The sequence below is a fragment of the Phaethon aethereus genome (genome assembly GCF_964289735.1).
Source record: "Phaethon aethereus genome assembly, chromosome: 20".
NCBI lineage: Eukaryota > Metazoa > Chordata > Aves > Phaethontiformes > Phaethontidae > Phaethon > Phaethon aethereus.
The window spans coordinates 1597592-1732143 of NC_138596.1; the positions used below are offsets into that span (position 1 = coordinate 1597592).

At 54.3% G+C, this 134552-nt stretch overlaps 2 protein-coding genes across 5 annotated transcripts; one reads left to right on the forward strand and one right to left on the reverse strand.

Moving 5' to 3' along the window:
• Positions 1-35322: 35322 nt before the first annotated feature.
• On the reverse strand, positions 35323-120058 carry RGS3 (regulator of G protein signaling 3; the record flags this gene model as incomplete). 4 transcript variants are annotated; one of them, XM_082008895.1, is made up of 24 exons in its annotated part: positions 35323-35705; positions 35796-35962; positions 36642-36703; positions 37463-37564; positions 41277-41350; positions 44716-45363; positions 60469-60591; positions 73564-73604; positions 79958-80069; positions 87745-87828; positions 89126-89316; positions 93121-93160; positions 93624-93963; positions 94237-94342; positions 95060-95165; positions 99470-99537; positions 100225-100315; positions 102262-102322; positions 103084-103152; positions 104044-104138; positions 104837-104895; positions 107378-107428; positions 115112-115255; positions 120028-120058. In XM_082008895.1, the coding sequence occupies 24 exons, from the start codon at positions 120056-120058 to the stop codon at positions 35520-35522; spliced, it is 3051 nt and encodes a 1016-aa protein (XP_081865021.1). In that variant the 3' UTR covers positions 35323-35519. The 4 variants fall into 4 exon arrangements, with proteins under 4 accessions (XP_081865021.1, XP_081865022.1, XP_081865024.1 ...); XM_082008896.1 differs by lacking the exons at positions 99470-99537; positions 100225-100315; positions 102262-102322; ... (4 more) ...; positions 115112-115255; positions 120028-120058 and adding an exon at positions 97700-97753 and having other exon boundaries at positions 95060-95141; XM_082008898.1 differs by lacking the exons at positions 41277-41350; positions 44716-45363; positions 60469-60591; ... (15 more) ...; positions 115112-115255; positions 120028-120058 and adding an exon at positions 39928-39959.
• Positions 120059-128617: 8559 nt separating this feature from the next.
• On the forward strand, positions 128618-130972 carry POLE3 (DNA polymerase epsilon 3, accessory subunit; the record flags this gene model as incomplete). The annotated part of the gene is made up of 4 exons (XM_082008907.1): positions 128618-128683; positions 129359-129444; positions 130201-130319; positions 130812-130972. 4 exons carry the CDS (start codon positions 128618-128620, stop codon positions 130970-130972), a joined length of 432 nt encoding a protein of 143 aa, XP_081865033.1.
• Positions 130973-134552: the final 3580 nt, after the last annotated feature.

Below are 134552 nucleotides of genomic sequence, written 5' to 3' on the forward strand. Positions count from 1 at the left end.
TGGGAGAGCTGGCACATGGGGCCCTTTCCTCCTGTTTTCTGGGTAATTTAATAACAGCCTGGGCTGGAAGGGAGCCAGGCAGCACGGTGAAGCGAGACAGTCTCCGTTTGGCTTATTAACTTCTGTCTTGATGCCAGTGAGTTCTTCCTGAGGGAAGAAAAAACTCCTTCCCATGGGCCAGCATGGGGCAAACAGATTGGACCTGTGTGCCTCATTTCTTTTTGCTCCTTGGGGATGTGCCGGTGAGCACCAGCTGGCCTGGAGCGCACCAGCGGGACATGCAGCTCTGGCCCCTTTCCCACTTGCTTTTGGGGAGGGAGAATCAAGAACTACCTAAATAAAGCAAATGCTAATGGGTTAAAAGGGCTTACAATGGATATTTTGCTTTCTATTTTGGTAGTGTTTTCTGGGAGAAACTGAGGATGCCTCAGCCTGGAGCAGTCTGCCCCAGTGTTCTCAGACCTTACTTCATTACAACAGACCTGGGGAAAAGAAATAATAACTCCAGCAACTAAGATGGAGGATGTGCAGAATCAGCTAAAAAATCACAGTGAACTAAGCTTTGTTTTAATCATTTCCTCAAACTCCTGTAAGTTGATACCAGGTATCCCGTACTTAAAGATATGTTCCTGCAATGACAAGCAAAACACTGGCGTTCATGACATCAATCCCTGGGCATTAAGCTGTCTGGGGATCTCTGGTATGCTTTGTCCAGCAGATGCAACCTTTGTACAAGAGACGATGTTTGGTGGTTGTATTCTCTAGCTATTTCTGGAAGTGAATGCAGTAATCCTCAACTCGGATATGACTGTTTCCAGCATAAACAAATCCAGGCCAGCTTTGGACCATAGATCTAGTGCCTGGAAATATCATCATGGAGGATGTTTATTTGACTGTTTCCAAATTTTTTTTATTCTTTGGTTTGTTTGCCATCTAACTCACAATTTTTTTTATACTTTTCCCAACCTAAATGTCTTTCCCCTATCACTTCAGTGTCTCTTCCTTCAGAAGTTGAGGAACAGCCAATCTACTTCACTGTAACTAGTTTCCATTTAGGACACAACATTCTTCCAAGTTGTCACAAAGCCTAAGTATGTATTCTATATACAGCAACCAGCATTGAGAGCATGTGTTGTCTTTGGCATAGGTAGTCATGCATTATAGCCACTGCAACAACAATCCACGTCCATCCTCTGCTGGAAACATTTTCTTAAACCTGTTTACACATGCAGCATCAGACTTCAGAGTTTGCCTGACCTTTCATCGCTGAGGTGACATTTCTCAGGGCATGTAGGACAGTTGGATTCTATGGACTTGATTTCACACTGTACTGGCAGCCTCCCAGTGCTGACGTGGGACTGTTGGGAGTGACGACATATTGTCTTTTGACAGCACAGACTCCCTTGAGGACGCAGAGGGACAGACTCATCAGTCTGACTGTAAACATCTCCCATGCACATGTCTCCAGCTGAGCTATGCGTCCAGGCTCCTTCTAAAGAGAGTGGAGAGGAAACCAGCAGTGTGCGGTAAATTCAAAGTATAAGATGAAATAGAAGTGATTGCAGGAGGAATCTGCCTTCAGCTGGAGGCTGTCTGTGGACATTGGGGGAGATAATGCTCCCTGTACATGAGTGTGATGGTTTTTGAAAACCCACAGGTGCTTCCAGCCATTGATGACTCCGAAGGTGCCCTCGCTCCAAGGTTGGATGTTGCTGGATCTGATTGAGTTCAGTCTGGGGAAGGGAATTTAATATTGCTGGAAAAGAAGAGTGTATTTTCCAGATATAAACTGACTTATTTCTGGCTGGTCTGGACCTGCTGAAAGATGCAGGACATTGGACTCCTTTCCTGGCCACACTGCACAGGGCAGTCTTGAGGATCACCACAGCTGCTTCTCTGTGTTGACTCGTCATCAGTCTCCAGACACACAAAGAAACTTGTAGAGACACACAAAGAGCCCATGTACCAGCAAACAGGTAAAGCATCTGCAAGGTGGCTCATTGCACACAACAGCTACAGGCATGGCTGTGCATGCCCCTTCTGTCCCCTTGTTGCCAGTGGCTTCTCACTTAATATTTTTTGGGACAAAATCTTCCAGGCACACACACACACTCCTAGAAGACAGCTACAGTGGAGGTGAATCACAGCTGCCACTTAATAGCACCCAGCCCTGAAGACCAAGGCAGACCGTCAAGAGTACCATCAGCCACCAAGAGGAGTCCTCAGAAGATGCACTTCAGCTTCCTTGGCTTAGCAAGACTCCACTTGTCACTCTGGAAGAAACTCCCGCACTACAGACCCCCGAGACAGAAAGACACTGGAAATCAGAGCTGTGGGCCACCTTTGAAATACATAAATGTTTTTTCCACCACCCCTCCTCCCCAAAAAAGCAACTTTCCAAAAAGTCTCCTACAAACCTTTGTATGTGTTCAGATCTGATTTCACTAAAGAAAAAACCTGCAAGCTGTGAAACAGCAGAAAAGGGAACATGTCAACTCAGTGCGTGCCCTCCTGAGCCTAGCATTACGGCAGCGGATATGTGTATTTTTGTCCTGCTTCCTCTGAGATATTTTTAGCTGCTCAAGTGACTTGTGGCAGTTCCCCGAGGCCAGAGTGATTCATATGGTTTGGAAGAAGGGCTGCAGAGACAGTGCTGGAGTGCTCTTTGGGAAGGGAGAGTCATCCCAATAAAATCAAGAGCTGGTTTCAAAGGACTTTGAAAAATGGAGCAGTATTTCCAGAATGAGGTTTTTGTCTCTGGCTGAACTGGAGCTGTTGAATTTTCTGATTATTATATCATGGGGGGGAGGGTTCTATTTTTCCTGATGTTGGTGAAAGCCAGTGATTAATCACAGGCTAGGAAGAGGCAGTGTGCAGTGCAAGACTGCACCATGGAAACTCCCTCTCTTCTCAGTCATCAGCATCCTTTAACCCTGCCCTGGGCACCATCTGCCATTTTTGTCCTGCCTTCCTTCCCTGCAGCCCCTTCTTCATCAGTGCACATCAGTCCTCCTCCTCCGGATCCCCGACCCATGTATCCCTGACATGCCAGTTCCTATGAAGGACTTCCAGAGGCTTTTTCAAGCTCTCCTTTGCAGACAAGTGGACATTTCTAGCATCTGTGACATAGAACAACCAAAGGGATGTGGGGAACAGGACAGCTCTCCTGATCATCCAAATCTGGTTGCCCCTTCCTGCAGGCAGCCCCTAAGATCTGTTAAAGTCCCTCTAGACTGACAAAAAGCAGAGCAAGGAACTTCACATGAATCCATGGGGAGATGTGGTGATGTTGATCCAGAAGAAAGGTCCTTCCTCTAAGTCCTTCTCATTCCTTTACTTAGAAAAGGGGTACACTCCAGATGACCTCACATTGAGCCCTTATGAAGTGAGCTGAGTGTGGGTTTGGAGGAGTATTTTGATGTTTTTCTGCTATCTGGAAGAAGTTAGGAGAGAAGGTTGCCTGCCCAGCATGCCTTGGTAAGGGCAGTAGTTGGCAAGCCTGTCCAGCAACTCATTTCCAGAGGGCAACCTATGGGAAAATGAAGAATGGAAATGATCAGAGAGAGCAGAAGCAGCAACCAGGGCAACCTCCTTCTATCACCAGTCCTCCCAGAGCAGAGTCAGAAGTGCTGCTGACAACTGCTGTGAGATGTAAGAACACCATGGGAAGAGGGAAGGAATTAGGGACCCCCTGACAGAAAGGATCTAGAGAAGGTAGAAAAGATCTTGAGGCAGAGAGAGCAAGGGAGGACAACCCTTGGCAAATGCTCTCTGCCTGGCATGAGGCTCTGAGAGTCACGTCTTTGGGATGCTCCTTGGGGGTGAAGCACAAGCCAGGCTTCCAGCCTCAGTTCTCGGTTTCCCTGGTCACGTGGGTTCTGCCGGACTCCCAACATCCCTCAGCAGCAGTGTTTTGTGGCCAGATAATGCCTGGCTGCTCTTGCACGTATGTTGTTAGAGATTGTAAGTGACCCGACTACACAGGGCAGTTCTTCATCAGTGGGTCCTTCACAAGGTATTTTTGCTATGGACAGGAGCCAGTGAGATCATGTGCTTAGAAGCCAATTACCATCTTTTGCCATCACGAGCTTGGACACGACAGTCAGGCTCCAGAAGTTATTTACAGCAAACCAGCCAAGCCCTTTGGCAAAGCAGCTGGTGAACGCCACCACCAAAGGCAAGTGCTGAGTCCAGGATCTTTCTCCCCATGACCAGAATTGCTACAAAACCAGCTTCTTCAAGCCCTGTCTTGCCTGAGACTTAACCTTAATCTACTCTTGCAGAGCAGAGAAGAGGAAAGTCTACAGTGTCCATACTTGCTTGGTCTGCTCCCCAGTGAACATAGCAGCAATGCCTCCTGCTGTCAGCCCACTCTGCTAAATGCCACATCTTGGCCCCAAACTGGTGGGCTGGATGGTGAAAGCATGGGGAGACAGTCCTGACCTCTGCAGTCAGGAGAAAAGGCTGCTCCTTACAACAGGAACAGAAATAAAACACTCCTCCAAGCTTAGGGTACCTGCTAAACATTGTTGTCATCCAGGAGTGGCAGGCAACTGCTTTGTATCTTCGCTGCAAAGGTTGTTCCTCCACAGATCATGGCCACGTGGAAAATCTTCATTTTTCAGGTTGTGCCCTAGAAAAAGAATGGACAGTGAAAGGTGACCACGATATTGATTAAACCCCAAGGACATGCCAAGCTCTGCAGAGGAGGTACGTGGTGTTTAGCCAAGTGTTAAAGAGATGCACAAAGCCTTTCAAGTGCAGTTAAGCCAACCTGGGTTGAGAACTCTGCCCACCACAAGTAGAAATAGCTGCAGGACTGGAGAGTGAATCAACTCCCCTCCTGATACCCTCCCCGAGGTTCAGGTGGAGCCACAAAGCGAGAAAAGGAGCACGTGGGAAAATGGGTTTCAGGATAAAAGCTCACCACAGCATAGTCAAGTTGTTCTGGGAGAAAGTTTCCCACTGGAGAGTGTGGTCACACTGGAACCAAAACTTTTCTTAAGAGCAGGCCAAAATGAAATGGCTGATTTCTAATTTCTCATTTGTCACAGGGCAGTTTCATTTTGAGTTTATAGGCTATGCATTTCAGTGTTTTCAATTAATGGTTTAATAATAATGTCCTAATTCAACAGCAATACAGCATATTAAATTTTATGCTCTAGGTACATGCTAAATAGACTTGTGATTACGTTAATGTTTATGTTCTGATGTTAACAGAAAGAAACAACTCAATGTTACTTTGTGGAAATCTGTTACTGTGTCTGTTCTGGGCTAAATGCCAACATTTTGGGGTTTCCTTTGGATTTAGAACTTCATTCAGTCATAGAACAGAACAGTCCAGTTGGAAAGACCTACAACGATCATCTAGTCCAACCGCCTGACCACCTCAGGGCTGAGCAAAAGTAAAAGCACGTTATTAAGGGCATTGTCCAAATGCCTCTTAAACACTGATGGGCTTGGGGCATCAACCACCTCTCTGGGGAGCCTTTTCCAGTGTCTGATCACCCTCTTGGTAACGAAATGCTTCCTGATGTCAAGTATGAACCTCCCCTGATGCAGCTTTTCTCCAAACTAGACAAACCCCATGTCCTCAGCCACTCCTCATAAGACATGCCTTCCCGCCCTGTCACCAGCTCTGTTGCCCTCCTCTGGATGCAGTCGAGGACCTCAACATCCTTTTTAAATGGTGGAGCCCAGCACGGCACACAGTACTCAAGGTGAGGCTGCACCAACGCTAAATACAGAGGGATAATCCCTTCTTCTGAGTTAAAATCATTATGGGTTAAAATCATATCTTGGCCTGAAAAACACAGAGATTGGGGATGTGAGCATCTACTCCCCAGCTTGGAGCAGAGCAGCTTTTCTGAGCTGCATGACTTGTGTAAGGCAACAAGAAACCCAAACCACAGACCAATCTCCCGGAATAAATTGCAAAAAGGATGAAGAGTAAGAGTCATTTGGAGGAAGAGAAAAGACAGGTTGCCAATGCTTGGAAGAGGGTGAAGATACAACAAATGGACCCAGAAATGCCAGTGGGACCCCCTGGTTCCCAGGCTTCCTACAGAGGGTTAAGCACTCACGTGTGAGATGAGCTGTACTGGTGCGATGCAGCCTCGGAGCTGGAGTTGCTGGGCAGATTGGAGGGACCGTCCCCACACCTGGAAGCCAGGCTAATGCTGATCTCAAGGGTCGTTCGAGGGCGTTGTGTAGAGATTTGGAGCGAACACTGGCACAGTCCACAACGGATGCAATCACAGCTGTGGGCCCAGAGTGCTTGTACCTAGGGCTGGCAGGATTTAATTGGAAAAAAAAAAAATTAAAAAAATTCAACCTTTATTTTTGGCTCCTGATGTTTATCAATGGTTGTAATTTCTGGTCAGGTCCAGCTTTTTCCTCCTTCTCCCAACTCCCAGACCTCAGAGCTGCCCCTGTGCCTCTGCCCCAGAGACATACGTTGTGATTTCACCCCTTTGTCACCTTTCTTCCCTCCCCAACTCCCTCCTTCTCCTTCGTCTCAGCCTCCAGCTGATTTCAGCAGAGGAACGAGGCTGAAACTGAGGTTGGGGAAAAAAGGCAAAAATTACACCCAGGAAGTTCAGGGTGAGAGATGTGCCGGGGAGCAAAGCAGCGTAAAAACCTGCATTTATGCATGCTACCAGCAGCCTGGAACATCGTCTTTCTAAATAGTGCACGAAGTGCCGATGCAATTCCCATGCAGTGCCCCACCTTAGCTCTTGAATCGAGCTCGGAGTTTAGAAAGCACCAAGCAGAAAGCGTCTGGCTCCCACCCCGCGTTTTCAGCGCATTAGCAGAAACAGTGCCAACTCCCGGCACTCCAGCACGGGAGATGCTCACCCCTGAGACACTTGTCTTTTCCTCTACAACGTGCTGCCCGATAATTTTGAGGAAATAACCCCCCCAGAGGCCAGAGGTTGAATTCAGAGTCCTGGTGTGTTACTGCTGCGCTTATGCAACCTTCTTTGGCGCGGTAATGTAATAACTAGTTTAGGTGTTTATTATTTCAGCTTTATCAGTAGCTGCTAGACATGTTCTGGACCAGTCACCGGGAAACAAACAGGACAGAAATGCCCATCTCTGTGTAGAAAGCAGAGTCAGGGAGATATACAGTAGAAAGCTGTATATCAGGGGAGTCATGAGTTGCAGTTGACACAAAGTTTAGGAAAAACAAAGTATTGTTGAAATACATAAACATTTAGAATCTGTGTATCAAACTAACCATAGAATTATACTGACTCATTTTCAAAAGAAATAGAAAAGATTCCCGCATCAAAAGCAATAATAAGTCAGAGCCATGGTAGGAAATGCGTTGTGGGTCGTTAGTTAGCATCATGAAAATCAGTGTTATTATACAAATATTACAAGTAGTTTCATTGTGAGAGATTGATTACTTACATCAAGAGGAAATGATTTCATAATTCCTCTTCTGGACGTTTCCCAGATTTTATGGCATTATGTTTTTCATTTAGTTTTAATAGGCAGAGCAGCAGAAAGCAAATGGAGCCATACGAAAGGGGCTTTCTCTGTGCGTTAGAAGTTAGATGCTTGGAAATTCTCTGAGCGCATTTGGTGCTGAGCAAACCCGGACCGCAAACACCCTGACAAGGAAGGCAGGTTTGCACAACGGCCTTAAAGCCCGGGAAGACCAAACAAGCTAAGAAACGACATGACAAACGGGTGAGAAGTGGCACCCCTGAGCCGACGCAGCTGCTGTAAGGTGAGAGACGCAGTTTTTACCTGCAAACCCTTGACCGAACCTCTAGCCCAGCACGGGGACCCAGAGAAGCCCCTTCCCTTGAGCTCAGCCCTTGCAGCCGCTGGCTCTGGAACGCTGCCGCGGCGCTGCTGGGGTATTTTGATCTGCCGCATTGCATCCAGAAAGCCGAATGTAAACGCACTGGTTGTCATTGCGACGCTCAGCGTTGGTGCCTTATGATTGACAACATTCACGCCCTTTTCTGGGGATAACAGCGTTAACGCTTTACGGGTGTTAGTGTCTGGGGGAATCGTTGGCAGTGATGCCCTTACTTGCATCACGCCTCCATTTTTCAGCGGAGCAGGTGGCACCAATGTGAGGACAAGTTGCTGCACGGCAGGCTCAGCTTGATCCCTCCTCAGATGTGCCATTTTTCGGCTTGTGATGGCAGAGAAAGGTTTGCCCTCGTGACACATAGGATCCAAGAAGAAAACATGAACAGGCAGAAGCATATCACTGCTAAAATCTTCTCCTTGCTTGCGAAAGAAAGGCGATGGATTGGTGCAAAGTATTGGAAAGTTTGCAGCTTAACTCCTTCCCTACGCCCACACTGGAGTGGCACAAAACACTTAAAAACCAGGATCCTGCCAAGGCCTGGCTGCTTTTGCATTGCATGGCCCTGGGACCCCCCTCCAGCTCGCTGCTTCCAGTCCTGATGGGGCAACACTTTGGGAAACAGAGCTGTGGGAATTCGGCTGGGTATTTGTCACATCCTCCCCTCTGACTCCTGTTTCCACCCAGCCCCACAGCCGCAGCACTGAGGGCTGCCCCGAGACATCCCCAGGCTACCCAGGGCTGGGAAGGTGAGCCGACATCTCACGCCTCCGCATGGCACGCGACGCTGAGCTGGAAGAGGCGGCATGGGAGTGAGAGGCCCCGGCTGTGCTGGAGATGCTGTCCCTCCCCACCCGCACCCTCCCTTGCACCTCCAGTCCCATAGAGCTGCACCCCAATGGTCCTTCATGGCTCAGCTCTGGGGTGACCAGCTTCCCCACGGCTACCAAGACCTCCATCTCCTCTGGAACGTGCTGGGCTTTATCTCTTCTGTTCCCCCAGCTCCGGGCAGCCCCTGGAAGCATTCCCTGGACCAGCCCAACCTGCCTTGTCCCTGGCACCACCGGCTCACACCTGAGCTAGAATACTTCCAAAAGGCTTCCACGGAGGGAAACCAAGGTCCCGAGCAAGACCAAAACACCCTGCTGCCCTGCCCTGCCCTGCAGCTCAGCTGCTGCACGTCAAGGAGCTCGCCCGCCCCAGCACCCTTTCTGCCCAGCACCGGCGTTGGGCTCCCAAAGCAGAGCTTGGGCACAGTTTGTGCCTCTCCACAATAGAGAGTGTTGGCCTGCCGGTGCTGCAGGAGAGGACCAGTCCCTGTTTTTAGGGATTGCTGTGCCCAGAGGGATGGAATGACTCACAGTCCGGCAGCCAGCTGGGAAAGTACCGTTAGCATAAGCCAGGCTTACGGTGCAAGCAAGAAAATGTCTATTCTTGAGTCAAATAGGAGCAACATATTCACAAATGGTATAGAGAGAGACAGAAACAACAGGAAACCAGGCTTGGCTCTACAAATATGATCCAAAGGCTCCTCTCATTCTCCACCATCCGCCGGCCATGCAGTGCCTGAGCACGGGGCCAGGTCTCCTGCACCGGCTTTCTGCTCCCAAGCTCACAGGCACCAGGCAGGACCCCTTCTCTGAGATGAGTCTGGATGCTCCCCTGGGAAACCTTTACCCACTTCCCCAAGGGATACCTTGTTTCCTTCATTAATTTGGAGATGCTTCTAGCACTGCTCCCTACTTCCACATATCTGGCTATCGACTGCCTCATGCTTCACCAGACATATCAATAAGCTGGTTGGAAATGTCCCCCTCCATCTGAGTGGCCAAGTTCATACTCCATCTCACACCTTTCCCCGCTTGGCCCCCCACCTTTCATAGGAAACCCATAACTCAGCGACCACGCTTCGTGCACTCATGCAAGCAGGACTAATCCAGATGTCGCCTACTGTGCTGTCCTGAGACCAGCCGTGACAGCAATCTCCCACTCTCTGGAGACAGTGGGGTGGGAGCCTCTGACCCTTAACCCAACCTTGGAGGGATGCCGTGACACCAGCTGATGCATCACTCTGCAGAGAAATGATGCTTCTCTCCCCATCCGGTCATCACGTGCCATGGAGATCCCAGAGACATCCTCCTCCCCCGTCATGGCCAGGAGACACATTAACCTTCGGGGAGCCTGTGAGACCAGAAATGTAGTGTTAAAGGCTCCAACCTCCTTTCCAATCCAAAGACAGCATCCATCACTGGCTGCCCTCTGCAGTAAATACCTCAGCTGTGCACATGCTGAGTGAAGAAATATTTCCTCTCCTTTAAGTTTATTGCCCATTCATTCTGCGAGAGCCTTTTCTCTCCTGTCTGAAGCAGGAGGAACTGAAGGGACCAAGCAACCTTGCTGATATTCTACAGACTCTAACTACCTTGATTACAATCTCTCCAGCTTTCCCTGTTGTCTAGTGATGGACCTTCTACATGGAGAATATCCAGTCCAGCAACCTGGAGTGGGAGTCAGGTCCTTGAACATGGGCACCCAGTGCTGTTTTAGACACATTAGGGTAGCTAATGTGGCACCCATGACCCAGCCCAGGGCTCCTGCAGATCTGATCTGAAGACGGAAGTCAGGTAGGACAACCCAGGCCATCTCTGAAGGCACTAGGTGCCAATGGTTATGTGCATGAACCCCATACTAAGCCCCAGCATTAGGGCCACAAGCTAAGCCCTGGCTTGGATCCATCTCCCCAGATGATCATACCCAAAGACAGTACCTAAAGTGACTGGACCAGATGTAGGGTGGTCGTCTGGAGCTGTTGCGCAGTGGTCTTTTTAACAAGCATGTCCTAGCTGTTACAAGGGAGGAGCTACTGAAGCCTCACTATGCAAGAGCCCAGCCTGCGCAACCACTGGTCCCTCCTGGCCTCAATGTCCTCAAACCTGGGAGCTGCAGAAGGAGCAGTTGACAGGACATGTGGATCCCAGGCCAGGCCCTGTCCTGTAAGGGTGTCCACCTCACACATGGGGAGCAATGCCCAAGTTATCGGCCCCAACTGCAGGATGTTTGATCTCCAGTATCTGCATCATCACCCCAGCTCTCACCCTGGACATGGATGTACAACACATTTTCATTTCTGCAGGGGTGGCCGCTTGCCAGGCTGTCAGAGGAAGGAGTGTGTTACTCTGCTCCCCCAAGGACAGAGCTGCGGTATTTTTCCTATCCCGGTCTTATTTCCCACCTGGTATTTTGCATGACATGCACAGCTTCCTCCTCAGCTGGGGACCAAGGTCAGACAGCATGGTGGGAGCTGAGGGAGAAGGAACAGAAACATCCACAGGGTGAAACAGCCTGGTACCAAGGCATGTTCAGGCACAAATATCCCCAGCTGAAGGCTGAAAATATAGATTGTCCTTATCCCCATGGCCACGGGTCACCTGCAAAAGCCAGGAGGTAGCTCTGGCCATCAGGACTGATGCAGGAACCTCTAGGCTCAGCTCGTCAAAATCAGAGCCTCAGGGTGGGGGACAAGTCATCCTTCCCCAAGCTCCCACCCAGCACCCCAAGAAGCTTCAGATCAGGGGACACGGGAGCTAGAACCAGGAGAATAGACCCCCCTGGAGAAGCACAGGCGCACCCAAGTCACCATCCCAACCCTCTGATGGGAAACATCTGCTTTTCCAAAAATGAGTGGCCACGAGACTTGTGCGGTGGGGCTGCAGTCTCACAGTCCCTTGGGCTCAGCTCCCTTGCACCGCCAGCGACGTTTCTGAAAGCTGCTGAGCCATTCATTACCCTTTCAGGAGAAAACCAAGAAAAACCTCCCTTCCCTCTAGAGCTGAGCTAGAGCTTTGAGTCCATCAGGGTTATTTTTGTGGATTGTACTGGGAGGGTCAGATTTGGGATGAGCTGGAACTTGAACAACGGCACGGTGGTGCTGGGACCTGCTGAGCCGGTACAGCACAATGACAGGATCTCTGTCTGCTGGAACGCTGCTCGAATCAAAGGATGTTTATCCAGCTTGTGGGGGATCACTTGATTGGAAATCACATCCCCAGAGCTCCAGTCATGCTTGTCTGCCTGCCAGCTCTCCCCACCTCCTCCAGAGCCCTGACCACATCTAAGGCTCCCAGAATAGCGCAGGACTAAGCAGATGCAAACAGATAACAATTCTGGCCTTACTTGAATGCTCTATTGCTCTCTCCTGTTGCTCCAGCCACTGTGGCAGACCCCAGCATTCACCGGAGGTGTCACACAGACATTGCGTGGGATGAGGTCACCGCTGGAAGAGCCGTCACTTACCCAAAGAGCTCATGGAAGGAGCAGCTCTACCAGCACATGGAAAAACGTCTGAAGAAGTTGGATGACACAGCTAAGGATCCCTGGGAGGTGGTCCTGCACTGCCATGGGTCCTTTTGTGAGTCTGGGGTCTACCTGTTCCTCCAGTAAAGATGCCAAGACTGTGTGAAGTCAGACAACTTGATCATGATCCTATGCAGCCCAAAGACCCCACTGTCCCATTTCTGACATGTAAATACAAGAAAACGATGGTTTTATCATCCTGTCTGGCTGCCTTTCTTATTCCAAGGTGCACACTTTCCCAGGAAAAAGAGGCATCTCTCCGGACACTGCCACTGAACTGAGATGGCAAGGAAGAGGCTGGTTGCTGCAGTGTGTTTTTACTGCTGCAGAAGATTGTATGTCCTTCCGACTGCAATGATCAGCCGTCAGAGCGATCAAAATGAGTTGGAAAGCTTCACACAGCAGGGTAAATTGAGCTGTATATCAGTCAAACAGTTAATGCATCTACAAGAAGACTATGCTTTGCACTTGAACATCCCCTTTCATCTGCAGAGCTCAGAGCACTTGAAACCGTTTATAAATAAGCCTGCCATATCTCTGCAGAGGAGACTTTATTCCTCTTTTAACACTGGCCAACTGCATGGGAAAGAGTCGAGCAACCCAGCGGAGATCCGAGTTTGATGCTGGGAGCAGAGACCCCACCTCCTGCTGCTCCGGCTCCTGGGGCAAAGAGCCAACGATGCCAGACTCAGAACTGCCAAAAAGGGCATCTCCTGAGGATGTTAACAAGGATCACGCAGCCTAGTCCCAGCGCAGGTGTTCCTCACCATTAAACACATTTATCAGATGTTCTCATCTTGTGTTTCCTTCATGAGCCGTTCCCAGTGAGCCAATCTCCCTTGTGGAGCACAGAGAAGAAAACCGCAAGGTATCCTAAAACCTCCGGATAGCCAAAGCAAGCAAGCACAGCGACTGCAGCGACTTTGCCCACCCTGAGCCTGGCTGCACTCGGGCTTTCCAGAATTCAGTCTGCTTTGACAGAAGTGGCAGAAAATAATTTTTAGCTGCGCCAGCATTTAAGGGCCTGAGAAGCGAGAGAGCTGAACAGCCCACCGTGGGAGGCAGCAGTGTCGGAGGTCCTGTCCTTGGTCAGCCCGTTCCTGGCCGATGTCCCTGTGCCACCCACAGCAGCCACCCAGCCTCCTTTGGCTCCTCTTACTGCAGAGCCTAAATCTGCCCCAGTCACGTCCCGGGGCCGCCCCTGCAGCGCCGCACACACGGCAGCTCTCTGCGGCCCCGGGGCAGCCTGCAGCAGCACGGGCTGGCGCAGCCCAGCGCGGCAGACGGGCTCAGGGAAGCAGCGGGTCCATCCCCTGCGCCCTTTGGGAGACACGGGAACTGCCTCTCTGCCCCCGTGATGGCCCACAGGGATCAGACCGGTGCACGCATACCGGTAAATCACTGAGCAGGTCCCGGGCAGCAGCACGTCGCAGAGAGCCAACCTGCCTCCCCGGCAGCCACGTCGTTGCCGCCAGCTGTAGCCGCAGCTCCCGCTCCTCGGCCCAGGCGCAGGTCCCCAACATGGTGTGCTGTCACCAGAGCGCAGCCCCAGCTGCCTTTGCCAGCGGCCGTGCCGCCGTCCAGAGCTATGCACTGCGCCACACCTCTGCTCAGGGAGTCGTTGGCAAGGCTGGGAGAGCCCAAGGGTCTGCAAATTCCAGCCCTCCAGCACAGACGTGGTGGGACCCTTGGTTTAGAGGGACCTTTCTTGGTCCCAGGTCCCACCAGTCAGGCCCCGGGTGTCTGCACCTCCGGCGGCACTTTGTGGGACAGCAAAGGGGCTGTTTGTGCTCAGCAGTCTCCAAAAAAGCACCGTCCCCTCACTTCTGGCTCAGCATCAGGCTTGGGAGTTGGGCCCTTCCTGCATTTTGGGCCCTTTTGCCTCCCACCACAGGTTGCTGCAAGACACCCCAAGGGGCAAGTGTCTGGACGCAGGGGCAGGGAGTGAGGTCCAGCCAAGCCAGGGCAGAGCTGCAGGGGTCAGAGGCAAACTCTGGTTGACCACACGGGCAGGTCAGTCCTTCCCAGTCTGTGGGGTGTCCTGGGGGAACTGGGTCTGTGAGCACGGGCAGGAGGCTCCAAGGGGCTCTCCCTGCCAACAGCCAGCCCTAAATGAAGCTCAACGTGGCTGAGACTCTCCAGTGACCCACACAGCTGTCAGCAGCAGTGCTGGTGGCCCCAGGCTGGGGAGGAGACCCAGGAAGGCTCTACATCCCCCAAACCACTTACAGCAACAGATCGGGCTGCATAGGGCGGGTGGGCTCCAACCCACAGGCATCCATGGCTCTGCCTTCTCCCAGCTGGCCACGGCGGCAGCACCGGCAGACAGGAACAGACCCCGGGACGGAGAGGAAACTCAGCCTCTTGTCCCGGCAGCCTTCCCTGCCCTTCCCAGAATAGCCCTGTTGTTCTGCAGCCCCTTGTCTGCTTCATCAACTGGGCTCCCGTTAGCTCCTTTTCTGCAGCCTCGTTAGTGCGGGGGATAAATGGACCGATTGTTTCCCCTTCGCCTTGAATGAAGGGGTATTTTGTTTATTAAAAAGTCATGCTGTTAATAAGGATCTTCTCATAGCCAAAAATAACTGAGGCCACGATTGTTTCCTCCCTGCTTCCTTATCTGCACTGGAGGACTCAGAAGGAGAGCCGCAGCCGGAGCAGATGCAGCTCCGTGCTAAAAATATGCCTTGGAGCAAGCAGCAGCGAGACGTCGCAAGAGCAGCGAAGGGCATTAGCAAAGCACTCAGACACGCAGAAGCAACGGACCACACTCCAAGAGCATCTCCAGATGTTTGCTAAGGATGCTGGGCCCAGGGTGGCACGTCTACGGAGGAGAAGAGCCCCCTTTGCCCCCTTAGCTCTGGGGGACAGCCCCCCGCCCTATGCAGGGGCACATTTCGGCTCCCCCGAGGGTGCTTACCAAATGCTTCCCGTGCAAAAGCGGGGGGCAGGCACAACGGGCACCGCAGGGCGCCCTGCCAGGGAGACACCAGAAGGGGCTGGGATCAGCAGAGGCTCCTCGGAGCATGGTGTGCAGTGGTCTCTGGGCCGGGGTCTCATGTCTCGGGGGTTGTTCAGAGCTCCCTGCGGCGGGGAGGACAGCCCAAGGAAACCAACACGCATGGTAGAAACAGCCTCCAGCCAAGCAGGCTGCATCGGCCACCCCAGTCTGGTTGGCTACCCCGGAGCAACCAGACAAAACATTTGTGCCTTCCAAATAACCCAGATGCTTTTTCTGCTGCTCAGATGCAGGATGGACCCTTGGATGCCGAAGTGGCCATGTAGGATGCACGCAGCCACCCACCCCCCTTGTAACCGCCTCCTCCACCCACCATGGCACCTCAGCCCTGGGGACCTCTCTGCTCCCCAGAGAGCCTCCCAGCATGAGGTCCAGCATCTCCTCACGACCGCTCCAGCCTCACCACCAGCCCTCAGCCCTCCCAGCACAAATGCAGGGGGGTGCCAGCCCTGCTCCACAGCCATGCTCCATACCCGCAGGAGGGAGAACAAGGAACCAGGGCAGCATCAGCCATGCCCAGGCAGGTCTCAGAGGTGCACTTCACCCCCTCTCGAAATCCACGGAGCATCCTACAAATAGCGCACACAGCAGTTGTGCCCTCCCACCAACTAAAGCCCTGTGGACCACTCTCCAGTTCACACACACACACACCAATTTTCCCAGCTGTACCTTTACACTATTTAACTGCATATAATTTAAGGTCATCACTTCACATAGCCAAAAGCCTCTGAGCTGCTCTGAACCCTGGCGCTGGAGGGCAGAGGTTGCCCAGGTGATGCTCTGCCCAGGTCCATCCCCCAGAAGAGCAAGACATGAAACTCTTCATAGCAATCTGGGAAGTCAAGTGTGACCCTCCCTTCCCAGGGCGGCCTCCGACGAGGTCTCCTGGCCCCTTCTCTGCAGAGGAAGCGTCTCACAGGGCCTCCGTGCCCCACGGCAGCCCCCGGGGGAGCGGCAGATCAGAGCCAGCCACAGCCCCTCTGGGCAGCCCTGACTCCAGCTGCCATGGTCCTGCCCACCCGCTCCCCAGCCGCGCAGCTGCGACTTTGTGGCAGGAGCATCGCATGGGTCCGGGGGGGAAACTCTTCCTTAAAGTACGCAGCAGCTTTGGAAACACTTTGTGTTGCTTTTCCAAGAGCCTGCTTTTTGCTTTCTGGCCCAAATACACCACTCATTTTTCTGCAGCAGTGAAGATAAACGTCAATAAATCTTCCGCAGTCATTTCACGGGGCCAAGAGTGATCTCAACCCTGAAGCATTTCATCCTGCAGTCTGTGTTACACCCTAAGCCCCTGATCCAGCAAATTTACATGGGTCCGTAGCCTCAAACACACAAGTACCTCCTTTAAGGAGGTGCACAGTCCCTCTGAACTCAATGATACCTCTGTGCTCAAGTGTTTTACTGGATCAGCTCCTAAATAAGCAGCCTCTGTGCAGCAGAAAGCACTGCCAGTGCCAAAGCCCCTTTCTCAACCCTCGCAGAACTGCGCCTGGGGACCCAAGTGTTCTGCTGCACTTTGCTCCTCGCAGTTGTCACCAGCCGGCACACGGCAGGGTGGGACCCAGTCTTTGTAGCCTCTCATCTGGGTGTCCCTTTCTTCAGCAGGTCAAGGCTCGTGTGTTCTCCTCTTGCCCCTTTAACAAACACATGGAGGGCTTTGGAAGGGAGGTGACACCCTGTCCTCTTCTGCAGAAGTTGCCACCAAAAGGACAGTGCTCTGAAGATGCAAAGACCTTTTTCAGTTGGATGAGTAGGTAGAAGTGGGTGGAAACCAGAGTCTCCCAGACCAGAGACAAGACACTTGACCAGAGTCTGGACACTTATCAGCCAGTGGTACTTTTCCAACATCTTTCAACGGTAGCACAGCACAGGGGGACGATGCATGACCCTGGCATGTCCTGCTGTTCCTGCCTGCTCCGCACCTTGCAGCAGAAAGGCTTTTCCCCTGACATCCAGCTCCGGCATCTCTCGCCATTCAGCATACACCTGGAGCACAGGACTTGTCCTGTCAGGGTCATCGCACTGCTCTACACAAGCCGTCTGCCCCAAGAAATCCAGCAGAGAGAGCGCAGAGGGGTCAGCTTGGCTCTGCAACAGAGCTGTGTGCGGAAAGGGCGTCTTTGAAGACGCTGTTTTAAGGGATAAGTAATGGAGTCAGTTTGCTGGACTGAACCTAACCACGCCGGCACTGATGCAGCACGCATGGGAGGCTGGAGTTAAATTGGGTTATCGATCTGCAGCAGACGGCACGCAGCCAGCTCTGCTCAGCCAGATAACTCCCCGTTCCTGACCCTGATCGGGGGAGCAGGCTTGTTCCCCTGGTGAAGACGCAAATGTTGGATTTGTTCACAAAATTCTAGGGAAAGGACTGTTACTCTGCAATTTCCAGGTTCTAATCAAACCTAAAGCCAGCAAATGTTGCTGTACTCCTGACACATGGGAGCCAATTTCTGCTGGTCAGGGTGGGTGACGCCAACTCATGGGGTAGGCACCCCTCCCCTGGTGGGGGGACAGCGTGCATGCTTCGTTCAGCAGTTTTACATCTCCAAACCCTCTTCCTTCCCTCTGCTTCTCCTGGGCGAGCAGGACCTGCCTGTTGCTTAAACTGCAAGGAAAGACCCCATTCCCTGTGATGAGTTGCAGGGTCTGCGATGCCATAGCCTTGTTTCCCATCGTTATTTCAGTGTGTTCAGTGTTGAGCGTGGGGTGGTCCTTGCTAAACAACTTGACCTTGCATAGTAACCATGAAAACAGACTGTTTTAAACCATCCTGGGGAAGGCTTTGTCAGAGCTCTTATCAGAAAATGAGGTTAGAAATTCTTCAGCTCCCAGAGCCAGTGCCAGGTCATGGCTCTTATCTTCTGCAGTCTCTGCGGAAGAAGGGAACATTCAGTGTGTTCAGGAGAAAAGCAGAATTAATTGTCCTGGCTGGTTCCAGTGAATCTTCATGAGCTGGGATGGAGAAAGAAAGAAAATTGAGGGTATTTTTTTTTTCCATCCCCTGAATTTCTGGTGTTAAAAATTTATAATTGTTCCTTTGCAGTGGTTCTCCTGCTCCAATTCAAACACAGGCTCACATCATATACAAGCACCTCTTTGAAATGTAGGTATCAGAAAATGTCCACCCTTGTAAAGTACCTGAGGACTCCTCTTCTGAAAGTGACTGTGAATAACATCTTCGTTCCTCCCCAGGAGCCACCATTAGAAGTCCTTTCCTCTGCACTCCTTGCAGTAAATCCAGTTTGCAGTCCAGGGCATGCTGACATAGCTGAAGACCTGTTCACCACCAGAAATGTTGCTCTTTCAAAGCCAGCATGAAGGGTGACCATACCCCAGGGACCCAGCCTGACCAAGCAGCACGTTTCTCTGGAGCAGCCCCAGCGAGGTGGGATGGCAGGACAGGCAGCTCAGCCCCTGCCGAGTCATGAGAGATTTTCCCTCTTGCCCAACGGGGTTTGCACCCCCCCGTTGGCTCTGGCAAGGCAGGAACCAGCTCCATCTCCCGGGGTGGAGGTGTACCTCACCGTACGCCCGGCCTGGCTGCCGCAGGCAGCCCAGAGCAGCGGGGCCACGGGGAGGACTCTACTCGCACAAGACAGACGAAGTTTGGCCAGGCCAGTCCCACCCTGGCACCCCACTTGCAGGCCCTGCCGTGGGGCCGAGGGGGCCGCCTTGCCCCACACACCGAGCCTCTGCCTGCCAGTTTGCCGGGGCACCCGCCGAGGCGCCGGCAGCCCAGCCTGGATGCCGGAGCAGGGCAGCCCCAGCTCCCGCAGCAGCCCGCCTCGGCAGCTCCTGGCATGTGCTTTAAATCGCTTCCATACTGTTGGGAACTGAAACAGCAAGAGGAACGGGGCTGTTTCCTCCCCTGCAGACACAGGACCAGACTTTGTTTGGTCCCCGCATGTGCACAACGGCATGCGCAGCTTCAAGCCCTTTTGGAAAAACGGCTCTGAGTCAAGCAGCTACAGGAAACTTTCCCACAAGGTCCCAGCCGCAAACAGACCCAAAATCCCAGGGCTATTGCTAAGTCATCTCCCCTGCATGCGCTGGGGATCATCAGATGCATCAGAGGATGCTCTGCAGCCTTGTGCTGGCGTTTGCCCACAAGTCACGCTTGTGACTTTCATTTTGTGCCTCGCTGGAGCTTAGCTGCAGAGCTCAAGGTTATTTCTTTTGGAAAGTGCTGCAAAGGGAGCTTCAAGGTCCCAAGAAAGGACTGACGTGGAAACCCAAAAGTCCGGTACAAGGCACTGAGCTGATTGCATGCAATTCCTGGGCAGCAGCAGCTCTGCTTTTGCAGAGCCTGTCGTTTGGAGCCGGCCATGCGAGGCCGGCACTGCCCCTCTCCCTTTGCCTGTACCTGGAGTAGTTACTTCGAGTTCAGTCTCTTTCTTTAAATTCTCTTTCCAGAGCCTGGTGCAGCCCCTGAGGCTGGTGGGGACTCAAATGCAAGGACCATTTGTTGGCTTCCCAGCCAGGTACCACCCCTCTGAAGGGGACCCTGCAGAGCAGAGCCCCGTGCTCCGGCTGACACCAAGCCCGCAGGCACAGAGCGCGTGGAAACAGATGTCAGACAGATGTTGGCCACAGACAGGCACGGCCCCTCAGCCTGCCGGGGTCGCTTTGGTAACGGTTAAACACAAACCTCATCTCCAAGGGCTTTGAGCCTTGCCATCGACAGAATATGAGAAAACGATGTGAGGAAGTCTCCACCCTGCAGCAGGCCCTGGAAGCCACTGGTCTGGCTTGCATTTCCAGAAAAGCCAAGAGCCTGAGCAGGTGGGGATCAGGCTGCGGGAGCAGCCCCAGGACAAGAAGTCCATGGACTGCAGCAGAGGCGTTAGAGAGGGCAGCGGCGGCCGCACCCCCGCAGCAAGCGGGAGGTGGTGGAGAGAGCAGATGGAGCGATGGTGGCAGGAGCAGGTTGCCACCAGCGGTGGGCTCAGCTCTCACTCAGGCTAATGGCTTTCAGTGGGAATTGCTCTGGAGCCGCATCTGCCCCGCAGCAGAGCTTACAGCGCTGCCATGTCCTGCTGCTTCAGCGGTGTTTGGAAAGGGACCTCCGGGATTACACCACACAAGGACCCCAGAGCAGCTGCCTTTCTCAGGAGACTTATCAGACCAGCGCAGTGCAGGTGCAGCAGGAGCGGACGTCTGCAGGACACAGCACTGTCCCCTGCCCACGCTGCGGGGTCAAATGGCTAAGAGTCACCCATGTTTGGAGCGAGCCCTCCTCTCTCTGCTCCAGCCATGCGGCTGCCTCAGACTCTCAGTGGTTTCAGCTGAGAAAGCCCCATCCCCTTTTCTTCCAACCTACCAGCCAAGGTTCTGTGATGGTCCACAAAGCCTCCTCAACTAGTTGAGGACCCGGTCTTCCAAATCCCACCACGTGCCCCCATGTGCTGATCAAAGGAGGCTCCCCTCGGCCATGCCTGGGGAGGAGGTGCTGGCACCAGCACAGCAAACCCTCGTTCAGGATGGAGCCACCAGGACACTCTGTCCTCAGGTAGGCTATCAGCAAGCTCAGGAGCTGAGAATCACTCAGGACCTCGGCCTCAGCCACTGCACTACCTTGCTGCCAGGCATCACCCCGACTTACAGCCCGTCATTTTAAGGAGAAAGAGCACCCAATTGGTGCTTTGCATTGAAGGGTGGTCTGGAGGTCACCTCCAGTAGGATTCACTTGGGAGCTACCAGCATCCTTGCTGGGAGCCTGGTGCAAGTCCTTGCCCTCAGCCCTGGCCGGTGCCCGTCCTGCAGGCACCACTATGCTGGTCTGGCTGGGGTTTTGCTGAAGGTCTTCGGCAGGTCAAGGGACACTTCCACGTCCTGTCCCAGCACCTGGCCATGTGGCAGGAGGCAGTGTGATAGAGGCTGCTGGAGCTGAATCACTAAATCCCCGTGAACCTGGGCACGCCGTGCCACTTGTGACTCATCCCACAGCGTCACCACACAGGACCTGATAGGACTGCCGCTCCCTCTCACGCCCAGCCCCGGGTGATGGCAGCTACGCCTCATGCCAATATTGACGCATGCTTTTTTCCATCTTTGGAGGAATCCTGCTGCAGGCCAGCCACCCCACGGGCACGGTCAAAGGATCGGAAGGGTTTGAGCATTTAGATTGACATCACCCTCGATCATGTCCAGGAGGAGCCTCGTCACCTGGGCACAGGAGCGTGGGAGGCGACCCGGTGGGTTCAGCCCTTGACCCTCAGGCATTCCCATCTAACATCCCATCACTGCTGTTTTCCCCACCCACACACCCAACCGCGGCGTGGCCATCGCGGGAGCAGAAGTGATCACGGACTGCAGAAATGCGAGTGTGTGAAGTGAACGCAGCCCCAGCGGCGGGAGATGAGCTGGAAGGCAGGAGCGATGCAGGCGGGGAAATGGCTAAAACAGAAGCTGGGGAGATTTCTAAGAAACATGCTGCAACAGACTGGATCCAGTCCCAGACTAGAAACTGCTCCCGGGGGGACCACAACTGCTTCAGAAGGGTCAGGGCACAAATGGAGGGGTAGGAGAGCCACGTCTTCGCGCCAGCTGGGCTTGCGTGGGCGACAGAGCCACCCAGGTCTCCTTCTCCCTGCGGCCACCTTTGAGAGGAGGGCAGCTGTGCTGAAAAGAGCCACCCCTGCTCCCTCCACAGCTGGTTTTTCTACCCCTTACATTGAGAAATACAACTGTCGGAGAAGTGAAATCACCAGAAGCTGCTCCTACAGGTCCACAGCAAGCCCTCTAGCCCCTGGCCACGTGTGCATCAGGAGCAGCTCCAGCCCTTGGCCACATGCCTTGTTCTCCCAAAGACCTTGGCTGGAGGACAAGAAAAGACATGGGTGGCCTGCATAAAACCTGTTCATGGAGGACATGTGTTCAAGGCCTCAGCACTGACCATGATGAGACCTCTGCGTTTGAGTGACTCAGGCTCAAGAGCTTCCAAACTCATCACACCAGTCCACCCAGAAAGGGAGACCCCCACCGCTCCGAGGTGTGAAGACCCTACTGGTGCCAATGGAGCAGGATGGTGGCATGTGCCACAACGCAGCCTGCAGGTGGGTCTGTCCTTGGCGTTCACCTCACTCAAGAGTCAAAACCCACCGTGACAACGTGTCACATCCATACACACCTTGGGCAGCCTGGGATGAAGCTACGTCTCTCCATGCCACCTCCCAGCACTTCTGTGAGTTTCTCCAGCATTTAGCGCAGGTGTGTCCATTCCTGCCCACGTGATGGGTTAGCAGAAAGTGGTGGAAAAGCTGACCCATAAACCCGCAAAATAAAATGAAAGCAGGCTCTTCAGAAAACTCATCAATTTGATGCTCTCAGGAGTTGCACCTCTGCCTTTCAAAGACCTGGGTGGGGAAAACCCTGCTTGACCTCAACCCCTCCACCCAGGGACCATGCTTCCCCCAAAGCTTGCACCATGCCAAGCTGCCCTCCCATCTCATGGGGAAGGGAGGCTGCGGGACAGATGACAGGACAAGCCAAGGTGGGATGAAGAGCAAGCCGCTGATAAGGCTGCAGGAGCAAGAGGCAGAAACATGGTGAAAGGTGCCAGCGCTCTGCAGCTATGTCAGCCTGGACCGGCCCCGGCTCCCAGCGCTGCTGACAGTGGCCAGGTCCGGTTGCAAAAGCCCTGGCAGAGCTCACTCATTTCATGGGAAATCAGAGCTGGGCCCCCAGGCTGCAACGGCCCCAAACCACAGCGTCCTCCCTGGGGCGTTCGGGAGAGGCCAGTCTTGACCCCGCATTTTCAGAGGATTTCTGTAGTTTATTGAAAAACGAGTCTAAAATAGCCCGCTGTAAATATACCTGTGCAAGAGCAGGCAGCAGGGCCACCTCTGGAAGAGGGGGTCGGGGCTTGAGCCGTCCTCTGCTCAGTGCTTGGGGACCCACACGGACAGATCAGGAGCTGGGGTCAGAGCAGAGCCCAGACACACTCACTACCACTGTGGAACGAGGCCACAGCTCCGTGGGAAGGTCCCTGAAAGCCCCCAGAATGCTGCAGGCAAAGGCAGGCAGGGCTCCCCCGGTCCTCTGGGGTGGATCCACGCAGCGAGCCACGCTGGGAGCGGTGCTCAGACGGAGCAGCAAAGCAGAAAAAAGCTCCGTTTGCCTGCAATGCTCTTTTTACCCTTCTCTACATTTGCCCCCTCAGATCTCCCCGCAGAACCTCTCTTCCTCTTTAGCCCTAATAGCCGCCTTCCATTTTGTCAGACCATCACGTCCATCAACCTGGATTCCCCCTTCCGCAATCACAGTGATGACAGACATATTCCTTTTCAGCCAGAAACAGACTGCAGACCTGTGCCACCACGAAAAGGGCATTTTCCCCGGGAGGGGGAGGGCACTTTCGCCATCCTTCAGCGGGGACGACCCTCCCTTTCCCCTTCCCTCCTCTCTCGGGGAGGTATCTGGCCAAGAATCCGGGTACCTCCACTGCAGACCGGACCTCCGGGGCCACCCGCTCCGGCTCTGCCCGTCGGAGCTGCCCCTGCTCCAACAGCTGGAGCTGGGTGCAAGCCCCCTCCCAGCCGCACGGCCCCCGGGCCTGTGGGGAGACAGCAGGAGCTTAGGAAAAGATTTGTGAGAAGAGACTTTAAAAAAAAACCCAACAAACAACTATTTGAGCGATATCAAACAGATTAAGGAGAGCTGTGACTGTTCGTTCTCCTGACCTGGAACATGCAGATCGTCAGCACTCCCATGGCCAAATTAATCAGTCTGGGCATCGCTGGTTTAACCAAGGGCTGTATTTCCCTGGTAGGGGGTTGGAGCCTGAAAAGTACCCCACACCTGAGTGCAGCCCCCGGGATGCGTAACGTCCCGGCCGAGGCTCAGGTACCGTCGCATCCCGCTGCAGACCTTGGAGACAAAGGGATTAAACCCTGCTGGGACACACCGACGAGCCCGGCCAGCGTCTGCTGTCCTGGTGCTGTACTTGATTTTTGCCAGCCTTTGAAGATAAACGTCTCGGGATGGCTGTGACAAAGCGATGCTGCGATCTGAAGCACACGGGAACTGCCACGGCACAGATTTGTCACCCGGCGTGGGGGTCTGCATCGCGTCAGGCAGGCCGGACAGCGAGACGGGAGCAAGTGATTCTCCCAGGGCTTTATTTCCATTAACAACTGCAGTTATTTTAGGAGCTCGGCACAATGGGGAGCGCATTTGCAGGGGCCAGTCTGCTCCAGGAAAAAAATATATATGGGGTTTTTTTCTTTTAAAAAAACAACAATGCTGTAACTTGATTGGAAAAAGACTGGGATTTGTTTTCCTGTTTTTTTGTTTTGCCTTAGCTGGCCGTTCTTCTGACACTCCGGAGCATTTTAAGGTTTTTCCAGAAAAATGAGGAGCGGCAGCCCTGCCAGCAGCGGTTACTGGGTGGCCAGAGCTAAAAGTGGCAAATGCACTGAGGGTTTCCAAAAGCCGCAGCTGGAAATAACCGCGCGCGGCGCCACGGGAAAGCCGAGAGGGCTCTGCGCGGTGCCTGCCCCGGCCCCGGGCCGCCCGTCGCTCTCTCCCCGCGCTGAAGGAGTCTGACGTTCGTTGGCTACTCCACGCAGCCATGGAAAGGTGGGAGGAGGATGGTCTCGGAGCAGAGCAAATGGGGCAGCCGACAGCAGAGGGCTTCAAATTCAGGGTGCTCGGGGGAGGTGCTGGGGATGGAGACTGGCCTCAGACCAGGACCCAGGCGCTGGTTGTTTTTCCTGAGCCCCACCTGAAATTTGGCCACGATGCTGTGAAGGTGAAGCTCTGCGGGCGCAGAGCTGGTGGCACACGCCCAGCAGCGTCCCCAGTCAGCCCAGAGGTGTCCGCCAGAGGCAAAGCCACGTTGGGATGGCCCCGCAGCATCGCCGGCAGGAGAAGTCCCCACACCTTGCGTGGTAAGACCTGGATTCACCAGCTCTTACTTTTATCATAGCCGGCTTAGAGGCTCAGAGCCCATGTGTGTGGGCAGAGACGGAGGAGGAGGCAGGGGCAACGGGGTGTGCTGGGCAGGGAGAGGAAGACCAGGGAGGAGGAAGAGGAGGAGAAATGCCAGGGACCATATGGCAGCCAGAGGCTCTGTGCAGAGCAGAGGCAGACAGGGACGAGGACCTTACACAGATGGGCTGTGGGGAGAAGCCACCAAGGTGAGGGGTGGAGAGGAGGAACCGGCAGCAAAGGCAGCTGGAGAAAAGAGGGCCAGGAACAGAGGTCAAGAAGAGCAGCTGGGCAAGGAGACCAAGGCTGTCCCAAAGCCCCCAGGCCAAGTCTGCCCCACCGCCATGTGTTTTGGGCCCACCTTTACACATGGATAACCCGCCAGCAGAGCACCTCTCCTGCAACACGCCGCTAACACAAGGGCAACCAGCCCCTTCCTGCCTCCCAGCACGGGCTGGGCACCAGCACGGGGCCGGCAGTCCGTCTGGAGGCTCAGGCATGGGGGGCCAACGTGACACCGCATGGACAACTGCCCACATGCCTTCGAAAACCAATAGCGAGGATATTGCTGGGGGGAAAGTGCTTTAAAATGAATCCTCAGGGAGGTGACGTCAGGCAGGGAGTAATTACAACACTACAGAGTAAAGAGCACCCATCTGGCCCCAGTCCAGCTCTCAAATGCCCCAGCTGGCTGCATGATGAGGGAAAGGGTTATCTTTCAGAGGACCCCTTTGGTTCAGCTCCTGGGGACTGACTCGGTTGGTCAACCTGGGGTGAGCAAGGCACCTCCTGGCATGGAGCACCTTCCACGGAGATGTGAGCTGGGGTACCTTCTCCCTGGTGCGTGTACAACCAAGCCCCAGACACCGAGCACAAAAACCTTTGACTTTCAGCTCTCCGTGCCTCAGCTCCCTGCCTATAATCCGGGGGAGAAGCTCCTCAGTGCTTAGCCCTCTGCCCAGCATCCGACCGCAGTCCAACATACGGGCGATAGGTTTGGAGACGGGGTTGTGCAGATGGGCACTGCAGAACAGCATCAGGCAACGGCGACTCCACCTCACCCAGAAAGGACCAGGAGCTGCTCCATGCAATGGGTGCTGGAGGGCCCCTACCTTGGATGAGTTTGGCAGGCCTCTGCCGTGGTGCCAGAGGACAGAGCAATGGTGCTAAGGGCTGGGCATGTCCTGGGGAGCACGTTTGCTTCAACCCCTTTCCGCCTGGCCATGGACACATAAGCACCCACCAGAGCTCCTGTTTCCAGCTCCTGGGTACTCGTGTGAAGCAGCAGGACGGGCCAAGACACACCGGGAGGAAACAGTGGCCCGATGAACTTTTTCCACGCTCCTCCATGCCATACCCGAGCACCCATCTCTCTGTTTGCACTGCTGTGACAGACATGGAAGGAATCAGTCACAGGAATTGCATTGCTTCCCAATCCACGGAGGAAAAAATAGCCTCAGGGCCCAGCCTGCCCCAGAGTGGGTGCAGCGGTTTGATCACCAGCTCGACCGAACCCTTCCAAGCAGACCTGCGGACAGTATTTCCTTCCTGTTTCCACCTCCGTGGCTGAGAGCAAGCCACATCTTTGCCGCTTTCCCTCTGTCTGTGGTCACCAGCCCACATCTGCCTGCTGCAATCCAGACTTAAACCACCACCACCCCCAGCGCTGTCCCCACGGCTGGGTCCCACCACCTCCTGCAGCATCACTGCCAGTGAGACACTACAGTGAGGTTTTGGTTAGGTGCATCTCCTCGCTGCAGCCCTGCAAATTATTTGCACAGGCAGGCTGAGCCAGGTTTGAGCTGAGCCTGGGTGTGAGGATGCCCATCCAAGACAACCTCAACCAGAGAAACATCACAGAGTGGGGAGGATTTCAGGCCAAGAACTAGGATGCATATTCAGTGGTTTCCAAAATCCCACCCAAGAAATGAAAGCACGGTGGAGGAGACAGGGCCCTGAGGGTAAAAAAACAGCTGAATTTCACAAGCCAGTCTTTATCCAGCAAGCAGGAGCTTCAGCCATCCCCAGAAATGATCAGGCCAAGAGGAAAGACCCAGAAAACAGACCAACTACAAGTGGTCTTTAAAACTAGAGCCTGGAAAATATCTACAGTGTTTGACGCCCTCCACAGTGCTCAGGCTGGCTGACAGGTAATAAAATCACCTCCAAAAAAGTGTGTGGCCAGTAACACAAGCAGAAAAGTATCTTCCCACCTTCCACAGGAGGCTTTGCTTCTCCAGATCCGGAAGAAGTCAAAGCTCTTGTCCTGGTGCATGGGGACAAAGCAGCACAGCAGGGCATCAGTCACCTCTCACATAGGTGCCTGCATGGCCTCAATTAAATAACTTTTTCATGGGGTCTGTTTCTCACAGCAGACTCAGCAACCAGGTCTCTGGTTGACCAGCTCAGATGGAGACCTGTATGCTGTGGACAACAAGAATGTGTCTGAATGAGGAGCCAGTAAGGGCCACTGCATTTCCCAGCAAACTTTTATCCCTCTAAAATGCTCCTTTGCAGAGAGGCCAATGCCCTTGAAGCCTTTTTGGCTGCAGCAATGGACCAGCAGGTCCAAGCTAGGACCTCTCTGGATCTTCAAGTGGTAGCCCTAAAGCTGCTCCTCAGGCTCCTCGCTGCAGAGGAGAGAAAGAGGACGGCAGGAGGGATTGCCTGGTGCGAGATCAGTCTGCAACCACGCTCAAAGCCCCCGTGCTGGGTCTGCGGGGCCATGCATCCCAAAACCACCCACATGGACCCAGAACAAGCCTGGCTGGCCCCTCAGCTGGTGGGAAGTACATGCAGAGCAGTGGTGAGCGCTCCCAGGAAATAACTTCCCCGACGTGTGGACACCCGGCAGCAAATGAGCGCAGACACAGCAGAACCCATTGCGCTCGTTGCCGGAGTCAATTCCTGGGCTGTAATGAAGCTGCAGTAATGAGTGTGTCCATAATTCTCATCTAATTAATGCTGTGCCAATGCTTCAGGAACTACTATTTTATGGCTTAGCCATAAAAGTTGACGCTATGTTAAAAAGTGATTTGTGAGGACTCCCATCCTACTTCCTTCCTCTCTATTTATTTTAGAAAAGGAAAGATTGGCTGTATTAACTTATCAGACTTCCTACCTGTAGCGACACTTTGTTTCCCTGAAAGATCATCTGGTCAATGAAGTCAATCGTTTGCATTCAAATGGCAAATTAAATGAAATATGTTGGGCAACAGCTGCAAGAGCCATCCAGTATCCCCATCCCATGCCTGATCCCTGCACATTTATCAGGATGCTGCTCAGGCGTTGGGTGGTTGGCATGTTTGTGGGGCCAAAAAAAGATTTTAAAAATTAGCTCTGGAAAACATGAAAATCTGGAGATCAAAATTTTATAGTCATATCATTTACGGAGATGAACTTGCCTGATCAGGGGACAGGGCAGCTGGAGACAGCAGAGGCATCACCCTGAGCTCCACATCACCATCCCACATCCCAACCCATCCCAATTTTTGGCACTCGGCTCTCATCTTTTACCCAGAACCAAACAGCTTCAGAGCTGGTCAGAGGGCAAAAGGAAGGAGCTCTTCCCTCAGCTCAGACATCAACTCGATGAGCTTGTCCACAAGCCACGGAAATTAATTTTTTTCTTGTAGAAAAACACAGGACTCATCTCCACGGCTCTCATGAGGACTTTGGTCTGCTGCACCTCTGTCCCACACCTCCTGTGGGCTCAGTGCCTGTGTCCTGGAAGACATTGCCCATGTCCACCAGCAAAGTGAGGGGCAGACTCCTCAGTAGGCCAGGGGTGCATCCCCAGGGGTCTCTGGTCCAACCCTGCCTCAGACCAGGAATATCACCAGCACCCAATCAGGTCAGCCGTGACTTTGGCCGAGTCTTGTCCACTTCTAACAGTGGAGACCCCCTACCTCTCTGGGGGCTTGTTTTTCTACTGTATCAGCCTTACAATGAAAATATTTTTCCTGTTGTCCAAGGTGAAGGTCTGAAAGTTGTCACACATTGTGGCTGTTGCCCCTTATTTTGTCACCTGGTGCTAGCAAGAAGAGTTTGGTTCCATCACCTTTGTAGCTGTCCTTCCCAAGTTGAAGGATGCTGTTAGACCCCATCCCTCTCCATCCCTCCACATGGGTCCTGTGCCCAAGGTCCATGACCGCCTCAGCAGCCTCTGCAGGACCCTCTCCGATTTCTCCACATCCCTCCTGAGCTGGTTGGAGGGAACAGGCTACAAAATCAGATGCATTCATCCAAACATCTAGTGTCAAGCATGGGAGCTACATCAAAGAGCAGAGCGGTGTTTGTTCAGCTTTGCAGATCGGCTTTCAACACGTGAACCCATTTGCTGCCGAGCTGTTGATCTACCCTGGACCAGGAGGGTTGTCTGGAGCTCTGTGACCGGCCACTGCTGTCCCTGGTCCCAGGCGCAGGTTTCACCCATTTGTCTTTGTCTAGAAACACTGTGATCGCGTTCGGGAGAATAGGGCTGCTACACCCATGAACTGACGCACAGGCTGGGTGGAACTTTCCATGAGAAACACGTGTGTCCTTCTGAAATAATTGCCCCATTAGTTCAGGAAGGGACAAGAAATTACTCGCAAATGGCTCCTATGCAAACACCCCATCCCCAGTCCCCAGCTGCTCCCGCTTGGCTCCTCTCCCTCGTCCCCACCTCCCTCTCCCTTGCCCTCTGCCAAAGGATCATGGCCGGGAACAGAGGGGTCCCCAGACCTTTCCAAGGTGAGAACCCAGGTCACCACCTCCGGCTCTGCCCGCGCCCCACGCACTGCTTGGCAGTACCCAAAGTGGGGTGGGGGATGCTGGTGGTGGGTCACGCTGGGGAGAAGGTCTGCCCCGTCCTCCCCTCATGTCACTGCCCTCCAGGTCTGCTCAGCAACAAAGGAAAGTATTTTCCACCATCCCTTTTGCCAGCCTTCGCCAGCGCCTCAACGAGAGTCGGCATTATTTGCCTTCCTTCCCCAGCACCATGGAATGTGTGAGCTGGATGAGCTGAGCAAAAATGACCTAATGCAGAGAAGAATCAGAAAATGAGCAATGAGAGGGTCATAACAATGCTCCCCGAATGAGTTAGGGGCACCCAGGGGACTCTTACCACCGGCGGGTTTCCTGTCCTGGCAGCAGCCCAGCTGAGCTTATTTTACAGCCTTGACAGACAGCATCCGAGTCTGACTGTTTTTATTTTCACTTCAGAAGTGGTTTGTTTTCTCCTTCTTCGCTCCCTTGGGTTGTTGCAAGAGTAACACCGCTAACGCCAGCCGCAGACGGCGGTGGTTGTCCTCGCAGCCTCATTTCAGGGATGCACCCGAATGGCATCGGCGTCTGTGGCTCCCCGGGGCAGGGTGACGCCGCACAGGGCGGCGCTGAGCTGGGCCCCCCCACGCTGCAGGGACTCCCCTCAGCTGCCCCCGAAGGCTTCTCTGAGCCCAGCCCCAGGGCCACGTCTGGAGGGACAAGAGCTCTCAGCTGCATCTCTGCAGCCCCTGGCCCTTATCGAACCCACGGGAGGCAGAAGTCCCCAAACAAACCCAGACCAGTGCCGATTTCCATCCCTGTCCTGCAGACAACCAAAGACCGGGTGTTCCCACAGCCGGTCTCCGGCCGGCTTCTGGGCATCTTGGCTGCCCAAATAAGAGTTCGCTGTGCTCCTGATAAGCCTCAGTAACTTTCTGAGCGGGGTTAAGTGACTCGCACGGCAGTTCGGCCGTTTCACCCGGGCAGGGGAATTCTTGTGTCTGCAGCTTCGGTATCTAGCTGCCGAGCTGTGTTTAGTCTATGGCTATAAAGTAGCCTTGTTTCTATTCTGAGAATATTTGTCTAATCAGGGGTCCAAGGAATTATTTTGCTCAGTAGAAAGCTATGTTTATTTGGACAAGTCTATACACCAGGATGGGTGCCTTGGAAAAGCCCGATGAAGGCTGTGTGTCGCTGGCGTGTCTCAGGGCATGGTGCGACAAACTTCTCATTTACTGCAGAAGGAAGAGGAAGGCTTTACGCTCACGGCTGCTCGCCAGCGCTGAAATGAGGCCCCCGTGCATCCCGAAGGCCGCTTGCTGCAAAGCATCACTCTTCCCCGGGCGCTGTGGACGCTCGTCTGTGCGAGGGAGAGGACCGGCGCGGGCCAAGGGGGCAAAACCCCGGCGTGGGATGCCCCGCTGCTCATTAGCTTCTCCCAATAACTCTTTATCCAAGAGGTGCTGGGCAACTTGGATGGTATTTTCATGTAGCTGCTATTTGCAGAACCTCATTTGCTTTTATAAATCACAGATGACCCCAACACTCTGGCTGCTACTTTAGGAAGCTGATGAAATACAGCTGAGGGACACTTGAAGGGTCAAGGCCCATCACCTGGGACAGGTAAACGATTTACCAGCCTCCCCAAGACCTTTTGGTTCACCTCAACCTCCTCATCCCTGAGGGTGTGGGGAAACCGTAATGTTAAATGCAGGCTCTTAGGACATTTTTCCCAGCTGTCTTTTTCACCTATGGGATCATGGCATTTTTTTGAACCTAATAAAGCATTCAGCACTTTCTGGTGATTATTCCCATTTTCCTTTTTAAATGCTTTCCCCGGGGTGCTTTAGCCTCGTGGCTGCCTTCAGCTTGGGGAGCTTCGTCCCGCGAACAAACCGAGAGCACCCGCGCCTCGGTGGACTTTGCCCTGTTTGCACATGCAAACACAGCCGAGTTGTGACTGCCCGCAACTGAGCAACCACTAATTTTTAGACCTGAGATAAATCCTTGTTATCTGCTGAGATAAGGCCCACTACAGCATCCTCCCCGTTTTGGAAGGCACCGGTTTCCGCATTGGGAAATTGCCTTTGGCCGTTGTGTGAAACGGCAGCGCGGCAGCAGCGATGTCCGCGGGCAGCTGCCTGCACACACACATGGGTTTCGGGGCGAGCCCAAGATGGGCAGTGGCTCTCGCTGTCACCACCCGTGCCACCCACTGCCTTCATGGCTTCGGTGGCGGTGGCTTGAGCGCAGGTAATGGCTTTTTCTCTGCAAAAGGCCACTTCTCCCTCCCCAGGGCCCTCCCCAACCAGGCGACCCCCCTGTGATTTCAGCATCGCTGCCCTGGGAACATCCCTCTGGCTGTCAGCAATTCCGGCTGGTTTGAGGTTGTGCCTTGAATTAGGAATTAGGAATACCTAATTCCCATTTCTCATTGCCCAGGCTCATTGCATTGGCATCAACAACTCAATAATTTCTTCTCTTCGCATTCCTTGCAGCCTGATTGGATTTTGTCCTGGACATCGTCTTTGGTGCCATCTCTGTCCCCCCCTGCTTGCCTTGTAGCTCAGTGCCCCCATAACAGCCTCAGCAGCTCCCCGTCCCCTAATTCCCCCGGAAAAGGAGCTGCTCAGGGCAGTGGGGCTGTATCTCCATCCTGACCAACATCCGCCCAGAACAAAGCCCCTCCATGATGCTCCAAGTTTCTCATACGCTTCGTTCTGCGGCACAAAGTCTTGCAGAAGATGGCATGGCTCCGCTCCTGCGGCACAGCGGGGACGAAGCTGTGGCCTCAGGGTCACCGCAGGGTCCGTGATGAGGCCTGTCCTGCTGCGGAGGGCAAGCAGAGGGCACTGGCCATGCCAGGAGAACACGGGATGAGCACCCGGCATTCCCACCTCCCACCCCAGCCCTGCCTCTCCTCAAGGTCAAGTGCCTCCGAAGCACACAGGGACAGTGTTTGCGGAGTGACTCACGCTATCCTGGCGGGCTGGCAATAAATTCTGCTACGGCAATAACCGCATTTCCGTCGCTCACGCAGGGCTATTTCCGTTTTCTCCAGGGAGTCACCCCAAGTCCCCATTTCTCTGCCCCGGGCACGTGCCGGTGACCCTGTCCCCCGCAGGGACTGTCCGCAGGCAGGTCGGAGGTGCTCGTTCAGATTCCCGCACCGCGTGTCCCACAGCAGCTCCAGCTCCTTGCCCCGCCAGATGGGCTCGGCTGATTCACATCGGGCAGGTTAGAGGCTCAAAACCGGTGTGGTTACGTGGGCTGGATGCTCCTGGGCATCACCAGCAGCCGCAGGAGAGCTCGCTGGACCTGGCGATCCGGGTGGAGGGGCAAAGGCCCCCGTGCCCAGTCCCCCACGTGCTGCCCCCGGGGGCCCAGGGACACGGAGAAGTGGGGGGCCAACAAAGTCACCCTGCAATCAGAGTTTCCTAACACAGATGGCTTGGGATCGAGGGAGGGGAGGTCAAGAGCATGTGGGTGATGGAGAGAGGGGGGAAAGGGCAAGAAAATGTGTGTCGAGGCCAGATATGAAGGGAAGCCCTCCCAGCTGGGAAGGGGAGGAGGTGAAGGCTCTCCCATGCTGGGAGAAAGAGGAGAGTCTGGCCTGGAGGACCCAGCTGGGGTGACCGTGGCGGCACTCACAGGGAGGCTGCGCCGACCTGCCGGGTCCCAGCAGCTCCAGGGTCGGTGTCGGGGACACCAGCGCATGGGCCTCGACCCCGGGGTGCCAGACGCATCCCCAGGAGAGCTACGCAGGCGTCCCACCAACCCTGCTGCCCCCAGCCGACCCCCAAGGGGTCCCCTCAGCTCTGCCTCAGTTTACCCACCTGGCCATCACCTGCTGGTTGTTTAAGGAGGGAAACACAGAGAGTTCCCCAGAGGAGATCGTATCAGCCAGGAGAGCTGTTCCCCGGGTGGGATTGCTGGGGCAGCCACGCCACCGCCACCCCTGGGCGTCACCAGCGCCCCTCTGTGCCACGCCGCGGCGCAGCACAAGCACATCTCTGAGCCATCCAAGGCCAACCACAAGCAGGTGACGAGCACGAGACATTTCAACTACCAAAGGCACCGTGAACGGCTTTACAAAACGTTTCCATCATATGCCAGAGCGGCCTTTGCCGGGGGAGAGGAGCAGCCTGGCCAAGCCGTGCAACCGGGACCTGAAATAGCACTGTTGGGCTCTCTTGTTGCTTCTTTTGGTGTGTCCCCAGAGGCACCCAGAGCCTCCCTAGGTCACTTACGTTCTGGGTGTTTTCACACTCAGAGGTTCATGCCCCATCGTGTTTAAACAGTGAACGCTAACCCCTGGGAACAGTCTCGTTTTGGGCAAAACTTGCTGCGTTCCTGCAGGGCTACACCCAGGACTGGCCTCAGGAGCATCTGGCAGCTGCTCCGTCATAAAAAGCAGCTCAGAAATTCATACAACCAGATTTTCCCATCTTTAGCCGTGCAGTAACAGGATTTTACGCTCCTCGGTGAAGCAGGGGCCGCCCGGCTCCATCAGTGCTGAGAAACATGCCATGAAGAAAAGGTAGCTACAAGAAATTATATTCTCCTTTTATTTACCTATGACCATGAGAATGTATTTTTGCTAGCTGCAGAGATGCTTCGCACTGCAAACGGGGTGCCTGGAGGCAGGCAGTCCGTCCAGCTCTGCCAGGCTCAGCAATGACCCCGGCTTCCCAAAACACAGTATTGTCATCCAGGGTAAGGAGAGCGTCTGATTCACAGAGCTGATTTTCTCCGTCACCAAACCCTCCGTCGTCAGGGTATGATATATACACCCAGGCTCCCCCAGCGGCCCGCTGCTAGGGAACGCGTTTCGTCAGATAAAACCTGCTAACTTAGAAAATGTTGTACGCACTCAGAAAAAAAATGCAGCCACTCCACCGGAGAACTCCGCTGCGACACACACAAATATTGCACTTGGAATTTCAGAACAGGAAAGGACACGAGGATTTCCTATTACACAGCAACGCGTCCAGCTACAGGAGGTCAATAAATAAACCAGGGGTGGGAGCGGGAGGCGGTTGGCTCGCGCACCTCCAGCGCAGGGGAAGGACCCGGCTTTCGCTGCTCCCGGGGGGACCCGCCACGAGCAAAGGAAGCGCTGGGCTCTGCGAGATAGCTGCTTCGGGGGAGCCGGCAGGCATCGCCGGCACGGGGAAGCACAGCAGCATCGTGGGGCTGGTCCAGTTCAGAAGTCTTTTATCCAGGGAAGATGTTCATGTAGGTGCTGTTGTCCCCTTGCCGGAGCCCTGCACAAAAGTCCTCCTCGCTGAGTCGGGATCACTCGTCGCCTTCCAGCAGCGCTCACAGCTCAGGCGCGTGCTTCACAGTAGTCTTGTGGGAGCTTCCCTCCTGGCTAAAATCCATGCCGGAGTCACCCCGAAGGCGTCGTACCAGCCATGGCGAGACGGGGCGATGGAGCAGTACCAGACTGCTTGGCTGTTGGTCCCCTCGGCCTCATGCTCGCTGCGTTCAGCCGCCCCACACCCGTCCGCTGCAGGAATATGGCTTGGGGGCACAAACAGCAGCGTGAAGGCACGCTCCCGCCGGCCCCCGGGGAGGCCTCCACCGCCCGATTTCATGTAAACACACAGCTCCCAGCCTGCCCCGAGAGGGTCCATGGGTCTACAGCGGGGAGCTGGCTTTCTTCTGGTTAATTATGTCTAAGTACAAGTCAGAGCGGAGGAAGCGGGGGTAGGAGTCCTTCTCCATGAGCCCGTAAATCCTCTTCTGCGCGAGGTCGAAGCAGCTGCGGGTGATGTTCTGCAGGTTCTCCTTGGTGTGCTCCCGCGTGTAGGAGTCCAGGTTGACCTGTGGGCAGAGAGACACGCGCCGGTGAGTGGCTCCGTGGGCAGCTGCCGCGCCGCAGAACCACGCAACGGCACGGGAGCCAGCCCTCACCTCCTTGCAGGACTGGATGGCAATGTACTCGGCAAAGATCTTCTTGGCCTTGGAGACCATCTTAGACTGGGATTTGATCTTCTTGAACTCCTCGCAGGCCAGCCAGAACTCCAGGTTCTCCTCGCTGAACTCGGTGCGCAGGAAGGCCCTGAAGGCAGCGAGCCCGTCTGCGGGGACAGACACACGTCTCTACTCCAGGCTCGGAGGCGGGGAACAGCCCCTAGAGACCCTCAGCCCAGCAACCTTGCAAAGCTGCAACCTAAACTACCTCGCATTGTCCCCTAAGAAGCCCTCATGAGCCCTCGTGCAAAGCAGGCAGCAATGGCATTGCCAGCCAAAGCACAGCAACGCAAGCCATCCACATGCTGAATCCACAGTCCTCAGCCCAGCTGCATGGATTGAGAGCCGAGAGAGGGAAGCTGGGATTGGAGCGGGGGCAGCAACAGGGAGAGGACCCCCTGGCTGTCCCTGTGGGGGCCGGGTGTGGGACGAGAACGCAATGCAGGGTGATACGCAAGAAGGGGAATGGTCTAAAGCAGCTGCTGCTTCACAGACCCGCCGCACAGCTCCGAATCGGGCACAGACACGAGTCGCTGCCTTTTCCTCCCCAAGCTGGAGGGGGGCTACAGCCCCAAGCCACGGCTCTCCTGTGACGGCCCCTGTCACAACCTCCCCCCCGGGCCAGGCAGAAGCAGAAGGGGTGCAGGCAAGGGGCAGCCTCTTTCCTCTTTGTCTACCCCCAAACACCAGAAGGGATTAACATAGGAAATCCCAGCTTTAGCCATGCACGTGTCTGGATACTCCCCCGGCAGCAAACAGAGCTAGAAGAGATGGGCAAACACTTACATTTGTGCAGCAGCAGCTTCTCCAGGGAGTCCCCCCACTTGAGAGCTTCCTCGGGAGTGGGCCTGCGGGAGGAGGATGGCGCGTTGGCAAAGTGAAGCTGTAAAAGCCACGTTGGCCGCCGGCCGCGACACAGCACGAGCGAAATATTTCCAGCCGATAAAGCACCACCGTGTGCCCAGCGGGGCCGGCCCCAGCTCCCACATCGGCACCAGCATCGCCGGAGCACCCACGGGCAGAGCCAGGCGTTGCACCAGGCAGCGCCGTGGCGGCTCCGCTGGAAAGAAACCTCTGCCTTTAGATTGGCAGGAGGAAATTCCGATATAGAGAGGGCTGTGCGGGCACCCGTGTCACTTGGGGTGTCTGAGCAAGAACTGGCCAAGCTCTGGGCAATGCCCGGGAGGCTGTGGGATGGCGGGGATTTCAGCTGCCCCGCTCAAGCAGCTGGGTAAGCTGCTGGCCACAAGCACGGGGAGGGCTTGTCTCTGGCTGCTGCAGCATCTCCAGAGCAAAGTGGTTTTTCAAACTATTCTCTAGCCAGTTAAAGTTTCACGTACAAGCACTGGGAGAAAGCAGCCGTCAGGGAAATTTCCAGCCCGAGCCGCCACTGTGCCGCCTCCCAGGCACGGACCTCCCACCCACCTGGGGGGAATTTTCAGCCAACAAATATTTTTAATGCTCCTGCAGATACAAAAACTGTTTGTCCACAGCTTCCCCAAACAGGGTGACCCCCACCTCCCTGGACGTGAGGTTCAGCCTGGCTATAGTTCGTCCCCAAGCCCCCGCAGCCCCCGATCCCCGCGCCACCCACTCGCAGTACCTACTTGAGCGATTTGAGTACTTTGTCCAGCTTGCCGGAGGGGTTGGCCCCTGGGGACTCGTTTCGCCGTCGAAAAATCCCCAGCCGGTTCTTCATGTCCTTGGCTCTAGAGGGAAGAGCAAGTTTTAGCAGGTGAGCGAGGGGTCGGGGGGACACCCAGCACTCAAGGGGACCCGCCGGCAGCCTCGTCCCACGCGTCGCCCATCACCCCGCGCCCACCACCTACTCCTTCATGGTGTGCCGGCGCTGCAGGCTGCCGTTGTGGGGTCTCTGCACACCCAGCAGCATCTCTGCATGAAATTCCAGCGGCTGGGGCTTGGAAAGGTCACGGAAAAAGGGCATGGCTGCTGGGACGCCCTGTGCAGCGGCTCCCGGCGCGACCGGCGCGGCCAGACGCTCGGGCGCTCTGACGCCGGCTCCGTGCCACGCTCCCGCCCGGTGCGGCCAGCGCGGAAGTGGGAGGGCTCAGCCTGGAGGAGCTTTAAATGTGGCGTGGGGTGAACGAGGCGCGCGTGAGTAAGGGCTGTGTCAGCCTCACCGCTATTTCAGACGGCTCTGCCGTTGCTGGGGAAACTCAAGGAAAGGTGGAAAAATTGGCGCCGAGGGTGGATAGTGGGGCCTTTCAAGAGACAGTGGGGAAAATAATCACAGCGGGGATTTACGAGGGCTATTTATAGAGTGCAGGCGTCCCGGGGAAGGCAGTGGGGCCGGTGGCGGGGCTGCGCGGGGTTAGGAGCAGAGCAGGACAGCAGCGCTTCGCCGTGTCCCCCCTGAGGGGACGGGGCTGGGAGCTCACGCGGGACCCACTGGTGCTCACGCTTCTCCGGTGCCAGCCTGGGACAGGCACGGCCGTGGGGACATCTCCGTAAGGGGGTGGTCGGGACAGGCAGTGTGCGGCACGGAGGGGCACTGGGGCACCGACACCCCGCGGTGCCACCCTGCGCGGGTCCCCGCTGTGCCGCCCCTGGACAGACAGACTGACGCGCACCCAGACACAGGGCTCCCGGCTCCCCCAGGAAACTGCTACCAGGACAAAGCGGGACAGAGATTTTTGCAAGTGCCACGGGAAAGGCTGCAGCGGGACCCCCAGCCCAGCCCAGCCCAGCCCAGCCCCAGCCTGGCCCGGTGGGGGCTTCCCAGGGGCCAAGGCAGGCGAGCGGGAGGTAGAAGAGGCGACGGGTGAGGACAGGCGTGGACGATGCTGTCCCCTCGTGGCACAGCCCCTGCATGACACCCCAGCACGAAGGGGCGCAGGGGACGCGCAGGGCGGCATGGGGTGCTCACCCTGCGCCGAGGCTGGCGGTGCCACCAGCGCGGACGGGCCCCGGCGCGGCGTGGCCAGGCCACCCCCTGCAGCCTCCCACAGGTCCCACCAGCGGGTCCATAGGAGGGTGCTTGGAGGAGTCACCTCTGCCTGGCCAAGCCGTGCCCAGGGCTGGCTGGGGACACGAGGGGCACCGGAGGGATGCAGGGCCAGGCTGTACCCCACCCCGAGCGATGCTACCTGGACCCACAGCTCTCTCCAGTCCCAGGGGGGTAAGACACAGCAATCCACCGGGAAAAAGTTAGCTGCAACAACCCCAGGGCTCAATCCTGCAAGGTGCTGAGCACCCTGAGCCAGGAAAGGATTGGGGGGGGAGTGCAATCGCCCCCCCGGTCCCGGTGCTGTCCATGCCCTTGGCGGGGACACGGACAGTGTCGCTGCCTTCGCGTCACCCGGGCTGTGGTCCCAGCAGGACACGCGTCCCGCTGCTGCCAGCTGCCAGGCACCGGCTCAGCGCTAACGTGGGAAGAGCGGATCCAAACATGGAGCATCACACTCCAAACACCATCTGCCTCCCATTACCGCGCTGCCAGCGACGCCGGCAGCCGAGGACCAGCCTCCACACAGGACGGGCCATCCCACACAGCCCCGAGCAACAATCTTAGCAGTGTTCCCAGTTTAGCCAGGCAGCCACCGCAGCTCGGCGCCCGGCGGGGTTTTCAAGGCAGTGAAAAGCCCTCGTGTGTGTCCCCAGCACGCGCGGGCGGCCTCCAGCCGCGCACCCGCTGCGCACCAGCCAGCTGCAGCGGCCACCTCTGCTGCGCACCAGGCGCTGGGGCCCGCGGGTGACTGCGGCTCGTGGGCAGATGTGCCAGCTGTTAACGCGCCAGCAAGCATCACCTAAGGAAGCTCCCAACCAAAAACCCACGCTTGTAAAGACAGAGCGAGTGGCATGAAACCAAGCTGCAGCGGCCGCGGGCGCACACAGCCCCCAGCCGCAGCCAATCTGCGGTTTGAAACGCCACAGCAAAAATAAGGTTTCACAAAAACCTGCGGTCTCTGTCCACAGTCACTCCTATAAAGTGATCTGCACCCGGCGCCCTGGCACAGCCGCGAGGCCGTGTCTGGTCCCACCGCCCTGCACCGCCTCCAAACCATCCCCTGCAAAGCGCATCACCGTTCCCCACAGGACGCTCAAGTCCTACCTTTCCAGGTATTTTTCGGAAAAGTCCACCATCGCGTGGTACATCGGGGAGTGCCAGCGAGAGAACAGGGCCGGCAGAGCGTGCCGGTGCCGCGAGGGGAAGCGAGTGCCAAACCCCAGCCACTTGCACCATAAATACTCCCCGCTGATGGCTGGCAACCAGGCTGCGCAGCCAATAGCCAGCCGGTGCGACGCCGAGAGGCTCCCCAGAGCATCCGCTGCCGTCTCAAGGTGAGGGGAAAACCCTCTCCGCAACCGCCCCTGACCCCGCCAAGCCTCCCCCTGACAGCCCAACTCCCCCGGCTCAGCACCGCGGCAGGGACGCACGGATCGGGGATGTCGCTGCTGCAGACTGTGAGGGATTCACTTTGATTTCAAGGTTGGGGGGATAATGAAAAGAGCTAAAAATATCCAGCTGCAGCTGGGAAGCGCGTGGGACAACAGTGCCGCTCGCTGGCAGGCGACACGAGTGGCGAAGCCGTCGAGGCCGGGCGCGCAGCCGGCGCGCTCGAGCCCCTCGCACCCCTGCGTCGCTCAAACCACGTGCGACTTCTCCACCTGCCCCGAGCCACGTGGAGCGGGCAAAGACCCAGCCCCGGGCACCCCTGCGGCCCTGACACCCGGCGAGATCCTGCGTTGCAAAACCGGAGACGGTTGGTTCCAAAACACCTTCGCTCGGCCCCGCTGGCGTGCCTGCCCCCACCCAGCTGCTGCTGCGCTCGCGGGAAGCAAAGGCCATGGCTGCCTCGTCCTTGCCTGGACCCACTTTTTGGCACCCCCAAAGCCTTACCAGGAGAGGCGGAGCAGCTGCGAGCGTCCCTCGGCGGCCCCTGCCCTCGGTGCTCCCGCCACGTTGCCCGTGTGCTGCGACGGGCCGCAAGGGCTGGAGCCCGTGCCGCGGTGGGAGACCTCCCCATTCCTGCTCCCGGCGTGGGGCCCGCGGGAAGGAGGCCCCCAGCTCATATTTCACCACTTGCATGTCCTCTCCCTGAACCCGGCGCTGCCGGAGCTGAGCTCTGCCGGCACCGAGGAAGCTGTCTTCCCCAGGCCACGAACAGGAGCCAGCTCTTTCGCCCCGTCTGCCGAAGCCAGGCGAACAGGGTGCTGCTCCCAGCCAGGCTGCGTGACGTCCCCAGCGCGCCTCCCAGCCTCCTCCCCGAAAATCACGACCCCCTGCCTGAAGCGAGACCTTAGTGCATGGGTGCCTTTGCTGCTTTCTTCCTGGAAAAGCCTCGGGGAACAAGACAGGGGGACCCTGAGGGCTGCCTGGACCAGCGGGGCTCGGATGAGGTGTCTGACCGTGGCAAACAGCCCTGGTACACTCTGATGCCACCACGCTGTGACACTTACAGGTTCCTGCTCCGTTTCTTGCGTGAGGTCTCATCCCCTTCATCACAGCTGCATTCGGGGTCGGCTCCGCTCAGCTGGGAACAGAAAAACAGCGTCTGCATCATCACGCCAGGGCATGCCCACCGTGGCACTCCGAGTGTCACCAGCCAGCATTGCCAGCATCCCCCGGGCTCCCCGCACCCACACAGCCCCGGGCCACAGCATCCACAGGGCTCCTTCCCCACAACCGTGGCTGGCTGCGGCACTGCAATGGGACAAGCTCCTCTCCGCCCTGGCTTGGGAACCTGCCTCCCCCCACCCATCCTATGCCACCTTCCGTCCGTGGTGCTCCTGGAGCATCTAAGGAGACGCCACAGCTGGGTGTCCAGGTACCCCTCCAGGTTCAAGATGCTGGCAGCGGTACCTCCTACGGGGAGGACACCTGCATCCCCATTCCTGATGCTCCTATTCTTGCTGTCTTGAGTGAGCACAGGGACCCGTCCCCAAGCCACAGCAAACCTGGTCCCCCCAGACCCAGGCTGGGCACCCAAAATCCATCAGGGGTCCCCCAGCAGTCCACCAGCAGGAAAAATCAGAGCAGTTCAGCCATAATTGAATCATACCATGGCAGCTTTCAAGTCCAAGGAGCACCCAGAGGGCTCCACTCCCCGACCGCCACCCCGGGGTGGCCTGGGCAAACCCAGGGGACCTTGGATGCAGCGCGAGCTTGAGGCAGTACCAGCGCAGCCTCGAGCCACGAAGCCTGGGGCCAGGCACGAGAACCTCTGGGACCACCATAGCTCGGGAGCTTTAGTAATTCATCCATTACTGAGCAAGACTGGAAGATGCTCACGGCTAGCTTGACCCCGCAACCGAGCTCAGCCCCGTGCTGCGGGGGCTGCAGGGCGCTTGCCAGGATCGCCGCCCCGCGGCCGTGCCGTGGGAACCCGCTGCACAGCTCCACAGCCCTGGGCTCGAGGCTTTTGAAACTTCCTTCCATTCTGCGCCCGGGTTTCCGGAGTTTATCGGCCCCAAACAATGCAGCCCTCGCAAAGCACCTTCCCCAACCAGATAGGGCCCCGGCAGGCAGGCTGGCCAGGGCGACACGCAGCCGGAGCACGTTTCCTGCCATTGTCCGGAGAGGCTCCGCCGCGCTTGGGGACAAAAGGCAGCAGCGGAGCTCGCCCGAGGAGTCCCAGCGCTCCTGGCCATAATATGCTCTTAAAACAACCACCTCCCAGCCCTGACCGCAGGAAGGAGGGGAGCAGGGAGGCACACCGGGCACGATGGCCTTAAAAGGGCCAACAAAATGAGCCCCTCTGAAATGTTCCCGGGGGGAATAATAAAACACCACCTTGATGGAGGCCACCGGGTGCAGGCAGCTTGGTGCTGCCACTGGAGGGGATCCACAGGGGAACTGTACATCAGTGCCCTGCTCCAGGAACCTCGGGGACTTTCATCGAGCCAGTCAAAAGGCAGAGCCTGACAAAAGCCCCTCCAGAGCGCAGCAGGGGGGTGGCAGTAGCCTGAAACCCCGTGCATGCAGTGGCCAAGCACGGCATCCACCTCCCCCGCCGGCTGTGGCCCGCAGGCAGCCTTGGCCCCTTCGCAGGCAGCCGGAGAGGCAGGGCAATGGGAGCAGGCAGGGAGTGCCCCCGGGGGGCATATGGGCAGGGGGTTAAGGCACTGGCCACGCAGAGCCAGACAGAGCTGTGTAGGGCTGGAAGTGGGAGCTCCAGGAGTTCAGCAGCCTCACCATCAGCACGGGCTGCCCCAGCCCCTGCTCCAGAAAACCCTGGTCTCATCTGCACCGAAGCAGTTTAAGCCAGGAGGAGCTCAGTTTGCCCCCGCCAAAAAACAGCCACCCCAACCAGCCCAGAAAGCACCGCTGGGGGCTCTGCGGGGCAGCCGCGGGGTGCGTTCCCCGGGTCTCGCCCCAGCAGCGAGCGTGCAGCAGCCTCTGGCCGCAGAGCCGTGCGCTCCCAGGCTGCGCGCGCAGCGGCACTGTGAAACCGCTTTCCATGAGCCTCGTCACCGGCAGCCCCAACGGGACACTCTGACCAGGCACCAACACCGGCGCCACCTCCCCCGCATCCGCGCCGGGCAGCGCGGGTCTCCCTGCCACAAAGGTGACGGTTCTTAATAGGATCTGGGAGGGGGGCTGAACCCCCCAGCCCACAACTGCTGGCATCAGCCTCTCAGGGGGTTTGGGCTACCCTTTTGCACAGCAGCCCCATCGGACCTGCCTGTCAGACTCGTAGGGGCTCTCACCAGCTGGCCAGGGACTCTGAGCCCAAAAAGTGCTCCAGGAAACGGCACAGAGGTGGCCTTTCAAGCAGCATGAGCCTGGCAGGAGGAGGGTTAACCCCATCGAGGGTTTAAGCCCATCAGCCTGCCAGAGTGCTTGGTGGCATGCAGGGCTCGGTACCAGCCTCTCCTGCCCAGGGGCCGGCTGCTCTGGAGCAGCATGCAATGTGGTCCTGAGCACTGCAAGGTGGTCCCGAGCAGCGTGACCTGGTCCTGAGCCATGCAACATGGAACTGAGCCACGCAACGAGGTCCTGAGCTGTGCAACGTGACTCCAAGCAGTGCAGTGTGGTCCTGAGCCGCGCAATGCAGCCCTGAGCAGAGCAGCACCCACCGCCGCTGGCAGAGATCAAGCTGGCACGAGCGTGGCCAGGCAGAGCAGGGTGCTGGGCCAGCGCCGCAGGAAGGCAGGCAGCCGCTCTCAGCGCCCAGCCGGGCTTCACCCGGCGAGAACGAGGCAAGCAGCACTTCTCACACACAATCTCTGCAATGGCACATTGTTTCCTGTAAATATTTGTTACGCGAAAGTACAGCCAAGGCAAGCTCTGGGGCCCGGAGGCGCGGGGGGACCCCCGACAGCCGGCCCCGTCAGCGCGATCCAGCCCGGTGCAGAGCTCCCGCTGCACCGCCCTCCGCTGCTCCTCCTTTCCCCACGGCAGGGTCAGAGATTGCTGCTGACCTCAACTTTTTTTTTTCTGAGACAGGCCCTCCACAACGGTCACAGCCCTGCAAGAGGCTGGCCAGGGCAGAAAGCCACACTGCTCCTGCCACCCCTGAGCGCACCAGGGACTCTGTCGCCGGAGGCTCGCTAGAGCCCGGCTCTTCCCCGGCCCCGCCGCTGCGAGCAGCTCGTCGCAGACACGCGGGTGCACCGCTCCCTCCAGCAGTCCCAGCAGACAGCAGCTCTCCAGGACATGGCATCCTGTAGGATCTGGACGCATCGGTGGGAGGTGCCCACACACAGCACCGGCACACTGCCTCTGGGTGGCAGCCCCTGGGTGCTAAGCATCTCCCAGAGCTGGCTATCAGCGGCAGGCACCTTCCCGGCCCCTCAGATGCCAGCCTTGCTGTGACATCTCCACCCCAGGAGCTCTCCCATCCCCATGGCCAAGCAGGAGCCAGCCGCCTCGCGGAGCCAGCGCCGGCTCACGTACCTTCCTGTGGCCCGAAAAAAGCAGGGTGAGCTGGTGGATGGAGCCGCCGTTTTTGGCGAGCTCTTTCTTGAGGGTCCTGGGGGAGGGCAGGGCCCAGTGGCCCTTGGTGCCCTGCCTGTCCGAGCAGTTGAGGGTGGTGTCGGAGGTGAAGCAGTGGCTCTTGGCCTCCTGCAGCAGGCTGCCCTCGCTGTGGGTCCGGCGCCGCAGGGAGCTCTGCACGCTCAGCGTGTAGACGGGCTGACAGCCCGATGTCTCAATCATGCTGCTGCGCTTCGCCTCGTTCCTCTCCAAGTAGTGCTCATCGCTGTCCTCCTCCTCATACTCCTCATCCTCATCTTCCTCTTCCTCCTCCTCCTCCTCATCCTCGCCGTCCGTGGTGCTGCCTACCATGCCTCCTGTGCTCTGGCTGAAGGTGCTGTCGAGCCGCAGCTCGGGGATGACGAAGGCTGGCAGGGAGCTGGGCTGCTCCTCTCCCTTCTCAGTGGCCACCGGCTGCTTTTCCACCAGGAGGGGACCCTGGGTGGCTCCCAGAGCCTCCCAGGGCTCAGCCGGAGCAGGTGCCTCTGCAGCTGGAGGAGCATCACCTGCTGCCGCCTTCCCGTCCTCCGAGTGCATCTGCCCCGGCTTCTCAGCGTCCGTCTCCAGCATCTGCCCGGAAGAGAAGATAAAGAAGGATGAAGGCAGAAGCAACCCAGATCTCTTGCTGGCCACCTTCCTGGGGAGCCTCCCTGCTCCTAACACCCCAACCACAAGGCTGGCGCCAATTTGCACAGCCCTAACAGTGCTGCGGTTGGGGTGGAGCGGCATCGTCCCCAGGTGGTAGCAGGTCACCCATCACTCTCACAGCACCCAGTCCTGGTCCTGATCCCTGCAGGATCACCACCAAGCTGGTGGCTACGGGGCAGAAGTGGGATGAGGCCACCCAGCTCCCACCTCCAGCACCCGGCAGCACCGGCGGGTTTGGAGGAAACCAGGGGGGCCGGTGGCTCAGCCTGGCAGCACAGCCGGCGCAGACAGGCTCGGCTCCCGCAGAGGCAGAGCCGGTAACATCATCCTTACCCCGACGGCTCCCCCGTCCCCCTGGGAGCTGCTGGGGGGCTCAGCCCTGCACAGATCTTCCCTGCGGTCAGCTGGGCAGCAGAGAAAACCAGCAGCTCTCGCCCGGCAGCTCCGGCCCCTCCTGCACCGCACTCTTCAATGCAAGGGAAGCGCTGGGCTCTGCTCGTCTGTGGGTTGCCCAAGCTCAGCCCGGCCGCAGCCGTGAGCAGCTCAGCCTCCCCGACCGGCTGCGGGGCTCCCCGCGGCCGCCCCCCCGTGCCCTGCGCAGCCGTGGCCCTGCGAAACCACAACCACTCCTACCGGCCCCTTTTGGTTTTTTAAGCCTTCGGGGCTGGTTTTTGCCAGCTTTCCTCTGCAGCCAGGAAAGCCCTGAGCAAGCTCTGCCCTTTCAAAAGAAAAACCCTGGTGTTGCCCAAGGAAAAAACCTCCAAGGTTTTTTCATGAGCAGGAGGAGCCTGCAGTGAGCCCCCCTGCCAGAGCGGGTCCTCTCTTCGTGCGATTTTCCCTTTGCACAGAGCCCGTCTGAGCCAAAAGGGTAAAACCAGCTCAGCAGGGGAGGAAGACCAAAGTGGAGAGAAATTCTCCCCACAGGAAGCATTTCCCACCTCTGCAGACCCTGCAGGGCTGGGGCAGGGGTTATTGTACAGGACCAGCCCCAGGTGACGAGTCACCCAGCAGAAAATATCGCTGTATCCCCAGTTAAGATCCAAGCATTTTCAAGAGGCCAATGGCAACCAGAAAGCTGGAGCTAACAAAGCCACCACCCCTGTATAAATTAGGTTGACTTCAGCTTCAAAAAGAGCTGTGGCCCTGGGAATTAGCCCATCCAGCCTCACGTCCCAGAGGGAAGAGAGGCAGCCAGGGAGCAGACGGAGGCTGTATCCCCATGGTGGTCCCAGCTCGTGACAGCAGACCCCTGCGAGCTGACCCCTGGACAACCAACCTGCTGCTAAACGCCTCCTTGCCCTGCAGAGCTGCTGCACGTGGATTGTAACTGTCCACTGGATATCACCAGGGAGGTGTATGCAGATGTCAGGCTGCAAAAGCCGCTCTCATCCCCAGGAAATACCCCGGAGGTGTTTAAGCCCCGGCTTTGGCACCATCCGCTTGGCACAGAGGGGATGGCGCAGAGACCGCGTGGCACCCGGCAGCATCCGCAGGCTGTGCTAGCACGTCCAAAAAGCGGGCCAGATTTCCAAAAAGATGCTTGGGTTCAGCGCCGCAGCCAGCAGCTCGCCCACGTCCACCTGTGCCTTGTCCTTTCTTAATCTCTTACCATGCCAAAAGGGTCCCCTTTACACGTCCAGAGCATGGAGAGGACCCGCTCTGTCCCCTTCCGGCGATCTGGCATTACCTAAACTGCCCCAGCAAGTCTGAAGAATAAAATTTAGACACCATCTGTCCTCAGCCTCATCTGCGACGTCTGCCCCATCCCCGAAACAGCTGGATTTGGTGGGAGACAGAAAGCGAATGCTCAGTTTACCCCGTCCTTGGGCTGTCTCGCGCCCCCGGTAATTTCTCGTGAAAAGGGAATGTTTCCTGACTTGTCGTGCAAGGATGCTATTTGCACCAGTGCATGTTTTAATGATGCTGTTTATGTCTTATTTGTGTTGCAATCACTGTCATCATTATTTCATGAAATAATTAGAGGAAAAACTCACACAGCCCTCAGTTCACTCCCCGCAAAGCCCTCCCCCTCCCCGACAGCTCTCTATCTGCCCAGTCCTTCTGCTTAATATTGCTGGTTGCCCGCATCAGATAAGGCCCCAGAAGGAAATGAACAGGCTCCTTTAAAATGAGAGACATTTGGGGATTAAATTAAATCCCTGCGCTAATTCAATCAGAGACTCTGATGCTCTTCAGTGGCACGGAGGATATGAGCAGGAGCCTCGCCACCGAGCAAGGTTTCCATCTCGGGTTGAAAGCATCGCTGGGGTTGTGAAATCTTGTCCTCGCCGAAGGGGATGAGCTCTGCTAAACATCACCCGATGGTGGGGGAAAGCCAGGGACGGAAAGAGGCGGTGATGCCGTCACGGCCAGCCAACAAGCCTGACTGTGGCTGGAGGCACCAGGGACTTCACCAGCACGAAGCCAAGGGCCATCGGCTGCGCAAGCCTATTTGGGCCAGCAAGGACAGGGATGTGACCAGGTTTCCTTCTCACCACCACTGCGGCCAAGGGGCTGCTGGACGAGGCAGCAGATGGAGGCAGTGCTGATGCCATCTGAGCGATGAGGTGAAGGGGACATCTGTCCTTCCACCTCAAGGACTCATCCAAAACACCCCGTGCTCTCGCTGTAGCATGGGTCCCTCTCCCTTGGCCAGCAGCAGTAGCTCAGGAGCCAGCAGCCAGGATCTGAATCTCCCCATCCCCAACATCTTGGTCTCACTGCTCTCAACATCTGTGTCTCCTTGCCTTCAACATCTGGGTGTCCCTATCCTCCATATGCAGGTTTCCCTGTTCTCAGCATCTGCATCTTCCCATTCTCAACATCTGGGTCTCCCTGTCCTGAGCTGGGAAGGCCCAGGGGCTTTGCCATGTCCTCCCTGGAGAACCTCACGTTCCACTGTTTCAGTTTCTATTGCAGACTAAGTGGCTGAGGCAGCATGTCCCAAGAAGGGGAACAGAAGTAGAAGAAAGAGCTGCCTCCAAGCCTCAGGATGGCTATCAGGGGTAATTTTAGGGAAGGAGGATGATAGGTCTGAGATCAGAGCAATAGCAAGAGAGTCCCTAATATCAACTTCCCCATTGAACAAGCTTCAACACGCCCCAAAAAAGCCAAACGTTGCCCTGCCTGCTCCCGCATCCTCAGTCTCTGCACCTGTAACCCTCTGCCTGGACTCCCTCGCCTTTGGGCATCACTCACTGACTCAAAAGTTTTCTTGAAACCAAGACAGGGGAGAAGTACTGCAAACCCTCTGCTCTTCGGTCTGTAATTTGACCCGGTTTTTTTTCCCCAGTTGCTGCTGCTCTGATGCCAGCAGAGCAAATTTCATCGAACAGATGTGGGATTGTCAGCGCAGCCCTGACTTCTCCAGCATTTCTTTAAATACTGTGCCCTTTCTGGTGGCCCACGGCCGGGACTTCCAGCTGGGAAAACACTGCCACAGAGACGGCACAGCTGTGAGCTGAAGCCTGCACTGGCCTTCCCCCGGTGCTGCCAGCTCTCACGCTGCCAGAAGTGCTGTGATAACAGCCTTCCCTTAAATCCCCAGCTCTGGAAGGTCAGGGATTTTTTTCAGGCTCTCAGCTTCTTATTTCAAAACCTCTGCTCTTCGCAGTCATGGAGCCACTGTGGCTCAAGTACAGCCTGGACACAAAAAACTGAATTCTGCCTTTCCTGGCTGCTGACGGGGATGCTCAGGTTTTGCAATGCACGTCTTCCTCTTGTGGGAATACTGGGGAGGAGGTGCTGAACACACCTGGGAGAACCGCACTGCCCTGCACCCAGGCAGCTCCTCAGCCAAAAACGGGGATTGGGAAAAGCAGGAACGTCCCTGCAGGTAACTGCTGGACATGGAGCTGAGCGGGAGAGCGAAGGACGCGCCGCTCCGACTGCGCTCTCACCCTGGAGGAGTTAATGGACCTCCCGAGATACTGCCCAGGAGCCGCTCCCACGGGCCGTCCCCAGACCACAGCAGCCGCATCCTCCGTGAGTCCCATGGGGGAACCTCGCTGGCTCCTGCTGCCCTTAAATCTGCCTTTGCTCAAAGGTGCCTCACCTGTCCCCAAAAGCATTTAACTCTCTGGGAATGGGCAGACCCCCTCTCCAGGAGGATTTCGGGGAGGACGCAGCCAGTGTCACTGCTGGCACTGCGTTGCCTGACCCCAGAACCATCCCGACGGGGCTCTGAGCAGCCTGGTCTAGTTGAAGATGTCCCTGCTCACTGCAGAGGGTTGGACTAGATAGCCTTGAAAGGTCCCTTCCCACCCAAAGATTCTGTGATTCTGTGATCCCTCCCCAAGGCAGATGGGACACAGGGAAAACAGCACCTACATCACCTGGGGAAACACCAACATTTCCAAAGCAGGTTCTTCTCAAAGAAGAAGAAAAAGTTACGATTTCAGGGTTTTTAGCATGGGACAAATTCTGCCCAGATCCATCAGATTGGATACTTCTAACTGGACCTGCGAAACGCTACCAAAACCATTGGTGATGGGCACCTCGAGACTTAAAAAGTGACCACTAAGAACCAAGTAAGCACACGGCTACAGGAAGCAGCACCCAATACACAGCATGGGGCTGAGAGGAAGAAAACAAAGCCAGAAACGCAAAGCAGAACTACCAAAACTTGAGAAAATTTTCATGGGAGTCAGTTTGAAAGTGCTCACACGGAGCATCCCCCGGGCAGCTCCGCTCCTTGCCCTCCTTGAGCCGCAGCGGTTCTACGGGGTCGGCGGAGCCGAGGGCTCATTGCACAGCAGGGTGTTTTACTCGTTCCCTGCTTCATTACTGAATCGATGAATAATTGATACAGAGCAATTAGAGCACCCGCAAAAGCAAGCGCAGAGGTATAAACCCAAACAGCAAGATCCAACAGGGCACGGGGGCAGGGTGGCGAGGGTGGATATACGCCATCAGTGAGATACCTGTGGGGATGTGAGCGTTTGTACCACCCAAAATCCCTGGGCCTGGAACGTCTTGGAGCCTGGAAGGAGAAGTCCTCTGCAGGAGGAAATGACCCCAAGTCAGCAGCCTGCGCTAACCCCGTTACCCCATTACTGTCATCCCCCATTGGCCGCTCTGCAAACCGGGTCTGACCGCGGTATCGCCCAGCCCCGACGCTGCCGCGGCCGCGCTCTGCACCTCTCCCCAGAGCCGCTCCGCTCCCTGCAACCAGCGGGAAACGGGAGACGATGCTTAACTGAGGGCAATGGCCGTACCCGTAGCAGAGGGCGTGCAGGAGGGAGCCCTGTCTGCAGCCGTAGCTTGCACCCCATGTTTTGGGATCAGCTGCTGAAGGTGTCAGCAAACAACCGGAGACGAAACCTCCCCATGCCGCGTACTTCAGCCCAGCAGCTGGAGTTAACACAGACTTGCTTGTTAACCACAGCACCAAGCTGCCAGCCCCAAACTGCAGCCGCCCTGGCAGTCCCAGCTCTGGACCCCAACCTGTCCCCTGCCCGGTGCCCTCCATCCCCACTGAGGCTACAAGCACACACGCAGCTCCGATGTCAGCGCAAGGGCTGGATTTGCTGGTTTGTTCCCAGTGCCAGTAAGCAGAAGGTTTCCAAAAGGCTGTAAAAGCCCCGGAGCAGAAAGCCCACGTTGTGGGCACGCTGCAGTGCCGTTCCCGCAGCGACCGCCAGCCGATGCTGACGGCACAGCCGTATAAAGCCCAAATTTGCAAGAGAACCTCAAAAAGTCCCCATCGCTACAAACACCGCTTTGTTCCCCCCGACGCTGCTCGTTTACCAACCCCTCAAATGCAGCGCGGCAGTGAAGGAAGCCACAGGTTGCGCATGGGTGCAGGGGACCGGCGCGGTGAGCGGAGCAGATGCCTTTGATCTAAAAGGACACCAGTGCTCCCCGACGGCACCGCGCTGCTTCCTCGCCCTGCAGCCAGATCCTGCCCAGCGAAGGGTACAGCCCCCGGGATGCAAACTTGGAAAGCAAAACCTACCAAATCCGGGCTCTCAGTCGCATCCCAGCTGCAGGTGCCGAGCAAGCGGCATCTCCCTCCGGCGGCCCCGGCCCCGACATGTGCCCGCAGCCGTGGCTCGGCAGACGCTAGCGCAGCGCTCGGCTCTGCCTCTGCGGTTATTAATGTCCGTGTCAAGCGGCAGCTGAAGCCGCCCCAGCCTCTCCCAGACACCGCTCCCTTGTGCCCCTCATGCTATTTACGGCTCTGCCAGCAATCCCTGGAGGCACCATTACCTGCTGATAAAAGCAGATGACCGCTCTGCCTTAAGGAAGAGCTATGTATCACCCTGAAACCTGCCACGTTCACTTTTGCAGCTCCCCTTCTCCTGCCCCATCCTGCCCTGAGCGACACCAAGCCACAGACCGATTCCGGTGCTCCCTGCTAAATGAACCTCTGCTGCAGGTTCACCGTTGGGTTTTTTCCCAAACTGCTTTCTATGGAAAAGGGACAGCTCTGAAGTGAGAGATGCTCTACAGCGTGGTGCTTTGCCCTCTGGACTGCAATCACCTACGAGCAGCTCTACCCGAATGGACAGGGACAGGGAGGTGTACAGCCTCCATCCAGGGTACAGCCCATGCATGACCATCTGCCCCTTCTCTTCTCCTGCAAGACCCAGTGCCATGACACCCCCATACACACCAGGCTGGGGACCCGACTGCCTTGGCTGGACGTTTCTCCTCCTGCTATTACGCTTGATTGACCGAGACAGGCAAGTTGCCCTGATGGCTATGGCGAGAGAGCACAGCAGCATGTCTGTGCACAGCTGCTGTCACAGCTGTTTGCCGGTGGTTAGCCACACCATGGCCACCTTTCACTGATGGGTCCTCACTGCCGTGGTCACAAGCTGTGCCCAGCTCTCCTCCAGCATGGACTTTGGGCACACATGTGTCCCCCTGCTCCCAGCCAGCTGCAGGCTTGTGGATGCTCCTGGGATGGAGCAGGGGAAACATGCTGCCTCCTCTTCCTCGCAGGCAGCCACAGCTTTGCAGGGGTACAGGTAACGTACAAGCTCCCTCACCTGGTCTCATTGCACATGATCTGGGCTCAGCTACAGGATGCCGTCAGCGACAGCAGCAACACGGCACGGCCACCCCGGCAGCCGTGGCCAGCAGCTGTGCTGCCTGCACTGGCGAAGGAAGCTGTGCCCAGTGGGTTTTGTGCCCGGTCTCTCCACAGGGCCACACGGCTGGCTGCAGGGCTGTGGGCACACAGCCCAGGGATGTCACCACGCCGGGGGTGCTCGGCTGTCCCGGGGCTCAGAGTACCCCCAGCCCAGGGTCCCTGGCCCCTCTCAGCCAGGAACAAACCCAGCCACCACCCAAACCTGCACACCACCCCTGCACTGTGTCCAGCATTTTGGCGATGCAGCTCCAGTTTGCCCAAGCCAGGCACCAGCTACTGCCTGCAGCCTCCTTAACCTGGGTAGCCCAGCTCTGCGGGCTGAGCGCGGTGGGATCTGGTGCTGGAGGCAAGCGAGATGACATCGGGGTCATAAATATCCCTGGCAGTAAAAAAGCAGTGGGGTGGGAAAGGGGGGGGAAGGAGCGAATCCCATCATTGGCACTCAGCCCACAATCCCCCATCCTTTCCCAGCCGGGGGGTGACACGGTGCTGGTCAGGCGCGGGAATCTCTCTGCAGCGTTACCCACAGGGGCAGAGCATTGTCCCCTGTGCAGGGTGAGGGAGGTGACAGCGGGAGCCTCAGCAGATGCATTCAGCCACTGCAGAGCCATCGTGACTTGTCCCAGCATCACTCACAACAGGACCACGGGGTCTGCCACCGGCACGGATCATGGTAAGAAAACGACCGTGCAGAGGAGAGGACCTGGCAGAGCAGTTCCGCCTGCAGCTGGCACCAACAGGGCCGTGCCCAGAGCCATGCACAGAGCCGAGGAATCCCAACGGTGCCAAAGACAAGGGCGGCTCCAAAGCCAAACACAACCCTCCTGCGACCGTGCCATCGAGTCTTGCCCTGCCAGTCCGTCAGGAAGGTGCTCGTCACAGGGCAGAATGCCAAGCCTCATGGAGGGACAGGGTACCCCACGGGGGGCACGATGAAGCCATGCCTCCCACTCCCACATCGCTCTGGGCGTCACCACCCAGAGACCCCCGGCATTTTGAACACATCCTTTGGTTTTGCAAAGATTTCAGGGTTCGAGTAACTTGTGCAAGGAGTTACTTGAACTTGGCTGCAGAGTCTGCCCAACTACACGCTCACAGCCCCCCACCACGCTAGAAGGGACGCGCATCAGCAGCTACCTGAAAGAGGAGTCATTCGGGCGCAGGAGTGCTCCGGCCGAGCGGACGGTGCCAGCCCTGCCTGGCACAGGCAGCATCCCCCTGTTGCGGGCAGCACTGCACCAAAGCACTCACTTCCAAGCCCCTTCATTAAATCACAGCAGCACTGGCTTAAACCACTTAGCCTGTGCCTTTGACCACCCCGTGCAAATGATCTCAACACCGCTCAACCCCCCGGGGCTGCCGGCGCCACTTCTGCCAGCACACTCGCTCTTAGCAGCCCTTCTGGGGATTCACCAGACCTTTAAGGGTTTAAAAAGGCCTCTGGCCGTGAGGAAAGTGCCATGAGGAAAGGGTCTGCTTGTGCCTCTGCTACACCACCGTGTCCTGCTTGGGTGGGGGGGTGCGGGAAGGATCATCGGTGCCACTGGAGGTGGCTGGGAGAACATTGCACAGCGCCAGAGAAACAGGAGCCGGTGTTTGCCGGAGGGGAGAGTCTGCTTTCCTAATGGCTGCGGAGTCCAGTGAAGCACATGAACAAATAAAGCCGGAGCTGCAGCTCTCAGTTGGCCCATCTGCTCGGTCATCCCTCCCTGCTCGCTCCCGGCACACACGTGCCTTGGGAACCCGTGAGCCAGCGGCACTGGGGCCGAGCGAGCGGCTGTCCCGGGCTGGCAGCCCCAGGCACCTCCATGCCACCCAGGCCAGCACCAAGAGCCGGCAGGGCTGGAAACCGAGCCTGATGGAGGCAGGGCTCGGTGCCAGTGGAGATGCTAAAAAGCCCAGTACCCCAGCCCAGTACCCCAGCCCAGCATCCCATCCAGCCCACGCAAACGGCCAGGCGAGTCCTAGCCGCCCCGGGGGTTGTACTGCGGCCCTGTGCTTAGGACTGGAAGGCAACTGATGTGCAAGAAGGGAATGACGAGGTGAAGGATCAGCACTGGGACCCCTCAGCATTCATCCAGGCTCACCTGCACCACAGGGAATTAACAGTCAGGCTACTGCATAAAGAAGGTCCTCAAATTCATAAAGGGACATTAGAGACACGCTGTGAGGGCTCACAGGGAGCTGTAAAATCCCCACACACAGCCTTCAATGCCCTGGTTGCATTTGGGGCTTGCTCCCATGAAAGGGGGCTACAAACCCAGCAAGAATATGGCTCAGGATGGATCTATCTGGGGTAGCTCAAACTGCACCTACTTCTCCTATGTTTGCAGCCAGCTTGACACCTACTGCTATCTCTTCAATCCTGTCCCAGCTGAATTAAAGTCAACATATTGTCCCCCTCTTGGCTTGTTGGGTGCCGAGGGCCAGGTCCACGTGCCACCATGCATCGAGGTCGCCAGCACGGATTCAAGGGTCCCATTCACTCTCATGGCACAGGGACCTCTGGCAGGGACAGTTTCCTCCAGATACTTAAGTGGATGGAGCTGAACTGGAGTCTGACTCACAGGGAGCCAGCGGCTCCGGTTCCGCAGCCTCCTGAATTCAGGGCGTCCCCTGAAGCAGCCTTTGGCCGTCCTCAGTAACCAGTTTTTCTGGCCCAGGGCAAGATCCAGGCTGTGCTCACTGGCGTGGAACACCACACTTATTTGCTTATTGTTGTAACCGGGCTGGTAAGTACTGCCACACAAAGCTTTAACCCTTATTGGGGCAGAATAAACCTCAAGGTTTTCTTCTCCGTTTGAGCACCCGGACAGACGAGTGAGGCGCTGGGAGGGTGTGCAGCCACGGTCAGGCTGGCCCTCCAGGTGCAGTTGTGATGTGCTTAGCCTTGCCCAGCCTCTCAGGTTGGCAGTGTGGAAGAAAAGCGGGCTCTGATGAAGCTCCAGGTTTCCTGCACCCTTGGCCATGCAGCAGGTGAGCGGGACCCCCTGGAGCAGAGCTGGCACAGACAGGGCAGCAGGTTCCCAGCCCAAAATGGAAGGACTCTGAGCTAAAAAGCTCCAGCTAAAAGCGAGAAAGTAGAAATTCCTCCCCTCCTTCCCCATCAAACAGCCCATCGCACTCTGACTACACTCCTGCTGAGCAAAGCACCCGTGAACGCTGGATCCGAGAGAGAAAGGCTCACCCCACTTGTCCCCAACCCAAGTGCTTGTCAAGGGCTCCCCAATGCCCCTGTCGCCTTGGCTGTGCCAGCCCAAGGGCATACACGGGCACCATCCAAATGGGAAATGACCCGGTGCAAGGAGAACGGGTGCTGCTGAAGGCAGCGAAGTGTTGGGGAACAAGGCTTGCAGAGGGATGTGGGTGCACAGCAGGGTGGGTGCCTGGGGCACACCAGGGTGCCCAGGGCGAGGAAGAGGAGGCAGGGCATGGGACAGGAGAGGCGTCACCCAGGCTCACCCCTCCCCACACTGCAGGCACCAGGGCCAGCGCTCGGGGGAGCGTGGCCGCCCTCCGCAGAGCCCTCCCCGCACCACCGCGCCGGCCCTGGTTTCAATCATCCCTCAATTACACGCCGTTTGCTTTTGTTGACAGCACATTTACTTGCACTTGTCAAGCACGCTGTAAATAGTGAGAGAAACAGCCCTGCCCTTCCTGGCCAGAGGAACCGCGAGGAAGGGGCCGGCCGGTCCCTCCCCGCCATGCACCCGCCGGCGGCTCATTCCCAGCACCAGAGCCAGCGCTGCCAGGAAGGGCCGGGGCGCAGGATCGGTCCACGCCTGCTCACACCGTCAGCAGCCACAGGAGAGAGACCAGCAGCCGGGCTTTGAAAAGCGCTGAGGATCCACCACCTCCCTTGGGAGACAAGGGGAGCGCCCGTCCTGGACTCTCACGGCCCAAAGTCCACACCACCAAGAGTCCATAATTATTTAGCTTAAGGATAATCTACATCTTTCAGACACAGCCAGCCATCATCTCCGAGGTAATCTCAGGTCACGGAGTCAGAAGGAAGAGTAATCAGCCGTTCTGAGTGTGGAAGACACAAAGAAACAAGCAGTGAGAATCGGGTAGTGGTAGCAGGTTGGTTATAAGCAAGGTGCTGTGCCACTAACCTTTTCCCTGGCAGCTGGAGCAGCTCCAGCCCCTGGCACCTCGTCCTTGCCCCTGCTCTGCAGTTTGCCATCTCCTCAGTTGTGCTAATGCCATTCGTCACCAGGCCAGGCTGGAAACAGGACCAGTGCAGCAATGCAAGGTTAAAAAAGGCACCGTGCTCTACCTAGATGGTCACTATTCGGCCCAAGGAGCGGCCTCGCCAACTCGATTAATTCATAAAGCTGCTCTTGCTGTCATCACATTGCTGCTGCTGCGGTTCCTCACCAGCCCCAGCCCACCTCCAGGCTCCACGCCTCCCTGTTTGGGGACGTTTGTCACCAAGCTGGGTCACCCTGGTGATGTGTTTTACAGATCCTCGCTCAGCACGGCCGAGACCAGCCTCCCAGGGTAGACCCAGACACAAGGACGAGCGCAGGGTAAGTTTTGCAGGCAGAGAAAATATCCAAATATCCACAGAACAACTGCTGTGACCAGCTGCAGCCGGCAGAACGGGTTCATCACTCAGTGGAGTTCAGCCAAGTCTTATAGTGACAGCAGAGAAGCCACCAGAGCCCCACTTCCACCATGTCTCCTGGACACCAGGGCTGAGAGCTGGACCACACCGGCAGTCAGAGCCCCTCCTGCAGTGACTCTGGCAGGAAAAGCCCATTGGGAGCACGGCTGGACCATCACAGCTGTATCCCTCATGGCTTTCTCTCCCTACATCTCCAGAAGTGGATGCTACAGGCACCGTATGCTTGTGTCTCCCAGAAACTAGCAGCTTTGCTCTAAAATCAGCTGCTCTGAGAAGTAGCCGCCGTTCCAACGCAGACCCCATACAGGGTGCATCCTCCAGGCTGGACACTGTCCTCCCAGGAGACGTTCCGGAGGTGGTGGCAGCTCTGCAGAGCCACGTCCCTGAGCCAGAAGGACCTTCCTGCACTTAGTGCTGCCCCACCTGCGCATGGCTCAGGGGGCCTTGAGAAACAGGAGGTGCCATCCCAAAGCCCAGAATTGGTCTGTTTTCCCACAGCTCCAAGAAGTTGGCAGCACGCAACTTTGCTCCACCAGTTTGCCCAGTCCAGCCCCTCCTTTCCAGATGTGACCGTCGCGCTGGGGATCCTCTGTCCCGTCGCGAGCCATCTGTTCTGGGAAGGACTCAGGGACAGTATGAACAGCAGCATTAACGTGTGGAAGGGAGAGCCGTTCCCAGCTCGCTCGCTGGTGCAGCAGCCGCAGAGGCTGCTCAGGAGCTGCTCTCTGCTCAGTGTCCCTTTCTCCGGCTCCAGCGCGCAGCCGGCACATGGCACATCTCTGCCTGCCACCGAGGCTGCGCCAGCCCTCCGTTCCCGTCGCACAGCAAAGCCCACATACCCTGGGCCGGGTCTGGCCGCAGTGAGATGAGCTGCCTCTTGCCAAGCTGGAGCAGTTTTGAAGGCTGTGCAAATCAGATTCCTGTTTGGAACAGAGATCAGCCATGCAGAGGCTGGTATTTCCAGCTTAATTTGTCTGTTCATGGAGCACAGACACTGTTCTGTTTCCTTAAATAGCCCTAGTATCAAATGACTTGTAAGCAACAAACAAAGCTAATGGATCGCTTCTCCCTTGCAAAAAGCAACTGATTTTCCCAGCTGCTGCCTCCCACTGCACCGGCATCCCCAGGGACGTCTGCCCAACATACCAGCTGCGGCACAGACTGGTCACAACAGCCCCAACTGCAGCTGGCCCGTGTCGGGCTTCTGCCCGCACCCGTCACGGCATGCAGCCGCCCACCCTGCTCCGAGCCTGCACGCCCACCAAGATCCTCGCCTGCCCGCTCGGGAGCTGCAGCCTGACGCAGGGCTGCTCCCCCTTCCCCACGCTCTTCCTTCTTGCACTTCAGGATCAGGTTCACTTTAAAGTTGCAGCCGAGGCAGTTTATACCTTGCTGAGATGAGAAATGGTGCTATGAACTTCGTGAAGTGCCTGGTGGTTGCTGTCATGCTTCTTTTCTCCCTCCCAGCCCCGTACCCCACAAGTGGGATTTCCATCAGCTTTGGCAAGCCAAAACAAAACCCCCTTGTCACAATCTTGGAGGGCCCACGCTGGCTCCCCACTGCAGCCAAGGAGCACTCTCTTGGCTACTGAGGCACAGAAAAGCCTTAGAAAGGTTTGTATTGTCTTGAAGAGTATTTTTTCACCTGTTCAGTAGCCAGGCTCCTTCCACAACATGGGGAACGGACACTCTCCAGGACTTTGCTCTGAGCCACGAGGCTTATAAGACAAGCAGAGAGAGCAAATGCCGCACCCTGCCGCAAACACAGAGTCTGGGCTGGAGAGGGCAAACAGCAATATCACCCAAAAACCCAAACGGTCCCAGAGCACACGTGATTGAGAGCCTCCAAGATCCCCCTTTGTAGGATCTATTCCAGATGCTCAGACTTGAACACATCCCTGCACAGCTTCGCCCCAGAGGATGCCCCAGCCCGTGGCTGCATCGCACCCAGCCGAGAGCAGAGCCATGTCAAGCCCCCGGCAGCAGTCCCGTCACATGCATCCCCCCATGCCGAGCCGCCTGGGACCCCCTGCCCGGGCACCGTGTTGTGCCAGCAAGATGCATCGCAGGAAAACAAGAGACAGGGCAGAGTCTTGTCACCTCACTGAATTAGCTGCCCTGGGCTATTTGCATTTCTGGAGGTTTGGATGGTAACTAGGTTCTCAGGCTTTGTATGTTGTTGCTATTTTAGTACATTTGAAACGTGCAGGAAAAGGAATCCGGAGGCTCTGTCTCCCGCGGAGATGTTTGCGCTGACCCAGTTTGGGATGCAGCAGAGCGAAAGCCATGTTGCTCTGCCTCCGGATCCGGGCGGCAGCACGGCCGTCGGCTCCTGCTTTTGCCCACCAGGGCGAGTTGCCTGCCTTTGAGCCAGGCCAGACCAGACACCGGCCAACAGGACGCACCCGGGTGTTTTTGCCCCCAAGATCCCCGTCTGCCTCACCGAAAGCCCTTTACGCACTCAGCACAGTGTGCTTCTCTCCTCCCAGAGCAGTGGGTCACCCACCAATGGTCCAAACCCAACCTGGGGGACAAGATGACTCCAGCACCGATTTCCACTGTCCCAAACCACTCTGCGGCAGCAGCCCCAGCCCCGAAGCCAGGCAGACAGGAGGTGTTACCACATCCACACAGGGCAGACAGGCCCACCAGTGCTTCAGACCCACCTCCACGCACGCGTTTCTCTTGCCAGTGCTGCTGAGACAATGCTCTCGGGCCAGGCTGAAGCTCTTCAGTGTGGGAAAAGTGCTGGTGCTGCCTTGCTAGGCATGAAAAACAGCACTCACCAAATGACCTTTCTGTGCTTTGCGGCCATCTGTGGGGTCCAGATCAAACGCTCGAGCCCGTCTGAGCGCACAGAAGGGGCACATCTTCGCACCACTGCTCCCATGACCTCAGCCTTTTAATCAGGACCCAGAGATCACGGCCTGAACCTCTCCCTCAGCATTCAGTCCTGCCCCAGAGCCAAGCTCTCGGGGAAGGCCGTACACCAGGTTGCACGGCCTCAGCTGTCCAAATACAGATGCTGGGAGGCACCCGAAGCAGCCTGCTTGCTGGAGTCTGCCTCGACCCGGGTCAGTGGATGCAAATGCAGTAACTGCTTCCCCGAGCAGGGTAGGAAGCTGCAGACGCAGCAGTGCCTGAATACAAACTCACTCCTCACCTGGCAAAAAAACAGCCTCCGGAGCAGCTCTCCTGGCAGGAGCGTCGCTGGAGCAAAGCCCCGACCGCAGGCAGAGCCCCGCGACACCCCGACTGCTCCGAGCGGGGTTTTCAAGCTCGCCCATGGGTCGCTTACCTTGTTCTCTGTAGGAGCTGATGCCGGATGTTGCTGCTTGGTGATGTTCTCAGCCAGACACCAGCAGATCCTCTTCTTCTGCTCCTGGGAGTAAGCCTCCAAACTTAATAAGCACTCCGACTTCTGACGTAAAGGAAACACAGGCAGAGAGAAGGTCATTAGCTGCGTGTCGCAGGCCCTGGCTTTGTTTGCAAACTACTTGCTTCCAACACGCTGTATCAGATGAATAGAACAGGAGAGCTCGCACCAGTGTCCTGCGCTCCGGGCACGAGAAAGCAGCACAGACGGGAAATCAGCTTCACAGCGGCATCTCCTCCAGAGAGAGGGTGAAAGGCTGCCGTGGTGCAGAGCCGCAGACTTTCGCTTTAGTAAGTGGGAGCAGCGTGGCGAGGCACGGGCAGAGCACCAGCAACCGCGCACCCTGTGCCACCGCGGTGGAAATGTGTCTATTAAGCTAATTCAGAGGGTGGAAATTGCTCTTTGCTGTATGCAAACATTAATGAGGTGCTATAGCGTGAACTGATGAAAACCAGCACGTTTGGGCTGGGTGGGGCTGGGAGGAAGGCAGACCTCGGGAGAAGCTCCAGACCAGCCTCGCCTGCTCTGCTCCTTCCTTAGAGCACGCATCAGGGGTTGTTTTGAGGATGATGCTCCAGCCCCGGTCACCCATTGTCTGTGAGCAGCGTGCAGGGAGGAAGGAATTGAGAGAAACGATGGGAATTCATCCCAACTGAGCCCACCTCCCCTCGTGCCCTAGCCCCTTCCCTGCACACACCCTTTGTGATATGGACCTGTTCCTCTTTGACATATTTTCTTTGGGCCAAATCCCACTCATTTAAGGAACCTTCTGACCAAGTTCTCTTGGCAAATGTCTCCCAGCCATTAAACCACTCATCTCTTGTACTAAAAATTAAGCATTTGCTGCCTGCTGGGACTTTGCAGGTCTTGCTTTAAAAAGGGTCCAGAAACGGCCATGGCTGGATCATCTCCTTCTGTGACCAGGTATGAAAAAAACCAAAAACAAAACCAAAAACAAACAAACAAACAAACAAACAAAAAACCCAAACAAATAAAACCCACAGAACTTTAGGACAGAACAACAAAGAAAGAACAAAAGAATCTTCCACTAAAGGGCAAGAAAAAGGCCTTTCATTATCCCCTAGGATTTCCTTCCAGAAGGGCAGGTCTCCGCTAGCCTGTTTTTCCCAGAAAGGTCAGAGAGAACTAAGGAACTGGCAGCTTTGTGACTCTAGAGACACAACACAACGAAAAGGGGAAATGCTTTTTAGTCACACCATTTGAAACACTGTTTGCATTGGATGCTAATTCATTCACATTTAATCCAAAATCCCTACTAAAGCAGTAAATTAAGCAAACTCCCATGTCACCTCTAGAAAAAGAGATCTCTAGTTCAGCCTTTTGCCCCTCCACGCAGACTCCCAGGAAAGAGAAGATTTGATCTTTCCGATGTCTATACATCACCATCTATTCCAGAAACAGGCTGGAACACTGAAAATGCATGCTCAGGCTTACTTGTACACTGTTAAAATGGAATAGAGGTTTGTGACTCGGGGACAGGAGGTGGTGGGGCTCCTCCTTGCTCCGAGCTGCAGCGGTGCTCTGAGCATCCCCGGAGCAGCACAGCGCTCTTTCCCACCCCAGACATCTCAGTCTCTCCCAGTCCCACGCCAGGGGATGACCAGGCTGCACCACTGTGATACCCACTCATCCCTAGGAAGGTGCCGAATCGCTCCTGCTTCAGAGCGGAGGACAGGTACCAACCTGCCAGGCTGGAAGTCCGGGCCGGCATTTCCCCGCCCCGCACTCGGGGCCAGAAGTGAACGACAGTAAGGGCTCAGCAGAGCCTAAAAGACACCAGCGCAGCTGCAAGGAGTCCGGTGCCCACGGCGATGCTGTAACTACTGCACACCCCCATCCCCACCGAGCTTCTGCAGTGCCCCTGGAGCGAGGCTTAAAGCAATTCCAAGGGCATCTCATATCCCCTCGCTCGTGACGGATGCACAGCTCGCTTACCCCTGCTCTGCAGCCCCTTGCTGATTCAATTACAGTCCCCATCTCTTTGATTGAATCTAGCACAAAGCGATGCTCAGCCCGCGCTGGCTGTTGAGAGCAAAGTGCCCCTCTCCCTCCCGCTCAGCCTCAGCGAGCCGGCGAGGCTCCCCAGCCGCCCGGGAACATTAAAGCCCGGAGAGGAGATTGCCCTCTGGTCCAAAAATCAAGAGAAGAAAATCAGCCGCCCCAATGTGTGCCCTGGGTGTTGTGGGCAAGGCTGAGGGGGGACATGAACAGCCAAAATTGCCTTTATCCAATTTGTACATATTTTACTATCGTTTCTCTGCTACAGCAGCGAGATCTCAACACTTTATTCCTTCACAGTGATATTTAACCTCTCCAATACGCATTTCCCAAGGGAACAGCTCTGTCTCCCCCTCCTCCACCAACTTGCTCCCCCCAAATAGCGTACTGTGTTAGGGAAAGAGCCAGCCCAGCCCCCCGGGGCTGAGCACCCCCGGCTGCCTCTAAAGCACAGGATCCTGCTTGCGAAGTCCTTTGGGATCCAGCCAGGCGGAGGGCAGACGTGAAGGACTGGCTGTTAGGTGGGACAAAGCTTTACCAGCGGCACGTGTCCCTGGAGCCTAGCCCCTGGAGGGGACCGAGCGGCCCGGCTCAGCACTCCCGTGCACCGGGGAGGCTGGGGCAGGGAGGTCGGCGAACACGGGCGCTGCGCCGTGCCCTGCGCCCGCCGCCTCGCTCAGGGCTCGCGCTGGGAACCGGCCTCCCTGCTATTGTTTTCATTCAGGGAGGCTGCCGCTTTCCCTGCCAATATTTACAAAGAGAAAACAGGGTTTAATCTCACAGTGCTGGGAAAGGAGGATGCAGATGGCGTGAAGGGGGTGTTTGCGACCAGATAAAGCGAGCGAGTGAAGTGGCTGCCGGTCGCTTTCTGACTGCCTTCACCGCTGCATTTCGAAAAACATGTTATTGCAGGTGTTGCACGCCGGCTGGTGCGGGAGCCTCCGGCGAGCCCGCAGCCCCAGCGCAGCGCTGGACCCCGTGCCAGCACCGGACCCCGCGCCAGTGCTGTCCGTGGGAGAGCAAGAGGAAACGCAGGTCATGTATTGCAGGGGAGGACCCAGAGTAGGCAACGCAAGCCCCAGACGGGCCCTGTTACAGCAGGAAAAGGTCCCTTTTGCTCCATGGGAAAAGCTCACCCCTGCAGACGCTCCCCCAGGCTGAGCCCCAGCCCCACGGCACCCAGGAGCATGGGGAGACAACAACCAAGGGGTCTGGCCAGGCAGAGCTCCTGGTTACCGCGGCAGACACCAACCAAAGAGGGACCGCTGGCTCCGTAGCCCATCAATCAGCCGAGGACTTCCCGGAAAATGGCACCACGTCACAGGAAGGACCCCACACCCTACACAATCCCCCACGCTGCAGACATTGCCCCTGTGTGCAGGACCCAGCAGAAGCACCTGGTACGCAAGCGTGGCTCTACATGACACTGCAAAGCTAAGATACAGTAATAACGAGCCAGTCTCAGCCTGACAAAGCCTTGAACTCAGCCATCAGCCTGGCCCGGGGTTGGTCTCATCTCACCGCTGCCTCCCCCAGCTCGTGCTAGCGGACATGCTCCCAGGGGATGGTCAGGTCCTTGGGTGGATGTTCCCCCCGCAGATCGGGGGGATGCACTTCTGCTCCTTTCCCCAGGCTCCTCTCCTCTGCAGGGTTTATGGCAAAGTGGTTCGGGGACAAGGCTCGCAGCCCCGCTCGGCTCTGCCCGGCCCCTGGCCTCAAACGCTCAGAGCGCTGGTCCGTAGCCAAACCCAGCAGAGATCCCAGAGGGGAAGTACCTCGGAAATGGGCTCCAGACTACAATAGCTTTTAAATCGCAGAGCAAACCTTCCACCGGCGAAACAGCATGCCCTGGGAATATCCTGTGCACAAAACACGGGCAGCTGCTGGCTGGTTACTTCATGACCCACGGAGCTAGGTCTGATGAGAAAGTTCAGTTTGCTCCCGTGCTAAGCTGTGCTGGGGGGGCCGTGGGGGACCACGTCTCTTCCTGTGGTTTTTGGACTGCTGGGCACACTGGTGGTGCCCAAAAAACAAACACTGGCAGTACAGCAGGGGCCCTATTGAAAGCTGGGATGATCAAAAGATGACGGGATCTCACGGGTGCTTGAGCAGATGATGTGCACGGAGCTGCCGTTTGTGGGGCACAGCAATCTCTGCAGAGAAGTGTTGCTCTTTGCTGTGCGGTTTGTTTTCAGGCCAAGGAGGCTCACAGATGAAGGTGAAGGAGAGATATTCCCATCCTTCCTTGTGACACCAAGGGCTGGCTGTTAGGAAATGGGTTTTCATTGTCCTACGTACACCAATGGATCAGAAGGGGCACCAAGGCAGTGAAGTGGACCTGCTACTTCATGGTGCAGAGCCACCAGCAGCTCCAGCTCACCTCAGGCCGGTCAGATGCTTTTGCACTTAGATGCTGCTCCTAAGGAGGGACAAGATGGAGGAGGGATGCCATGGGCGCGCTGCGTCATGGCACGGCCTGGAGGATGCTAAACCTCCAGGAGGAAAAGCCATCCTGAAGAACCTTTTCCACCCACTTCGGAGCAGCCAACAAGGACACGGGGCTCGGTCTGTTTTCGCAGGCCAACAAGTTGTCCTTAAGTGGCTCGTGAGATAACAGCCTTCACAGGAATCCCTAGCCCTGAGACTGGCCAGGCGTGGAGCTCCCCACACAAACACCACTCTGGCAACCAGAGAGCAGGTCCACCGCCTTCTCATTCTGCAAACACCCCTTCCTCTCAGGCAAGAGGGCTCAGAGCCAGGTAGCCCCAGCAACAGCAACACAGAGCTCACCGACCTACTGTGAACACGACCCCAGACTATCCGTCCCTCCTCCCCCAGAACAGCCCCAAAGACAGAAACTCCAGCCTGTGCAGCCAGCCCCAAGGAGCAGCACTTCTCCTCCAAAACTATCCACTGGTGTCTGGGCCTTTTTGAAATCTCTCCAGTACTGTAACTGCATCATATCAGCTCTTCTTTTTGCCAACATCTGGGAAATGTGACCACAGAATTAAAGCTGGGGAAAAAAAATAAGCACTTCTTCTCCAAAAAGCACGTTTTGTGGTCACCTCAAAACTCAGATTCAGGCTGAACTGTGTAAAGATTCTCAAAGCCAGGGAAGCAGAGTGCCCCCGTTTATCTGTTTCTCTGTCTGGGACACAAGCACTCCCTGCTCTGCCCAAAGAGACCAGGACGGAGCTGCCACTGCCCAGGAGCTGCCCTGGGGTACACCCCAGGCCGTGGGTTACGCCAGCCCAGGACCTCTGCTACTGGTGTCACTCCACATCATCTAACCTGGGTAAATGGGCACTGGCAGAGGAGACAGAGCCCAGGGACCTGTCTGCAGAGAGGAGCAGCCTGGCCACCAACTCCACAGCCATCGCTTTGCATGCTCTGGCTCCAGGTAAGTGCCTGGAGGGCACTGGCTTGAACCAGATGGACATTTCAGTTGCAGTTGAAATTTGGGGCATGTCATGGGGGTGCTGGGTAGGGCTGCATTTCAGAAATGCCTCAGCATTTGGGGTAATCTGTGCTGGGGTTCATGTCACAACATCCTTCAGAAGCACTTTCCAAACGCCGGCAGCCTTGGCCTGACGTTACCTCGCGGCACCTACGGTTCAGGCTGCAGCTCGGTCTTCTCTGCATCACACGCAGAGAAATCCAGTGGCTGGGACCTGCCGTCCTTGGGGTGGAGGAAAATGGAAACCTCTATTCTGGAAAGAGTTAAGCTGTTGTGTAGCTGTCACATGGCAGACGGATTCAGTGTGTGCAGATTGAACATCCAGCTTTTACATGAGCTGGGTGACCCAAGGCGATGCATGCCGATGCGCTGCAGCGCAGGACACAGCCCCGCTTGGTGAACCTCTGTGGCATCACAGCAATGAGCCACGGCTTGCAAGACACACGGGAAGCAAAGGAAATATCAGAGAGCAAGAAAGGATTTTTCCTTTGGAAACATCTCCTGATCACCACCAGTAGAGCAGCTGGAAGAGAGGGAATCCCCCCTGAAAGCTGAAATGGACTGGGAGCAGGAGGAAGAAGGCAGATGAATACACTTCATGGTCTCTCAGTGTGCTTCAAAGTCATGTAATAAAATTGGGGAGAGCAGGCAGCAAGGAGGGCGTCTAGATTTTCTCTACGTACGACCGATCCCAACACTCCTAACCTTGCCTGCAGTGCCCACTCCACCACAGCCCAGAGGATCTTTCTCCTTACTGCAGTACAAGCCCATCTGACAAATAACAGACCACAAATCTAACAAACATCATCTCTTTTCCTATTACCAGTGAGAGGAAATTGAGATCCAATTTCAACAGAGCACACAGTCCACTTCACAGACGAATGCTCATCTCTTCTACCTTCTCCCGCCCTGCACACAGCACCCGATGCCAGCTGACACTTAACGTTCCCTTTCCAGGAATTTAAAACCCAGTATACTTCCACCCTACGGTGCTCTGGCATCTGCAGGGTGACCGTCATAGCAATAATTCAGGATTTTGTGTTCGGCGAGGCTGAGGGACTCCTAAATCACTGCTCTTTTTTGTGGTTAATCCTCTCCTGCAGCGAGTTGTGTCGGGGGCTTGCAGACTGTGCCCTGGGGCCAGCACTGCTTTGGGGTCAGAGCTGGGCACAGCTCTCGGCTCCGTGTCTCATTCGCAGCCTTGAGGTTTTCTGAGCTCATCTCTCTAAACTGGCCTTTTCGTCATTGCATTTTGCGGGTATTTTCTTGTACTTAAGAACCAAAAGTACAGATGGAGCATTTGAAAAGGAGGGATCAGATGTCTTGCAGGCTGCTGAGGCCCGACCACAGGAACAGAGTAACTGGGATGGGGGGGAAAACCACAACAGCAGAGCCCAACCCAGAGCACCAGATCCTCCTTAATGCTGGGAAAAAGGAAAACAACTTCCCTCGCTTTGGTGCCCTGCCAAAACCATCCCACTTCGGTTGGAAGCAAATTCAACCCAAAATGCAAATCTTCTGGCTGTCACTTTGGGGTCAGAGAACAAAAGAATGGGAAAGTTCACTGAATCCCAAACTTTTATCATTACTGATGTCATCTTTCTGCTGCAGGAGCTCATGGCTGCTGATCATCCTTCCCCCAACAAGCTTTCATCTGCCCCTTCTGACCCTCACAGACCTGTGTGTACAGTTCTCTTTTCCCCATGATCCCATGAAAACACATAATCAGCTTTCACCCACCTTAACAACTAACCCCCACTGCTCCATCACTGAACTATCCTCCTTATTTCCTACTTCCCCAAATTTCGAGTCATACGCACACTTTGCCAGGCACGATTTCTACCATGTCAATGATGATTGTTTGCAATTAAGCAAGAGCCAGGCTTCCCAAGCCCTCCCTGGCAGAGCAATGCTCACAGATGATGATGTTGAGGTTTCAGACCAGAGTTTTTAACTATTTATTAAGCACCACAGCAATTTCTGGTCGCTCTAGGTTTTCAGGCCAAGTGGTGTGTCATATCAAGCCAAGTGCCTGTGAGGACACCTGCTCTAGTTGTGCTCCATCTCTACTCTTTATCTCTCTCTCATTAATAATTACTTTTTAAGTCCTTTACTAAACAAATTCACATTAGCTGTCCACTTGGTTGCGTAGGTTTGATGTAACCCCCTGGCCAGCCCTTTTGCCCTTTTCCCTATCACAAAACCATCTGCCTAAGTGTCCTCTAGATCTGCCCAGACAGTGCCCAGAAAAGTTCCTTGCGACCTCTCCTGATGACACGTCCAGAACAGCTGACTTCAAAATTACCCAGCTGTATAATACCTGCCATGTCACAGCCTGTCCCTGAGCCTTAAAGTCCTCTGTACCATCAGTAAACTGCTTCTCCAGCATTCAGATTCCCTGTATGGAGATGGGAACCTCGGTTCTCCTTGCTCTTTCCCTGCAGGACAGAAATGGGCAATGGCACATTCCTAAGGGCATTAAATTAATCATGCTCCGTCCTGGCGGTAACAAAGAACGCTTTGGGAAATGAATTTTCCTATGGACCAAGCTAGGACATCTCCAGTGAAGACTATGGAGTTAAGCACATTTATATAAGCTACAGTATTGCCCCTCTCTACAGCTGGGCTCCAGTTTAAAGAGCATTTGTTCAAAGCGTACCCTTGCCAGCAGCCGGGACACAGCTCAAGGATGCAAACAGGAACGGTGCCCACAGGGACCCTATGGGTGCAGGGACGTGTTGACATAGAGCCAGGGCACGGGGTGGGGGGACAAGGGGGACAGAGTCATTTCTCTGACACTGCTCTAGAGCATCTCCCGCGTAGAGTTAGGATGCGCAACTCCAAGGCAAAACAAGACCAAGCATGGACCCGCAGCATAAATTTGCTCAGGTCTGTAAGGGTGCTCATCGCAGTAAGCCAAGAAGTTGCTACCGGAAAGATTTTCTGCTGCAGCAGTTTCCCAAGAGAAACTCCACTCTCTGTAGATGAAAACTTCCAGAGAAAAAGATCAATTTTGCTAGAGCTTTTCAAATGAAAAACTTATTGAGCTATTTGATATTAAGTCAATTCAGTCTGATCATGTTGGGTTCAAATCAAAAACTTCTAACAATGCAATAAAACACTGATCTGCAGTTTCCTATCAGTAGGATACTTCCGGAGCGGGCAAGGGTGTGAATACAGCCCTGGACCACATTCATGTCTGTGGACTGGCTCCCTGCGAGACCACCGATTCCCACCACGCAGTAAATGTTTTCTTCCGACAGGTTTCACATGTCTCATCACAGGAGGTGTATGTGCCCTGCAAGGGATGGCACGCAGGCAAGGGGGGCGATGGGGCCAAACTCCCACACTCCAAATTCTCTGAGGTGCAGAAACACAGGTCCACACTGAATCAGCCCAAAGCTTTCGCAGGCAGGGTCTGTTCAACCAGCTTTAAACTTAAAATTTAAAATTTGGATTTAAAATACTGAAATGAAACATATGCTAGACCAGGTTTGCATGCCACTGGTAACACTTTTTCACATACCAGTTGGCAAATAGAAAAATTAGACAAGCTTCCAGGTATACACAGTATTCCTCAGATCAAACGGTACCACTGTCACTTCCAAAATCCTGGCTTGCTTATGTGCTGAGACTATCACTGCTACCTCATGACCACCACGAGGAACAAAACCACCAAGAATGGACAGCTCAGCGGAGAACCTTCCTCTATTTCTGCATTCTTTCCAACACCAACCTATATATAGCCCTTCCCTTCCAGGAGGCCTCGTGCCCCACCAGGATCAGGGCCACCTGCACTTGGGACCTCCAAGCACTGCTGGGCACAGGCTGAAGAGCCTGTAAAATAAACACCCCTTCTGCTGTAACCTGCACCGGGCTGTAAGGGCTACTGCTTGCCATCTGACTGTAAATAAACACAATGAGCAGGATTTAAACTCTGTGGAGTGATTTATTTACACATGATTAGACAGCATGACTAGCGGTAGTTCTTTTTATGACGCCCAGTTTTCCTGAAGGTTGGAATCTTCTCTCTTGTTTAAAATAAACTAAGCAACTCACAGACATTGAAACATACTTTTATTTTGGATCACGCTAGATCCAAATGCAAAAATGGAACCTTATGGGTCAGAACGTGACTCACAAACCTTCCAGATGAGAAGGAGCAGGAGCAAACAGCTCAAGACCTCAGCAAAGAGCTATTCCTGCAGCAAATGCAAAGTCAGCCCAGCTCTCTTTCAACTCACAGCAGCAAATACACTAAATACATTACTGCTCATTGCAGATGATGTGTGGGTAAGAAACAACAGTACGAGAGCTTCTACCAACCTCCCAGGCCCAGCCATGGCAGCACAACAGATGTGTCTGCCCAGAGCATGGCGACAGAAGAGCTCAGATAATGACGGTCACTAAACGCCCAGACCCATCACCTCCATGCCAGACAGGACCAGCCGGCAGAGCTGAGCCAGCAGAAGGCTCCCAGCAGGGCAGAGCGCTGCTGGCCAGCCCAGGGATGGAGCACGTGCTGCAAAGAGCAGGACAGGAGCAGAGCAGGACGGGGAGAGACCCCTCACGGCACCATGTCCACAGGCATCCTTCCCTTACGCACCCTTATCCGAAGCTTTCTAGCTGCCGCAAGCATTCGCAGGGGTGGGCAGCGGGACGGCCGCGCCTGCCAGCAGGACCCAGCCATGGGGCCCTGCTGCACCACACCGCTGGGACCCCGGGGGTGCCAGGAGTGTGCCAGGGCCAGCTCCCTGCCAGGGACGCCCTCCCGAGCCTCCCGCCGCCCCGATCCCCGGCAGCCTGAGCGCAGCCCTGAGCGGAGCCAGCCCCTTTTTGTTGGAAGCCATCCCTGCAGAGGGAAACCGTCTCGTTCCCGCGGTTGGGAAGGAGGCTGAGCAAAAGGAGGTCACACAGCCGGGAGCGTGGTACCCAGCAGACACTACGGCCGTCAGGCAATGGGGAGAGCCGCGCTGGGCTGGCCTGGAGACCCCCCACCACAGCCCCACGTGCTGCTGCAACACGAGAGTGCCACTTTACTGGGCCCAAATCCTGGCTTTCACTTGACAGCAGGCCATGCCTGGAACGCACGCCACTGCAAAAATAACCGCAACACCACCAACTGGTGGTCCCAGCAGCCTAGCGAGGCATCCAAGCCCCTCACAATGGCTCCGTGTGCAGGAATGCCTTTGAGGCGGACCATCTCCTCCCTCCTACTTAAAACCTCCCAGTGACACCCCAACGCCCCTGTAATGAAAGCTTTGCTCCTGAAAAGTGAATGCAAAGAAGAAAAGAGGTATGACTTGACTGTGACACTCCTCTTAGCTTTCCTGCAGGAAGATGCTTAAATACTCCCAGGCTGGCTCCCAGGACAGCGTGCCGGCAGTTAAGAAAAGCCCGTCTCCATTTGCCCGAGGTCTTCCTCTGCCGAGGACAGTTCACTGAGCCGCGCAATCCCCGCACTGCAAAAGTGAGAGGTCTCTGCTATCACTCTTTAACCACCAGCCTGTGCCCTTGCAGCCTGGTCATCCACTCCACGTGGCTCTCGGGGCTGTGACTTGCAGGTCACTGTCTCCCAGAAGAGCAGCCGCAGGGAAGTCGGGAGGGCACCGTCCTGCCCTGTCTCACTGCTGACTCACAGGCACGTCCCCCTCTCTGTGCCTCAGCTTCCCCTCTTGAGCCAAAACTGCCCGTTGCCGGAGAGCCTGGTGAGACTCACGGCTGGAAGCACACTGCCCCCTCAGCCTTGAAGCCGGATGGTTTTAATCTAAGCTACGCACTCGCAGCACACAAAAAAGCCGTCTTCTCCCTCCCTTGCAGGAAAATCCCAGTCAAACCGTGCGGCCAGAGAATCACCTCTCACCTACCGCAGGCAGGGTCTCACAGCAGCCTGATCTCCCTCACTCAGTGCAGACCACCAGCCCCACAGCAACCTCGTGGGGTCTGGGAGGGACAGGGTGGCACGGGGGATGTCCTGCTCGGCAGGGTGCCGTCTTCGAGCCAGGGGCTGCCCCGATGTCACTTGAAAGCCGTGGGCTGCCACAGCGCAGGCTGTGAGCAGCCACTCCTGGGGTACGGGCGTGTGGCATGTGCCGGTCACCGTGGGTCAGGAAGCTCCCACTGCACTTGCAACCTGCTCCAAAATACCCCAGGGAGACGTAAGAGGAACAAGAAGGGGTTTGCAGAATCCTGTAAGCGTGGCCAGTCCAGACATAGTGTCCTCCAGGCAGGAGCATGCATGTAGGAAAGCAAATATTTCACATTTTCTATACAACTACTACACTCCAACCTCAATGGATGTCACAGATCTCAATCACCAGAGCTGCAAGAGCCATTTAAGCCCCTCAGAAGAAAGCTAAGCACTTCATTACATCTTGACAAAGACAAGTCTTCACCTCCTAAGATGTCATGAAACGCAGCCAGCTCTCTTTCAGTCAATTCTACTTAGGGGCCCAAAGCTTCTAAATTAAATGTCAGGCTCCACATGCATTTTTTCCAAATGCATGAGAAAATGCTTGGAGCACCTCATCCCGCTGATGGGATGTTGCTGACGAACATCCATCGCAGCGTTTCTGAGTCACGGCACAGGATTAGCTGGGTAGGGAGACATCACGCAAGTCTGACGTTGCACTGGGACACGCACCGAGCAAACCCCCGAGGAGGCAGCTCCCGCCCAACCGCCCCAGGAATAGAGGAGACAAGGAAGGAACATGGAAACACGAGAAAGAGAACTCGCCAGCCGATGGTTACACAGCAAGTTGTGCTTTGGCCCCAGTCCCAGCCACTCAAGGTGAACAACTTTCATTCTGAACATTTTCATCCAACTTTCACAATAGCTTATTATTTCACGGTGCTGCTGAGCAATGTTTGCCTTTCTCCTCCGCGCCTTGGGGATCCTTCCCAGATCCAAATTTCCACCCCTGAAAATACAAAGCCTTGAAACAAGGAACACAGTAAAGTCACTTGAAAAGGCAAAAAAGCCGCAGCAATGATGGGGGAGGTCCAGTCCCTGTGAACCAATTTTGCAGTCTCCTTGGCTGCTTGACGACATGGATGTAACTGTGCCAATGTCTGAGTGACTGCACCAGCCACACGTGTTTTTAGAGCTATGATTATATGTCTTTTAGACTGAGCTTCCTTTTTTTTTATTTAAGGGCTTCAAACCCAGATGCTTGAAGACAAGAAGAGCAAGATGCCTAAAAAATAAAGACAAAACAGGTGGCAAGAAAATCTGCCCCCAGGCGAAAGGATCCCAAGATAAATCACAAGTGAGATGCGGTGAGGAAGATCCACCTACTGCGCATGAGGGGGAAAGGGAAAAGCTTCCCAGCCTCCCCGCTCACAGACTCCTTTTAGCAGCTTCTTACTACTATATTCTGGCTACAGCCATTACATTTCCTCTCCAGACCTCTGGCAAATTAATTAAAAAGGAAGTTAAAATCAGCCCATTCAGTGCTCCTTGCCCCAGAAGAAAGGATCAGAGTTGTTAATACGTGTTCAGCTCCCACTACGAAGTTAATTCGGAAAACAGCAACACTCACCTCTGCAAGGTAAAGGATGCAGAATTTCCGATCTTCTGAACCTACAAAGAAGAAAAAACTGGATCAAAATTAAGCTACAAATGCACTTCTGCAAGCGGAGACACTGGCGGAGGAATTGGCTAAGAGACAGGGTTTAATGAATATTTATTGTTGTCATCCCACAGTACCAGGCTGTGATCTGGGAGTGATGTATGCTGCATCTGCAGTGGCCAGGCGCTGGGCAGGCTGCGTTGCATGGCATCTTGCGTGGACTCACTGCGCTATCATGGATTCTCCTCTGAGTTTTTGGAAAAAGGTTTGTTTCATTCAAAGGCCACACACAGGCTCTTCTGCCCAACCTGCAACGGCACGCGCAGCCCGATTCCTTCCCAGGGGCTGCGGAGGCCCTGCGGTGCCCACGTAGCCATCCTTGGCACCGGGGTTGGGTCTCTCCACACCTTACCTCTGTGGTCGCTTTGCTCCCAGTAGGACTAACCAGAGCAGCTCCTGTTCCTACGTCCTTACTCCTTCCCAGCTTCTTGCCCCAAGCCCTTCGCAGGGCTGGCGATAGCTCTGCCTCGCGCTGTCTGTCCCGGCCTCCATCAGTGCCAGCAGCGGGGGTCTGTGCCCCTCTGAGGAGATGGAGCCAACCCCTGGGGCATGGGGAAGAGGCTGACATGGGGCAGGAGGGAGAAACCACCCTGCTCCAGCAGGCTGAGGGCAAACTCCCCAAGCTCCTGCCAGTAGGGTGCTGCTCAGGAGGCCTGGCCGAGGGACTTGCACTCCCACAACTTTGGGAAAGGAGATGGTGCTGGAGGCGATGCAATGACCAACACTGTGATCCACGTCTTGCTAAATCATGAAGTAGCGCAGTTCAGCTCCTCATCTTGCTGCAGCTGTCCCAGGGGACACGTTATGCTCCAGCTGCTCTGCCACGCTGGTTCCTGCAGGCGTAGTCTTCCCTGTCCCCAACAAAAAGGCATTCCTGAGGATCTGCCCTGGTCTTTGATCCCTGCTGGTGAGACATGAGCGTGCCCAGCCCCAAGGGAAGCCAGCTCCTGGCATACATCAGCCTCGCAGGAGGACATGGAGCTGTCGCCTTGACTCTGAAGCAGGACATCTCATCTCTTGGAGCCAGCTCGCTTCTTCGCACCAACGTGCCCCACACCAGCTTTGCCCTTGGTAGCATACAGCACTGCTGGGCTGCAGTTTTCATAACCCTCTTAATGACGTTATCTCTGCCATGAGATCAGACCCGCAGTCTGGGCACGGTTGCAGATCCTATTCAAAGCAGTGTCAGCACAAGCTCTGCTTCATTTCAACAGCCTGGGCTGTGCTAACGATGGGAACAGGCTCTGCAGCGGTGGAAACACCCTGTTCCCCAGAGGAAAGCAATTCTTCTGCTGCAGGCAGCAGCCCAAATGTCAAGATAAGAGCTGTGACCCACTGAGGGACTCGGATGCCTCTGGAGTCACTCCACAGGCAATGCAAAACACATGACGAAGCACAATGGCCTGCAGCCATACGCTGGATGTCTCTTCCAGCTGCCCTTCGGGCGATCGCAGGCCTGCCTCCGCTGCCAGCTTCACTGTTACTGCATGCGGAGTGCAGCCCCCACTTCCACAGGGGCTGGAACGTCACTACGGGGTCGCCGGGACACCATGCTGCGCCAGCATGCTGGAGCCCAGCCCCACCAGGAGCACTGCTGCAGACGTCTCGGATGAGGAGTCCCTGTGCGTTTTCGTATGCTTCAGTCTGCTCCATGCTGGGCGATGCAAGGGTCAGGGAGGCAGCCTGGCCCCTGGCTGCCAGCCAGCGGGCTCCAGCGCTGCCCCTCCAAATCTGCACTTCCAGAAGGGGAGCAATGCTGAAAGCACACGCTGACCGGGCCTGGCTGGGAGCCCGTGCCTCACCTCTGCACCACAGAAAAAACATTCACCGCTCTCCACAGCAATGCTCGAGTTCTCCTGGCACCCTCTTCCATACATGCCAGCAGGACCATTGGGGAGCATTTTCCTTGCAAAGCCAAAGCCTCCAATGGGAGCTCCTCAGCCAGTGCTTTTTCCCCGAGGGAAGGTTTGGACGCAGGATCTGAGCCCGCTACCAGCACACCACAAGTCCACCATCCCCTTCTGCTGCTTCTGCTGCCCAAGTGATCAGCAGTACAAAAAACACCCCATCTTCTCAGCCGCGCTCTCCGCTCCCTGCACCATGACCAACGCTCTCCAGGCTGCCTTGCAAAGCAGACTGCAGAAGGCCAACATGTCCCAGCCACTTTCCCTCAGGAGCCTTAATCTGCCTTTCCCAGCTAATCTGAGGAACAAGTCACTCCCTGGAGACATGCACCCTCAGCAAAGAAAGGTGACATCGGACTGTAACAGCCCCGAGAATGACCCTGCTTCTTCTGGGCCTCTGTTTATTGCTTCTGCAATAACAAATGATCCCAACAAAGTCCAAAACCGTCAGAATTAAGTTCCCTTTCAAATTCCTCTCCATTGAGCTACAAATCTTGGCATTAGCAACCTCCACCACCAGCAGCTCCTGTCTCCTTGTCCCTCTGAGGCTCGCTGCTACACAGGGCCAAGCAGCCAGCGCCTATGGGACACACAAAGCAGGGAGCCAGCCTAGGCTAAGGAACTGCTTAAATCCCTTTTACTACCAGTAATTGCCTTTAGAAAGAAAACAAATGGGAGGTAAGAGACTGGCTGCCCAGCCCAGCAGCTGGGCTTGAGCCAGTGCCCATTCCCGGTGAGGCGCAAGGACAGGCAGGAGAGCGACGGCAGAGCCAGGAAGGGCAGAGCCGAGCGCAGATTTCAGCACAAACCAGGTTTACCGGAATTTCTTCCACTGGAGCTTTTTCCAGTCTCTGGAGGGTCAGGCTGGCATGCCGGAGCCCGCTGTGCCCTGGAGCCGTGCAACGTGCACTGCTCATCTCCTGCACCGCGGACCACAGAGGCCACAAAAGACAAGGGGAGAGGCGCAACCTCGCGCCAGGGAGGCGGCAGCCCGCTGCCCGGGCTAATCCAGGGCTCCGTTCCCCACGGCGCTACGTCCACACCTTTTTTGACAGCTGAACAGTGCATACACTCAACCAAATTCAGTGAAACACTAAAATGAAATAAGCAGGAGAAAAAAAAACTCACTTGAAGATATTTCAGTTTCTTCCTGACGCGCTGTGATGGGGCCTGGCTTGTCTTCCAGAGTAACTTGAACCGTGCCTGCCCCAGGGCTGGGCTGCTGCGCGCGCTCAGCACAGACAAGAGGAGGGTGCGACTTTTGTGGGGACACATCCCCCTTTCCGGCTAAGCCTCGTCCTGCGCACCCATGCTGACGCGCGGGGCAGGCGTTTACGCAGCTCCTGGCACAACAGCAGCTTTCAGCTTTTCAGCCAGCCTGGCTCTGCCCAGCTCCCATGTGCAGCCCAAGGAAAACACCCGCTGCTTGCAGGATTTGGATGGTGCACACTAGGTGTTAGGTCAAAAAAGATGGGAAAAGCAGGAAGGTGCTCCTTTCCATAGTCTCTTTGCACGGCCCCGGGGACCATGGCAGTGCCCACGGTGAGGGCAGACACGCTGCTCCCTAGCCCCTCGCATACGCTCAGCAAGGATGGCACTGCATCGGGCACCCAAAGAGGAGCCCGCAGGGCAGGGTGCTGCAGGGCCTCGGGTGATGGGGAGAGAGGAAGGCTGTTGTGCACATTCAGATCTGGCTCCCAAGAGGAGACAAGCTTGTCGCCTTCTGTGACACATGTCCCCAAGGGAGGTGTGGCAGGGTGCAAGCCCTGGGTGCTTCCCAGCACCCTTGGGGCAGCGGGGAGAAGCCGTGGGTGGGCAGAAGCCCTATAAATCATACTCTGGGCATCGGTCTGTCTTGGAGCCGATTGCTGTAAGACACGGTGGGTTGGGAAGCCAGGGACAGCAAAGCAGCACATGAAAAGTCCTTGTTTGCAGGATCCCAGTTGGGTATGGGGCTCACAGCCTGGGGACCCTCACTCTGGCTGCAAAACAAGAGCACTCTTCTCTGTCCCAAAGCCAAGCACACCCACCCAGGAGGGCCAGGATCCCAGCAAGGCGGCGACCTTCACGTGGAAATTCCCACAGTATCTAGTGAGGAAGCCAGCCCCGTCTCACTGGAAACCTTGGCCGGTGTGGTGCTCATCAGCCATGCTCAGCTTCTAAAGCAGGAAGACAGAGCATTGTAAAGCAGATTATACTGATTTGCTTTCACACTGTGCAGCGAGCAGCAGAAACAGGAAACATCACAATGGTCTTCAGTGTACCGGAGATGTCTCAATTGTTATACTCAGCAATACGCCTGTTCCTATTAATGTGGCATTCAGTTATTTAGGAGACCAACAGAAAACCTCTGCCAAAAAGGACAGACATCTTTTTGCTTGTTCCACCCGCCTTTGAAGCGGCCCTGCCCAAACCAGGAGGGTGAGCTGCCTGAAAACCGACTGCGCTGGATTCCCAGCGTACGGGGGGTGGTTCAGCACTGCAGAGACAAACATCCCCTTTGGAGAGGCTTGTTAAGCTATTCCAGACATGATCCAGCCAAGTTATTATGGCAACAAGGAAATAAGTGGCAGAAAACCACTCACGAAATCCAACCGCTTTACCTGAGGTTAGGAGGCACATTCCTGTGCCGAGCTGCAAACAGACCTTTGTGCACAGAGCCAGGACCAGCACCGGGGAAGTTGATTTCTTCAAGGAGGCAAACAAGAGCAGGGTTATTCAACAGCCTTTGAGAGCAGCCAGGGGCGGCACGCACGGGTGCTCCAGGAGCAGACACTGACCAACAAGCACTTCAAATTTCTTTGGTGCGTTTCTTAGAAATGAGCAGCTCCAAGAACAAACTCAACAACCACCAGTGAAGCTTCAATGGCTTTTCCAAATGGCTTGCGCCCTGGTGTCCCGTCTCCCTCACTGTGTTTCTGCCCCCACCAAATAAGTCAGTGAATTAACCTGGGAGCAGAAACGTTGTTGGAAATCGGAAATAACAACTGACAGGCAGCCTGCGGTGTCTGGCACAGCACTGCAGATTCCCAGCACTGAGGCTCACAACAACATGGGGCACATGGAGAGATGCAGCTCATCCACACAGCTCAAAGCTCGGCTGGGGAAAGTCATGGGACATGGCAAAATGCATCCAGAAAACGATCCCTTCGGAGAAGCAGCCCAGATCTGAATGAATCCCTTTTGGTCAGGGCCACGGGACTGCATATAAAGACATCAGCTCATACAGTTACAGAGTAATTTGGGTTGGAAGGGGCCCCTCTGGTGGTCTCTAGGCCAAGCCCCTGCCCAAAGCACCCAGATCAGGGCGCTCAGGGCCATGCCCAGTTGAGTCCTGAACACCTCCAGGGATGGAGATCCCACAAATTCTCTGAGCAACTTAATATTTGACCCACCTCACCATAGAAAAGTTTTTCTTTATATCTAATCATGATTTCTGACGTCGGGTCCCAGTCCAGTGACACCCACTGCCTGGGCTCGAGGAGGAGCTAGGGCACCAGCCCCATGCTGACGCAGTCAGGCAACTGCACACAAAACAAGCCCGTACCCCAAAATCGACTGCACCAAAGAAGGAACAAGGTGGGACTGGGCCCCAGGTCAACAAGTGGCTCCACCATAGCAAATAGGATGTGGTAAAGCAATTCCTTCGTTCCTCTTTTGACCCTGAGTAGCTAAAGGCCACCTTTTCTACAGCCTCAGCATTTTAACTTAAATAACTGATTTCAAGTCCTCCCCCTGACCTAGAAGCCCTCCCTGAGCCCTCAGCTGGACATGAAAGCCCAGCCAAGGTGAAGAGAGTAAGGGCACGGTCCACAGCCTCCCACCAAGGCCAGAGCTTGCTCTTTCCTCACCAATGGGGCATGCATGGGGAAGGAACGCTAGCACGGGGGAAAACCATGGGCGGCTGAAGGGAGAAGTAGCAAAGCAAAGGTCAGTAGGACTTAGCCAGACTCCCTTGGAGACAACCTCTGAACTCTCTCGAGGCACCATGGGGGAAACCTCAAGACTTCACTTCCCTTTCTCAGCCTCAGCAAGCCCTTGCTGTAGGTAGCGTAACACCAGCAACGGGGACAGTTCAGCACAGCAAGACCCTGGGGAATGCCAGCCCAAAATCCCTGAGGGACGCACCCCAAAAGCCCTGGAAAGTGGTGCTACCCACGTGTCCCTGAGGTGTCCCAGGAGGTAGAGCTCCTGGGGACTGGATTAATGCAGGGATGGGAAGGGTGATGCTGGCCCTGCACCCCAAGGAAGGATGATCTGGCAGCACCAGTTGGATGGTACTGTTACATACTGGAAGCAATGGGATAGCAGGATGCTATCTTGCTGCTGGCCAGAAACCCTTATAGCTAGCGTCCACAAAAATGCCCCAAATGTCTCCAACTACTGCTGCAGACACTCACCCTCCTGGAGCTTGACGCTCTGCAGGTAGAGAGGGTTCCTCAGCACATTGCAGCGCCCAGGCTCGTCCTCCTTGGTGAAGAGCAGCAGGTCGGAGTAGACGAAGAGGGTCACCTGGAAGGACAAGAGCATTAAAGAAGAAGCTATAAAGAATTCATCTCTTGGCACTGAGACAGTGTCCTGCAAAGGTCCTCTACCCTGGGGAGCGCACCAGCCACGACAGGCAGCCCACGCACCTCTTCCCTAAGGGGCTGATTGCTGCTACGCCCCGCAGGGCGCTCCCAGCAAGCTTCGGACAAGGCTCCCCCAGCTTGGCAGCCACCTACCAAGGCTTGTGGAGTCCTGTGATAAGAAGGATAAACCTGCCCGACAGTTTAATGCCACGCAAACACACCCTCTCTGCTCTCTCGTGTCACTTCCCATTTACATAAGTTATAAATCAGAGGAGCAGGCGGAGGGAATAAGTTGCCGACTAATCCCAGCACACTGGAGAAGTTGCAACCTAAAAGCAAATGTGATCTTCCTCCCTGAACACATTCACGAAGGAGCTTTCACTGTTCTCAGTCTTTGCTCCCTTTGAGAAAACAACAGTTTGGCTTTTACAACAGCAGAACCCACGAGAGCAGTTGCAGGGAACAAACTTGACACCTTTAAACCATGCTGACGGGTGGAAAGCAAACACTGAACCGAGCGTCTGCCCAGCTCTGTGCCTGAGCAGTGACTCAAGTGTCCTAGACGATAGGAGTGACTCCAGAGCAGTGGTTAAGTGCTCACAACTCAAAAGGTGGATTTTGTTCTGCTTCTGGCTCTTGCCTGAGGTCCCTAGTTCAATCACTACAGATTAGTGCGATCTTTAAGAAGAATGAGTTTCTCCACTGAAACGGAGATCCTTGACCCAGAAGCCTACTGGAGGTGAGTAGCTCGGTGCCATCGCTATGCCAGTAGCCGAGGTCTGAGCCTGTCAGAAGATGGGGGCATGCAGCAAAGCTTAGAAGGTGCCAGGAAGCGGCTGCCATATGCCAGCGGGCATATCGGCTGCTGGACCTTCTGTGTACTGCCCAACCACACACTGCTCTCAGCACAGGACGCAGCGTGTGAACACGTGGCCACTTTTAGCTGCTCCTTGGGATGCTCCCAAAAACCTCCCACGGCAAAGGGAAAGCTGCTCCGCAACACTGAGCAACAGCAACGAAGGATTTGTGGCCTTTTAGCAACCATTTCACAAAAGCAGAAAACAAGCCAGCATCGCAGGGGCTTGCTGGGAGCCGGCACCGCTGCCACCACCCAGTCCCCCCTTGAACGGTGACTTTGCTCTGGACAGGGACTGAGTCACTGCACGAGGACGCTCTGCCTGTGCCCAGCGGCTGGCGGACACGTGTCAGGAGGAGGACAAGCTGGGTAACAGTTTGTCACAAGGCGCTGAGTCTCACACCAGGGCAGCTGCATCTGGCTTTGAAACCAAAAACCAAGACCTTGCCACAAGATTTCTCCTCGCTGTGCAAATTCATTTTTGTGGGATTCTTAATAAGGCACAAAGCTACTGTTGCAGCTTTAATTGACAATGAAACCAGGGAGTGTTTGTTTTCCTCTGTATTATTTGGAAAATCCCTTCCTCTGCTCCCAACACGCTGTTGGCCTAGTGCCCACATTCACCCCCTTCACTACTTCTGACCTTATTAATACAAGGAATAACAAAGTACAGACTGCACTATAAACTTTCTCCCATGCCCATCTTATTCCAAAAGGTAACTTTTCTGGTGCCATCCCAGGTGCCTCAGCCTCAAAGAAGAGATGTTCAGGGATCTTGAGAACAGCAACTCAGCAAAGCGAAGAGGAGATAAAAGCATGATCAGCAAGTGGTCATGTTGTAAATGGAGGGAAGAAAATGAAGACCTAATACACACGGAAGTTTAAAGAGTAGAAAAAAGGATAGAAGGATCATCAGGGAAAAAACATCATTTCAAATCCAAGAAGATTTAAACAGAGAATCATGAAAACAGAAATGCACGACAAGTATTTACAGGTAGCGTTGTGCTTTTATGGGAAAATGGGACTGACTGAATTCAGGATGTAGAGAAGATAAAAGCACAGCCAGCGTGGGTTACGTAAGAGCATCTCTTTTAGATGCTGCCTCCAGGAAGAAACTTGAGTTTAGAGCAGCTCCACACAAAAGGGTTTATAGAGGTCCCTCTGCTCCTCCAGGTTGCTGGGAGAAGAAAATGAGGGTGTCCCTTCCACCCACAGAGCCAGAGCCTGCCAAGAGCACCCCAGCGCCGCGAGGCCCAGGGCTCCAGCAGACCCTGCTCGCAGAGGTGGGAGCGGGACCGGCTCTGTGGGGCAGAGCTGAGCACAGGAAACTCGACCATGGGTGACCCTAAGGCAGCAGCCAGCAGGTATAAGAAGGGAGGGCTGGAGGCAGCAATCTGGAGCTCTGCCTAGGGTTGCCATCACAGTGCTGACAAGCTGTAACACGTCTCTAACAGCCCTTTGCAAACAGACCTGGTATCTATCCACGAAAAGTCACAGGGCTCATGAAAGAAAAAGAGCAAACAAAAAAGAAACACAGCGCCTGAATTCATGCAGGCAAGACACAGAATCCACCAGAGCTGCTCCTTGGAGAGTCAGAGTATCTTTGTGTATTCCCCAGAACTAATTTCTTAGCCCAAAATCAGAAATAAAACAACTGGCATGATGAAAGGACTCCCCTGAGGACAGAGCTAGGCACACCTGTGTTATTACTAGAGTGCTGAAGGCCACATGGCAGTTGTCACACAGACCTTTTAGGGGGGTGTGAATAGATTTTACAAGGGAAAAAAAATGTTTGTAGACGCCGACACTGATGTCTCGGACACTGTTCATCTGGGTGTGCTCTGCACCACGGCAAACCGCAAAGCCACTTCTGCTGATAGATTTGACTAAGTACAGAACATAACTGGCAAAGCATTGCTACAGAAGGAAGGGGCACGTTTAAAAATGAAAGCCAGGAGGGAAGGTGGAAAGTGGAAAGCAGTGGGCTAGAGATCAACACTGGGACTGCTACAGAGCCCCACTGCAGGAAGGAGGAAGCAATAACCACACCTTGTAAAGCAAAATATGGTAACAAAACATTATGAAAAGGCACCCAGAAATTAAGCCTTGCAGCCAAATTCCCTTCACATTCAAGCTTAAGATTAGTTAAGTCTCCTCCTAACCCGGTCCCCTTCAGCTCGCCCACGCACAGAGAGCCACTGCCGCCGGGGTTACAGCAGGGAGCAGTTGGCACGCTGCAACCGCAGCAGTGCATCAGCAGAGACGCTGGCACAACGCATCAGGGCAAACCCTGCCTGCTCGTCCCGCTGCTCAGCAGGAAAAGCCTGAGCCGGTGGATGCCCTCCGAGACACCGGCCTCTCTCTCTCCAGCAATGGTCTCATAGCTGTGCCCAGCAAAACAGAGCCGAGGAAGCCAAGTGAAGCAGAGGCAGGTCTTTTCAGATAGAGCTCTCAGCTGCCAAAGGAGAACATAGTGACGATCCCCCGCATCGCTGGCCAGAGAATGCTGCCTGCAGCTGGCTAGGGAAATCCTATAATCCTTCGAGGGGAGCTCTTAAGGCAGGTATCCGCCCCTAGGACTGATCCACACGCATTTTCTATTTACCAGTACTGGATTGTTCTCCAGTAGAATTGGGTGCAACCAATTGGGTGAAACTCCAGTGGTACCAGTATCAGGGTTGCATCTGCAAAGTTCAAGTGTCCCCATTCATTCAGCTGAGCTAAATCGATGAAGCTTTCTTAATCTTCCTTTTTTTTTCAGATCTTGATTTATCCTTGTAGCCCTCTTGTGAGGCCATCCAAATTATCAGTATCCTCTGCAAAGCCAACATCACTGTTGGACTCATCACACCAAGAATGACGCAGCTCCTCACATACAGGGTGATATCACCCAGTCGCTTCTATTCAGTGTTCCCCTGATCACACGCAAGTCGTAGCTTTCTTGGCTACAGCTCTGCACTGGTAGTTACTCACTTGGTTTTCAGAGAGACCAGAGCAATAGGAGAACATAATTAAAAGTAATCCAGTTGCCACAGCTTCGTACATTAGCATCTCAGTCAGCTGAGCCCTGGTCTAAAAAGAGAAGCGATCTAGGGTTTGCAGGTGGGGTAGGTGCACATACACAGGCATAGCACTTTGGAGATGGGCATGAACTTCCCAGGTCAGGGAAACTTTACCATCCTTCAGTGATACACAAAAGCCTTTGAGTCATTGCTTTCCATGCGACAGCCCTAACTATCTAAGCATGACCTGCTCCTTGCTCCTGAATTTTTACTTCTGCATGTATCCATATCAAATGCATGTTCCCCAAGACTTCTCGGCAGTCTTTCAGCCCACAGTGCGTTTACCCTCACACATTTTTTTCTGCCAAGATTATTGGCAAGGAATTCATACACTCAGGAAGGAGTTTATATGCTCAGCCAGACTTTGATGAAAACATACCACCATTCTTGCCAAAAGGAGATCCATGTTGAAGGCTTTAGCTGTCAACCTTGAACCTCACGTCAGCTTACCTGAATCAAATATTCTACCATGAACATCAGGGGAGAGCAAGCACTGAAGATCTCAAGGGATCGTGCACCTACACTCAAACACTAGCATAAGCAGTGGCTATGCAGATGGGGAAATGGTGTAAAAAATGAGGAAGAGAAGGATATTAAAAGGCAGTGAAAAAGAAGGGACAGAGTAAGTGGGACTAGTATGCTGGAGGGAGGAGGTAAGTGCGTGTTGCTGGTATTGTCACCCAAACGAAAGTGCCTTAAAAAAAGGCTGAAAAGAAGATCTTGAAACATCTGTGCCAGGGAGTAGAGCTTGTGTCAACCCACTGTGCTTGCCAGACTCAGCCACCCACTGAAACAGGGAGCTGGCAACCCGTCCCAGGCCAGGAGTGCTGGGATCCTGCAGTGGAACACTTGGGATGAGAGTAAAGCCTCTTGACTTGCAGAGAAGAGCATAAAATCAGGGCATGCCAGTCCATGTCTTCCAGACTCCTGGCAGTGCTGGGGGCTTTCAGAGGTCAAGGGAGGACCATCCTGATCTGCAGACCCTGCCAGGATGGCAGAAGAGAGAGCTGAGAAGGGGGCAAGCATGGCCCATGCTGTGAAGGTACCCCAGGGCTTTGGAAAGTTGCCTCCAGGTACATTAGAGACAGACTGACAAGGACAAAGCCCATGTTTGACACCTTGTGCGCAATCGCCTGCATCACGCTGGTTCCTCTGGCACTCCACAGGCTGGAGGGATTTCAGAAGACCATAAAAGCGGGAACTGCAACTAAGTCTAGACAGGATGTGATTAAGGCTTGAATAAGGATTGCCCCAGAGGTAAGGTCAGAGAAAGGACAGATGCTGGCAAGCCTCCAGAGAGATAGGTTGACTCCTTCAGGAGATGGGAGAGTGTTTGCTCAATGATGAGGATGCAGTGCCTGACATGGAAACTGCCAAGGGGAAAAGATTCTGTGGTGTTTTGCTTTTTTTTAAAATAAAACAGGACCTCCATCTCCAGCCCCTGCACTTGGGCTCTCCTCTCTCAAGCCGCTTAGCCCAAGGAGAATAACACACAGAAAACAGTCCTGCAAACCACAGGAGCAGTGGTCCAGTTTGAGATAGACTGTGTGGGAGGAGCAGTGGGAAAATGGAAAACCACATGAAGCAAGGAAGAAAGGACAGATCGGAAACAAGACAGCCTCTGTTCAGGCAGCAGAGAAGGCTGGAGAGGGAGTGAGCTCAAGTCCAGCAAAAAGAGAAGTCAGAGCCCTCCTGTACCAGGGGAAACTCCATTGTGTCCACCCCATTTTAGGTCTTGCTGGCTTCTGAAGTTTAGGTTCCCCTATCTTACAGCCTGTCAGGACCAAAGCAGACACCCTTACTCCGCTGGAGAACGGGAGCCTCTGGCTTTCCAGAGACCTGCACTGATTCCTTGAAGCTCTGCAAAGCCTGCCGTGACCCTGTGATACACTGCAGACATGAGGACAGGGACACGGCTGATGTCCCGGTGTTGGTACCTACAGCTGTCAGCTCTCAGCAATACAGGGCTCAGCACCATGCCTAGGTTCACACCGAGGGAACGACTCTTGCCTTGCAAAGCGGGCGCTTCCACATGCTTGTTCCCATTCACTGCTGCTATTTTTTCACTATGCTTAGTCACAACCTCTTGCCTTGCCCCTCTGCCAGGCTAATGCAGACATCATGGCCTCAAGGCACCATCATTCTCAAACACTGTCTCACGTTCCTGGCCAGCCTACAGCATCCTGCCCTTTCCTGGCAGCGGCTCCAACTGGGAAATCCTCTTCCAGCCTCACGCTCATCCTAAGCAAACAGAGTCCTTGCCCTGAGACATCCTCCCTCTGATCCGGCCCACAGCTGGATCTCTGAAATGGCTAACGCGGCCATTTGGAGACCGAGCAGCACACCTCCTCCAAACATGCTTGTCCTGAGACACTCCATCATCTAAATATGAACACCCCCATACACACACATGCTCCACCCAGGCTGCAAATGCCATTAGTTATTCATAATTATTTCACATTTGGCTGCTACTACAGACCTCTGAGTCTGACCTGAAAGCTAGCAACTCCAAACCACCCAGGAGAAGCATCCTGACTCCAGGCTGGCCACCATATTTCCAAGCCATCGCAGCACAGCTGTGCTACACAGCCATGTGTTTACCTGATTTTCATTCATGCAGGTTCCCAGAAGACCCAGAGCAGCAAAGAACAGGACAGAGAGGGGAAGTTTTACTTACAAATCAGTGACAAGTTTCCTAATGGATCATGCAATTTTTCAGGTACTTTGGCAGAAAAAAAAAAAGTGACTCACGTCAGAGAAAGGGATGAATTACACGTTGAAAACCAGAAGGAGAGAGGAGTCACTTAACACAACACAATCTTGTACTGGTTTTGTACACAATTTTGTACAGGCCAGTGATATGACGTGTCTCTGGTATTCTGCTGTCGGACACCCAGAAGGTGTTACCCAGAAACTAAGATTAGTCAAGTAAAAATTCCTCCATGGCCCTGTGAAGATGACATATTGTTCATTCCAGCTATCTTCAGAACAAAATTATTCTGTACAGTGGTGAGGTTCTCTGAAAATGCCCCCAAAGAAACAGCAATTTCCTTCACTAGTGCGCAACGCATGAGTGGACTCCCCGGCTACCGCTTCCTCTGTCCCAAATTCCAGAGCTTTGCAGACTTTACACTTGGATGCAAGTGAAGCCAGCAGCAAATGTAATCAACACGTCCAAACTCTGCCAGTTTGGATGTTGATAGTTGTCACATACACAGGTTCAGCACGTAGCCAAAGCTTAGTTGCTTCCCCAGGTTTGTAACAGCCCTCCAGTAACATTGCAGAAAAGAAGCTGAAGTAAGAAAGAAAGAGAGGAATTCGGACAGGACATGTGACCTGTTTCAGGAACTAAACTGCTGAAAACCCCTGTAACAAGTTCTCTGTCTAGTTCTCTAACCTGGAACAAAAACTCCTTCTTTCTGAGTCTGCCGGTGGCCTCAGCTGCTGGGCTGTAACTGGCACGCGTTTGCCATGCAGTTTCTTCTTTGTGAGTGTAAAGGAAGACAAGGAAAAAAAGTTGATTTCTACCAGAGAGAATTTTGGTATTTAGTTTATCCCACGATAAACTGACTACAAGTTTTGCCAAATAGTACATTAATGTAAGTACTGCACAATAAAACATTTTCCTTCTCAATCTACTATGTAAGACTGCAGCAGAGCATGTTTAAAAAGCTCAGACAGCATGGAAAGAGTCTTACCTGTATAGTCCTGCTTCTGCTCTCATGAAGAAGCAGCTCCTCTGACAGCAGCAGAGTCCGGGCTGGGTTGCAAAGATCTAGGGGCTACATTTGAAAGGAAAAGGAAAAAAAAAAAAAAAAAAAAAGAATAAGAAAGAAACAGTCAAACCTTCCACTGGAAGTGTGGTTTGCCAGAAAAACTTTCCGCCCACCAAACCCACTTTGTCTTCACGTTAAGCTGTAAGTCATTCAGGGAGAAGCCACCCCACACTGCACTCAAAAGGACAGAAAGTCTGCAGTCCAGCTACACGATAAAAAGCAAGCCTTACACTTAACACCTACGTCAGACCCATCTATAAAAAGACAATCAGCCGCTTGCCTCTTTGTACGTTAACTGTTCTGCACGGTGCGGGCTTGGTCATGGGTGCTTTTTAGCAGGAAACACAACCACAATGGTGGCATGCTCGGTTCTCACATCCCTCAGACAAGAGTCTTTGCTACATGATTTTATGGATTACTCTCACAGTAAGTTAAAGCGCCTTTAAGGCGGTTGCCCTTCCTCATGCCACACTGCACGCTCACCCCCCGTCAGCACCGTCCCTGCCTAACGCTGGAGAAGAACAAGGCTGGTTCAGCTGTCCTGACTGCAGAACAAGCCCCACAAAAGCAGCCCAGGAGGATCCTCCCGAGCAGCACGGCCAGCAGGCACCCGAGGGTACGGGCACGGGCGCCTTGCAGTATAAGACAGTGCAAAGCATAAACAGCAGTTCCTGGAGTGGCAGAAACACCCCAGACTCAATCCAAGACACAAAAGGACAAAATGGAAGACACAGAGGTAGAGCTATTACCACCAAATTCAAGGTTAAAATTTTAAGAAAATCATTTATGGAACTGGAGAGTGAGAACATCCTCTGTCAAGCCATTACTGCTCTGGATCCTTGTCCATGATTTTAGTGCTGGCCACCAGCTAAAAAAACCTTTGTTTGCACACTATAATTAACAGCACAAAGAACCATATTGATCTTCAACATGGAAGAAACCATATTGATCTTCAATACACGAAGTTTGTTGCTGAAGCTCAGAAGCTTGAGCCCTGGCTCAAGAAAGCACCTAAGGACCAGATTTGAAAGCTGAAAAGGGAAAAAACTCCAACAGAGAATCTCTTGGGCAGGACACAATTCCCTTTGAGAAAGCACCCAGCAGTGTGCTGAGTACAGCCAGCTCCAGAGGAGAGCGCTGCGGATGACAGGGAATACACACATTCATGGTATATACTGCTGGGAAATACATGCACCTCGCGTGACAGCCTGGACCCAACCGACAGCAGCAAGCTCTGACACAACCTGCTGTGCTGGGCACTGATCGCCTCAGATCCATTACACCTGCTTCCAGCTGCGCTTACCTGCACAAAGACGGGGAACACCAGCACTTTGGGAGCCAGCGTCACATACGTGCCGTAGCTGGAGTGCGGGATGTGTGGCCTCACTATGGTGCAGTTCTGGTAGTTCCCGTAGCTCTTCACCGTCTGCACAGTCTTCATCAGCCTGGATTTTCTCCCAGACCCCATGTGCAATTTCCCTTTACACGCATTTCCTGGGCCAGCAGAGGAAGCAGAAAGAAACACAGAATCAGAAGAGAGCTCCAGCCGAGCTGCTGCACGCTGCTGGCTCAGCTCCTGCTCTCGCAGGCTGGAGGAGGGCAGTGAAGCCTAAGTGCAATAGCGGGAGCCCAGAGCTGCAGGGACGTTCGTCACTCTGCTATCAAAGTTTCCCAGGGATTCATGAAATAACAGCACTGACTTCATTTTTCCTAATGGAAAATGAGATGTCCCTTGGCATTTCTGCTCAATCAAGAGCTACTCGCTTGCTGGTCCAAGGACTTAACTGGATCATACCAGCAGCACAAACACATCTATGTACGTACAAACAAAACCCCAAGGAAGTCACAGCAAGCTCAGCTGCAGGCCAGCACATCTGCCTCTGGGTGCACGCTGCCTTCTGCGCCATGTACGCATACGGTCTTTGGAGGAAGAGATGTGGGACTATTACACACCCCTCCCTATGCAGTACTGAAAGTACAAAGTGAGATACCCAGAACAACCCCAAACATGACTCTAAATGGTCATTCTTGAATCACAGGAGCACCAAGCAGGCTCCCACCATTGGGGAATACCTGCCTGCACCACTGAACTATGACCCTTCCCTTTCCAGGGAGGGGAATATCATGTGTGACTAACTCAGCGTGGGGGGGAAAAAAACACTAGAAATTTGAACATTGGGACATTTTTATCTACAACAAGTCCTGCCTGCTCTGGATTCTGGGCTTGGGAGATAGCAAAGTGCAGGAATTTCACGTCATGGGGTGCTGGGTGGCGGGTTAATCAGTTTTTTTAGAAGATACTAAGATTGGAGGTGTCAGAGAAAGGGACAGAAGTGATAAACACATTCATGCACATGGGATCAATCCGTGCCTTTCCAAATTGCTCCCAGAGATGTGATGGTTACTCAGACATGGGGGTGTATTTATAAAGGATGACCTCGTTTTGCATGAGGCTGGCACAACATCATCCACAGTTTTTCAGCATTACATTTTGGTGCTGGAAAAAGTCCAAGCAGCCTGACTGGTTTTTCGTTCTGTCCCTCTTCATCGCAGAAAGCCGTTATCCTCATTCAAAGGAGGGATTACACAGAAGCTTTCCTTTGCAGCCTCCCACCTCAGCTGGTCGAGCAGAGCTATGACTTTTCCCAACAAGCCAACACCAGCTCCTGTGGCCGCTCCACCCCTGCCAGTCTGCATCACTAGAGGCCAGGAGATATTAGGTGCTGTGTCAAACCAGTCCCAGAATCTCTAACGTAACCGACAATCCTGTGATCGAAAGCATTATTGATAATTATATCAACTGTTCCCTGCTAGCTGCTGTGGAAGTCAGTCCTTCCTTCTCCTACTGCTAGGCAGTTGCTGCTATACAGAATTTCTAAGCCCTTTCCTCCCAACGCCTTTGAATACATCCAGCAAGCTCCCACCAGCGTTCTGTTCCACGAGTGGAGGCACGGGATGTGGGGTGCTCTGAGGATCCTACCACGCTAGGGACAGACAGCGAGACAGGTTCATGCTCCCCAAGAGCACTTAATGCCAGACCACGTCCCGCTAGGCACCAGCAACCTGGGCTCTGTCCTAAAACTTGCAGGCAATAACTCCAACAGGAACAGAATATGTCTCTCACAAAAAATTCATGACTTCTTCAAAAGAAGCCCCACTGAACAATTGAAGTATTTTCTTTCCCCATCCCGCGCAGTTGATGAACCAAACCAGCTCAGGTCCAGCAGGCAGAACTCTCCACCTGGATTTTAACATATCCAGGTGAGAAACCGAAGCAATAGCCCAGGATCCTCCCCCACAGCGATACCTCAGGAACATGTATGTGCAAACCTTCCTGCAGCCCCCTGCTAGAGGGGTGTCCCAGCAGAGACCCCCCAGCATCTCTCCCTCCAGCCACCCAGCCCCAGGCCACCGCAGCACCTTTCCACGCAGAGGCCTCTGCCTTTGCACTGTAACGAATACACGTATCCTCCCAGAAATGAGAGCAGAAATGAGCCAAACGACTTCTGAACATGGCTCAGAGCAGATAAGGTCTCGTCCAAAGCAAATACACGAACCTCCCCAACATTACATACTCCATTAAGCATTAGGAAGTAGTGCACTCACTTTCAGCTAAACAGCAGCAGAGCCAGACCGTGCTCTGTTGGCAACCCAGACCTGCTGTTTACTGCTTGCTTTAGCAGCCTGCCTTTGCAGGGGGGTGGCCCCCAAGACCTAAAATGTTTCCACCTCCAAGTGCAATAATCCTGACATTTTCTCTGTTCCCTTTTTCATGGTTGTACTGCCAGATAAAATCAAAACACAAGAGACAGCTCCACACAGGACACACACAATCTGTCTGGGCTGTTCAGGATCTGCTTTTCCTCTTATCCCTAAATCACCTCATTTGATCAGAGGAATTCATCACCTGCACAAGTCCTGTTTCCTGCACACTGGCACAGAAATGCATCCAGCCTGGCCGAGGTGTCAGCTCCTGTCACTGTGTGACCAGTGGCCAGCTCTGCACTGCCACGCTCCACCACTGCGCGGGTTAACTACTGCATTCTTCCCTCCGAAGACTTAACATTAAACAAACTGAAAACAATCACTAAAAATTGCTATGGGAAGAAGCCCGAGTCTTTCGAATTCCACTCTGCTGTAAGAATAAGTCCCCATGGTCCAGCTCATCTTCTCACAGGATCTCAAACAGCAGGAAAGAGTTGCAATTATCCACGGTACAAAACATCCCCTGCAGCTGAGCTGCGGAAAATTCTTCTGGCCACAGAGCCCAGGGGCCTCAGACGCACGCTGCTCCCCAGCATCCCCACCACGGCTTTGCCAGCCCCACACTTGGTCTTCTATGGACATTGCCCTACCTTTACAGGCAGCACAAAATTTGATAGCCGGAAATTGTGCTGATAGCTTTGCCCGCACCAGAGAGGGACTGCTGAGTTAAAGGTACGCCTGCAAGATCGTGCCTATGATGTCAGCTCTGCTACGGACACGCAGCTCATCCTAAGGGCATCCTAACAGACCAGGGTGTAAGTGTGGCCTCCCAAAGCTCCCAAATCAATGAGCAGGCAATATGTGTTTTGGCACGGACCTGGATTCATGCAGTCCCCAGCCCTGCCACACACCTCACCCCGCTCTTCCTGCAAGCCCAACCACACCTGGCTCTCCAGGAAGACCCCCAAGCATACCTGTTGCAGAAAATGAGTTTATGCTTCAAAGAGTTTTTGAGGAGACCTTGTAGCAGCCCTAGGAATGAGTATTCCCCAAACCTGGCACATCAGCCTGCACTACTGTTTGTACAAACCCAAGTCACGGCCATCCTCACTCCCTTAGTAATAAAATGAGCCTCCAAGCAGGGGCCACACTATTAGCACTCCCCTAGCACAGCGCCATGCGTGAGAAAAGAAGCACGTCATGGACAGGCCCACAGACACATTTGGGGAACTGCCACAACAACAACGCTTAGCACTTTCACACTTCATGTTTTCATCGTGGCCCTGATGGAAAGTCCCTGCCACCAGCCTCCCTTCAGTTGCTCTGTGAGCGCCCACATGAGGCTCACCCAGTGACACTTGGAGCTGTGCTCTCCTCTGGGCTTGGGGGTAGGGGTCTCGCTTTTATGTGTGATGCAGAGAGTAGGAAGATTATACTACCCAAAAGCCCCAGGCTTCTGCCACTGTCCCAAAAACGTGAGGGACTCCATTGCAGCATTGCAGGGCTACAGGCAAGGATTCGGTAGTGCTAGAAAGGCCGTGTTTAGCTCTGCTAGGTGCTCTGAGCAGTGTTTCCAGCACATCAGCAACTTACCTACAGTAGTGTTGTTCTCTTGATAGACAGGCCTCAGCAGCTGTAAGACACAACCCAGAAAGGACACAGTCACCTGGAGTTGGCTTGAGGTAGACTTTACAACAACCAACTGCAAAATTTAGCGTGCCAAACCCAGCAAAGGCAAAGCACTCCAAAGAGGTGAAAATCAGTTTTGCCCTACTGCCAGCAGAAAATGAGAGTGATGACTTGCACTGTGGTCTACGCAGTGGAAACACTTCCCCTATCCTTACCCCTGGAGTGAGCCCTAAGAAGAGGCAGCAGGTCATCCTCCCTGGCTCTACAGTCCTAGTGGTAAATGTTTTAGGAAATTAGTGAAAGCTCCACCAAGGGACACAGGTCTAGCTTTACAAGAGGTATGTGCTCTAGCAAACATTTAGAGATGATGCTCGATAAGGCTGAAGCACAGGTCAAGAGAGGATCCAGCAAGCACAGTCAAAAGCCACATGCAGTAACGTGAGCCTGGGGCTGGAAAGCAGCCCTACCTGGCTTCCTGGGTTCAAAGGCGCTAAGATGATGTAGTTCTGGTCCGCAGTGGAGGGGACCCGGGACAGGGGTGGCATGGTGTTCTGGTTCCGCTTGCCGATCTCCGTGTACCTCTCCCAGCTGTTCAGCACCAGCCCATCACTCCCATCATACAGTATGTGGCAGCTCCGGCGCTGCTCGGGCCGCGGAGGCATGGTGCTGTTCTTTTCCCGTTTGTTGGGTGGTGACTGGAGGTCATAGGCAGACTTGCAGGACGATCTGCGGATCATGCCTTCAGGTCCTGACTTGACCTGTGGGACGAGCCTCCAGACCAACAGTATGATCTCAGTGGGACAGTTCCTGAAAGAGATGGCATGGGGCAAGTCAGAGATGGAGCAGTAGGGCGTGAGGCACCCTGCATCACTCAGACAGCAGCCATGAGCCCTGCAGTCCTTCCTCCCTCTAATGCCTCTGCATCCTTTCTTCTTTCACTCTGAAGAGTCCTTTCCCGGTCTCCTGCATCCCACAAAGCTGTTCCCTTCCTGTAGCCACCCAAAGCTCCTGCTGCCCTGCACTGGGCTCCCTCAGACTCTCTCCCAGAGCGCTTCACTGATGCTTCGGGTGAATACTCACCGGATTTCGTGTGCCAGCTCCACACATTTCCAGTGCTCCACGGGCTGCTCGTTCAGCTGCAGCACCGTGTCGAGCTGCTGCAGACCAGCCTTTTCTGCTGGGCCACCTACAGAGAGAGGAGACAAATGCCAGTCACCTGCTGGGCAGAGAGCCGAGAGTATGGTGGGGAGAAAAAGCCGTGGGGCTAGGGGACACCCGAATAGCGCAGCTTCACAGCTTGCACCACTCACTCCTCCAAACCCAATACGTTTCCCCTAACATCCCCACCCGAAAATGAAGCGGGGCCAGCTGAGCCTGGAGCTTCACCTTCCAACATGCACACACATGCGCACATGGAGCACCTGGGACACTCACAAACGCTCTCTCAGAGCTATTGCACGAGCTTCCCATGTTCCCTGGTGTGCGGTGGGGAGCACCAGGTTCAGCGGAGACACCAAGTCCCTCCCGCAGGTCCACACCCAGAGGATCTACTCAGGCAACTGAGGGCTCCTGTGATGCTGCTCCTCCCTGTGCCACTGCCTGACACCCCCCTGATGCTCTCTATAGGTCTCCCAACCAGCCAGACAGTTCTCAGGTTGGAGAGGGAAGGGAACAAAATCTCTGCAAATTACTGCAATACACTGCCCAAAGAGTGACGCAGCACTAACCCAGTGGCCTCTGACCTCATTAGAGGCACCAGAGAATTCATTAAGTGAAGTTTCCTGGAGGTAACCGAAGTCCTGCAAGGCACAGGAGCTTCTGAATCACAACATGCTCCGGGAAGCAAAAAGGAGCAGAGTCATTCATTCAAATCAAGAGGGATAAAAATGATCCGATCTCTTACCGGAGTCCACTGCCTGCACACGGACTGGAGAGTCACAGCAGATTGTGAAGCCAAACCCATCGCTTCCTCGAGGGATTGTAATCTGAAGAGAGACACCGGAGTCACCCTGTTAAGTGGAAAAGCAGCCACTCCATGTGATCAGCAAGCATCCCCCCTTTCAGCCACGTGCTGCCCCACAGCCTTTGGAAATGCAGACACAGGGCACTTCCAGAAGTGGTCACAGAGCCCAAAGGAACTGTCACGGTGAATGCTGTCACTCTGTGAACCCCGTGGACAACAGGTCTCTGCCCTGCTGCAGCCAAAGCGGGGTGGAAACGGTGCTAAAAAGCAATAAGAAATCGAGCTGAGGATCAACAGAGAGGAATGCTGCAAAATGAGTGCTTATTGAGCAAACACTAGTCTCCACTCACGACTCTTGCAAGTGTAAGGAAAGGTCTGATAAGCCATCAGAAAGGAAAATCTGGCAGTCTGGCTCTGACGCTGATTTCTAACACGGCTTCTCTAAGCAAGTCACTTAAACATTTCATTTCCAGTTGGGCAATACAGAAATAGCAGCACTCCAGAAGAAGCAGCAAGGATCAGCGCACTCCTGTCTGCAAGGCATCTGTGCTGAGTGGGCTTCGTATGCATTAGCTGGGGTGAGTACGTTTTCTCTTACTGAATTTGGAGGGGGTGGATGCTGGGCTGATTTAGGCTCATTTCTCCTCCTGATTCAAGAAGCATTGAGCTTATTAATAAAATGATATTTATTTTTTGGCTTCCAGCAGCAGCTCAGCAAGACAGTCCTGTAAATACCTGATTATCCCCCAAGACATTTGTCAAGATCCTTGTTTTACTGACAAGAGAAGAGAAGAAAAAAGAAAAAAGAAAAAAGAAAAAAGAAAAAGAAAAAGAAAAAGAAAAAGAAAAAGAAAAAGAAAAAGAAAAAGAAAAAGAAAAAGAAAAAGAAAAAGAAAAAGAAAAAGAAAAAGAAAAAGAAAAAGAAAAAGAAAAAGAAAAAGAAAAAGAAAAAGAAAAAGAAAAAGAAAAAGAAAATCCAACATCTGACCTGTATTATTTTGAGAACAAACAGTCAGAGAGAAGAGCAGCAACTCAGGAGAAGGTGCCAAGGAGGGGAACTGGTTCCTCGCTCCTTTACCACGGGAGGGCAAACGCAGCGAGCTTTCATTTCTCTGCACCTTGTCCCTGCTCGATTGCTCAGCATAAAATCAGGCTTCAAAAGAGAAACTGTCTTTACCTGCCAGGATCAAAAAGCAGGTCCAGTCCCACTACACTGAGTATTTTTCTCTCTGAAGTTTGTTGGATCCTCAAGCAGAGGAGGATGCTGCTTGTGGCTCTTCGAACCAACCTGACATCTCAAATACAGAGCACGGGGGATCCCAGTCCTGCAGAACTGTTACCACTGGCACCTCGGGAGCCAGCCCAGCATCTCTCCCCCCACGGAGGCTCCGCGGTCATTTCCCAGCCCAAAGCCTCCCCCGTGCCGAGAGGTCACCCGCTCCTTCTCCCTGAGCTCTTGTCCGCCGCCAACGGAGACACCTTCCCTGTGCCACTAACTAGCCGCTTCTCACTGCTGATGGTTCACTTTCCTCAGCTCCCACCACCACGGCCATTACAGAGAGTTGAACGTCCATTTTCGCCACTCTGCACAGAACTAAGAAATATGAGCATCTGACACAAGCTGGAAGGTGGGTGTCAAGGTGATGAGACTGCAGCACCGCAGAGGCTCACTGTACCCATACCTTTGTCAAAAAATGCAGAAAAAGTTGTCAAAATAGAGACTTGAAGAGGTCTAAGACACAAATCACTGTCAGTTGTCATTAATACAAAGCAGAGCAGCATTTCTGCATGAGACAGTCACTCCAGTCCTGATAAGAAGTGGGCATTTTTACTGAAGCTGGCTCTTTATGCAATTCCCAATGTACACTCTCCCCCACCACAGCTTTAGCAAGACATGAAAGATTAGCACAGAGAAAAGCTGACCATGAGCCGGGACCCCCAATCCAGACCAGGAAAAATTATTATATTATAAAATTATAAAAATTTTATCCAGGGGAAAAATTATGTTCGAAAGTGCAGGAGAGTGGGACCTGCACAAGCAAAATCAGCACCCGGCGTCGCACGCGGAGCAGGTCCAAGGGAACTTGCGCTGGCTTTTACAGAGCACAGTGATCTACTTCTCATACGGCAAGTCACCATTGGTTGTAACAAGCTTCAAGCAACACTTCATTCCCAAATACATTCACATAAAAATAATTTTTAAAAGAGAGAGCAGCAGCCTGGCAGAGACTTAGATGCCTGCAGTGCCTGCCGCTCCTCTAATGAGTGATAAATTGAGGCAGCGCCTCGCCGCTTAGCGCTTTCATCGTCGGCATGCCGCCCTCAAGTTACACAGTAAATGCTGCAGTAATGGGCAGAGATCAGCCAGAGACACTTGATCTGAAGATGCTTTCCTTATATTCCCAATATTATCATTTACAATCGGTAACAACAGCAAATCAACACCCTAGAACCAACACACAGAGAGCCCAGAAATGGTAAGAATGCCCACAGACACTCGTAAACTTAACCGAGACTTGCAGCAACGCGCGCGCACATGCTGGCACGCGGATTTTTTTTTTCCCCACAGGAGATACAGACCTGTCTGTATCTCCGCTCCGAGCACACCTTGCAGAGTCCATTGAAGCGGTTCATGGCTGGAAAACCCTAAACTCGCCGTTAGCCCATGAAAACGCAGTCGCCGAAGCAGCCGTAATCCCGATCTTGTATCACACAAGTGTGGAACAAACCACAGTCAAACTGGCATGACCGCCCATGGGAACCCAGCTCCAGAGAAGAATGGCAGGAAGCCACCTTTCACCTCCCCAGCCCCTGTCTGTGCTGTATGCCGCTTTACGATAAGCCAGAGGGCTTCCTGAAAACCCTCACTGACAAGGAAGAGAGAGAGTTTTATATTAAAATTCCTGTCAACTATTTAGTATTCCCCAGTCCCTGCTCTGTTGATGTGGCTTTTGTTCCCGCGGCATTCTTCAGCCGCACGGAGCACTTTGTTATTGCAATGTTCTCACAAACACTTTGAGGATGTTTAAGCGGCATTTCATAGGCACCGGCTGTGCAAGCTTCGCTTCATTAAAAAGATGGCTTGCACTCGTTACACTTGTAAAGGATAAGAGAGTTTTAAAAAAAAAAAAAAGAAAAAACAGAGTTTATTTTTGAAAGCGCAGACCCAGAGGATACACGCATCCCGATGCTTTATGCTCAGAGTCACGGAGAGGGAAGCAGAGAGGTCAACTGAATCGCACCAGGGGTGTAATTTTGGAATTAAAGACCAAGAGAAGCTCTTAACCCAGCCAGCTGCAGGGCAAAGCGAGACTTGGCGAGTCTGCACCAGGCAGCCCCGGCTGCCAGCACTGCGGCACAGCCCCAAGAGATGGGGTCGCAATGGAGAAGAAAGCACCTTCCATGCTCCTCCACGGGGATGGAAAAGAGAGGAAAGGCACAAGGGAACCCAAACCCTGAGCTCCCTTGCATGGCAGCGGGTGTGGCAGGGCCGGGGAGGGAGCGCGAGGAGCCCCAGCGCTCCCAGGGGATCCGGCAGCACAGCAGGGCTGTCGCTGGTGCTGCCCGGGGCCGCTCCGGCCGCATTGTCCCAGCCCGCCACGCCGCCAGGCTGGAGCTGGAAGGAGGATCGGTCTTCCTTCCCAGCCACCATCTTTCAAGTCGGTGGCGACTGCCGGAGAGGAAGGGAGGAGAGGGGCGCTGGCTTTGTTTGTCTTGCTCAATCCTACGCTTTAAAACAAGTAACTGAAAATGCAGCTGAGGGAAGCGGCAAAACGGAATTCGGCACAGATAAATCACAGGGCCGGCTGAGCCCAATTTCCGATGCAGGCCATGTGTTTGTGTTCCCATTTCCCATCCTTGCCTTCCCTATAAATCACCAAGGCTCCACTATGGGCCTTTCCCTTCCCAGAGCAAACGGCCCTGAAAGGAGGAGGGGAGCAGATGCACCCATCCAGGGAGACGGCAGGGACCGGTGCCGTGTGGCAGGCAGCCAGCCAGTTCCGTCCCCATCGCTTCCAGTCCCCGTTGCTCCCAGGCAATGGCTGGTGCTTTGTCTCTGTGGCGATATGCTGAAAAAACGGGAGGTCCCCGTATGGCAATGGGGAGCAAGTGTGGGCTTACTACCCACATCACCCACCTCTACTAATTGGTGCTCAATCAGGAAAACTAATTGCCTGTAAAAGCCATGGTGTCAACAGGGAGACTGTGACAGCTCCCACCTCGGCATCACCCTCACTAATACGCTGTCCCTTGGCTCATTTGAAACCCCTCCATGCAGGCTCTGCTGCCAGCCAGCTCCCAACCCCGCGTTTTCGCAGCCCTGGTGGGTCACAGCCCTGTCATACCTACCCTCAGCTGCGTCATGGTCACAGCATCCTGGCTCTCCTGCACTGCACCCTGACTTCCCAGTATCGGCTCTAAAAATTAAAAAAAAAAGGAAAGGCCGTGTCAGCCCAACAGCACACATCTCCCGATAACCCCTCTCCCTCCACACGCATCCACACACTATATAGAGATCTTTGCATGTCATGGGCACATCCCCTCCAGGCTGAGGCAGCCCTGCATGGCAGCAGCTGTGGGGTGGCTGCACATGTGGGACAGGCACTGCTGTCTCACCCTGGTCTGTGCCAGCCTGTCCTCCTCCACACACCCTGCCAGCACAGCAGGGAGATCAAGGCAGGAGAAAAAGCTCCCCACTATCCTGCACAGATGCCAGGACCCAAAAAGAGTCCAGCCATGGGATCTGTCCCAAGTCTGAGAGGTAGGAATCAGTGTAGTGAACGGCCCAGCAAGAGGGAGAGACGTGGCTGCAAAGTTGGGGTCCCTACTGAGAGCCCCAGGCAGCCACAGCTAAGCAGGAGTGAGGCTTGAAAGGGATTGCTCGGTGCCTGTGCAGAGCCTGCTGAAGCAGCCAGGATCTCCCCCACGCCAGCCTTTTGGGATCCCAGCGCCCACTGAACACCACAGGGCTGAGAAGTGCTCATGGGGGCATAGCAGCCATGGGGCTGGGGGCTGCTCTGTGCCAGCACAGGGACGGGCACAAGGCTGACTCTTCTTCCAAACCTTGCCAACACTTCCTGGGACCTCCCAGTGGGGAGACGCACCTCTGCTCTGCTTCAGCCGCCGCATGGCCACCTTCAGGTGCTTGGTCCTGCCCAGGTCCTCCCCGAGCAGATAGTACCAGCCGCTGATCTCCTGGGTGGGAGGAAAGAAGTTGTCGATGCAGGGGCAGGTACTCACCCCCATTTAACTCAGTCTGGTTGCCCATAGCCCCAGAGGGGTCCCGTTGCAGAAGTTTCCACAGGTCAGTACAGAAGATGGAAGATGCCCAGACACGCTCACACACAGAAGCACAGCCTGGAGTCCTTCTCTTAGGATATGGCAACAGCTAAAATTCCACCCCTGCTGCAAGGAGGGACCAAGCATCACTGAAGTAACAAACTTCTAGGTTTTTAGAGGGAGACAAGGTGCAGAAAAACAGCCAGTCTCCAGGACAACTGTCCATACCGTGTTTGCAGCAGCCAGCAGCCTCGCAGGGAGCACACGGAAGAGGATGCCCAAACCAGCCTTCAGCAGTGCTGGGTGCTCCTCAGTGGGGCTCCCTTTGCCCCTGTCCCATACCCATGTGGCCAGGGCAGCCAAGAGGACAGAGCTGACCTTGGTGATTCCTCACCTTTCTTCCAGGGAGCTGCCGCTGCCTCCTTGGGAGGCACCTGGGCAGGTGGCAAAAGCCAGAGGGACCAACCATCCTGGACCAAGCCCAGGAGTCAGCTGGGCTTGCAGGAACCACGTTCCCAGAGGCCAAAGGAAGGAGCCCATTTCAAAATGAGTGTTTTAAACCCACAACGAGGAAACTGAGGAGAGGGGCAGGATATCTAGCAGCATCGTGCAGCACCCAGGAGACGGGGCCAGCTCATCCTAGCCCCAGCTGCGGTCCCAGGAGGACCACATGCCCTTGCCATCCTCCTCCCATCTCTGCGAGAGAAGGGTGCTGTGTGTGGGTGCTATACACATGAACACTCCATCCTCTCTGCACACAATGACACTTTGTGAAACTCACTGACAAAATCTGACAAGGAGGGGACATCTTTGGGGAGGCCAAGTATGAGCAGAGCAGAGGCCCCTCCCGGGGAGAGCTGCAGTTTAGAGCTGCTCTGCCTCATTATCTTCATTGTTATAAAAAAGCTGCATCTCACTTGTCCAAATTTCAGAGGAGGCCACACGCAGGCTACCTCTTACCCTGTCATTGCCACAAATAGCTCCTTTCTAACCTCTTGCTGGGGAGTAAATTTCCACACCTCAGGTGATGTATTAACACTTTCACGAAACCGTCCCAGCTTGCCGATGTAGTCTGATGTGCTGACACCAGGTGCGGGCTGTCCAGGGATGAAATCCCTAACCAGTGGCAGATAGGAGGAAACGTGTCCGTGTTTTCGTGGGTCGGCAGGAGTCATCTGCAGCAGTAGCCTTGCAGGCTTCTTTAGGAAGGCAAACCCAGCCGATGTGAAAGCTGTATTATCGAGCAGCAGCCAGGCTGGGGCAGCAGTCCTGTGACCAAGTCTGCAGCAGTGGGGACATGGATTCTGGCACAGAGACAGCCTGGCAGCACCGCTGCCTCCAGGAACGGCCTGAGACCTCTGCATCTGGCCTCTCCCCACCACCATCTCAGCTGGTGAAGCCCTGGCTGCTGAGCGCAGGGCATCAGGCAGACAACTCCTCAGAGGAGTGTGTCCCCACCATTGCACCCACTCGGCCACGACTCAGATGTGACACATGCCAGGCTGAGCAAGTCTGGCCCCATCTCCTGTCCCCCAGGCAGCCCCGCTGCGAGCAGGGCAGGCAGCGCGCACTGGGGCCACCTCTCTGCACCCCCAATTGCTCCTAGTCTCTTTGTGTCCCTGCAGAAAGGGAGCGATGGTCCCCTGTCCTAGGATCCCTCCTCTAACAGCCTCCCCATCCCTGTCTCCAGCAATCACACCAACATCAGTCTCACGGTGGCCATCCCTACTGGGAATGGGACCAGGGAACTCCCTGGGCACCTGCAATCTTCAAGCCTGCTCCAGCCCCAAGGGTGCACTACATCCACCCACCGACCTGAGTCAGGCCCCAGTCCCACGCGCTGCGCTCCAGCACGGAGGTACCTTGTCCAGGGTCAGGAGGGACTTCACGCCGAAGCTCATGCAGCCGATCAGTTCACTCTGTCTGCAGGAGAGCCGGAGACCATCAGCACACACTTGTTGAAAACTCCCTGGGGACCAGCTCCCCACCTGCACCCCTTTGCAGTGACCCCACAAACATCCCTGCTCATGCCGGCAGCCAGGCAGCGCCCAGGACGTAACTCCCTCTCCAGGCTTTGAGCAAGGATGGTGTAACCACAGGGCTCAGCTGCAGCAGGGGCAAGGAGGAGCTGGGCTGAAGTATCCTGGTCACCTCCAGCCTACCTGATGCCGGCAGGAGCTTGGCCGAGGCGGCAGATGCCACTTGCCTGAGCAGGCAGCACAGCCTGCGAGGTGCCAGACCCCTGTTGCTGGGCTTTCCTCCTCACTGCATTGGCCCCAGAGGTAGGGAAGGTCCCCAGCCCAGAGCTAGGCTCCGGCCCCACTTGGCTTTAGCCAGCAGCGCAGGCATGAGTGGCTGCAGTTCTAAACACTGCTCCAGCTGATAGCTACCAAGCAGCAGCAATGCCGACAGAGAGTGGCAAGTGGCTCACCAGCGCAGGCTGCCCGTGAGAGTGACCTTGGCCGGGACGCTCTGCCAGCGGGTCCCCGTCCCAGCCACGCCGCTCAGCTCCCCCCGCCTCGCTGGCCCGCCGCCTTTGTGTGGGCAGCCCTGACGTCAAGGCTAGCCCTCAAGGCTCGGGGCGCTGGAGGAGCTCACGTGGGGTGGCCAGAGCAGACAGCAGGTTTGCTGCCGTGCCAGCCCCATTTGAAAGAGATCATATGGCAGGCTCGCAGCCCCCTTACCTGGAATTTCTCTCTCGGTTCCAGACTGTGACCAGAAGACGTTTCTGCTCATCCTTCCCTTGCACCGGGCTGTAACAAGCAGAGGGGACAGCCTGTGAGAACCAATCTTCCCCAGAGGGGCTCGGCAAGGGCTGCCCTCACAGCCAGAGACCCCTCGCCCTCCTCAGAGCCAGGTATTCTCCTCCATTCTCTGCACGGAGCTCCGCAGCATCACCCCAAATGGCAACCTCCTCAAACAAGTCACTGTTGCGCTAATTCACTCATTCCTGACAGACAACTGCAAAGGGATGTGGCCTCTCCTGGGCAGGTGCTGGGTACACCGCACAGGTGGTTTCAAGAGGAAAAATAATCTTGCAGAAAGACACATATCTCCAACAACAAAGGGCAAATGCAAGGAACAAGCCACACTTCGTGCTCTGAAACAACCATCCTGTGACAGATTAAATGCTGCACTGGGGACAGAGGTCTGACACAGACTGGTCAGCTAGCAACGACAAGCTCTACCGAAACACAACGAGCCGTACAGCTCCTATCCCATGCAGAGACATGCTGTAGCTATAGGAGATCCTTTTACCTTCCTCATTCATACCATTGCCCATTGCAGGTGCAAGGTCTAGGAAATGTTTGCCCAACTCCTGCCCAGCAAGAAAGTCCAACCGTGTGGGAGTGCCGCTGCCATGCTACGTGCTGACAGCTTTGTGAGCCTCCGCAGAGCTCTGCCCGAAAGTTCAAGGCATTTCAGCTATAAAAAACAGCAGAATAATGTCTGTCACTCCTCATCTCAGCAGCAGACCTGCTCATGCATGATGTGTAGTTGTTATAGATCATAACGCGAAAGCAAACACGGGGTCTTGGCTTCGAGAGGGTACCCCGGGACAGCAGCCACGTGGGCCCCCACTGCTCAGTGTGAACACAGCGCTGACGGATGGGTCAGAGCTAACTCTGCCCTGTCATACTCACAAAAGAAAATGCTCATGAAAGACAGGATTTTTGCTGTCTGGCACAGTCTTCGTCTTTTGCCTGCATTTCCAGTCAGCATCCGGCACGATCGACATCTTTACGGAGGAAAACAAGCGGTGTGTTAGCACTCTCAAAGCCGGCACTGGCACACAGCTGCCAGCTCAGCCACCGCAGTGGCAGGAGACCAGCACAGCCACTTTTATGGATGGTTAAACCTCAAAGATCCAGCTGAGCCTGTGCTAGCGGGTGGTTTAGATCACTTTACCCTATCCATGTCAAGTAATTGCGTTACAAAACTCCTCGGAGCAGGGGAGGGAAGGAACAGAGCAGAAAAATCAAGTTCTGATACACAGAAATGTTGGTGGACGGTCTCTGACTCGCAGCTCCCTTGTAGGGGAAGATGCTCCCTGCGCTGTGCACCCTGCAGTGGGAGCAGCCTGATAAGGTGACCTCCAGGAGAGCCCGAAGCCACACTGTGCTGGCCACACACTTATCCCCATCAGCCCTTGGGCACGCCGTGTGATGCTCTTGCAACGAGTGGCTGATACAGCCCTTAGCAGGGTCCTGTCCTCTGCTTTTCTAGCTCCGTGCAGACACCATACCAACAAAACCCATGAGCTCTCCAGCACTGGACAAGACACCAGCCACCTCCCTGCACGCTGTGGATGCTCAGCCAGAGCAGGACAGAGAAGGAAAGGGAAGAGACAGGCAGCCTGCAGCACGCTTAGAGGAGCCAACCCCAAAACCCCAAGAAAGCACCAAGTTCCCCCAGCAGAGCCCCAGGAGAACCCACCTTCACATAGGAGTCGCATGTCTGGTACTCCTTTCCCATCAGACCTTTTGCTTCCATGACTGGAAAAGAAATGAAACGGTCACGCTCCAAAGCAGCAGGGAGGGTATCTTCCTATGCCACAGCGCTCCACGCCACGGGGTGCTCCCTCCTTGTGGGGCTGAACCCGTCTCCAACCCCGACAGGATCCTGCGCACACCTCCCTAGCAGCGTGGTCTCACTGGGCACCCACAAACAGGTGAAGGGGTTTTTTGTATTTTTTTCTTTAATATACCCGTGCTATAAATACAAGCGTCTGTGGGTGAGGTTGGCAGCAGATGCGGTTCAGCGTCCGGATGGCAAATTGCATTTCGTTTGCCCGACTTCACACAGCTCTGGGTTCCCTGCCCCAGAGCCAAATGTATCATCAAGTTAAACATCAACGGACACATCCCGATGACAGCCCCGCCAGCAGAGACGCAGTGTTGCCGCACTGCCGACATTTGGGAACCCTGTGCTTCCCAGCCGTGTGGCTGGAGGCCATAGCTGTGCAGCAGGGTCTGGGTAGCCCGGGACGGGCTGTCGGAATGAGGATAAGCTCCCTCCTAACAAGCCTGGTAAGGCAGCAGTAACTCTGCCTTTGACAGAGAAAGATATGTGCTCCTAATAAACGTGGTCAGCCTGACAGAAACCCCAGTGCACAAGGGGAAAGGGGCTCTGCAAGACCCTCTGGTGCTTCATGAAGCAGTTTGCAAAGGTTCCTCCAGGCCAGGCTGCACCAAGAGCTTCCTCCTCCAGCCAGACCTGCTTTGGGTTTAGAGATGCTGGGGTGGAGAATGAAAAAATAAGATGGATCACCCCACATCACCCAGTCTTCTCCTGCCCACACCAAGTACCCTGAGCATCTGGCATGTGCCACGAGATGGTCCCAGACCTTGAGCCACCTTTGTCTCTTTGCTGGGCCATTTCCCACTTCCCAGACCCTCTTCTGGAGATGGCATCAGAACGAGACAGTGACTCGCACCCAGCTCACACTGGGGTTGCTCCAGTGGAAGGATTTGGGGTAAAGCCTGTGCCAGGCCCTCGGAACCACACACACAGCTTGGAGGGAGCCAAAAACCCCACATTTTCCTGCTGCTGTTTAGGGGATTTTTTGGGCGAGGTTTTTTGGTGTGGGTTTTTTGTTTTGGTTTGGGGTTTTGGTTTGTTGGTTGGGTTTTTGTTTGTTTGTTTAGGCTTTTTTTCTTTGTTGTTTTGGGAGGTTTGGGGAGGGTAGTTTCATTTGGGGGGGAATTTTTTTGTTGAGTGTTTTTTTTGGTTGGTTGGGTTGGGTTTTTAGAAAGCTTGCCTGCGCAGCTGGAAAAGGGCAGCAAGCTGTTGTGGCTGCCGAGTGAGAACAGGGGCTGCGTGTGGCTCAGCCGGTCCCCAGAGCCTCACCAGGCTCATGCTCTGCCCCCATTTCATTACAGCCAGGCAGGGGTGAAGCTGAGCTGCAAGGTGGGATGTCGCTCAAGAGGAAGTGTTTTCTATCCCTCCTGCCCTGCCACGCAGGTCTCTGGGATGGGGGTGCTTTCACCCGCAAAGGGTAGCCACCCACCAGAGCACTGGGAGTTCCAGGACCCTGCTTTCCTTTCACCCTATGGAGCCCAGGGCAGCAATGAGCCTGCTCTGTTCACAGGGAGGAATTTTACTCTGACCACTTCAAACTCTCAGCTTTTTCCTTGATTCTTCAACCATTTACTTATTGTGAAGCCCTGACAAGCCCCTGGTAGAAAGAGCTCTGTGCCAGAAGACCAGGACACACATCCTCCACTCTGCAGGAGCAATACTAAGGGCCCCCCAAGTGTCTGCAGACAGGCTTTTCCTAAAGAAAAGAGCTAGTTCTGACACTCACGTTGGACTTTCTAACAAACATGACTAGAGCTGCAGTGCCACAGTTCCCTGGGTCCTGCCTCACGGCTGCGAGGGAGCCAGTGTCCCAGGTGCTGCATCGCTCTCCTGCAACGGTACCCAGCAGTGGTGGCCAGGCCTGAGTCCCCAGAGAAAGAAAAGCATCGCTTGTCCCCAGTGGGACATGCCATGGCTTGAGGGTCAGCAACCCCAGCCTGGACCAGGTGAAATACTTTTGTTGAAGGAATATTGCTGGTGTTAAAAAAAAGTGCAGCGTTTGGAGGTAACTGAACAATCTTCAAATCCTGGCAAATGTGGCAAACAGTTTTGGCCAATGGAAAAGATGTTTCAGAGGAGACAAAGCATATTAGATTTTCTTTTCCAAATTATATTTGCCTTTTTTCTCTTCACATGGAGCTAAATGCAAAAAATTTATACAAGCGGACACAAAACACACCACGGTCACCTGGAAATTAAGGTCTCCAGAAATTTCAGTTTGGCCTCTAAACCAAAGAGCCCCCAGTCGTTGCCGCTCTACCACAGAGTCGTTCCCGAGAGCTGCCATGAAGCTCCAAAGAGCCTGAAGAAAGGGCACGGAAGTGCTAGTCATGTCCCCACTCCTAGCCCACCACGGCCCTGGGGCCATCTCACCACACGCCCCAGGGAGATGCTCACCGTGCAGCACCAGGATCCGGCCCTGCACCTCGACGGACAGCTTCAGCTGGCCTAGAGGGAAGGAGAGGAGAGACGGTGAAGGAGGCAGGGCTGCACGCCGCCCTGGCACCCCGCGCTCGGGGGCCAAACCCATCCTGCTCCCCCACCCCTGGGCACGGGGACATCGCTCAGGGAGCCGAGGGGAGAGAGGTGGGAGGAAGCACCTTCCTGCTACCAGGAAAGTCTTATGGCTCCAGCTGCAAAACATTCCAGGAAAACCTGAATACTCTTTTTCTCAGCACACAGTAAACTCTGATGGCAGGAGGCACGAGCCCACAGCAGCGGGGAAGCGGGAGCACCGAGATGAAGCAGTCGCTGCAGGATGAAGTAGCCCGTGTTTAGCAGCGGGATGCAGCCTGCTCAAATCCTCCCCCGGCTCAGATTCAACGTCCCCTTTGCCTCTCTCCTGAGCATCTGTGCGGGCGAGGGGCCGTCAGCCCTGCAGAAGGTGAGAGTGGGCCAAGCTGCAGACGGCCTGGACGAACGCCAAGGACGACGGGTGCCTGCGGTGGCAGGAACACACCGGCGCAGGGACAGCCGAGGCTGACCCCGCTGGGGGAGCCTGGGCCACAGCACGAACCCGCTTTCGTCCATCCGCCGCTGCGGGGCCTCGCTCCACGTACGCCCCCTCCCTGCTTGCCCTGCTGCACGTCTCGTCTGTCCAGAGTGGTTTTGGGGAAATGGGAAAGCCTTAGAAACTCCTTCGCTGACAGTCACGTCCAGCAACAGTTCGTTATCACCGGCACTACTGAGCAGAGAAGACGCAGCAACAAGGAGTAATGCAGCACCGCTTGCAGCACAAACCCGAGCCCCAGGAAGCAAAGCACAGCAAGGGCACCCGCATTGCAGCCTCCCACATTTCCTGGGGGTCCCAGACAGTACGGGCTGGTGAGCAGACAGGTAATCTCCTAAAAACAGGAGTTGATACTTGTTTTAATCTAGGATTAAACAAGAATGGTTTCAGTCATGTGTTTTGACTCTGAATAACTGTCAGGTGGCCAATGAGGCCAGGAGCAGCCAAGCCCCAGGGAACAGCAATGCTCCACCATCCTGCCATCCCTCTGCCGCAGCACTCTGGGGGGGATCCGGACCAAGCGGCACCCATGGCTCCCAGTCACACAGCACCGCTGGGGAAGTGCCTGGCTCCCTGCCCAACAGCACGGAGAGCTTTTGAGTGAGGAGGTGCTGGTAGGGGAGAGCCTGGAGGAGGTATGTGAAAGAAACATGACCTTGGAGCAGGTCTGGATGGAGATCCCCCTAACTGCCAATGCACTGGCTTACCCACAGCCATCCACCAAATCTGAAGCAGGACGTGCGGGCCCACGGTGCCTGGCTCCCCACTGCTGGGCATGCCAAGCCTTGCAGGGCACCTGCTGCCCATCGTTATCGTGGGCAGAGCGAGCAGCACAGCCAAGAGGTGTGGATGGTTCCAACAGTCATTAGCAGTCCAAAAGAGCAGAACTTAATGAGAACACAGGGGTGTCCACTTGTGCCCCTCAACAGGGCAAAGAATAACATAGAAGAGAAACACAGCTCCAAGTGCCAAGATCTGGTCCCTTGACGGAATGACAGGATCTTTCTTGGAGCAGGAGATTGATCTGACTTGTTAAAGGAGGACCCAGGACCTAACCCACTCCACAGGCAGCTCTTAAGGAGGGGGCTTCTCCCCACATGGAGTGGCACAGCACAGCATGGCACAGCATGGCACAGCCGCAAGAGCTCACTGTGGGATCAGCAGTCTCCCACGGGTGCTGCAGAGCCCGCCTGTACAAGACAGCAGCCCAGTGGGCAACATTGCTACCCATCGGTGGCTTTTAAGCTACCTAAGGTGAGGGAGGAGGGAGGACTCTGAGCAGAGAGAGGAGGTAGGAGGGATGGAGCCAGCGAAGTGTCAGACCAGGGTTCCACAGGGAGCAAACCAGAGCAGCTCAGCTCAGCCTGAGTACCCTCCTGGGGAACTGCTCTCAGTGTGGACTACGGGGCAGATCCAACCTCTGCGCTCATGAGCTTGTCCACTTGGGACAGGGTCAGCTGAAACCCAAGTACAAAGGCTGGGGAAGCTCAGGCCGGCCTCTGAATCCAGAAACCCCTCTGCAGAGGTGCAAGGACAAGATAGGAGGATTATTTCTAAAGAAAGGATGAAGGAAGGAGCATCCCAAACCCATCTTTGGCAGGCAACAGGCAAAGTCACCACCTGCAAACACAGTGTCCACAACTGCAGAATACACTGCTCACAGCCCACACAGTGTCCACAGCTATAGGAGCCACACTGCTCACAACAGCCACAACACTGTCCACAACAGCCCACCCAGCATCCACAGCTGCAGAAGAATACACTGCTCACAGCCCACTCTGAAGGAGAGCCGAGGATGAAATCTAGCTCTTACCCAGCTCCAAATCCAACCTGCAGTTCCCACTGCCTTTCGAAATGCCCGTGCCAGATCCCTGTGCTGCCACCTCTTATCTGGAGCTGCAATTTCTGATTTTCAGTGCTGCCTGGACCTGTCTGCCAGCAACTGATTCCCAGCATTGAACACCCAACCGGTCATAGACCTTGCGCACGCCAGCACCTCAGAGCCGCACGTGTAAACCCCTGCTGAGCAAGGGCACAGGTCCCAGGGCGGCAGCTCTGCTCTGCCAGCTGACTTAGTTATACACTCGCTTTCCCATGTGCTCGTGACGCTGCATCAGCCCTAAAATCTATCCACAATACTCAGACTGGCACAAAGACTCAGCGACGGCATTTGCCAGCATCTAGGTGAAGCGCTGCTGGGGTGCGGAGCGGCTGCCAGCCCCTGGCATGGGGGGCTCTGCCCCTCTGAACACCTTCCCCAGGGGGTTCCCAGGGAGCTGCCACCTGCCAGCCTGGATAGGATGTGCAGATTTTAGGGGTGATGCAGGGTCTGAAATCTGCGTAATTGTTCTGGACCAACCCAAAACTAAACATTTTCCCAATACTCCTGAAAAATCAAAAAACTGAAAGCATCATTAGCAAAATATCCCATTTTCACTTGTTTTCCAGCTTACAAAACACAACAAACAAAGTAAATTTGTAAACATCATTTACAGACATCTAAACATCTTTCAAATTAAACCCCAACATTTCATTTTGCAAAAGCCACACCCAAGGGCTTAGCTTTGCTGGGGTGGGGATATCTTACGGGATTGTTTAACCTGAAAGAATTCAGAGAACTCATATGTCATTTCTCACTCAAAAAAAATTGACAGAAAATTTTCAAACCTCTCTCCAGCTCACGTGTGTGTCCATGTGTGCATCTGCATGTCTGAGAGAACGCGTGTGTTCGTGCGGGCGGAGGTGTATGTCTTTATATGCATGTATACATGTGCAAGTGAGAGCAAGGTAAGAAAGTAAAGATAGGAGCCTGGTGGGATAAATCAGGACAGCTCTATTGAAGCTAATACTGATTTACAACAGTGAGAATATTGTCCTCCAGTTTCGTCATGCTACCCCAGCCTTTCGGGCCAAGGCTTTAAGCCTTCTGCTATCTCCAGATCTCTGATGCTGTGGGAACCCTCTCGCTGTTCCACCATTAGCATGTAACAACCGTTACAAGGCGAAAGCAAAATGCCCCCGTCTAACCAAGCATGACGAGGAGTCAGCCCAGTAATGAATGCGCCCTGGGGAGGAGAAAGGAAGCTTTTGTGCTGGGTAGTTCGGGGGGAGGAAGCTCTACGCCCAGCCCTGGCCTGGGCGCCGCTGGGGCCGCTCAGCTCCTGGGGCAGCACATGGGGACAAGGCTTCTGCACAGTGCGGGATCGGGTCAGACAGGACCGTGGCCTCGTGCATCGCGTGCACTTCTGCTGCTTCTGGTGCAAGGACGGTGCCCGTGGCCCCCGTGTCGCAGGCTACACCAGCACCAAAGAGAGGAGAGCGGGGAGAAAAATGGCAGTTTTGCCTTTTTCAGAAGTACCACAAATTGGCCCCTAGTAGAAAGGATTCGGGAGTATCGGTGGGAAAGGTCCTCTCCTTCCCATGAGGAAGAGATGACATTTCTCGATGCATCTGCATGCGTCTCCAAAGCACACGAAGGGACAAATCACACACCCCAGCACGCCCCAGCCAGCACATCTGACCCCAAAGGGGTCCCAGCCTGCTCATGCCGGGGAAGCACTCATTGGCTTTGTGGCAATTCCAGTGCTCAATGGGGCTGGGATCAGAGAGGGAAGCTGCTGTTGGAAAGAGCCGATCCAGCCTGAGCTGGTGGAAGGGAGTTGCTGTACCAACACCTGCACTTGGACAGACCGGCTCAGTGGCAGCAGTCGTGTCTTCTCGGATGCACAGAGCCTCCTCCAGACCTGAGTGGGCAGAAACACCACCCGTATCAAGGCAAGTTCTTGGGCTGCATTTCCACCTTGCTCCAAGAGTAGAGGGTCAGAAAAAAAGATCCCCTGGGTTTATTTCTTTTGATACATCCCTCACATGAACTAAAGGAAACAGCTCCAGCAGAGAAGCCCTGACACAGTTTGTCCTGGTCACCTGTGTTCAATAAAGGTTAACATAAATTAATAGATGCAGAGAAAAGCCAGAGGGAGACAAAAGAGCAGACAGCTCATCTCACAACAGGACCCACACACAGCCCCTGGGTGCACACCCCATCACAGAACATAGGGCTCCACCGAGCTCACAAGGCTGCAGCCAGGGAGGGTGCCCAGGCCCAGTCCATCTGGACCCCACAGGGCCAGGAGAGGGAATTCAAGCTGGTGAACAAAGCTGGCACAAGGAGAACAGGGGAAAACCAGGTACGAACAAGCACAAGATGGTAATCAAACAGCTTCCCACCTATGAGAGAAGTTTGCCAGGCTAAGGGAGGGGACATGTGAATGTTGTCCTTTGGGAGCAGACCTAGCAGGTAGGAAAATCTGTTCCTTACTGATGATTTCTGACAAATAGAAAAATCGGCTTTCTGCTCCTTAAATGCTCTTCTGTTTTATTGTAGAAAAAACGCAGGTTTTGCCCTGGCTGGGACAGCCAAGAACCATTGGTGCACACACCAAGGAGGGGTTCTTACCAGAGGAAAGCAGTGTCAGGTAATTGCCTGGGCAGGAGGTCCTCATGGCAGAGCACCCCAAGATCACCATCTACAACCTTGGGCCCTGGCACCAGCCCCTTTGAAGACCCTCTCCTTGGTCACCCACATGGAGAGCATAGCGCTGGCTCTGCCCTGCCACTGCTCTCCTGCTCAACAGCACATCTCACTAGTGATGGTCAGCCCGTGAAGGGAACTGCAGCTGCAGAGATGATTCTTGGCCCAGACTTGGTTACAGAGCCAACAAGCACCACAAAACTCACGTTATTTGGCATGCATAAGTCCTATAAAGACAGGAGGATGTCAGCCTCCAGGCTGTCCTCAGCAGTTTGAGGCTTACAAGCCAAAAGGGGGAAGGAGCAGCATCCCTGGCTGCCCAGGGAAGGGACGTGCTGCTCCACTCATGTAACCCTCTCTGCTTCCCTGCAGCCTCTTCAGCAGCTCGTTGCGTGACTGCTTGCCCTGCTCACTAAAACAAGCGGAAGCTTTGAAAGAAAACTGCTGCTTAAAAAGTGGCACCCAGCTTCCCTTTGTATAAGACGGCTGCTGACAAGCCATCACGCACCACAGGCAACGGCCACAACATTCACTGGCTCGCAGGGTGGGTATACGGGGCTTATAGCCCAGCCATCGCTGGGCCAGCTCCAGCCCACAGAGCCGAGCCACCACTGCCCGTGGGCTTCTTCAAGTCCATGCAGCAAAACTGAGGCAGCCACAGAAAGACCCACAAGCAGCAAAGAAGGAAACTGGGGCTCTGTCCTAACAGGGGCCACAGCTCTGGCCAGCCCTACACAGCAACTCCAGCTCGTGCCCATCCAGGGGGCAAAATGACCCGGGTATTCGGCACCTGGCTGACTGCTGCGGCACGCCTCAGTGGCTGCAGCTTGCTTTCAGGGCGCTCCCCAGTCCGCCAGATCGATGGACCCAGGTATTATTCTGGCTCAGTGAGGCAAAAGCAAGCAGGCTGCCGCTCAGCGTTAGTGCCTTTGGGGAGCCGCTCTGCAGCCCATTCCTACCGCGCCGGGCTTCGGCCATGACCTGCTGCAGCTCCCCATGCCGCACCAGCCAGGGCCACGGCCACATCCCCCAGGCACCGCACGCACCCCCTGCTCCCCGGAGCCGCAGGCTCAACACTTACCGAACGTGGTGAGGTAGAAAGCGGCTCCCAGGGGGTCAGCCTGGCGGGTGCAGAGCGAGACTCTGTGGATATTGCTGGGCTCCATGGCAGGACACCTCTAATTAGCCAGTAGTTGGAGCCCTCCCTGCCTAGCCCAGGAAAGCCGAGCAGCCGTTTAAGCGGGGAGTGACAGGCAGCCGTGCAGCCGGGTTTCCATGGGACACGCATCCAACCGCCACACGTTTGAACAGCGCGGCTCCCATTGGCCCCACGGATTTGAACGGGGACCGCACCTGCCTGAGCAAACAGCCCGAGCCCCGCGCGGCAGCCATGTGCAAGGACGCGGGCAGCGTTCTGCCCTCCCCTGTGGGCCTGAGACCCACACCAGCACCGTCCCACGGCCATCCTGCTGATGCACCAGGAATGAGCTCCTTGGAAAAGGGGAAAACCTTGCAACATTTCCTCTCCTCTGCAGTGTGCCAGGCTGTAAGTAATCCTTGTGACTGTTAGTGCCATCGGGTTTGCTCAGCTGTCTGGGCAACTGTCCCACCAGAGCAACACGGGACAGCAGCATTCACAGCACTTTGGGGAAGTTATTGCAGGGAAGGAAGGGCGCAGGAGAATTGATCTGTGGGGTGACCCAAGCATGGGTTACTTGCTTGGCTCTCCTATGACAAGGAAAGAAGCCCCCAGGCTCATGGGGTCACCCTGCAAGACCCCAGAGCAGCCCTTTCCATCGCCCGGGAGCTGGCAATGCATAAGCTGTGCCACAGCTTACCGGGAGGCACTGAGAGCTCAGCACAAGCTCTGGAGAGTGTGGAGGAATGATGGAGATTATTCCTCTGAAAAAAAAAAAACAACACAAAACCCTCCCCAAAGGCTGCACCGTCGCAGAGCTCTCTGCTTCCCAGCCACGGATCCATGCAGCCCTGCTCCCCACGCTGCAGGACCCCATGGAGGACTGATCCCCAGCAGAGTGGACCTGCTCCCGCACCACCTCACGCTGCAGCAAATGCCACGCTGAGTGAGCTCGGTTCCTCATGGCACTGCTGTGAGGCTACAGGGTCCACAGCAGCATGGGGGGCCTGCGGTGAGCCAGGACCAGCCCCATAAGGGCCTTCTGGGTGAGAGCGGCCGATTCACAGGCCCTGCTGTCCCGGGCCCAGGCAGAGGTGGGCAAAGGGAGAGCTCAGCCTTGACAAGTGAAAGTCAAGGGAGCCAAGGGTGCAGCCCAGCACAAGCGCTGAGCAGACATGCTGCCAGCGTGGATGGCTGCTGTCAGTGCTGTGCGGGCACCTCCATTTCCCAGCCCGCGTCCAGCTGAAGTAATACTAAATATATTGACCTATATCAGGTCAATATAGGTCCTCAATATATCAGGTCCTTTTTCAGGACGAAAAAGGACAAGATCACCCTGGGGTGCTGGACATGTATCCCACCACTCCTCCCCACAGTTGCCCCTCCACATACTCCTGGCTGGTGCTGAGCCCCTGGTTGGCCCACGGCCCCTCTCACACCCACATCACCTACCTTTGCCCTTCACTCTTGCATGGCTGATCTTCCTCCTGCTCCCCGACGGTCCCCTCTGCTTCTGCAGGGAGGGGCGTACAGCCCCGCCTGGCCCCTTCATCAGGGCTGGCAGACGCTCCAGCAACCGGGGACTCTGCCCTGCCCCTGCCAGAGAAAAGAGGAGATGAGAACAGGACATGGCAGGACGGGGAACTGGGGCACAGGGGACACCACAGGCTCTCCAGTAGCCTTGGTTCTATCTTCCACAAGGGCACGTCTCCACCTTGCCCCAACCTTCTCCAGAATACCAGTGCAGGTCTCCTGCACTGAGCTTCCCCTGGCCAGCTCCGCAAACATGTGGCACGTGCTGGCAGCATGGCACATCTGTCCCACACCACCACCCCGCTGCCTGTGTGCAGAGAGGAGTGATGGCGATGCACTAGATCCAGTGTCACAGCAGAACACAGACCTTTGCTCAGAGGGAGTCACACCGGCACGCGTCTCAGCTGCAGCCTTGGCCATGGCACCAAGAGCGTCCCAGAGGCTCCGCTCAGTCCTGTTATATTTTATTACATTTGAAACAACCAGCCCCATCAGGGCTTCATAAGTCCATAAGCAGCTCTCCAGGACACTGGAGATGCTGCCCTGCTACTGCTGCGTGTTCAGGACAGTCTTGCAAGGCTCCAGCTCCATCCAGCTCCCAGCCCACAACCTGCTGATGTGCTCTGGTTCGGAGCAGCAGGGAGGCTCCACACAAGGAGGAACCGGAAGGTTTCCTCGTGGCCAGCACCCTGCAGGTGGCACACCAGCCCCAGCCTGCCCCTCCTTGCTCACAGCCATCAAACCACCACCCAGGAATCTGCCGCGGGATCCCCTGCTGAGAGAGACAAAAGTGGACAGACCCAGAAACAGGAGCCACAGCACAGAGCAGAGGAACCAGCACAGCCCAGTAACTCTTCAGGATCAGAAACATCTGCCCAGGCTTCTTCCACAGAGATGAGCACTGCAGGATTAGGGCAGCACAAGTGTCTTATGTTGCCCTTACGCAGGCCCAGTACAAACACAGCCTGAGCTGCGGCGTCACAGGTTAATTCCCCCACGAGGGCAGCGGGGCAGAGCAGCGTCCCTCATCCCATGATGGAACCATGCCACACACCCACCCCATCCATAGAAGCAAAGAGCCTGACCTGCGATTTTGATGCAAGATCAAGCCCTCGGAGCCAGGATGTGCCACTCAGCGCTGTGGTGTGGCAGTGTGTACCGGGACGCACAGCACCTAGCACAGACTGCCCAGTGCCTTCAGGCACCCTAAAACACGCCCCAGCTCCATCTTCGCAGCCTCAGGCCAAAGGGTGCTGGCACAGAGAGGCAGGCAACTTGGAAAGGCTGTGTGCTTGCTAGAAAAGCTGTCTTTTCCCCCAAAGTTTGCCTTATTCTCTGATGGGGGCACTGGCTTGATTCAGCTGAATTTACATCAGCAAAACTGCCTGAAACTGCAGGAAAAGCAACAGAAGGGACAGAGGGAGCAAGGGAGGGAAGGAAGGAGGGATGCTCTCTGGACAGCCCAATCCATCACTGCCAACAGACACCCATTGTACCGCTGCCATAAATCGCAGCCCCTTTGGGCATCGCGGGAAAGACAAATAATGACCCAGCAGCCTCCAAAGGCCTCCAGACAAAGAGTGCGGCTCTGTTTGGGCTACCTGCCCCCCGCAGAGCTCAGCCCTGACCTTGGCAGCCACAGGCGCCTTGAGAAGGCACCCAGCCAAGCAGCCAGCTAATGCCACTCCCTGTTTCACTTTCCTCCCAAGATATTTAGAGTCTGTGGAGGCCTAGCAGGACTTTCTGCTGGCAGCTCCCATGCAAAGCTCCTGCCCCATGGTGAAAAGGGACCAGATGCCTCCTTATTCCTCCTTCACACAGCATGGCAGCGAGGCACGAGCCAGCACGTGAGCTGCATGATATGCAGCTCAGCGATCAGTGGAGCAAAAAAGGCCCAGAGTCCACTCGGACCGTGAGAGTCACCTTCCTGCCCAGGGAAGCACCCAGATCCATCCCCAGGGACGCTGCATTGCTGGAGCCTCCCGCATCCAAAGGACTGCACCAGGGGAAGAGGCACCAGGCACAACCGTGTGCGAGAGCTGTCGGCACAGCTGAGCAGCCCTCCTGCTGCTCGGCCTTTCGGCAGCGATGCCTGAGAGCCCAGCGGCTTCCAGCTCTGCCCCCCATCACCTCCCACTGTCTCCAGCCGCAAGGATCCAGGGTTGTCTACCTAGGTTGTCAGCCTTTGACAACGTCTCCCACAGCATTCTCCTGAAGAAACTGGCGGCTCGTGGCTTAGACAGGTTTACTCTTTGCTGGGTAAAGAACTGGCTGGATGGCCAAGCTCAGAGAGTTGTGGTGAACGGCGTTAAATCCGGCTGGCGGCCGGTCACAAGCGTGTTCCCCAGGGCTCGGTTCTGGGGCCGGTCTTGTTCAATATCTTTACTGACGGTCTGGATGAGGGGATCAAGTGCTCCCTCAGTAAGTTTGCAGATGACACCAAGTTGGGTGGGAGTGTTGATCTGCTGGAGGGTAGGAGGACTCTGGAGGGGGATCTGGACAGGCTGGATTGATGGGCAGAAGCCAACTGTATGAGGTTTAATAAGGCCAAGTGCCGGGTCCTGCACTTTGGCCACAACAACCCCATGCAACACTACAGGCTTGGGGAGGAGTGGCTGGAGAGATGCCTGGGGGAAAAGGATCTGGGGGTGCTGGTTGACAGCCGGCTGAACGTGAGCCAGCAGTGTGCCCAGGTGGCCAAGAGCATCCTGGCCTGTATCAGCAATGGTGTGGCCAGCAGGAGCAGGGCAGGGATCGTGCCCCTGTGCTCGGCACTGGTGAGGCCGCACCTTGGATCCTGTGTTCAGTGTTGGGCCCCTCACTACAAGAAGGACGTTGAGGTGCTGGAGCGTGTCCAGAGAAGGGCAACGGAGCTGGGGAGGGGTCTGGAGCACAAGTCTGATGAGGAGCGGCTGAGGGAACTAGGAGTGTTCAGTCTGGAGAAGAGGAGGCTGAGGGGAGCCCTCATCGCTCTCTACAGCTACCTGAAAGGGGGTTGTGGTGAGGTGAGTGTTGGTCTCTTCTCCGAAGTAACTGGTGATAGGACGAGAGGAAATGGCCTCAAGTTGCACCAGGGGAGGTTTAGATTGGAGATTAGGAAAAATTTCTTCACTGAGAGAGTGGTCAAACACAGGAACAGGCTGCCCAGGGAGGTGGTGGAGTCACCATCACTGGAAGTGTTCAAAAACCGTGTGGATGTGGCACTTTGGGACTTGTTTAGCACCATAGTGGCCTTTGCTGCCCTAATCAAAATGCAGAGGATGCACAGGCAGTGCAGCAAGTTGACATTTTGACAAGTAGAAGCACCTCTGGGACAGGCAGAGACAGAGTACCAGTAGCTCTCGCAATCTCTGGTTTCTCAGCAGCTCCAACACATCTGTCTTTTCTCACAATATTGCTGGATTTGAGCACAGGGGAAAGATGGATCCCAGTTTCCCAGCGAGGCTGACAATGTCACAGGCATGGGAGGCAAGCAGAAGGTGCAGCCTGGTGACACTGGTCCAGACGCTGCAAACCCGGGCCACCAACGAAACTCTTTTGGCTGCCTGGTGGCTCCATAGCTCCCAGTGCCACCCTGCAGCCACCAGAGCTCCTGAGTCCTTCAGGACCTGGTAACCCACAGGCAGCTGGGGAAGCTGGTGCTGTTGGCTCCTGCCCCTCCAACAGGCACTCAAAGCAGCAAGCTCAGGGTGAGCATGGTGGATACAAGAGAGAAAAGGCTGCTCCAGCTCTTGAGGCTGTATGATAAAAGCATCTCTGCCCATGATAAGTATCTGGCTTCCCACATCTGGCACAGCTGCTTTGTGTGAGGTAGGGATTAATGCAGTCAACAAAACCCAGAAACACAAGGAGAGGAAACTCTTCCCCTCATTTGTTCAGCTGAATCCATTTGCTGACATTCCCAGTGATCTCCATCTGGTGCCCATCAAAATTAAAGCTTTAGCCCAGTACATTTACTTGCCCCTGGAAAAAAAAAATACAGTCTGGGATTGTACATTTCAGTGCACAGCATCCCCAGCTATCAATGACCAGCACAGCACATCTCAAACCACAGGACACACAACACCAAGCAGGGAACAAGCAAGTGACCCACTCTGGAGTCCCAGGTACGCAGAGCCTCTGTTGATACAAGCAGAGCGTGTACCAGCTCAGCCTTGCCACATCCTTCCCTCCTTTACCACACATCCCCACAACAGCATCGAGACCACGGCTTGCATTGTTCCTCTCCGGCACTGCCAAGCCCACAGCTCTCCCCAGCACGTGCAGCAAGCAGGGAGAGGTGTTTTACATGCCACCTCGTCTCCTAGGAGCTCCCCAGGCTCACACAAAGCCTCCCCTCTCCATGTCTGTGTTGCAAAATGCATTTTAGAGGCAAAAGAAAGACAAACAGGACACTAATAAAAAGCACTGTCTCTAAAGCAGGCAGTCTTACGGGTTTGGGTAAAAGAATTCCATTAGATAGCGTTTTTCAAAATTAAAATAAAATAATAGAAAAGGTAAAGAAGAATCTCTGTGGGAGTCTGGGACTCCAAGGCTGTGGGAGTCCCCACACTGTCAATCACTCCCAACTGTCAAACCCAGCAGGTTCAAGTCTGCTCCATCCAGCAGCGCAAGGCAATAGGGGAGAGCCCCAAGGTCAAACATGGTCCCGCAAGGAGCTGGGCATCTCCAACACCCGAAAAAGGGCATGTGGGAGATCCAGTCCCTCATCTCATCCCAGCTTCAGGATCTGGTTCAGTGGTGATAACCAGGCACCTGCACAGTCATAATCCATCCTTCACCCAGGAGACAGAGCAGTACTGCAAACTAAGCAGAGAAACCATCTGAGCACTCACGCATGAGCCCTGGCTCTCCCAGCTGCTCCATGACTCCACACGGGATGGTCACTCTCTCCAGCAATGTCCAAGCACCAGCGTTCTGCGCTCAAGCTGTGATTTGGCTGCCACGAGCCTTTGCCCTTGGCACCACTGTAAAGGAAGGTGGGGAAAACAATCCAGTATATAAATGTCCCAAGGGAGCAGAGCTGCAGTACTAAGAAGTTACAAATTAAATTGCATTCCAGGAAGAGATGGTGGCAGTGGCGTGTGCAATGGCCCCTTTCTCTACTGGGTCCCAACAGCAAGATGCTGACTCTTTCTAACTTTCCTCTTAACGTTCAAACCCCTGCGGACTGACCTTAACCTGCGTTTCTGTTAGTCTCCAGCAAACTGCACATTCAGCTGGTTGGCTCGGGAGTTAATGACTTTCTTTTAAAATTTAACACAGTTCTCAATCAGAAATTTCAGTTTGCCAGCACTAGGATCTGCCTTTGGCTGGATATTTAAATCCAAACACATGCTTAGACAGTTATTCCAGGCAAAAGGGTAACATACACACACAGAAAACCCATAAGGTTGAAGCTGGCTTTGAAACTAAAGAAACTAAAACAGACCAGCAAAAAATTACCTGGCTTCCCAGACAGTAAGAGGATTGGAACAGAAAGGTTTTGTGCTATTTCTGGGCAATCCTGAAGGCAGATTTCTGGGATTAGCAAAGTCTGCCATACGGGGCAGACACACAAACTTCAGCACTTTCCCAGCAGTGGGATTGCTGCAGCCCCCTCTCCCCCAAGGTCTACAGCAAGCATTGAGTACAGGGCACAGCTGGGGGGCTCCTGTCCCCAACACCACCTCCGCAGCAACCACAGCTGAATTGTTCCCTGAAGAACACCAAGGAGGAACTCAACAGAGACACAGGTGGGCTGATTACTAAATTCTTTTCCAATCTGGGACCCAAGAAACATTTCCCCTGCTGCACGGGTATCTTTAGAAACACGGCACCTGCTCTGCTCACATCCCAGCACCTGCACATCCTGTCGGAGCCCAAACCTGTGAGCCAGCCACAGCACCCACAGCAGCACCCATGCCGCATCACAGCATGGTCCTTGCTGCTGCCTTTGCCAAACCGCAGCCCGTCTGCTCATAGCGCAGGCAGGCGAAAGCAGGTGCGCTTGGGATTCCATGCTCCTGCAAAATTGCACCTCGCAGCAGGGAGCGAACGCTGCACTGGGGATCAAACTAGCATGGACCCAATGTTAGCAAATGCCTCGTGAGCTGCTCCTGCCCACCGCACCCCCTTCTGCAGCGTCTCCCACAGCCAGCATGGGATCCCAACATGGCACTCAGCTCAGCACTGCTGCCTTGCTGAGATACCAGAGTCTCTGCATGTCCAGAGTTTTACAAGAACCTTGCCTTTTCACTTTTATAGGACCTGACGTGTTTGACGTTTTTCACCCATAGCTTTGGGTAACAAACTTCTTTGGCTAAGCCCTTTTCTAAATCGCTCGCTCTCTGCCCCTTCCCCAAAAAGTTAACAGTTTGAATGTGCAAAGGGACTCACTCACACCAATTCTTGGCCCCTGCACTGGTGAGGTATTGCCTTTAAGAACTCAGGATGCCTGTGCCTTAAAGCACAGCAAGTACTTCTAGAGCAGGCGAAGGATCTCTAACAAATTCCACGTGAGCAGGAGCTGTTACAAACCTCCTCGGCTACTCACAAGCAGTGCAGAGCGCAGAACAGCCTGCGCGCACAACTACTTGTTCCTGTGCCCATCTCTTAGCAGGGTCAAGCTTGCTGAACTCCGACAACAGTTCATCTTGTCCCTCATCCCTTTCCATTGCTAAGGCTAAACTGTGGCTGAAATTGTTCAGACGAAGGCAGCTAACGGCTAGCCTGTGGTTTGCATTAGCGTTATTCCATAAATCAGCTCCTCTCCAGGAGACAGTACACAGCAGAGAAATGGGTGGGAAAGTGAGAAGCTCTTCTTTTATTTTCAGATCTCAAAGATTTTGACCCAACTTGAACACTGAGGCTGCAGAAACTGCCTGGCATCTCCCCTCACCTGCCCCATGGCTGGTAAGGGAGACATCCTGGGTTAGGGTTAATTCTGAAGGGATCCCTTTGGAGCACAGCAGCACTTCAGTACAAAACTTAGAGAGGCTGGCAGAGCCTCGCACTGCCGCTCTCTATAGCATGGAAACAGCAGCCATCAAGGATACTGGCAAGCTCCACTTCAAGCCTGCACAAACGCAAAGTAAAATGTACCAAAGTTCTCCTACACCTTCACGTTTAGATTAAGCTAATTTAATCAAAGGCTGCTGCTGAAAGGGCAGCTGCCTTCTTTCTTTCCCCATAACTGTATGATCCTGACTCCCCCCTGTTGCCCAAGCATGGGAGCGGGCACATTGAATCTCTCAAGTTGGAAGGCACCCATAAGGATCATGAAGTCCAATTCCCTCCTCCTTGCAGAACTACCTAAAATTAAATCACGTGACTAAGAGCATCGTCCAGGTGCTCCTTGAACTCTGACAGGCTTGGTGCGTGACCACCTCCCTGGGAAGCCTGTTCCAGTGAGAGACCACCCTCTCAGAAAAGAACCTTTTCCTAATAGAATTTAAGAATATTTAAGAAAATAAAAGCAGACATACTGGGTCTGACAAAGGTCTGTGTAGCTCAGTATCCTGTTTCTGACAGCAGTCAGGAGGTGATGCCTAAGGGAGAACACAAGAAGAGAGCAGGCACATGAGATATCTTCCCAAAATAGTTGTCCAGCCCCTAACAATTTTCAGTTCAAGGACTCTCCACTCTACAATAGAGTCAACTCAACTTTACTGTACATTTTGCAGCCACAGAAGGAGTTGGATCCCATTTGGGGCACACCGTTAGTTCAGCCTTAATGGGGCCACTTTAAGCCACCTCTGTGGATTAATTTCCATTCTTAATCAATTAGAAGAGCATAGCCTGATTACTGTATATATTGTTTCACAATTATTATACTCCCTTTAGTCAGAAAGGCATTCCCCTCCCTGCAAGCTGAAAGCACTCACTTTTACAACGTTATTAAAGAGCATGAGGTTCTTCTGTCCAGGTGAGATCATGTCTGACCCTGCTGCAGAGTTCAGGCCTGGAAAAATAGATCTTTCTGAATGACAATACAAACAGAAGCAAGATTCATGCTGAAAGGAATGTAAATGAGCAGTATGAAAGGCAAATCAGAGGTTACCCTACAGGTTTCCTTTTCAAAGCACTTTCCAAAGTGAATTAACAAAGTTAACATTAATGTAATAGTCAGTCCACAGAGCTGAAAATAGCTCCTTAAATGGTACACATGATTTGTCCAAATATCTTTCTTAGGTCAGACAGGAAAGTCCACTTAATCAGTAGAATTTTAGGCTGGCAACTTTTTGCCAGTCAAAACTGCTGAATTAGTTTATGGTGACAAACGATCCAAGGAAGATATTTTGAGGATGAAACTGCTGTATTTGGAGGCCTTTGTCAGAGATGATCTAACTGCGGAAGACCTGAGGTAGGAAGAGAAGTGTGCAAGTGACATCTACATGGTAGCACAGTCCACTAGGAATGGGGCTCTGTGTTGCAGTGCCTGTTTTGAGCAAAGTTTGAGGACAGATGCAGTTGAAAATTTAGAAAACATAATGACAACATAAAAGCTTATTTCCTTTTAAAAAAAGGATAATGTCAAGGATTTAAAATTCATTCTTCTTCTTTTATAACAAAAAAAAAAAAAAGGAGAGCAGAGCAGCCATAGACAGTCTCACAGATAAATTTAAACTAGTAAATACAAATATCTGTAGCAACGTCCCACACTGACAGAAGCCACTCCAATTCCAGCTGTGTCCCTGCCTTCAGCTTTGTGAGCGTTTGGTCTCCTCCTGTTTTGTTACAAACACCGACAGCTAACAGGGCATGCACTTGGCTCTGGCCTTGAGCACTTCGCTGTCCCCTCTGACCCACCTTCAGTGGTAACTTGCTCTCAACAGCAGCTCAGGGTGGATCCTGTTCGCACTAATGAGGGGGAAGAGGTGTGAAGTGACAGGGGTTAGGAACACAAGTCACAATTTGCAGGCTCAAGACCTCACAGAGCCTTATACCTACATTTAAACTTGCAACCCGAGAGCATTCCCAGCAGATCCAACCAGGCTGTTTTCGGTGCCCAGAATGAAGGTTTTGCAGATCAGAACATCAATTTGCATGTGTAGCACCTTCTGGCATGCTTCCTCCCTCAGTTTTAGAAGAGGAAGAGGTTAATTATTGCAGTAACAGTCTCTTTATTACGGGACTTGTATCACACTGATCATAATACGGCTTCAAGAATGATGGAAGCAATATAGATGTTCCACAATGACTACTCTATACAGGAATAATCTATACTTTAAAAAAAAAGTTATTGTTATTGTTGTTTCTTTGGCCATGACAATACTGAAGTATCATTTTCGCAGAAGTAAAGTTAAGCGAGATTCAAACCCATCTGTGCTAACAGCATGTTCTGCACAGTACAAACAAGCCTGGTAAGCTCTGTGTCCACTGCAGCTGGACCATAAATGTAACATTTTTGTGAAATTCTGAGAAAAACAAGCAGGCTATCATCAGAGTGCCCACCCTTACTGCAGGCTTAAAACTCACATATAGGTCTTCAGTGTAGCTCTCCTGACATCAGTATCTTCCTTCGGAGCTTTCTTGAATCAGAGAACGCAGAAGAGAGGGTGCGGCAGAGGTGGAAGGAATCCTGTGACTCTCGGAACATCTAATCTACCTCCTTGAAGAATGGCCGGGGGAGATGTTTACTATTTTCAGCATTGGAAATTAATCTAAGAGAAGTAAAGCAAACATGAGATGAACAGCGAGGCTCAGATAATTAAAACTATAGAGTGCACTGTCACAATGGCCCCATTTAACATTGGCCAGCATTTCTAGCTAAGCAAACAACAGGAATTTACCTTACAGCAACTGCAATTTTTCCTATATGCAGACCACATTCCCTGGGCCTAAGTGCCAAAAATGCAACTCCCACACCACAGTGTTTGCTGAGCCATGCATGGGACCTGCAGAGCCTCATGCCTTCCTTCTAAGGCCGCGAAGGTTACTGCAACCACAACGGCCACTTTGCTGCTCAGAATCGCCATTAAAGGGCTTCTCCTCAGCTACAGAAGAGGAGGGCACACCATCAGACTCCTGTGTATCTTGAGAAATTCTACTAAGGCAAGTACAACCATTCTTTCTTCTTAATTATCTGTCCAGAGTAATCCAGTTCTTGTTGACAACCAGCAGAAAACCCTTTAAGGATAGGACTGCAAGCTTTGTTTAATATCAACAAGTCACTTGGTTAAACAGGAGATCACACCTACAGGTCCACACTAGAAAGAAGCCGTCAGTGAGTATAGAAAGCAAGCTCCAGGCAGCTGATACACAAACCTCACTTGCGAGGACTTAACTAAAGCAAGTTGCCGAGGTCCATGAGTGGAATAAAATCATCAGTGAGTGAGGTTATATGCACGTATATACATGAGGAAAAAATCATGTTGGAAATTGAGCACCTAAATTTAACAAGCCATTTCCTGCCATAGGAAAGGAACACAGTCTCTTTCTTGATGTCAGCCATCCAAGCTGACTTACCTCACAGTAGAGAGGTTTTATTTGAACAAGTTACTGAGGTAAATTCTGGTGAAGTCTCCCATTATACAGGTCAGACTAGGCAACCCATTGATCACTTCCAGCTTTAAAAATCTAAGTATCTGCAAACAGTGTTCAACTTGACTAGCTACCTAGTAAGAGTACTCTTTTCCCTTCTTTAGTGAAAATCAGAATTCAACCATCAATTTACCTTCCCTTTCCAAAAAGGCTCTAAAAATTGAGAGAGTTTCCTAAACGGATCCAAGGATGTCCCTCCTCAGTTCTCTTTAGTGTATCTCTGCACTGTGGATGTCGACAAGTAACCATACCACAAACAGCTTCATCCCACTGGCTCACGTCTGCAGTCATCATCTTTGCAGCTGCTCCAGCAGGGAGAGCAGGAAGATGGTATCATCTATTTAAATACTCTGCAAAACAGAAAATTTGTGCAAATTAACTTAGCAGGAAAAAAAAAAAGCAAAATACTGAGGATGTATGTAGTGTGAAATAAGGTTAACAGAATGAAATTGTGGAAGAATGAGACAGTGGGTTGTCCTTGGGTACGAGTACATCCTAGGTCACGGTAGGCTGACAACCTGGCCTTATATCCTGTAGCTCCAGAGCTTTTATACAAGAACAGCTTTCTGGTCTCATTTAGCTGTCACATGTAAAACATGAAACATGTTAAACGTGACTTGCAGTAGTCAAGCTTACTACTGCAAGTCACATTTTACACTGGTACAAAAAACCTGCTATTTGTAACACTGGCATAAAAACAGCGACACAAGAGCAGTGGCTTGGCTAAGCCTGCCTGACTGCAAAAAACCATGACACACTATTATCCTTCTGTACCTCATGAAAACACAAATTAACACAAATAGATGTACTTCAACCCTCCAGATATTGTAATTAAAAACAAATACATGCACACACCATCATACTTGTTACTCTACTAGTGACCAAAGCATCTGAGAAAGAAGAGAGTCTGTTCTATGAGGAAGATACACGCAACTTGACAGCAAGCGCTCTGACTTTCACAGAATCACAGAATCACTAAGGTTGGAAAGGACCTTCAAGATCATCAAGTCCAACCATCAACCCAACAGCACCAAGCCCACTAAACCATGTCCCAAAGTGCCACATCCACACGTTTTTTGAACACTTCCAGTGATGGTGACTCCACCACCTCCCTGGGCAGCCTGTTCCAATGCTTGACCACTCGGTGAAGAAATTTTTCCTAATATCCAATCTAAACCTCCCCTGGTGCAACTTGAGGCCATTTCCTCTTGTCCTATCACTAGTTACTTCAGAGAAGAGACCAACACCCACCTCACCACAACCCCCTTTCAGGTAGCTGTAGAGAGCGATGAGGGCTCCCCTCAGCCTCCTCTTCTCCAGACCGAACACCCCTAGTTCCCTCAGCCGCTCCTCATCAGACTTGTGCTCCAGACCCCTCCCCAGCTCTGTTGCCCTTCTCTGGACACGCTCCAGCACCTCAACATCCTTCTTGTAGTGAGGGGCCCAACACTGAACACAGGATTCGAGGTGCGGCCTCACCAGTGCCGAGTACAGGGGCACGATCACTGCCCTGCTCCTGCTGGCCACACTAGTGCTGATAGAGGCAAGAAACTTGCCGGCTCAACTTTGCCAGCGAGCGGAGGCGCTTCGGGCTGTACCTCTGGCTCTGGGCCAGCATCACCCCTGTTCCTGCTCCATTGTACCCCCTTCATCAGAGGGTAACCCGGTGCTGCCTTGCTTTGTCCTCAAGTCAGACATGTACAAAACAACCTCACCCTTGGGCAAAGGGAAAAAACAAACAAGCTGCAAGGGCTTCTGAGGGCTCCCCTAATAGCACCCAGCCCTCCAGAAGCCGACGTGAGCACTGCCTGTTAGGGTTACAGACCCATCACCATCAGTCATTGCCTCCATTAAAAACTAATGCAACACCCACTGCAGTATCTCACCTCCAAGAGCCATAAAGTGACCAGAGTTAAAAACAGAACATGTTAAAAGGAGCTAAAAATGAGACTCGAGAGACATGATTTGTACATGCAGTGGCAGTTTTTATTAATCCAGTCACTGTAACTGGAAAAGCCATCAAGACCTCACACATACAAGCCTTTGTGTCTGACCTTTGTGTACTCAAAATGCTGTATACTATCCCCAGCATACTACTATGTCTAGTACAATTACCTTTATCTATAAACTTGTCTCGCAAATGTCTGTAAACTATCCCCATTACAATAATAGTGCCCTTGCTACTGGAAAATAGACACTTTCTGTGGAAAAAAGCTGCATTGCCCATCACTGTTCTCAATTTCAATTATCACCCTGACACGGTACCAGGTTAACCTACTCCCTCCTTGCACTCCCAGCTCACTTTAATCACCTTGTCAGCTTTACAAGACCCTGAAGTCTTGTGAAATAAAGAGCCGTTGCGGCCAGGCACGGGACTGGGGCCTGTGGGGCAGCGAGGCCCGCGCCGAAGGTGCGCACGGCCGCTGTGTGCCCCCACACCCCCACAGCACTGCGTGCGAGACCAGAAGCCGTCAGGGGGGCAAAGCACTCGCGCCCACGGGCACCAACGCTCTGCCCTCGGAGCTGCCCTCGGCTTGTTACCCCGAGCCTCGCCCTCTGCCGGGCTCCCGCCGCCGGCCCCTGCCCCGCACATGCCCCGCCAACTGCGCAGGCACCCCGGGACACCCGCGCCGCCCGGGCGCTCCTCACCGGGCCCTTCCCACCCCGCCCACCTCTCGTCACCAGGCAACGGCGGCCGCGGTGCCTGGCGGGAGAGGCCGCACTGCACGCCGGGCCGGGTCGGAGGTCAGAGGGCAGCGGCTCAGCGCGCGCTTCGGTGTGGCCGCTCCGGGTGAGGTATTGCCGGGCCGGGTCGGCCTCCGCCGCGCTCCCCCGCCCCGTCCCGTCCCGTCCCCCGTCGGCGGTGGGTGACGCTCCGTTTGCCTTGCAGGAGGCTCAAGGATGGCGGAGCGACCGGAGGACCTGAACCTGCCCAACGCCGTCATCACCCGCATCATTAAGGAGGCGGTGGGTGCCGGTCCCGGAGGCTTCGTCGTTCCGCGGTTCCGCTGACCGGGATGTGCCCAGGCCTCGGGGGACCCTGCCGGGGGAGGGCGACGGTGCCGGCCGTGTTGCGTCCCCCAGGGCTCCTGCGAGGAGACGGGGACCTCCGGGTGCCGGGAGGGACAGTCCAGACTGCGAAACCCTGCAGTAATGTTCCCAGTCGTGCCCAAAAGTAAAAGGGAGCTTTCGCTGTGGGACTCGCTGAACCAGCTCCCCAACCAAAATCAGAGCAGAACCAATTCCTTGTCTCTGTAAAAGTCTAGAGTAATTCCCAGTCGTTAATTTAACAGTATGTTTGGTCTTGGGCCATGAGACGTCGTTGAATGGGTCTGGATATGGCAGGGCAGTTGGTCTGTGTCAGGAATTGGATAGTTGTCGGATGAATTACCCCGGAGATGGCGGCCAGACCCATGACTGATCCAGAAGTTACTTTACTTCCATGTAGCTTACTGTGTTTGAGAGAACACGGGCAAATTGCAGTTGGCTTTCAGCTGGCATCAACGTTTCTGTGATAGCATCAGAGATCAACATTTAATTTCCTAAACACTGAGCCCTCTGAATGCCTTAGTGGAACTGACGTGAATTATGCAAGTTTGTCATTTATAGCAGCTGCTGATAAAAGCTTAATTTATTTTTCAGCTTCCTGATGGAGTAAATATTTCCAAAGAAGCTCGGAGCGCAATATCTCGAGCGGCAAGTGTGTTTGTGCTTTACGCGACATCATGGTAAGAATTTGTTACATCAGGTGACCAGTGCAGTTGATGTATAATTCACCTCTCTCCTGGCTGTCCTGGAGACTTTTTCCCAGTATTTTCTTTGATGTTGTCTGTTAATATAAATAAAACAACATTTAGCGTAGCCCAGTCTGCCAGGCTGCAGCAGTTGGGTTTGAACTGCCCTCAACAACCCGCGCAGAGGGCAGCTTGGCTCTGTACCCAGTGGTGCCCCAACCCCACCAGGGACGAGAGGGGTCCCAAACTGCCGTTAGCCTTAGAATACGGCTGTATGGCTTTTCCTGGCAAAAGCAAGAGCCCTTTGCTCGCTCTCCAAGCTACTTGCTACGTAGCTACGTTAGGGCAAGTGTGAGCCAACGTGGTCAGCCTTGGAGCTGGTCACAGGGGACACAGTAACGTCTTTGGGGTGGCTCAGAGTATGCTGTGCAGGCAGTCATTTCTCTGGTGTTACGTACTCGCATGGCTTTGTGGAATTGCCACCTTAGAGCCAGTGTTTAGACTTTCTCCTTCCCTCTGGTTGTAGAAAAGTTCCATGCAGGCAGAAAACTTGGTGGGAAAGCAATGCAACTAGAAGCACCAACAGCCAATGTAAACAAGAAGGTATCTTAAACTACTATTAGTAAGTGATTAAAAAAACCTCGATTGTTTAGGAGATGGCTTTTTGTTAAGTTGCTTGTGACTTTAGTAAACAAGACTAAATTGATGACAGTACCAATTAACTCTGTTTTCCTTCTTGGTTTTGACTAGTGCAAATAACTTTGCTATGAAGGGGAAGAGGAAAACGCTGAATGCTGGTGATGTTCTCTCTGCCATGGAGGAAATGGAGTTTCAGCGATTTGTAGCCCCTTTGAAAGAATCGCTGGAAGGTATCATCTTCAGTTCATATCGAGGGAGTCTAAGCAGCACTAAGTCCTCTTTTCCTCGAACTCTGGACAAGCAACGCTTACTTGCCTGTCTTGTTTCTCTTCTCTTTGCCCAGCATCTTACACTGCGGTTTGCCTGGGGAATAAATAATGTGCACCTTAACAGGACTGGGATAACATTATTTCACAACTGATGAGGATTGAGACTCTCATCTGCTATCACTCCCCTATTATGTTTATCTAAGGAAAGTCTTAGGTGCTGCCTGTAAATGTGAACTCCTGCGTCCTTTTCAGCATTTTCTGCTGAAACTTAACCTGATTTCCTATGGAGCTGGTCAGCACAGCTCAAATAATAGGGTGAGTTGCTGCTATGAGTTCACTGCTCCCCTTGTAAGCTTGGAGAGCGGGTGGACAGTGGACTTCAGCTGCTATACTGTTCATGCCGTGGAAACACTGGCTTGCAATTTTTCAGTGTTCTCTCTTTTTCTTTTTTAGTTTACAGGCGTGAACAGAAAGGAAAGAAAGAAGCAAGGAAAGATAAAGACAAGAAAGCAGACTCAGAGGAGCAAGATAAGAGCCGAGAGGAAGAGAATGATGATGACGATGAAAGGATGGAGGAAGAAGAGCAAAACGATGAGGAAGAGGTGGACAACTGAGCTTGCTGATGAGACGTGTGCAAGATTTGGGTTTTGTTCAGACGGATATAAATGGTGTAAATCAACCTTGCTTTGTCCCCTGTTGTTTCCAGTAGAACTTCATGCTGTTCCTCTGGGGCCCGTCCCTTTTTGGCTTTAACTTGTACATAAAGGACTTCTGCTAAGGCTTTTCTCATGGAAGGACCACTCCTCCCTGTGCACAGGGCCTTGGCACCCTCCCCGGGTCCCGCACAGACCCTAATGGCACTGGGCTTTTTATGCTGGCTTGGCTCTGAAATAGAGGGGAAAAAGAAATGTCAGATGCTCAGTACAGAAGCTGGCCAGGAGAACTTTGAGAGACTCTTGAACAGGCTCTTTAAACCACGTAGGGGCAGAGTCACATAGATCATTAACCCTTCGGGGTTTAGAATCTTCATGATGATGATGTCAGGAGGCTTGGGAGCTGAACATTAAGCTTTTTATCCAAGTTTCTTGGTTTTGGTTTTTTCCTTCATTTCTTGCATTCTGGCTGTGCCTTCTCTTCTAGCTGTGACAGTGATACTGTGTCTTTCAACCTTACCAGTCGTATGCAGCAGTACAGTATAACTGTACGAGGACCGGTGGTCCGCTCCACTGACTTTCTCCCCCAAATCAACCTAAATCAAAGAACTGCACAGCACTTACGACGTAAACTAAATACCAAAAGTGCTTGTTCTGTGTCTTTGAAGGCCTGGGAGACCAACAGGAATTTTAGTAAAAATCTGAAACAAAATTAATGGCTACACTGTGTATCAGGATGATAAAAGGTGGCTGCATCATGTGGTATGTTTGTTGCAGGGCAGCCGTGATGGGCTCACCTCCTTTCCCTCCCTTGCAGAGCTGCAGATCCTGCAGACAGGTTGGTGACTGCAGCAAGTTTAAATGTGGTAGGATAGGGTGGGGGATCTTGGTGGTTGGGTTTTTTCCCAACTGGAACGGACTAATTACATCAGAGGTCCCTCTTTAGCCTTCGACAAGTCATTCCAGATACGGACTGCCTCCCAGTGCGATGGGCTCCAGGAGGGCAGTGAGGACAGGATGTTCCTGCCTAGGAGGGCCAGCCTCAGGCCTGTGGTTTTTAAAAATCTCCTTCAAGAAAGAAGGGTTGAAACAAGCTGTTTGTATTCCTAGTACACATATAGGTTTGTTCTTTCATGCTTGAATTCTTAGTTTTGATGCCTTGCCTTTCTCTTCTCTGAGAAACTATCTACTAGAATAAGCTCTTTTTTGGGGAAAATGCTTTATTATGTGACTGATCTTTTTCAAGATTAATAAACCTAATATTTGAACTCAGCCAAGGTCTAGTGAAGGAAACTTAAGGAAAGTTTTAGGTACGATAAGTAAAACCCACTAATTTTGCTTATGTGCAGTTTTAAAATAGCACTTGTGAGGAACAGTATGTCCTTTTCACCAAAAAAACCGATGCAGAGCTACCCACAAGAGCTACCCTGCCTTTATGCTTTTACGGCACGATGGCTTTTCACGGACAGAAGCCCAGCTCCTGAAAAGAACTGAATCAACAAAGATTTTCTGCTGTCTAGTTTCTACTGGCGTGCAGTCGGTAACGGATGAAAAGAGTTGATGTCTTCCCAAGATCTCCAATAACAAAAAAAGCCTGCCTTCTAGCTCCTTTTCCTCTTTTTTTTTTTTCTTTTCTCTCTACTAGTACATATCTGGGGTGCATATCTGGAAGGGAACAATATCTAAATAAAAGCCAGATTTTTCACAGAATTTGAGTCTCCTGTTTCTGTCGGTAATAAAATGGGCCAGTTGCAGTTGCGTGAACACGCATCTGAGAGTGCAGCGAAGGCAGAAGCAAACTCGCTGCGGAATGGCTTCCGGAGCAGCTGACAGCAAAGGCAGGGTGAAGGCTGCTGCAAGCCGGCCCTTGGGTGAGAGAGGCCAGGGAAGCACAGACTCGAAAGAACCAGATTCCATTAGGGGAGGAGTGAGGTTTGGGTGCCGATGTTGGTCTCCCTGGCAGAAGAGCCTCCAGGTCGCCCTTGCTACTGCTGACAGGTGAGGTGCTGGGTCGGGGTTTGTGCACTGCAGCGGGCCAAGGCAACGAGGTCATTGTGTGGGAGCTGCAGAGCATCGGGAGAAGGCAACTATTAGAATAAGCACCTTTTTTTTTGGAAAAATGCTTTATTATTTGACTGAACTTTCTGAAGACTAACAAACCTGATCTGTGCATCTCCCATGCCCTGATGAGATGCAGAAAATAGCATATGCTGCCAGGCCTGCAGCACCCCAAAGACCTGCTCTAGCTGCCCTCAGCACCCCAAAACCTGGTTGAATGGCCCCACAGCACCCCAAAGCCTGCCTCCTGGCCCCACCAGCACCCCAAAGCCCTGTTCCATGACCCCTCAGCTGTGCTCCATGCTGCCCCAGCCCCCCAAAATCTGGTTGAATGGCCTGAAAGCACCCCAAAGCCCACCTCCTGGCCCCCACAGCACCCCAAAGTCCTGTTCCATGAGCCCTCAGCACCTCCAGCCCTGCTCTATGCCTCCAATAGCACCCCAAAACCCTCGTCCAGGGCCCCGTAGCCCCCCAAAACCCTATTCCATACCCCACAGCCCCAAACACCTTTCTTCCTCCTTCCCCCAGCGCACCCCCCGCCGTGGCACCGCCTCCAGCCTTTTCCCGCGCTCCGCCGCGCGAGACTTCCCTCCGCCATCCGGCGGGGCGGCTCTATGCTAATCAGGGGGTGGGATTATGCAAATCACGAGGGCTCAAGGGAGGCGCACACGGTCGGAGCGGGACGCGCCGGCGGCGGTCGGTGAGTTCGGGGCCGGGGTCGGGGGGCCAGCGATCGGGACGACTTCGGGGGCAGGGCCTGGCGGGGCGAGGGGGCACCGTTTGGGCAGGCAGAGGGTGCAGGCAACAAGGGCGGCCCTCGGTAACACACTGCAAGGGCAACCCGTTTTTTTTTTTGGCTCGGTCAAGCCACAGTTACCGTGGAGAAAGCACCGAGCAGCGTTGGAGTGCTGTGGGTTGGCGTCAGTCCTGAGCCCCCTCTGCCACCTCGTTTACCCTACGGGTGTAATTACAGACCCCCCTGAACATCCCCATTTCCAGATCCCACCTGGAAGATGAAATCTTCTGTAATATGTTGACCTTGGTTAATGACTGTTAATTAACCCGCAACTCCACTGTCTCCCTGGGGAGCTCCGCTTTCCTAGTACGCTCCAATCCATCCCCGCTCCCATATAGGATTTCGGAAGCTTGCATGTTTCCAGGCCTGCAGGTATATAGTTGGGCACCGAAGGATGAGGCTGCATCTGTCTCTGTGTCCTAAAATGCTGGAAAGCAACTCCCTCACCTCTTGGTAGTCTTGGTGCCGTCAGCAGCTGGAGCAGACCTTTGCAGCTCACCGTCGGCATGCGTCAGGTCTTGGCTTCAGCCCGTCCACAGACTTTGTGTCGTTTGTGCTAGTGCAAAGGGAGGGCGGCGTGTGTGTGGTTCTCTCGTTTTGCAATCGCTTCTCCCTCCTCAAATACAGTGAGGCACCCGGGGCCACCACGGTGGGCTTGGGCTGGGCAAAGGTGCAGGTTCGGGCTGG